This window comes from Phaseolus vulgaris, chromosome 8 (assembly GCF_000499845.2).
Source record: "Phaseolus vulgaris cultivar G19833 chromosome 8, P. vulgaris v2.0, whole genome shotgun sequence".
NCBI lineage: Eukaryota > Viridiplantae > Streptophyta > Magnoliopsida > Fabales > Fabaceae > Phaseolus > Phaseolus vulgaris.
In genome coordinates, this window is record NC_023752.2 from 32,120,148 (window position 1) to 32,264,326 (window position 144,179).

Consider the following 144,179-nt stretch of genomic DNA (forward strand, 5'->3'; position numbering starts at 1 on the left):
TAGATTTCAACGAGACTTGAAGATCCAAAATTTAGAAAAATAACTCTTTCCAAATGAAAGAACCGGGAACTTGCAAAGGTGCGCTGATCATACTGTTAGGTGTCAGAGTCAGCCTGATTAAATGAGTTTCTAAAGCGAAATATAATGTGACAGACTTCAATAATTTCATTCTTTTTCTCACATAACGTGAGAATAGTTCGTGAATGTATGGTGGAGCCTTTTCAACGAAAATGATGTAATTTAGAAATTTTTTTATCGATTTGGGTAAAGAACAAATTTAATACCGATTTGTTCAAGTTGTGAGTGAGTGGAATAATTCTAAACAATAAGTCCTGCAGGTGGTAAACGATAAACGATTTTTGTTCAGCACATTTAAAAATAAACTCGTGTTTATGATCTATCATTTTTTTTAATTGTATAAAAGTTGTGTGTCAGTTGCATTACTTTGTTTAATCTATTAATTAAAATTGTGTCAACATGATAATTTCAGTGTAAAATAGTAGTTGTGTTTTGTATGCATGACTTTAATTTATATGGATAACACAATTTTAATTGTATTATTTTATATTTTATGTTGGAGTTATGTTCTATTAACACGACTTTAATTAACATATTAAGCAAAATTATGTGATTGACACAGAATTTTTACATAATTCATCAAAAAAAAATTATGAATCAGGAACACGACTTCATATTTAATTACGTTGAATACGAAAATCGTTGGCACCTCCATGACTTTTTCTTCAAAATCGTTCTCATCATCCAAAATTACGGATGACAAAGCGGGACGGACTGTGTGGGTCGGGCTACGATCCGTTGAGGAAAAGACGGAGTGAACTGCTTATTTTAACATGTTGACCAGCTTAGACCCGTTCCATATAATTCACAACCCATATAGGCAGGACGGGCTTGCGCAGACAAGACTATCCCACATATTTTAAGAATTTAAAAGTTCTTTTCTGCAATCTATAATTTCTTTATGCACCACTATATTTTGATAATGATTTTTTAATATTTAATTGTATTTTGTTTTTCTAAAATGTATAAATTGTTTAAGTTTGAATACTCATCAAATACTAAATGTAATATTCAGACCATAGTCTTTTTTATAATAAAATTTAAGTATATTTATATTATTTTTCTTTAGAATAATAATCATATATATTACCTTAAAAAATTGTATATATTTAATTAAGTAGTTTATTAATCAATTTATTAGTACAACTAATTTCATTAAAAATCAAAATATATCACTATAATTTTTTTATTTATATCTTATTATGCATATATCATGAAAATAATACTATAAAATCATTTACATAATTCATCTAATTAAAGAAAAAAATTAATTTAAAAAAAATTACTTAAAATTTACTTTTTAATAGTTTAAAAAAACTTATCGAACTAATATGTAGACTAACCTACATGCGAAGCGAACCAAAAAAAAGAACCTACGTATTTTATGCAGATGGACTAAGGCTCCATTTGCATTCGAGTGAACACGGTACACTCAGATAACTAGGACGAAATTTTGTTTGTTTGTTTTCAGTGAATTTAACATATAGGAAAGCATTGATTTGTAAGAGGGAGACAAAAATCATTCGTTGTGCCAAGAGAAAAAGGTAATGAAACATTAAAAAATTTACATCATATAGTTCAAAAGTCAAAACTACCATTAATTATTATTTTTATACACATGTAAAAATTATAAAATAATAATAATATATTTAAAATTTAAAATAGAAATAATAGTAATAAAATTATAAATAATAATAGTAATTTAAATAATAATAATAATAATAATAAATATAAATTACATACATAATAGTAATTTAAATGAATTTATTAAATAATAATATTAACAATATTAAAAAATTATTTTATTTTTTTTGAGAAAATATTTTTTATATATATTTATAAAATTTTAATTAATTAAAATTTATACAAAAACATTTCATATTTTATTATTTAAATATTTTTAGGAAAATAATAAATTTATAAAATTACATTTTCATTTTGCCCATTACTTTTTCCTCACAAATTCACTCTAATATTTCTTTTCCCTTAAACTACTTGAAATCTACTTTTTCTATCAAATCTAAACACAACCGTCCGGAACGAATACCAAAAACTTGATAAAATCAATAATAAAAAAACACTCAAATTGGTAATATTGGTTTTAAATTGCATCAATTTCTTTGAAAAGCCGAATGGTGGTAGCCCAACATCAATGTCTTAATTATTTTGTTGTGATTGAGTCACGGGCGCAAATAGCTTTACTATTCAGGATAGGGACAGACAATAATCAACCCAAAGTTCACATGACAGTAGTAAACATATCGATGCATCACTAGGTCCAAACTACGGCCTCGTCATCACAAGGACCATTGTTTTAGAGATTGACACCTCTCACTTTCCACACATTTTAAATCATTAGTTTTGGCTTGCACATAAAAGGATGTTTCATTATTTAATTATCCAAAACTCACACTGCACTAGATTCACGTATATCCATTGCATTATGGAGGCACTCGTCTCGTAAGTCTGTATTTAAAAATCCTCACATTAATTAATTTGTGATGCTTCTATGTTTTATGAAGTTACTTTAAATATAAATATAGTCGCATACATGATCAATTTTAAAAAAAGTATTATTTTGAATTTTACTTCATTTTTATTTTAGAGTTAACTATACGAGGATTTTTCTATTTTGAAAATATTATATTCACAGTCCTTTCTTCTTTAAACCCTGTAAAATTAATTTCCTGAAATCCACAATACCATTACAAAAGCACTTCTATTATATATGTTATGTTATATGTTTTCGTTCACATAAAGTTATCTCGTGAGATGCATAGGTGAGTTTAATGATCTTTGTCTTTTTCATTCTAACTAGATTTAAATATGTGGAAATGTACATTAAATATGTATTACTTGATTTCATATGACAACTTTATATTAATAAAAATACTTATTAACGAAATAAAAAGTACAATTCTCATCATATTATAAATTTCAACTAATCTTTTTAAATTGTAAAATGGGCGATATAGTGTGATGTTGACTAAATGAAAGTATCTTATTTTAGTGTACTTTTATTTATATTTTTAATGGTTGAAAGTAAGTATGTTAACGAGTGCTCGACCTAGCACCACTAAACCAATTAATGCTGTCATAACATAATAAGATGTTACTTGTTTAAATGATTGAACACTACCACATTTCTTTCGGGTAAATTTAAACAATAGTAATAACGTAAAGAATTTTGATGGAACAAAATTTCTTTAGAGAAAATTACAAATGAGCAAATCCATTGTACTCGTTGAATTTTCACTTATCCATATTATTTTAGTCTATAAATATTACATTATTATAATATAATATATAAATTTACATTATAAGAAAATCATTAAATAAAAAATAATAAATTATTCTAGTTCTTGCCGATTGACTTCCTCATCGGTTGACCTTAGCGACAAGCTCTAACCCTAGTATGTCTCTTCTAGAATCTACTTTGCGTCGTGTTGCACTGGAACGCGACTCCGTTGAAACAGATGGGATCATACATGTTGATTACACTCCAACGATCAAGTCAGTAAGAGCTTGTTAGAATTTAAGAAGTATTCAGTTTCAGTATCAGAAACAACACCTTTACCTAGGGTCTCAAGCTCATTTTATAACTTATTTCTTGTAACAGTTTTCTCTCATGAGAATATCTCAACTGAAAGTATATTCAACATAAAAGCATTTTATTTATGGGCGCCTTCTCTCCAGGTGCTGCAACAGAAATGAATCTTATCTCTAAGGAGAACATAAAATAATAACATAAAAACTACCTGCCAGCAGGGCTCCAACTTATGTGTCAACATTAGGGGAATATTATGCTTACCTGAGCACCCTACTCATGGTTCAACGTTATCTTTTATCACACATGCAACTTAACCACTATGTGTCCTAAAAAACACGTACTCAAGTTAAAAGAAACAATTACTTGACATAGGCACCACATGTACTATACATATCCCTAGGTTCAAAAATACCCTTTCTTAGTAACTTTACACTAACGTATAAAAAAATGTTATTTTAATTATGCCACAACGGACTTACCAAGAAAACTGGGTCAAACTCATGACCTGCACCCTAGGCTAATAGTCGAACTAACCTACCTACTGCATGTACCGAACTCCAACCACTGAGCACTGAGCACTGAGTCTAGTACAACTCTATTGATTAAATTATATATTATTTTAAAAATTAAAAATATTGATATTTAAATTAGTTTTATTATTAATAAATAGTTTTTAAATTTATATTTAATTAACTATTAATATTTTATTTATTAATTTTAGAATGTAAATGATCATTAGAAACTTCTGTGATGCAGCAATGGTTAGTTCTGCTGGGAAAGCAGAGCAATGCATGGTTGTGGGGGTTGTTGCTAGCAGAGTAGTCATGGCTGCGAAGGAGGCTAGTTTTTGGTTGAGTTGCAGAGGGTTGGAGTGTTGTCCAGAAGAGCCAACTAGATGAAGAGGTCACAAACAAACAAGGTAGAAGTGAGAAGGAACACAACAGTGTATGATATAGTAGAGTGAACACGTGGAGCATTTTGTGACAAGCTTTTGCTGGACTACTCAATTAGGGGCATGTAATATGATTTAGCATCATATATAACAGTGGGTAGGAGTGATGATTTGGTTGGTTGGAATGTAGTCTTTGGTTTTCTTTTTTAGAAGGAGTTTGGTCTTATGTCATGATATTACTTTTTCTGTGTAATAATGCAGATAGATGGCTCTTTCACTATTGCCTCAAGAGCGGTACTATTTTTTTTTAGTCCAGTTGGGTTACTCTTTCGCCATGACATAGAACTGGAGACTAGGTTTTATTCTTTTTTTTTTTTTACATTAAGAGTGGAATATTTTTAAAGTGTTTCTTTTAATTTAATTAAATTTTAATTATAAAAAAATATTATTATTTTTGTCTTTAAAATAATATTTAATTTAATTAATATAATAATTAATATTTTTTCCTTTAAAATTAGTTTTTATTTAATAATTTTTTTAGAAGTCAAATATTATTTTTTTTTTAATATTGTTTTATATATTTTTTAAATTAGTTTAATAATAAATAATAAAGTTTAAAAATGTTCCATCATCAATTAAATTTATAATTTAACAACAAATTGTTCAGATAAATAATATGTTAGAAATTTTATATTTTAGTGTGGAAAAAGGTAAGACGTGCTTTTTAGTGTGAAAAAAAGGTAAGACGTGGTTTGAATACTGGTGTTTAAAGTGTTACATTTTGAAGTGTTAAAATTGTACTATAATTGTTCGCATGGTGATTTACTCATTTAAAAAAAAATAAAAAAAAATAAAAAAAAAATATATATATAATATAAAATTCAATCAAATTAAATTGAGTTTAATCTAATCAAATTGAATGATTAATTTTGATATTTATAATAATATATCAGTAATTTGAATATATATATATATATACATGTTTCAGCCGGTTGACCTGAGACGTTTTTGTGCGCAACCTCACCCGTCAGCTAGAGACTCCTTCCCACTGATTACCTGTAGATTCCTGCAAAGAAGGACAAAAGGGCACCCTAGCGGCCGTTTGCACTACGACGCTCAAGTCAGCTAGCAAGAAACACCAAAACTCTACACCTCCGTATCGGAGCACCTGACTGGCACTCTGAAGGTGGTCTAATGAAACTGTGTATTGTGTATCTTTTCTCCCTCTGGCAAACAACCTCTCTCTCCCTAGTCCCTTGTGCGTAGTCTCAAGACTCGAGCAAGCAACTAGAGTGTACTCTGGGAAAGTCTGCCAAAAGTTCGAACCCTGTTTCCAACATTCAAGGCGCTATTTAAACTACTCCCGCATTCAAAGCACCTTAAAACGCATTTAATTATAAAACGTCCAACGCATTTAAGACGTTCAAATCGCTTGGGAGCATTTATAGTACCTTAAATGCTCGAAACGTAAACTGTGTTAAATAACTTTAATTACCTTGTACCTGACAAAATGACGTTTCTATTCTGACTTGGCTGCTGTACACATGGAGGGCCTCACAGCGCCGTGACCCCATCTGGGGGTATTTCCTCGTGTGAGTCCTCCTACCTGGGAGTGCATCTGCGCAAGGGGTGACTTTCTGGGCGCCAACTCATGCCCCCAAACCTCTAGTCACTCACTTTGAGAGCGTATCTACCTTCCTCTCGTACCCTGCACCTGGCTGCCCCCGGGCGTGACCCTTCTCATGAGTCGTAACTATCCCAAGGGCGTCTCTGGGGCGGCATGGGCACTTCACGAGTCAGATTGCTCTACACTGGCACTATTACTATCTGCCTTGAAGCCACCTTTCTCTTCTCTTTACTGCTACCCCGGGTTATCGGGGTTTGAGGCCTTCCCACGGTGTCACTCCCTCCATGGTCTTTCCTACCCATGGGTATCGGGGAGCAACACTGTGATTGACGCCCTAGCTGGGCGACGCCTTGACTTGGCGATGCCTTCACCTAGGCGACACCTTACCTTGGCGACGCTTCCTCTCGGCGACGCCCCGCCTCGGCGATGCTTGCACTTGGCGTGTCCTCACCTAGGCGACGCCTCATGTTGACTTTGACCCTGACGTTGACTTTGACCTTGACTTTGTCAACGCCCGGATACGGGACGGTACACAAGCCCCACAGTCTTAAGCTGAAGACTTGTCTTCAGCGCAAAGACTAAGGTCTCGCCCACGCCATCCACGCGTCACCCTGGTGACGTGTCATTCTTTGCTGACGTGACACTTCTCAAACTATTGACGTGACATTCTCTGAACCATTGGGGTGCCCTTAATGGCTAATCGGACATCCTCTGAAACGGGGAAGCAACACCTTTTAGGGCCACGCTTAATCGCTTGCCACGTGGCTCATCACGCGGTCAGCCCCAAGAGTCTCTTGCGCTCCCAGTGAGCGCCTAATCCTGCGACACGTGGCATCATCGCACGGTCACCATCCGTTCCCCCTCGCGCTCCTCGTAACGTTTAAGTTACCCAAACTCCGCGCTCGAAACCACTGTTTCATCCACTTTCTCTGCCTTCTCGCACTATTCATCTTCTCTGAATTTCTTCTCTCACAATCTCTGCTTTTTCGTGCTTCCGCTCACCACACCTTCGACCCTTAATGGTACGGTTTTTCCTACCCTTGTTGACTCCCTTTACTGCATGACTATAATGTATGGATGAACTGCCTGGGACTGTTTATGTTTCTGCATTTCTGTATTCTTTCGCTCCTCCGTTCTTCTCCGTTCTCTTCTCCCCCTTTCTGGGTTTCTTCGTGTGGGTAGCATTTTCTAGGGTTTTGTTCCCCTTTCTGCCTTGGCATCGCTTGTTAAAACCCTTTTCCTTTCTTCTTTCTCCAGCTATTTATCCGCATCATGGTGCGCCTAAAACCAAGGTCCAGTTCTCCCCCCAAAACCGACTATAAGGCCCTCTATACATGGGCCCCTGACGATCTTTTAAATGAATGCACCACCCTGACGACCTTTCAGGACTTGGAGAACCATCGTGGTGACCCCCATTTGTACAATTTCAATGCCTTCTGCCGCACCCACGATGCTCACATTTCCGTTCGTCCCGGCAGGCCAGGGGAACCTGTTTGTGTGGATGACAGACCCAGGAGAGGGAACCCCTTCTTCTTCATGTATCAAACTGTATTTAAACGCATTGGTGTACGCCTTCCGTTCACACCCTTCGAGAGGGAACTCCTCACGAAGATCAATACGCCCCCTGCCTAGTTACATCCCAATAGCTGGGCCTTCGTTCGGGCCTTTCAGATTCTTTGTGGATATCTAGGCGTCCTCCCTTCTGTGGACGTCTTTCTACACTTCTTCGAGGTGAAGAAGCAAGGGAAAAGCTTCTGGGTGAGCTTTTTCGGGATCGCTGGCAGGATCCTCCTTTCCCTCTTCTAGAACTCGTATAAAGGCTGGAAGGGAAAATTCTTCAGGGTGTGCTACGCCAAACATGACCCCACAGCCTTGGACGACTTCCCACTATACTGGACAGAGCATCCCAAGCTGCTCAAGGCCAATGCCCTAGATGAGCTGTCCTCTGCTGATAGGGGGTGTGCAAGGCCTTGGCTGGCCTGGGGATCGTTTTCGACACGCTGAAGCTCATAGCGTGCGAGTACAACGCACACACCCTGTCCACTTACTTTGGTAGGGAGGCTCCTCTCTTGTTACCCTTTGTTATTTGTGTTTTACCGCATCATGCTTGCTCTGTTGGCCTCCTCCACCTGTCTTCCTTGGTGCTAAGTGCCTTATGTTTCGTTCATCTGCGTGCTTTGTGGGTTTGTATAACTGCATTAGCCTTAACTTCTGTTATTTGGTTTGTCTGAATGTAGGATCGGTGATGGATGCTTCCAAGAGGATGGTCTTGGCGAAAGCACTGAAGGCTGCTCGTGCCACCAAGGCTGGCGCCTCCTCCGCCCCTGCTGCTGACCCAAACCTCTCACTAACCTTGCCCTCACCAACACCGACCACTACCGAAGCCCCACTAGGCTCATCTTCACCACCCCCACGTAGCCCCCAACCACTTCAAACACCCAGCTCACCTCCGCCCATCGCCGCAGTCCCACTGGCTGTGGCTTCATCCCTTGCTCCAACCCCCCGGGACAAAGGAAAAAGGGTTTTGGAGATCCTCTCCGATGATGAGGACTCTGATGGCGTGGTATCCTTCAAGAGGAGGAAGGCTGCGAGGGTTCCCTCCCTTCCAGCATCATCACTTCCAGGAGGGGATTCCTTCAGGGACAGCCCCCCTAGTGCTACCTCTCCCCCTCCCACTATAGTCCAAGAGGAGAAAGGTGAAGGGGTCGAGTCTGCTCCGCCTCCCCCCCAGCAGAGGTTCCCGCCGATCCTGCCTCCGTTTCTGCCGCTCCCGATCTCATTGCTATTCCTCCTCCAATCATGCACCTGATGAGAGGCTTCCATCGGGGATTAATGCCAGAAGGCTCCGACAGGAGAGAAGGAATGCCCTTCTACTTGGGAGCCTTCTTGGGCGTGGCCCTTGACTGGCGCGCCCAAGCTAGAATCGCAAACTTAAACACACAAGCCCTCCAGGCCCTGGAAGCAAGAGTGGCCGCTCTGGAGGAGGAGAAGAAAGCTCTGGGACGCCAAAACGAGGCCTACCAAGCCTCTCTGAAGTTGGCGCAAGAGGCCAAGGAGGAGGCTGAAAGGCAGCTGGGCGAGGCGATAGAGTTTCAGGCCGACTTCTACGCTCGGGAAGTCACTCTCCAAGTTCAAATAACAGGCCTCCAGGACATGGTCGAAGCCTCCGAAAAGCTTCAAAAGGACTTGAAGGATCAATGCTGTGGGCAGGCTGAAAAACTGGAGCGGATGGAGGGGGAGATGGCTACCCAGGCCAAGACATTGGGCCTTCTCCAGGTTGACCATGACAAATTGCAGATCGAGGTCAGCCGGCTCCGAGTGGAGAAGGAGGCTCTGGAGAAACAGGTGGCTTCCAGGGACTCCACCATCGAGGAGTTGGAGAAGGCCAAGAAAGCTCTTATCAACGACATGGCTGACACCTTCGAGGAGGGATTCAAAGAGGCTCTGGCCCAGGCCGTCTGCGAGAATCCGGGGATCGACGTTTCTAACTGCGATTCCACTCACCATGTCGTTGATGGACGCGTCGTGCCCCTTGAGTTGGATGATTGAAACGCTGACTCTCAACTGTCTCTTTTACCTTTGACGCTTTATATTTGCTCTTGCCATCTTCTGTTGAACTTGTAAATCTTTCGGAGTATTTGCACTTTGTTGGGATAATAGGCTTTGTATAGCCATTTCATACTCGTTCTTCATTTTTATGTGTTCCAATTGCTTTGCCTGTACCTTTACCCATTTCAAACGCTGTGTTGGGCGATCGGGTACGCCTGACACCTTACTTCTAACGTGTGCCTCGAAACCCGTTCCTCCTTCGTGTCTATGAGGCCTCTGCCTCGTGAAGGCGTCGGTAGCTCCACCATTGCTGTAACGCAAAAGTTGAGACCTACTCTGGGTCTTAAACGCTTGGGACAAGGTCACGCATCGATGCCCACGCCCATGGAGAGGCCTGTCTAACAGCGCCGTATCGTCCATGGGGTGTCTCAAACACCAAGGCGATCTGTCCCTTGGTTGTTGGTGCCTGGCGCCCACGCCTAAAGAGAGGCCTGCTACAGCAGCGCCGTATCGCCCTCAGGGTGTCTAGAAACGCCAAACACTGGGAAGGCTCGATGCCCCCCAGGGGGTCGTTCCCTCCATGGTCTTTCCTTCCCATGGGTATCGGGGAACAACCCTGCCAGTGGTTCACTCAGCATTTGGCGATCTCGTCTCCCTCCACAGTCTTTCCTACCTGTGGGTATCGGGGAGGCGACGCCGCTGGTGACCAGCTTTGACTTTTTTCGATTTCGTCTCCCTCCACAGTCTTTCCTACCTGTGGGTATCAGGGAGACGACACCACTGATAACTTATACTGGCGACGCCCTCGGCGTCTCATGCTGGCGACGCACTCAGCGTCTTATACTGGCGACGCCCTCGGCGTCTCATGCTGGCGGCGCCATCGGTTTCTTACACTGGCGACGCCTGGTGCGATCAACCTGTTGACTTCGACCTTGGTGTCGGCTTTGACTTCGATTTTGGTCAACGCCTGGGGATAGCGGAGAGCTCAAGGTTTCGCCCGCGCCATCCACGTGGCCTCTCCCGTATGGCTGATGGGACGTTCCCTCACTTGACTTGATCTTGACATTTTCTGAGCTTCTGACAAGATGCTCCCATTCTCGATGGCGCATCGTACCCTTGGGCATTCTGTCGATGTGACGGTCTCTGAAAATCAACCAGAGGCGCCGGGATCATCCTCCCATCATTTGACACGTGGCTTGATCGCACGGTGCTCCCATTTCCGTCGCTTGGCGCTCTAACCGCAATATTTAGATCTTTAGGAACCCATACCTGCGTTTATCATCCCTGTGTTTCGCACCCTCCTTGCACCGCTACACGCAGTGTTCCTTCTGCATTCCTCCTAGTTGGCGCTTTTACCTCCCGTATTCCTAACGCTCCCTTCTTCTTTGAACTCCTTGCTCTTTGCTCACCTCTCGTAGCGCCATGTCTTCCCACGTTCCTCCCCCTTGGGTTAACCCCAAGGACTTGTATGCATGGGCCTCGCGCGAGCTCCTCGACGAGTGCTCATGCTTGCTTTCTACCAGGGCCATAAGGGAACACAAAGGGGATTCGTGTTCCTACGATCATCGTGCCTTCGCTAGGAGGCATGATGACGACATTGTTGTACTCCCTTGCACCTTGAGGGAGCCGGTGTGCGGGGACGAGCGAGCCAACGACGGGGTCCCCTTCTTTTACTTCTATCAAGTGGTATTCAAGAGCATCGGTGTGCGCCTGCCCTTCTCCAGGTTCGAAAGGGAACTATTGACGGAGATTAATGCTGCTCCGGCCCAGTTGTATCCTAATAGCTGGGCTTTCGTCAAGGCCTTTGACATACTCTTTGGCTTTCTGGGGTGTGCACCCTCGGTTGATATCTTTCTTCACTTCTTTGAGGTGAAGAGGCAAAGGAACAACCTCTGGGTGACCTTCAGTAACGTTCCCGGCAGGGTTCTCCTGACCCCCTTCCAAAACTCCTTCACTGGGTAGAAGGGTAGGTTTTTCAAAGTCTGTTGCTCTAATCTCGTGCCTTCCGCCCTAGATGGTTTTCCACTGTACTGGGTGTGGGAGACGAGAGCCCTAAAGTCCAAACCCTTCAAGAAACTAACCCCGAACGACCAGGTGGTTTGCCAGATCCTGGCTGAGGCGGGGGGTTTTGACTCCGCCACTTTGATCAGTTTGGAGTTCAACGCCGGAACCCTAGAGAAGTATATATGTACGAGTGACTGCCTTAGAAACTTCCGCTTTTGATGCTTTCTAAATCTTTGCATGTTTTGCCTCGTGGTGTCTTTACCATGTTCGTTTCCCTTGGTGCAGGTTCGAAGATAAATCAGCAGCGGAGGTCACAGCTTACCCGGGCACTGAGGGCTGAGAGCGGAGCTTCGTCCTCCTCCCATCCCAACTCCGGAGGCCACTGAAAAGTGGTCATGTTTGTACTTTTTGTTTGAGCATAGGGCATGTACCTGTTCGCCTCATTTATCTCATTGGCCTTTATCTCGAACTCTATTTGTAATATTAACTCTTTGGTGTCATGTTTTTTGCTTTCTGCAACGCCGTTTCATTTTTGCACACCTTCGCCTGCATTCGCTTCTTTTAACATACTGTCCACGCTCCCCCGTTATGTTTACTAGGCGACGCCCTACCTAGGTGACACTTCCTCTTGGCGACGCCTGCTCTGTGGCGCGACGCCTGCATCTGGCGACACCTATCGCCTATTTCGAATCTGTCTTTCATCTTTTTAGCCCTTGGCCTTGCGCTTCGAGTGGAAAGAAGATGAAAACCGAGGCAAATCTTTTCTTGAACTTCTCTTTCTTTTATTTGGGTGACCTCGTTAAAAAACCCCCGAGAGGGAAAAAGAGTGTCCCCTATAATAAAATTGTTACATAGCTGTTTACATAAGTCAACTAAAATAAAACTTCAAGTTGGCTGCATTCCAGCTACGCGGAATGGGACCCCCTTCCAAAGTCTCTAGGTTGTACGAACCATTGCCCTTAGCCTCGGTAACTCTAAAGGGTCCGGTCCACTTGGGAGACAACTTATTTTCTAGCTCATAGGGGTGAGCCTTCCTCATAACTAGGTCGCCAATCTGAAACTGCCGTGGCTTCACCTTAGAGCTATATTGTCGCTCTACTCTTCTCTTTACTGCTTCGGCCTTTATTCTGGCTTCCTCCCTGGCTTCGTCTAGTAGGTCCAGGTTCACCCGCCTTTCTTCGTTGGATTCTTCAGCCACGAAATTTTGGAAGTGTGGCGAGCTTTCGTGTATCTCGACCAAGATCATCGCATCCGACCCATACACTAAGCTGAAAGGCGTCTCCATGGTGGAAGATTGGGGCGTGGTGTGGTATGCCCATACGATCCTTGGCACTTCCTCCGCCCACGCTCCTTTGGCCTTTTCTAGCCTTCTCTTTAGCCCTCTCAGCAAAACTCTATTCGCTGACTCTACCTGCCCGTTAGTCTGGGGGTGTTCGACTGATGCGAACACTTGCTTGATGCCTACCTCTGCACACAGGTTTCTCAACTATTGGCTAGCGAACTGGGTTCCATTGTCGGATACCAGCCGCTTAGGTACACCAAAGTGGCACACAATGTTCTTCCAAACAAAGTGTTGCACCTTGTGCGCAGTAATCTGGGCCACGGGCTCCGCCTCTATCCACTTGGTGAAGTATTCAATGGCAACAATCAAGTACTTCATCTGTCTTATCGCCAATGGGAATGGACCTAGGATGTCGATCCCCCACGTATGGAAAGGCCACGGGCTGTATATGGATCGCAGCTCTTCTGGCGGCGCCTTGTGCCAGTCAGCGTGTTTTTGACATTGCTTGCAACGCTGGGCGTGCCGCACGCAATCCTCCTTTACTGTTGGCCAATAGAAACCTGCGCGTACCACCTTAGAGGCTAAGGACCTTCCCCCTACGTGACTCCACAAATGCCTTCGTGGAGCTCCGCCATTATTCTGGTACACTCGTCGCCGCTTACGCACGTTAAGATAGGGTGGGTGAACCCGTGCTTGAACAATACCCCGTCCACCAGAGTGTATCTTGCGGCATTCCTCTTAACCTTCTTACCCTCTTCAGGCACCGCTGGGAGAGCCCCATCCGCCAGATACCGTCTGTATGGCGTCATCCAGGTGTCTCCCATGGCTAAAGCACATATTTGTGCGTGCCTTCCTCCTTCGGGCGTATCCGCGTATGTGCTAATATGGGGTGTCTTCACCATATCTTGAGTCAAAGAACGATGACTCCTTGGCCTCCCCCTCGCTGTACAAATATGGAGGACGTCCACCCTGTTATCTTCCACGAATTTACGCGGAGCTTTGAGCGTCTCTTGGATTACTATCCTCTGTCTACCCCCCTTGCCTGAGCTGGCCAGCTTGGCAAGCAGGTCAGCTCTGGCATTCTGCTCCCTTGGGACATGTACTAGCTCAAGAGCGCTAAATGCTCCCTTCAGCAGTTGGACGTATTTCAGATACGCCGCCATCTGCGGGTCTTTTGCTTGGAACTCGCCTGATACTTGTCCCGTAATCAGCTGGGAATCGCTTTTCACCAAGAGGTTCTGCGCGCCCATCTCCTTAACCAGGAGCATCCCTGCAACTAGAGCTTCGTACTCAGCCTGATTATTACTTGCCTTAAAGGCAAAGCACAGAGCTTGCTCGATCAGCACGCCATTGGGTCCCTCCAAGACTATCCCCGCGCCACTTCCTTGCTGGTTGGAAGAGCCGTCGACCGAGAGCAACCACTGCGAACCTGCCTCCACCTCTTGTTCGCCCCCGGGCGAGAGTTCTGCCACAAAATCTGCATATACCTGCCCTTTGATGGATCCTCTGGGCTCATACTGGATATCAAACTCTGACAACTCCACCGCCTAACGCACCATCCTTCCCGCTACGTCAGGTTTCTGCAATACCTTTTGTATAGGGAGGTTCGTCATCACCACCACTGTAAAGCTGTGGAAGTAATGGCGGAGCCTCCTGGCCGAAAATACCACGGCCAACGCTGCCTTCTCCAGCGCCTGGTATCTCGTCTCCGCGCCTTGTAAGGCCTTGCTCACAAAATAGATGGGCTTTTGAATCTGGTCCTGCTCCTGGACCAGCACAGAGCTGATAGCTCACTCTGTCACCGCGAAGTACAGCCGGAGGGGCACGCCCGCTTCTGGTTTGCAAAGGACCGGTGGCGTCGCCAAATACTCTTTCAACTTCAAGAAGGCCGCTTCGCATTCGTCAGTCCACGTGAAACGACTATTTCTTTTAAGGCACTGGAAATACGGGTGCCCCTTCTCTCCTCCAGCAGAGACAAACCTTGATAGTGCCGCCATACGCCCCGTCAGCTGCTGCACTTCCTTCACTGACGTCGGGCTTCGCATGGGGATGATTGCTGCACATTTATCGGGGTTCGCCTCTATTCCCCTCTCCGTGAGCATGAAACCTAGGAACTTACCGGCCTCTACCCCGAAGACACACTTCTCGGGATTTAGCTTGAGGCGGTACTTGGATATAGTGACGAACAACTCCTCTAGGTCCGCCACGTGCTGTGCCCTATCATTCGACGCTACTACCATATCATCCACGTAGGCGTACACATTCCTCCCTAACATGGGCGCTAGGACCTTGTCCATCAGCCTTTGGTAGGTGGCGCCTGCGTTTTTCAGCCCAAAAGGCATCACCTTGTAACAGTAACTGCTGGTTTCCGTCATGAACGCAGTCTTACTCTCATCTCGCGGGTGCATTTTGATTTGGTTGTATCCCGAGAATGCATCCAAAAAGCTAAGTATATTGCAACCGGAGGCGCTGTCCACCAACGCGTCGATGCTGGGTAGTGGGTACGAGTCCTTCAGGCACGCTTTATTTAAGTCTGTGAAGTCCACGCACATCCTCCACTTCCCATTCGCCTTCTTCACCAGGACAACGTTGGCCAACCATTCAGGGTATTGAATCTCCCTGATGTGACCAGCACTCAGCAGCTTCTGCGTTTCTTCCCTTACCACCAGCTGCCTCTCTTCATTAAACTTTCTCCTTCTTTGGCGGACGGGGTGGACCGTGGCGTCCATGCTAAGATGATGACATAGGAAATCAGGGTCGATGCCGGGCATATCCGAGGCAGACCATGCGAAAGCATCTAAGTGGCGTGAAATCACCTCTGCCACCTTCTCCTGCTCCTCTTGGCTCAGCAAACGCCCTAGCTTAAACGTTTTGCTGCCAATCTCCCTCTCCACCACGTTAGCCGCCTGCTGATCCCTGCTATTATCCTTAACGGGCGCCGCCTCTTCCACGGGCGCCGCGTCGTTAGGGCCCTCCACCATGAGTGTATCTGCCTCGGGCGTCGCCCTCACGGGTGTGGCCTCGTCAGGCGTTGACCCAGCGGGCGTCGCCTCAATCATCATCGTGTCTGCACTTGGCAGACGCTCAAACACCATGAACACGCCCCTCTTCGTTTTCAGGCTATTCTCATAACATTTCTGCGCTTCCTCCTGGTCCGACTTGATGACTATTACCTTGTCGCTGAGGTCTGACAGCTTCATCTTCATATGGCGCGTGGAGGCTACTGCATTCAGCCTATTCAACGCCGGTCTGCCCAACAAGATGTTGTAGGCAGAGTAGGCGTTTACGACCAAGTACCGGATGCTTTCGGTACGCGAGGCCTCTCCATCTGTGAACGTTGTCCTCAGCTCCAAGTAGCCTCGGACTTCCACTTGGTTATCCGCAAACCCATATAGGCACCCTGTGTAGGGCCTCAGGAGGTTGAGAGACAACCGCAACTTGTTGAATGTCGACCAGAACATGACGTCTGCAGAACTTCCCTGGTCGACTAGAACCCTGTGCACCTTTCGGCCCGCCGTGACAACTGAAATGACCACGGGGTCATTGTCGTGCTGCACGACATCTCGCAGATCCGCCCTCGTGAACACGAGGTCCGACTCCCACGGATCACCTGAGATTCTCTCCTCAATCGAGTTGACCCCCCTCGCGTATTTCTTTCGTTGGGAGGCGGTGGGTCCTCCGCCGGAAAAACCTCCAGCAATGGTGTGGACCTCGCCGAGAACAGGCATCTCGTGCGCTTGTTCTTCCGTTGGCGCCGGCAGGGCGACGGTCGTGGCGGGTTCTGCGACATAATCCTTCAGAAACACGCTTCTCACCAGCTCATCTAGCTGGTAACCCAGCGACAGGCAGTTATCAATGTGATGACCGAAAGCCTTGTGGAACTCACACCAAGAGTCTTTCCGAGGCCCTAACACCTTATCAGTCTTCGCCGGTCGCCTCAACCTCTCGGCTATATTAGGCACGGCGATCAGGTCCTTCAACTCCTCCACAAAGTTGTATCTCGCCGGCCTTGCCCTCTCTCTGGCCAGGCGATCGCCTTCTGCTAGACCCCGGGACTGGGGTTTTCTGGCCTCATAGGGGTGTCTCCCCTCTAGCTTCTTCCTCCCCGTCGTTGTCTCGTTGACCCTGACAGGCTGAACCCGCGTCTGCGCCCTCGGGCGTGAGGGCACGACATTGGTTCGCTTCTCGCACACCTCTCCTTCGGAGGCGATATGTTCCACCGCCTGACGCCGTATTTCAGCAAAGGTCCTTGGGCGATTGCGAATAATAGATTCGCAAAAAGGGCCGGGACACACGCCTTTCTTGAAGGCATACACAATCATAGACTCCTCCGAAGTACCAACTTTTACTACTTGGGCCCCGAAGCGGTTGATGTATTCTTTTAAGGTCTCCCCTTGATACTGTTTTACATCAAACAAGTCGTAGGAAACTGGCGGCGGGGCCTTGTTCGCCAACTATTGCTCCCTAAATAGCTGCGACAACTGCCGGAAGGAGGTGATATGGCCATTTGGAAGGCTGATGAACCAATCCATTGCCATCCCTGTCAACGTGCTCATAAAGAGCTTACACCTCGCGGCATCCGAGCCGCCTACCAATAACATCTGCGTGTGGAATGCAGTGAGATGGGCCTCGGGGTCCTCCATCCCGGTAAAGATCACCTTGGGCTCTGCGAACGTGTTGGGGATCACCGCATCCAGAATCTCCTGCGAGAAGGGTGTGGAAAACTCCCTTGGTGGGGTGAGGCGCTCGGTCTCGTCTTGTTCGCGTTGCCCTTGGTTATAGTTCAAATCCCGACGCAACTCTTCATTCACCCGATGGAGCTCTTCGTTTCTCGCGCACGAGTCTGCGAGGTCCGCCTGGATGCGTTCCTGTTCTATCCTCGACTCCGCCATCTCATCCTGCAGCCCCCGCATCATTTCCAGTACCTGCTGCATGGACATTTCCTCACTCGCCGCGCGCGCGGTACCTTTTCTAGTGGTAGCCCTCATTCTTCACAGTTTCCTCCAACTTCTGCCAACGTTATGGTGGCTCTGATAGATCTTCGTTGCTTGTGATGGGACTGATGTTTTAAATCGGCCCCACGGTGGGCGCCAAATGTTCCAGCCGGTTGACCTGGGACGTCTTTGTGCGCAACCTCACCCGTCAGCTAGGGACTCCTTCCCACTAATTACCTGTGGATTCCTGCAAAGAAGGACAAAAGGGCGCCCTAGCGGCCGTTTGCACTCCGACGCTCAAGTCAACTAGCAAGAAACACCAAAACTCTACACCTCCATATCGGAGCACCGTGACTGGCACTCTGAAGGTGGTCTAATGAAACTGTGTATTGTATATCTTTTCTCCCTCTGACAAACAACCTCTCTCTCCCTAGTCCCTTGTGCGTAGTCTCAAGACTCGAGCAAGCAACTAGAGTGTACTCTGGGAAAATCTGCCAAAAGTTCGAACCCCGTTTCCAACATTCAAGGCGCTACGTAAACTACTCCCGCATTCAAAGCACCTTAAAGCGCATTTAATTATAAAACGTCCAGCGCATTTAAGACGTTCAAACCGCTTGGGAGCATTTATAGTACCTTAAATGCTCGAAACGTAAACTGTGTTAAATAACTTTAATTACCTTGTACCAGACAAAATGACGTTTCTATTCTGACTTGGCTGCTGTACACGTGGAGGGCCTCACAGCGCCGTGACCCCATCTAGGGGTATTTCCTCGTGTGAGTCCTCCTACCTGGGAGTGCATCTGCGCAAGGGGTGACTTTCTGGGCGCCAACTCATGCCCTAAAACCTCTAGTCACTCACTTTGAGAGCGTATCTACCTTCCTCTCGTACCCTGCACCTGGCTGCCCCCGGGCGTGACCCTTCTCATGAGTCGTAACTATCCCAAGGGCGTCTCTGGGGCGGCATGGGCACTTCACGAGTCAGATTGCTCTACACTGGCGCTATTACCATGGCCTTGAAGCCACCTTTCTCTTCTCTTTACTGCTACCCCGGGTTATCGGGGTTTGAGGCCTTCCCACGGTGTCACTCCCTCCATGGTCTTTCCTACCCATGGGTATCGGGGAGCAACACTGTGATTGCCTTGCTTTTGTGACATTTGACCTTGGCGACGCCCTAGCTGGGCGACCCCTTGACTTGGCGATGCCTTCACCTAGGTGACGCCTTACCTTGGCGACGCTTCCTCTCGGCGACGCCCCGCCTCGGCGATGCTTGCACTTGGCGTGTCCTCACCTAGGCGACGTCTCATGTTGACTTTGACTCCGACGTTGACTTTGACCTTGACTTTGTCAACGCCCGGATACGGGACGGTACAATATATATATTAATTTTATTGGAAGTACTCACTCAATTCTTATATTCACTTATATACTTATAATTTCTTATGTTCTTACCGATTAAATATTGAAAAAATTCTATAAGTGGTTCTCCTTTTATTGTCATTGACAAACTTCGGAGTCATATCTTGCAATTATAACTCAACTTGCAAGGCAAACCACATTCTTCCACCTCGGGAGACTAACATTATTTTCTGGTAAGATCATGGGGCACTGGTAAAATTATTCCTAAATCATAAGCCTTGTCGTACTCACTAGAAGCAAAATTGTTGCATCATCTTCATGATCATTGTATCTTTAGGTGGACCTCTCAATTGTTGGTTCTTCTTTTATTTTAGTTATGAGTTATTATATTGTTACTCTAGTACCCAACAATGTTATCAGAGCTTAATTCCTTATTATGTTATGTTATTATTGTTGTTAGAATATTGTTGTATAAAAATCTAAGTATGTTTAGTGATTATAGCTAGTCAAATCTCACACATCAGAAAGGAATTATTCTTATTACTGGGTATAGAATGTGGTAATGTAAAATTGAATGTCTAGGAAAGTTCTAACAAGGAAAGATTTGATATTTTAGCATGTCCATTGGTGATCCACCTCTCTTTCCTGAATAATTACCTTGCTCGATGTCTTAGTTCACATTCTACAATCATTGTTATAGTAAATAATACTATTCATAGTGAGAAGTGCATAAATTAGTTTTAAATCCACGACAACAAAATATGAGATATACAATTTTAATGGGAATGATTTCTCATTGTGGAATACATATTCTCAACCTACACCTAATGGTAGTCATGTATAAGCTTTTGGTGGGTCTTCGCTCAGAAAGATTTCTTGACACATTGTATGTTGACCCATCAGCCAACATGGATGAGTTTTGCAATCAAGCAACACGATATATCAACATAGGGGAGAACTCTGACGCAAGGAAAAAAGGTGACAAAAGTTGTTTCTACCTCTCCCCTAAATACCACACAAGCCTTTAAGAGACTGTGTATTGGTATGTAAAATAGTGAAACCCCTCTTAACATTAGTCGAGATGTTATTATCCAAGAGGCGGGTGGCTTCCATGGTAAAGGAATGAGAAATCACCAGTACCAAGTGACTTCAAAGCCCGTACAAGAATAGAGGGAGGAACCTCGAGTGATATAATCCCAAAGACGTGAGAAGGACGATCAACATTATATCAAGAGGATTTGCTGAGAGAGACAACTCAAGTTTTGCAAGGAAAAGACATCTTTGTAGTATGAACTCGCAAATTGGCAGGATGAAAAGATCCTCATCCACTAAAGAAGCTTGAAAAATGTGCTTTATTGGCTAATGTTCTTAAAGCTTGACATCCCTACTTCCCTCATTCGGTCATACTCAAACCTGTTACTAGGGTTCACATGGAACATGTGCACACCCGAGGATATTTCAAATTGCTTATTATGTTTAACATAAGTGAAGCATTTTGAACACTTACGATTTGGTATACTATAGTGGAGACTGACACTTCGTATAATGCTTTAATTGGGAGGAAAACTCTCAACTAGTTTGAAGTCCTTATTGCTACACCACAAATGACCATGGAATTCCCTTTCAAGGAGGAAAAGATTATCACAATAGAGGTTGATCCCAAAACAACAAGATAATGTTATGCTCAAAGTCTCAAAGTCACTCCTTCTTACCAGCAACACAATCCAAATCAATGAGGTGCTAGATCTCAAGGATCCAACGTTTGTGTTTGTTGAAGCCTTCTTGAAGATTTGTTGTCATATATGTCTAGGTAGTTTAGTTATCTTTTACTTTAAGAGATGATGATGAATCCAAGAACAAAGTTTTTAGTTGGTTATAAAGTTTTTAAACTGGTTTTTAAATTATTTTTTGGAAAGTAATTTTTTTTCAATATGTTATTTCTTAGATCAATTGATTGAAAATACTTAAGATTTTTACCATTTTCTTAAATATGTTTTATATACTGAAAACTTTGTTTTAGTATGTTACATAAAAAGTGTTTTCAGTTTGAATTCTTTCCATATGAGAAAATCAGTTTTTATGCAAGTTATATTAATTTAAGTAAAATTAAGAGGTTATTTCGAGTTTTTCAATAGATTGATTTTACTAAATTGTACCTCTTTAACAAAATATGCATTGTTAATTCTCCATAAAAAAGGGTTTGCATTGTATAAAAAAAAAAGGTAACACATACATTTTCAACTTTTACATATGAGAGAGAGCTTTTGCGAATTAAGTTTTTGTGAGAAATTGGTTTTGAAAAATCTTTTAGGTTTCTTGGAGAAAAAATTTCATCATCTGAAGCCAAAGATGTTGCATTGTTGTTGTGACATTAAGAGATCTAGTTGTTGTTAGAATTATAGGGCTAAAACAAGTGGAGGGTGAATTGTTTTTTAAAGATTTTTCGCAAGTATTGATGGTAGAGTGAAAAGCTATGAAGAATTAAGCACTTAGAGTTTTTTTGAAAAGGGTTTGGAGCTGTTTGAATTGGTTGACTTTGTTGTCAAACCAATTCAATCGGTTGTTTCGTGAATTCAACCAATTGTTTGTTGAAAATCCATAACAAAATTTATGTTATGTTTACAAATCAGCTTTAAATGTTTTTAACAACTTTTGGAGTATTTAAAGAGGTTGTTATACCCTCTTAAAGTTTAATACAGTTTTGAGACATTTTTGTGAAAGTGTGAAAACAAATTTGAGTTTTCAAGATTTTCATTCAAGCTTTTGGATTTTCTCAAAGAAGTGGAATATGATAGCTATAATATTTTGATTTGATCTTCATCAAGTGTAATCCTTTCTGTATATCTTGTATTTTTTAATATTGGTGTGTAAGTGCAGAATCAGAGGGTGTTCTGATTTCTGTGGTGTTTGTGTGCCAAAGTAAGTGTGTGACTTGAGGTGTTCAAGGTCACTTCTTTGGTGGTGTGTTTGTAATCTAGATTTTGATTGCATAGTAAATACCCAGTGGTTTCTGGGGACTAGATGTAGCTCTTGGGATAAGAGCTTACCAGTATAAATTGCTTGTGTGCTTTTCTCTTACTCTGAACTCATTTAAATTCTTCTTTTAAGTTGTTTTAACTCTACTGATATCAACAACCGGTTGAATCGCAAAAACAATCGGTTGATTTTCTGATAATCAACTTAAACAATTTTTGATTGATTGCTTTCTGGATTTCTATATATGTGATTCTGCTTTGAATTTCATTATACCTTCAAAGTTTGGGAAAATCTTTCATAAACAATTCACCCTCCCTCTTGTTTAAGGTCATATATTCAAACAATGCGGGGTTACCAAAGCGTTTTTTTATGAGACATCTCACCACACTAAATCTGAGACATCCACGTGGTACCATCAACGACCAGAAAGCATTGTCGCTTCATCTCCTTTTTTAAAACAATTAAAAACCCATTTCTTCGTCACTTACTTGTTACACAATCTCTCTTCTCTCCATAACTCTCATGCTATCAAAACCTCTCTTACACCAAAACTTCTTTCGCATTTCTTCTCCTCCATCATCATACCAGGTATTTTCCTCCACCAATCTCTATTGCCAGATATTTATTCATCTTCTCTACTTGGGCTGAACTGTGCTTGTATATTGGTTGTGTTTATGCTTTTGTTCTAGCTATTTCTATAATGGATTACAATTCAATGTACCCCTAGGCCAAAAGAGAGCTTCTAAAAGAGGTCTCGTATTACCCTAGTGATATTGACGTCAACATATCGTCTCAATAGAATCAAACACATATAAAGCTAACCAATGGTACATGTTAAGTAACGCTAAAGCAACGAGCGGTTCAGATGACCCGGAAGGGGGAAGCCTGGTAACGACTCAGCTTGCTACTAGGGATTATTCTCGTCACCTTGGGTGCTTTATTTAAGTTCAAGTTAGAAATTTGCAATTTGTTTAACTATGCTACGATTAGTGTGTAAGCAAATTTACTTAATAAGTCATTTTTAGCATTCATATGTGATTGATGCCATAAGAGGATATGATTGAAAGGGGAAGTTAAAACGACAAGGTTTCCCCACAGTTGATGGTGTAACACGTGTACGCACCATAGTAAGTGTGATGAAGTCATCCCTTCAAGTGACGCTCTGGAAATCGTGCACCAACTACCTTTTGAGCCAAATGTCTTTTTAAAATGGGCACAAATAAGCCTCTTTGCCTTGCCATGCTCAGCTCAAGGTTGGGTGGGGTCTGTGTACTGGTTGAACGTGCTTGGGGTCCGACTCGAGCACTTAAATGCACTATCCTAACCCACCTAGTCTATAAAGGAAAAATACTTAGCTCGGCCCAAAACAATAATAAGCCCAATGATGTGTTAAGGAGTTGGCCCAAGCAGCTGGCCAGGCGCTTTAATAAAGGTAACTAAAATAAAAACAATTGAATGAGGGAGGCACCGATATTTATTCTGAGATTCTATGAAAATAAAAGTTAGAAATAATGTTCTACCTGCACCCATAAAATAAAGGGGATATATTAATAGAATATCTTTATGTTATTGACTCTTGAAGGGCGATCTATGAATGCTATAAAAGGGCCACAAGACCCTAAACAAAGTAAGTTCAATCTTGCGATACTACACCCATACACATACATTATATTCATTTACTCATAGTTATATGTTGTCACTGACTTGATCGTTGGAGTCTTATCAACAGGTGGAGCTCCCTTCACTGTGAATTATTAGCATCCCAAGGCAGCAACAATAAAAAAGAAAAGTCAGTCCGGAGTCCACCACCAAAGTCCGATCCAGGTCAGCCAACAAGAACAATTCTCGAAATATAACGAAATCAAAATGTATCTACCTGATAAAGACAAAATAGATTTCATGACCAAGGAAACTATTTTTTGTTATAAAATCAAGTTGTTTGGATTAAAAATATGTTGGTGTAACATATCAGCGTCTCATGGACAAAGTCTTTAAGGAATTTGTACCGTCCCGTCCCCGAACGTTGACCAAAGTCAAAGTCAAAGTCAAAGTCAAACACGTGCTGGGACCCGCCAAGGTGCCCAGGGGAGGAAGTCAATAGGTTGACCACTTTGGGCATCGCCAGAAGTGGGTGTCGCCAAGTATGGGCATCACCATGTTGAGGCGTCGCTGATGTCACCCCCCGATACCCACGGGTAGGGAAGACCGTGGAGGTGGGACACAGTCAGAGGCAACGGTACGGGCGAGGAGGCCTCGGGCCCCGGTACCTCAGAACAGTAATGAAGAGAAGAGAAAGGTGGCTTCAAGGCCATAGTCCCAGTATCACCAGGGGGTAGCCTGCCTCATGAAGTACCCACGCCACCTCTGGAGAATCCCTGGGACAAATACGACCCAGGAGAGGGCCACGCCCAGGGGTGAACCATGTGCATGGTACGAGAGGAAGGCAGATACACTCCCAGGGCGAGTGACTAGAAGCTGGGGCGCATGAGTTGGCACCCAGGTAGTCACCCCTCGCGCCAGATGCACTCCAGAGAAGGAGGACTTACACGTTGGAGTTTCCCTGAGTTGGGTTACAGCGTGGTAAGCCCTTCCACGTGGAATGGTGGTTAAGTTAGAAGGAAACGTGGCAGTAAGCGCTGAAACATCAAGGTATATAAGCTTCTTTGAAAAGTTTACTAAGGTACATTTTGACTAGTTGCACACTTTACTCAGTTTACACACTCACTCAGAGAGAGAGAGAGAGATCAGAGTTAGTTACGATTCAGTTACAGTTCTCCGGTACGAAGGTTTTGATGTTTCTTGCTTTGCTCACTTGATCGTCGGAGTGCAAACGGCCGCGAGGGCGCCCTTTGCTCATTTCATTTCAGGTTCTCACGGCGGCGTAAGGCGGAAATCTGAGTTGAAGACGAAGGAGTCCTTGAGTGCAAGTTAGAGCTACGCACGAAGACTTTCTCAGTCAACCGGCAGGAACATAATTCATTAGTGGCATAATGAAAGTATATGTCGATGACATGGTGGTTGAATCGGCAAATGTATTGGACCACCTTGCCCATGTCAAGAAAATTTTCAACAAGGGTGGGAAGCATAACATGCGACTCAACCAAAAAAAAGTGGAAGATTCCTCAACTTCATGATCACCCAATGAGAAGTAGAAGTTAATCCTGACAAGTGTGAGGCAATCTTAACTATGAGAAGTCCAAGTAACTTAAAAGAGGTCCAACATCTTAATAGGAAACTTGTTGCATTATCAAGGTTTCTCCCTAGACTTGCAGATAAAACAAAGCCTTTCTTTAGGCTTATCAAAGGAACAAAAAAGTTCAAATGGAATGCTAAATGTGAAAATATGCTTCAGAGTATGAAAAGAAAACATCTACTCCCTAACAATATTTATAAATCCATTGCCCCATTAAACCTTTTTACTATACTTGTCAGTCTCAAACACGACCATAAGCTCGAGGATAAGAAATAAAACCATGTGTATTTTACCAGTTGAAATCTACAACCAATCGAAAAATATTTCAATTCTTAGATAAATTAATATCAACACTTGTTTTCTATGCTCGGAGACTTTGAAAATACTTATGGAGCTTTCATATTGTTCCCATCAAGCAAATACTCCAAAAGCAAAAACTAATAGACTGAATGACAGGTTGGTTGGTCGAGCTAAGTTTGGATTGAAATTCAAAAGTAGAGGACTGATGAAACCACATTTATTGGCAGACTCTTTGATCGAGTTACTCAAACTCAAAGAAAGACAAGGTTAGTAGTCCCTTAGTGTGGATGGTTTATTAAATAAAAAAGGATTGGGCCTGGTATAATCCTTAAGGGCCTAAAAAATATCATCCTTGAGCAAGTCATTCGCTTCATTTTTTATATATCAAACAATCAAGCAGAATATGAAACTCTAATTGTGTTGGGTTGAAACTCACTCAAGAATTAGGTGTGTAACAGGTGAAATGCCAAAGCGGCTCTTAGTTGATCACTGGCTAGATAAACGGTGATTATCAAGCCAATGAGTCTTTGCTTCAAAAGTATTACCATATAACCAAGAGCTTGAAGACAATTTGGCCAATTTGATATTATACATGTGCCAAAAGAGCAAAATAATTGTGTCGACAAACTTTCCAAGCTTGTTATCACAAGGAAGGCCAGACAATACTAAACCCTTATTCAAAAAACCCTTAGCACTTCAAGCTTCGACCATGATGATGTGTTATAAGTAAATATGGGTAGCTCGAGTTGGATGACACATATCATAAATTTTTTGACCAACGATTCCTTACCTGACAACACAACAAAAGCTAAAAGGGTGCATATGGAATCATCATTTTACACTATGTATAACAACACACTCTTTCGAAGAGGTTTTTCCTCTCCATTGTTGAAATGCTTGGATAATGACCAAACTAAATACGTACTCGTCGAACTCGACAAGGGCATATGTGGGATGATTTGGAAGCCCGATGTATAACATCACGAGTTTTAAGAGCAGGGTACTATTGGCTGATACTTCAGAAAGACACCCACACCTTTACTGAAAAATGCCAAGAATATTAGAAGTATGACCCCCTTCACATGATAACCTTCCAAGGCCATTTGCAATGTGGGAAATGGACATAATCAACCCATTCCCCCTCGCCAAAGGGTAGGTAAAATTCTTAATAATGGTCATTGATTACTTCACTAAATGGATAGAAGTTAGGCCATTGGCAATTATCACAACTCGAAAAATTTAAAAATTATTTTGGAAAAGTGTGGTGTGTAGACATGGTTTGCAACATTTTTTCGTCATCAATAATAGTTGGCAATTGATATACAAGAGATTTTAACAACTCGACATAAAACATCGAGTCTCATTTCTAGAATACCCCCAAACTAATGGACAGGCTAAAGCGATCAATAAGGTTTTTTTGAAAGAACTCAAGAATAAACTTTTATAAGCTAAAAGTTTTCGAGCCGAAGAGATACCCAATATATTGTTGGATTATCATTGTACCCCTCAATTGTCTATAGGAGAAACACCTTTTTGAATAACTTAGGGGAAAATGCCATGATCCTTGTTGAGCTCGGATAAGCATTTCTGGTGGAGAAAAAACTTTCATGAGAATAATAATGATAACAACCTCAGGGTTGATTTAGATCTTGTACAAGAAGTACGAGATGAAGCTACAAAGAGTAAGGCATGAAGAAACACACGTTAGAGAATGATTCTTAAAAACAGGTGACTTGGTGTGACGAAACCTCGGAGACTAGCACCCAATTAGGAAGGTTCATACTGATTAGTAAACTCACACATAATGGAGCTTACAAGCTTGAAGAATGAAATGACTAACTCTTGCCAATGACTTGGAACGTAACCCATTTGAAAAGGTGTTACAGCTAAATTATTAATGAGGATGATGTACTCTTTTTCCTTAGGTAAGCTTTTCTCCTTAAGGAAGGTTTTCTCAACAAGATTTTAATGAGGCACATTCTTGAAATAAAAAATTTTGGTATCTATTTAAAAGAGTACATCGACAACCGAGATCAAACAATCATCAAAACAATTGTTGTACAAGACCAAACAATCACTGGAATAAAGTTATATATAACCACTGCCCGAGATCAAACAATCATCGATATAATAGTGTCTGAGATTAAACAATGATCAAAATAATCACTATCAAAGACTACATGGTCATAAAAAGAATACTTGTCGAGTACAATCGATCATTGGAACAAAAATATCTATCCGAAATCAAACGATCATCACAACAATTACTATCAAACAGACATAGAAAGAACACTAATTGAGATTAAACAATCATCAGAACTACAAAGTCTATTTGAGATCAAACGGTCATCAAAACAATTGCTTTCAAAGGCTAAACAGTCTTAGAAAAAACACTTGTTGAGATCAAACGATCATCAGAACAACATTGTCTATCAGAGATCAAACGATCATCGAAACAATTGCTATCAAATATCAAATGGTCTTACAAAAACACTTGTCGAGATCAAATGATCATCGAAACAACAATGCATATATGAGAACAAACGATCATCAGAAAAATTGCTATCAAAGGCCGGTTATAGAAAGAACACTTTTTATTGAGCTTAAATGATCATCGGAAAAACAGTATTATCCGAGATCAAAATTATTATTAGAAACAATTGCTATCCAAGACCAAACCGTCATTGGAAATTTTTTATACATAATTATTGTTGAAGAACAAACGATCATTGGAATAATAATATCTATCAAATATCAAACGATCATTGGAATAAAATGCATATCCAATATTAAACGATCATTGTAAAAAAATTGTTAATTGAGACCAAACGATCATTAGAACAAAGCTATATAGAATTGTTATCCTAAATCGAATGATCATCGAAACAAAGGTATACAAAATCTCTTCAAAATAAGTGACCATCGTAGTCCAACAAGTTGTTTCAAAATAAACGACCATCTCAAAGTAATCCAACTGACAAAAAATAAAATATCATCATACCAAAATAACATGATAAACACTTGTAGAACACTACAACTTGTTCATTCATCAAATCGTTCCACCTGCACGTCCCGTATCCAAGATATATGAAGATACACATAATAATATAAAATCCAATCAAATCAACGATAGTCCAATCAAATCTAATCAAATACAATCATATAACTTAAATATTTATTTAGTAATAATTGATTGAATAATAAATATTCAATAATTCATTATATCTCTTATTTATTTTAATATCTTTAAAAACCTTCATCAGATCTAAATATTCCATACAAGTTAATCTCATAAAAAATACTCATTTAGTTATTAAATAAAATATTATTACAAGTAACATCAATTATCTTTGTGGTTTGAGGCCAAAATAGATTAAGCCGTAATTAAATTATTACCTTGAACTGCTATGCTTTTAGATCGAACATTTACAACAAAGTCAATTGTGTCTTGAACCAACTAATTTCTAATACACGACAATTACGCTTGGTTTGATTTCGGATGCACATACGAAAAGCACGAAGATGTGTTTTGTTTACATTTTGCATATTTGCGAAAAAAACGACGATGGATTTGCTTTCCTTCTCATATCTCCATGAAAAGAAAGCCAAAAATAAGTTAGCGTGGATGCTTTTGCAATTGCATATTTATCCTACAAATGACAAAATAATAAAAAGAATGTTACTTTATACACATAATCAATTATGTTGTATATATAATATATTTACATAATATTTAATATGTTACGTCTAAATTATATTATATGTTCCCGCCGGTTGACCGGGATCGTCTTTGCACGTGGCTTATCCTCGCGAGATAGGGCACCTTTGTTTTGCTCCGTCTGTGAGTACCTGAAAAGAAGTGAACAAAGGGGCGCCCTCGCGGCCGTTTGCACTCCGACGATCAAGTCAGCTAGCGAGAAACATCAAAGACTGTACTGAATGACTGAAACTGTGTAACTAGAACGGGGTTGCCCCAATTGCCTTGTTCTCACTGTGAGTGCGCCGCGAAAGCAACTAGGGTTTCGTCCTCTGTGTAGCTGTGTGAATTTAGGTTAAAAAAATCTCGGTCCTTTTTTCAAATGCCCCAAGGTCCCTTTTTATACACCTCTAATCTTTAAAGCGCGTTAAAGCGCATTGAAAGCGTATAAAAACATTCCTTGGAACATTCAAATCTTAACTGAATTAACGCGTACCTTGGCAAACTTTCACTGAAACCTTTAATGAGCACGTGTGCCTTGCCACGTGTCCCTTTGACTTGATCGTTTATTCAGTGTGGAGGGTCCCACAGCGCCGTCACCCAACTTAGGGTTATTCTATCGTGTGAGCCCTCTTTCCTGCGAGGTGCTTCTGGCTTGTGGGTTGATGTTCTGGGTGCCAACTCATGTACCCCAATCACTGGTTACTTGCCCTGGGGTAGGTCTACATTTCTCTCGTACCATGCATGTGGTTCTCCCCTGGTTATGGCCCTCTCACGGGTCGTATCTGTTCCAGGGTCTCCCAGCAGTGGCGTGGATACTTCATGAGTTAGGGCGTCCCCTTCTGGTGCTAGACTTGCGGCCTTGAAGCCGCCTTTCTCTTCTCCTTACTACTGTTCTGGACTATCGAGGCCCGAAGCCTCTCCAGCGACGCCTCTCTCCCTCGGGTGACGCCTCACTTGGGTGACGCCTCACTTGGGCGACGCCTCCTATTGGCGATGACTCGAGCGGTCGACCTGCTGACTTCTCTTCCTTGGATCCCTCAAGGGGCCCCCATTATGCGTTGACTCTGACCTTCGGTCAACGCCCGATGATGGGACGGAACACATAATCAATTATGTTGTATATATAATATATTTACATAATATTTAATATGTTACGTCTAAATTATATTATATATATAATTGATTATGTTATATTAAAACGTAACCGATTATAGCACATTACATAACGCAACATAAATAATTATATTATATAATATAATAAAATAATGAAATTAAAATAATAAAATATTAATATTAAAAATAAAAAATTATAAAATAAAAATAAAATTAATAATAATAGTAATAATAATAAAAATATTATAAAACAAAAATAATAATATTAAAATAATAAAATTAGAATAAATAATAATAATAAATTTATAAAATGATAAAAATTAAAAACATTAAAATTAAAAATTAATAATAATTAAATTAATTTTATAAAATAAAATAAATTTATAATATGAAATTTAATTAAAATTGATTTATAATAACAAACATAATTTATTATATCAATTAAATCACTTACAAATTTTAATAACTTATACTTTATTTTTTTAATTTAAATATATTTTTAATTTTTTTATTTTTGTTTTTCACCATTAATTTCTCCTCCAACAATTATTGGGTTAAAATTGGCTCAAAATCAAATTAATGAACTTAACTCTTATCTCGAATATACACTAACTCAAGAAGTTAAAAAAGCATGTAGAAAGAAAGGGAGCATGAATGTTCACAAATGACCTCGTGAACCCAGAATCAGTGAATCAGAATGACCTGAACAATTTCCTGTCTCTGTAATGAGTATTTTCTTATTTGAGAGCAATATTCAGAGCAAAATACAAGAATAAAGCTTATTTAAAACTATTTTTTATTTCATTTTTAATTCATAAATCTATTTAACGATTTTCAACTTGATTTGATTGAAATTTTTTTAGTTCATTGAAATCCGATTTCTGAATGTAAACAATGAAAAAGTTTATTTGGATAAACATTTCGCCCCCATTTATCTATCGAAAAGTTTGTTTTTTCTTTAATTTGGATTTAATGGTGTAAAGAAAATACACATACTATTTGTTTCACATTTTTTCTGCTCCTCCGTCACATTTTATTCTGAGTGTTAAGACCATAAACCAGACATTTTCTCTGTCCAAACACACTGTTTCATCTGCTTCATTTCACGTGTTGCTTCTCTGCTTACACACTCGCTCTCCAACATCAGAGCATAACTGCTACGCCAAGAAGTGAAGTTCCTTGGAACTGATCATGTACATCATCTTCCTCAAACTGCTACTCTTCCTCACATGGGCTTCTTCTCCATCTCTTTCCACCTCCATCACCCAGCTTGATACTCTCTTGGCCATCAGAGACTCTCTAGACCCAGAGAACCGCGTGTTGCTCTCATGGAACTCCCATTCGGACCCCTGTAGTAGTGCCTCTTTTGAGGGTGTGGCTTGCAATGAGCAAGGCCTCGTTACCAATATTTCACTGCAAGGAAAGGGTCTATACGGAACAGTACCTCATGCTTTAGCTGCTCTCAAGAGCTTGACGGGTCTCTTCCTTCACTTCAATGCCCTCCATGGGATATTACCCAAGCAAATCACCACTTTGACTGACCTAACTGATTTGTATCTCAATGTCAATAACCTCTCTGGTGATATCCCTCGAGAGATTGGAAATATGTCAAATCTTCAAGGTGGTTCCTCATAAATTTCTCATCTTTGTCCCCCTTCACTTCAGTTTTGTAGCTTTGTTATTTCTACTTTTAATCTAACTGTATAGAGTTTGCAGTTTTGCAGCTTTGCTATAACAAGTTTAGGGGGAATATACCAAGTGAACTGGGAAGGCTGAGGAAGCTCAGTGTTGTTGCACTGCAATATAATGAATTAAATAGCGCCATTCCTGCGAGTTTGGGTGAAGTGGGGACATTGGCGCGATTGGATCTGAGCTTTAATAGCCTCTTGGGTCCAATTCCGGTGACATTGGCTGATGCAGCTAAACTCCAGAGTCTCAATGTTCGTAACAATTCTCTCTCTGGCCGTGTCCCTTCAGGTAATATATAAAGTGATTTTTAAAAGCTGTTTTCTACAAACTAATTTAATTTATAGAATAAAATATTTTATTTTTCTGGAAAATGAGGTTTGTAGAGATAAATCCTAAATCACATTCCAAAAATGCACTTAATTGTAAGCTAATTCAATTTGAATGTCTGTTTTGTGCAGCTCTGAGAAGACTCAAAGGTGGGTTTGAGTACATGAACAATCCTGGTTTATGTGGGACTGGATTTGATGATTTAGATTCTTGCAAAGAAGTAAGCACTTCAGAACCGGTTAGACCCGAACCATATGAACCTGGTGACACTTCTACCAAAGATCTTCCTGCATCAATGGAACCACAACATGAAAGCTGTGGTCATTGTAAAAGGACGTCGAAATCTTCAAAAATTGGTCTGGTTTTTACCGTCATTGCAGTGGTTTTTGCTTCAACTGTTGCTGGACTGCTTTTGCTGTTTTGGCGACGCAGTCAGAATCAGAAAATTGGAAGTTCTGATAACGGGCCTAAACAAGTGTGTCAGAAAAGCGCGTTTCCTCTTATCAGTTTGGAGTATTCTGACGGTTGGGACCCATTAGAGAAAGGTGGAAGTGGGTATTCCTGGGAAGTTCTGGAAGGATTTATGTTTAACCTTGAAGAAGTAGAACGCGCAACTCAAATGTTCTCAGAGGTAAATTTATTGGGGAAGAGTGATTATTCAGCTGTGTACCGGGGGGTTTTGAGAGATGGTTCTGTTGTGACTATAAAGTGCATTGCCAAGACAAGTTGCAAATCTGATGAAGGTGAGTTCTTGAAAGGTTTGAAGATTTTGACCTCGTTAAGGCATGAAAATGTAGTTCGGTTGAGAGGGTTTTGCTGTTCAAAAGGGCGCGGGGAATGTTTTCTGATCTATGACTCTTTCTCTAATGGGAATTTGTTACAGTATCTTGATGCCAAGAGAAACAGTGGTAGGGTACTTGATTGGTCGACCAGAGTATGGATCATTCGTGGTATCGCCAAAGGTAAGTTTTTTGTTCTGCTTCTTTCTTGAAAGAAATCGTAGCTAAAGATTAAAGTGAAATTATTGCATCTTGATGCAGGTATGGATTATCTGCATAGGAAGAAAGGAAGGCAACATGGTAGAGTTCAGGAAAATATATCAGCTGAAAATATAGTTCTGGATTCTGGGTACAAGGCTTTAATTGGAGATTCAGGATTGCACAATATCCTTGAAGATGATGTTGTTTTTTCCGCCCTGAAAGGTAGCGCTGGCATGGGATATCTGCCTCCAGAGTACAGGAGAAGTGGTGGTTTGAGTGAAAAGAGTGATGTGTATGCCTTTGGAGTGATTGTTTTCCAGGTTCTGAGTGGAAAACGTGATATGAGGCAGTTAAATTTGGAAAGTGGTAGTTTGAAAGATATAGTTGATGAGAATCTTGAAGGGATGTTCTCAGAATCAGAGGCAGCCAAGCTGAGAAGAGTTGCTTTGCTTTGCACCCACGACTCCCCACATCTTCGACCATCTATGGACACCCTAATGCTACAACTGGATGCTCAACAGTAGTACTTCCTCACATCTACTGTCCTTCTTTTTCTCTCTGTCCACATTTACGAACAACTTAACTATGTTTCATATGATGTGTAATAGAGTGCAAAACATAAATAGATTATTAGTAATTGAAGTTTGTATCTATCTAATATTACAAAATGGTTACTATTTTATAATCGAATACCATCTCATACAATTAAAAACTAATTATTTGTTAAAAAAATAAAATCTAACCACTCAACTTTGGTACACACGATACAATAAAAGATATTGTTATCTTCTCGAAGCTGTGTTCATCTCGGAGTACAATCCACACCCCAACTCATATGACTGTTCTAGTCCCCGAGGTGATCCAATTCTAATAAAAATAATAGGCACAGTCACAAGATAGATTTCATGACACTAGTCTATCTCTTTACGAATATCGCTCGGTCCTTCATCGTTTTGTCTTTAGACATTCCGAGAAAAAATTTCTAATTCAAAAATTTCTACACATTTTTATATGTTTTGTTTAACTTTGAAATCATGTCTTAAGTGTTGAAGTTTGATTTTATTAATATTGAAGTTTGTGTAAATTTCACACTATAACACTCTTGTTTTACTATTAGACACTCTAAGGAAATTTTGGATTTGATCTATTTTGTGTGTCCGAGTCTTGAAAATATTTTTAGATTTATCCTCATCCTTAATCTTAATGGAATGTAGATCGGTTTACATCAATTAGTATCATAGCAAAGCTTCGGTCTTGAATCATTATTTGTTTTAGAGCTTAAAATGTTGTATGAATTCAATGAAAGTAATGTAGAAGTTATACGAAGATAGAATTCATATTAGAAAGTTGAATTTGGGTTGTATCATGCCCCTCAAGTTGGAGACAATTCGACCACGAATTTAGTACTCCTGCATATAACAAAGTCAGTTTGCTATCAATTAAAAAAGTGGAAGAAGAGAGAGGCAAACTTGACTTAGAACTTTTAAGCGTTGGGAGTTCAAAAAAGGAGGTTCTATATACAGACCATGTTGGAAAAGATTTTTTGGGAATGATGATATGATTTGGAAAAAGTCCTCTTAAATGGTGAAAACCATTAGGAGGTATGTAAAAATCATCCCTAACATTCTTTTACCAAGATGGTGTGGAAGTAGGAACCTTGGGTAATGAAAAAGACAAAGAAGAAGAACACCTTGGAGGCGCAAGTTGAGGCATAACATGAGCCAACATGATTGATTTAGTTGATAGTGTTGAACCAAGTGGTGTTCAATGTTTTGAAGAATCCAAATCCTTTAAAGGATGTTGAAGCCTCTGCTTTGCTTGATGTTGCTGTGCTGGTTTAAGCTTTGTTCTGGGGTAGTTTAATGTTGTAATCCACCCTTAGATTAAATCTCAAGCAATTAGCATCTCAATCTTTATCAAAGTAAAATGTTTTTCAAACTAAGTTGAAACAACCAATTGTTTTGTCGAAACAACCGATTGTTTACACTTAGGTGTTTTGAGAAAGTTTGAAAACTGTTTTTGAATGGTGAAAACTGTTAAGTACCAAAACAACCGATTGATTCGAGGAAACAACCGATTGTTTGTTTTGGAACCATAACAGAAAAACTGTTTTCTTTGACTGAGCTTTAAATGCTTTAACTGAATACGCTCCAGTCATTAAATGCTTTGACCAATCTATTTTAAATGCAATTAAGAGTTTGTTAAGATTTGATAACAAACTATATCTTTGTATAATTTCAGAAAAACTGTTTTTAACAAATAAGAATCTTGAGACAAAGTTTTTCACTAAGAGTTTTTCAAAGAGTTCTGAGATTGCTTAAGAGTTTAGAGATTGATCAAGGTGCTGGAATAGGATTCTACTTGTATTGATTTCAGATATTCATCTGTAACAAGTGTAATCTTTGTAAAACTGCTGAACAATTCGTTTGTTTGTTTTGCTGAGATTGGCTGTGTGTTCTTGAGGTGTTCTAGATCAGCAATCTTAGTGTTGGCCAAGGAAAGTGTGTTTCTTGAAGGTGTTCAAGGTCATTCTCTTGGTTGTGGTGTAAGTGATCAAGTGGTGATTGCTTAGTGGATATCCTCAGGGTTTCTGAGAAGACTGGATGTAGCTCTAGTTTGGAGTGAACCAGTATAAACAACTGTGTACAATCTCTCTATCTTTAACTCTTTAATTTCAGCTTGTTTTTTGTTTGCTGGTATAAACAGCCGATTGTTTCGAAGAAACAACCGATTGTTTTTTCTAGTACTACAGTTTTTGCTTGCTGTTTTGGCTAACTGAATTGCTGAATCAATTGGTTTCTGAAATAAATTCATTTTAGCTTTGAAAACTTTGCGAAAACCCCTTTAAACAATTCACCCCCCTCTAGTTTAAAGCCATCTTTTCTAACAGATAGGGTATTGTGACTCGGTTTAACATTTCCTTCTTTTGTTTTCTCATTTTCTCTTTTAGTTTTCATTTTAATTTGGTCCTCGTGAACCTCTTGGGGAGAAAGGGGTTTTAAGGTAACCTTGCGCCCTTGAAAGGAAAAAGACACTGTATTGGTTAAGCCATCATGTAAAACATGTCTATCATATTGCCAAGGTCTTCCTAAAAGAATATGGGTTGCTTCCATGGGCACAACATCACATAAAACCTCATCTTTATACTTTCCTATTGTAAATTTTATGAGGACTTGTTTATTTACCATGATTTCACCCTCGACACTAAGCCATTGTAATTTATAAGGCTTGGTATGAGAGATAGTGGTTAAGGCTAACTTCTCCACCACTCTTGTACTAGCCACATTAGTACAACTACCCCCCATTTATAATCAAGGAACATAACTTGTTGTTGATAAGGCAGTGGGTGTGGAAAATATTTTCTCTTTGGGTATCATCCAAAGGTTTTGGAATTGTTCCCAACATTCGCCTTATCATCAATAAGTCACCTTCACAAGGTATTTCACATTCATTATCATTATGGGTTTTGGAAGGGGAAAGGGAGTTAGACCTAGGAGAGTTTGTAGAAGATGGGAAGCTTTGATGTGTCAAATCCTCATGAAGCCTGAAGCTGTGTTGTGTTTTAGGTTTAGGTTTTGTTATGGGGTTTAGAATCTTTGTAAGATCAGTCTTGATTCTCAAACAAAGCTTATTTCAATCAGTTTTAAAGATCAAAGTGTTTTTCCATGCAAAGGGAAAAACAACCAATTAAAGTTTCGAGACAATCGGTTGTTTGTCACTTAGCTGGCAAAGAAGTTTTGAAACCATTTTTTGAATCAGTTGTATAACTATCAATATCATTCAATCGGTTAAATCGTAGTTTTAACCGATTAAATGTAAGTTTTCATAACAATTTTTTGAAAACCTGTTTTAACTGGTTTAGTTGTTCAAATCTGCCTTCAACGGTAGCTTTTCAAGGATTATAAAAATAGTCTTCTTTCAAACATTTAGATATAAAAGAATGATCAAGAGAAGTTTTTTGCTCTGATTTGAGATCGATTTGAGAGATTACCAACTGTTTGTGAAAAGGTGTTTTTCCAAGTTTAGCAAGATTGCTTTTGGGCTTTGCTGTGATTCAAGAACTGATCAATAGGGTTTCTGGTGTACTGTAATTCCAGGAGTTTTCTGTCCTTGTTTAGTTTCTTGTAATTGTTCATTTTACACTCTGTAAAACTGTTGTAAAATCCTGTAAAATCAGTGTGATTCTGACTTGAGGTGTTGGTTGTGTGCAAAGTGGGTAAGTAGGCTTTGTGGGATTCAAAGTCACCTCTTTGTGGTGTGTGTTTGTAATCAGTGATTGGTTACATAGTGAAATACTCAGTGGTTTGACTGAGGACTGGATGGAGCTCTGGAATTGAGTGAACCGGTATAAACCTTGTATGTAATTCTCTCTATCTTTTCTCTTCATAACTGTTTGATATTTTCCGCTGTCATAAACAACCGGTTAAATCGTCATTTTAACTGATTATAATTCTGATATCTATTTTTGTTTGACTATTTGATTGCTTTTCTGAGTTGATTGTTAAAGATTCATTCCAAGGAAAGTATTTGTGAAATTCTTTTATAAACAATTCATCCCCCATCCCCCCCATCTTGTTCTAGCCATCAATCATAACAGAGTTTTCACTATGTTCACTTACTACTTGACCCCCCTTAACCATCATGGTGTTTTTGGTAGGAAAATCGACTGCTATATGACCAAAACCTAAACATTTAAAACATTTTTTACTTGAGGTTTTGGTGGGTGATTTAGGATTTGTAAGTGGACTCCTTTTCAAAATTGGAGGGAAAAGTTGAAGTAGACTTGTGTTTATTTGTCCAAGATGTGTGGTAAAAGGCATCATTATGAGAATTTTTAAAAGAGTTTTTCTTGGAAATTTGGGATTCTTACCTTGATGGCAAGGTGAACCAATTTTTCTAAAGAAGTATACTCATATAATTCTACCACATCTTGGATTTCCCTTTTAAGACCACTTACAAAGCGAGCCATTTTGGACTCCTCACTTTCATGCATGTTAATATTAGTTAAAAGCGTTTCAAGTTCCTTAAAATAAGCATCCACACTAAGCGTGCCTTGATGAAACCTTTGGAGTTTCAACAAAAGGTCTTTCCTATAGTGTGGAAGCACAAATCTAGCGCGCATGCATTCTTTTAAATCCTCCCAAGAAATCACGGTTGGTCTCTTGTTTAGCCAAATGTCCATTACAAGTTTATGTCACCATTGCATGGCATAGTCTAAGAATTCTAGGAAGGCTAATTTTACCTTTTGGTCATCTTGGACCTCAAGCACATTAAAAATTTGTTCACATTTAGCCTCCCATTCTAAATACACATTAGGATCACTATCTCCACTAAAACTAGGCAATTTTACAAATGGTAAATAAGGCTTTGCCACTTGTTGATGCCTATCTTCATAATTTTGCCTTCTCCATTCGGTTTCTTCAACATAGCCATGATAAGTTGGAAAACTTCTTGATTCATATCTATGATGGTGCCTCCTTTGTCTTTGGGGTCTTTCATTCATCATTTCCAATCTTTTTGGAGTCTTTCCTCCATTTGTCTCATTTCCTCCTCTTTTTGCACAATGGTTCTTTTAGCTTCCTCCAATTCTCCAATTAGAAAAGCTTTTTTAGAAGAATGAGGTTTAGATGATTCACCACTAGAAAGATGATCCATATTATCAAACAAACACAAAACAAAATGAATAAACAATTAGAGAAAACAAGTTAGATGGATAATATGCTCATGGAAAAAATAAGAAAAGGAAATAAGCACTCAAAGAAAAAAATTATTTCCTTAACCAAGGTGTCTCTTGTGGATTAGATAACTCTCAAGTGAAAGATGCCAAAGCAAACAACACTTGCTCAAAGTCAAATCACCACAAAACTTTGAGGGAAGAAGAAAAGACAATCAAGAAAAGTGTAAAATAAGAAAGGCTAAACCAAAGTTGGAAAAGAAATATGATAAAACTTGAATAGAAGACAATCAAGAAAAGCACAAAAGAAGACTCAAAGAACCTTTCTAAACTTTTAACTATGAAACTTTTTGAACTAGAAAATTGCTAAAGCAAAAGGATACAAAATTCCACAAAGTATAAAAGAATTTGTCAATCAAGCTGAATCCATGGATGTGAAAATGAATTTCTAAACCAAATGACAAGCAAGATGCCTTTTCAAACATATGTTCCACTGTTTTTGATGTATAAATGTTTGAAACGTCACTGTTTTGGAATTCTTTTTGAAGAAAACAATATTGTTTTGTTGCTTTGAATACAATAGCTTGTTGTTTTCTTTATCCTAATTTCATCATGCAAAATGTCAAGAACATTCAATTGCACAAAATTTTTTGGTGGATTCAAGATAATTGAACACTTGCAATCATATGTTTGGAACTTAACATTAACTTTTACCAAAATAAGTTTCTAATTGAAATGGAAAGTTCACAATTAAAAGTAAGCAAAGAGAAGCAAAGAAAGGACACTTAGAATACTAAAGAACACATGACTCGAAGTAAAAAACAAGATCAAAGAAAGGCATAACAAGTAACATATTCAAAACGAAAAATGCAATGAATATAACAAGGCTAAAAAAAAATTCTGCAATGAATTAAAGGTGCTGGAAAATTAAAAACAAGAATGAAATGACAAGAAAGTAAAGGTACATGAATTTAAAGAACAAGAATGTAAAAGTACTTGAAAGAAAAGGTACTTGAATGTAAATAGCTTGAATTAAAAGTGCCAAATCAACTCAAAAAGATGAACACAACCATAGCTCATGATACCACATGATGTGAGTTGATTTTAGGTTGATTCATTAGGTGACACTTTTTAGAATTAGGATCAAGATTCTTAAGCAATTAAGGAAAATCAAGAACACATAACAAAGACAATGAATCGATTGAATCTATGTTACAACTCAATTAAACCGAATAGAAACACATTCTAAAGGAAATGAACCGATTAAAAACATCAAACAAACAAATTCAACCAATTAAAATCAAGAAACAACAACATTCTACCAATTAAAATCAAGAACAAATGATCAATATTCTTAAGCAATTAAGGAAAATCAAGAACACATAACAAAGACAATGAACCGATTGAATCTATGTTACAACTCAATTAAACCGAATAGAAACACATTCTAAAGGAAATGAACCGATTAAAAACATCAAACAAACAAATTCAACCGATTAAAATCAAGAAACAACAACATTCTATCGGTTTAAAACAAGAACAAATGAACAAGACATATTTAGAATTTTATATGGAATGGAAATGGAAGATGAAGATGAAAAGTCGGAAAACTTATGTGGTTGAAGCAAGGGAAGAGGAACACGCCACATGGAAGGTGAATGGACTCCAAGATGAGGGAAGGTTGCCGCCACTTAAGAGCTCCCAAAGACTCAAAAGATAAGACTAGGAAAAGGAGAACAAGTCTAACAAATTCTCACTCAATTTGAGAAGAGTAACTTTACTTCAAATTCAATGTATCTTTACAAGAGCCAAGCACCTCATATATAGTGTAGAGGGTCGGTCATTCAAAAGGCAAAAAGTGGGAAGAAGAAAATGAAAAGTCATTTTGAAATGCCGCCCCAAACAAGTCACATACTCAATGAAAAGTGTGACTTTTCTACTACTTTCTCATAATTCCTATACTCCTATTCTTACTTCCCTTTTATGTTCTATTTTAAATCTATTCTAAGGAAATTACAAAAAGAGACATTGATGCCCATCTACTAATGCTTGTGCCCTTGCTCTTTAGTAATCTTCTGAGGCATGATGGATGATGAAATCATGTGTTGGGCTTGGGCCTCATTTTGGGCTTGGGCTTTTGTTGGGCTTGGGCCTTAATGTTTAAGAACATTAATAGGAAGAACTTCAAATGTTGTGGTCCTTGACCATTCCTCCTATTGATGACATCTCCTTTTGCTTGTTGAGATGACCCTTTAAGTTTGGCATTCATGGTCATCTTTTTATGGATTTGGGTTGTATCATTTGGTCCCCTTATTTTCTAACTAGTTGTTTAAACCTTCAACCGATTGTTTAACATAGCCAACCTGTTATCTTCCTCATGTGTTTCCTTAAAACGATCAAAGAATTGACTATAATTTTCAAAGTTTTCAGATGAGTTAGAGCTTACACTGCTCGTATTAGAAGCATCCTTAACCATCAAACATAAATTTGCCGCTTCATCATCCTTTGATGTTGAGCTTGAGGAAGAGTCATCATTGTCTTGCCATACAATGTATGCTTTTTTTTACTTTTCCTCTTTTTTCCTGTGTTTTGTCAAAAGTTTTTTCTCTGTTTATAACATTTGGACAGTCAACTTTGATATGTCCTTGCTTCCCACAATCAAAACAAGTGTAATTAGAAGAATTGAAATTAGTTGATTTCTTTGGATTATCACTAGTACAAAATTCTTCAATAACGACACCCTTTAAAGACGGTTTAGTGATAACCATCGTTAAAAACGATGCGGTGGCAATCCTGTAATTTTTTTCAAATTTTTTTAGACTTTTAACGACGGTTCACGCCAGAACCGTCGTTAAAAGTAGACCCCAAACATACAACGGTTCGCGCCAAGAACCGTCGTTAAAGGTGAATTTTTAAAGACGGTTCTACCCCAGAACCGTCGTTAAAAGTGATTCCCCCCCTCCTCAGATTCTTTCTCACACTCTCTCACTTTCTTTCACACTCTTTCTCACACTTCAGATTCTTCCGCAACCCTCACACCCCTGCCACCACCACGACCCCCTGTCTGGACTCCGCACCGCACCGACGACTGCGCCGCAACCGCGCGACTCTGGCCCGCGACGAACGCACCGCGCCGCAACCTCGACCGCGCGACTCCGCAACCACGACCGCGTGACTCCGCAAGCGCGACAGTGTGACTACGCAACCGCGACCGCGTGACTCCGCAACCGCGACCGCGACCCCTGCCGCACCAACCGCGATCCCTGCCGCGCCGCAACTGTACGACTCCGAGCCCGTGACCCCTGCCGCGCCACAACCGCGCGACCCCGTGCGACTCCGCGTCGCGTGCCCCTGCCGCGACCACCACGCCCCTTCGCGCGCCCCTGCCGCGACCACCACAACCCTCCGCGCCGCGCGCCCTTGCCGCGACCACCGTGACTCCCTGCCGTCACCGCGACTACGTGACGAACGACCGAGACGGACACTACGTCGCCCGTTTCAGCAACCATCGCGACGCACGTCCTTTACCACCGACTCCTTGCTGCAACCGCTTGTCGTGACAGCCCATCCATTTGAGGTTAGTGTATTCTTATTTATTATCACTTATATTTTGAAAGTATTCGTTTTGAGTTTGATATTAATAGTTTATATTTAACGCATTGGTTCTGAGTCCGGAGGTGTTCGACCTTCGGCAATTTTCAGTCATTATATATTGTTTTGACATATTGAACGCACTGGTTCTGAGTCCGGAGGTGTTCGACCTTCGGCAATTTTCAGTCATTATATATTGTTTTGACATATTGAACGCATTGGTTCTGAGTCCGGAGGTGTCCGACCTTCGGCACTTTTTTTTAATTTTTTCATGATTACATATTGAAAGTATTGGTTCTTAGTTTAGCAGTTCTATGGATCGGAGTTGGATTAATACATCACAAATAAGTGATACTTACGAAAAAGGGGTGGAAGAGTTCATACAATTCGCAGAACATAATGCCGTTAGTTATAAGAATGGAGTAAGGATAAGGTGCCCTTGTATCAATTGTTTAAATGGAAGGATATTGACTGTTTCTGAAATTAGAGAACATCTTTTGTGTGATGGATTTTTGAAAAGTTATACAACATGGACGTGGCATGGTGAATTGTTAGACTTGCCAAGTGTGCACGGAGGTTCGGAGGAAGTTCATTTCTCAATGGATGATAGATTAGAAGACATGATTCGTGATGTGGGAGCAGAATCATTTGCTAATGTAGTTTTTGAAAATATGTCTAATGATGCAGAGACTCCTTTGTATTCTGGTTCAACTAACTTCACACGATTATCAGCAGTGTTAAGGTTGATGAATTTGAAGGCAATGAATGGATGGACTGACAAAAGTTTTACAGAATTGCTTCAATTGCTTAAGGACATGCTTCCAGAAGGAAATACCCTGCCCAATCGAAATTATGAGGCAAAAAAAATACTTTGTCCAATGGGTATGGAGTATAGAAAAATACATTCATGTCCTAACGATTGTATTTTATACAGAAATGAGTATGAAGATTTAAGAAGATGTCCCAGGTGTGGTTTGTCACGCTATAAGGTTAAGGTTGGTCAGAATGATGAAATTGATGAATTGACAAAGGAAGGTCCTTCTGCTAAGGTTGTTTGGTATCTTCCGATAATTCCAAGGCTTAAGCGTTTGTTTGCAAATGCAGATGACGCTAAAAACCTTAGGTGGCATGCAGATAATAGAAAATGTGATGGATTACTTCGTCATCCTGATGATTCTTTGCAGTGGAAGAATATTAATAAAGAATTTCCTGAATTTGGAAAAGAATCAAGAAACTTAAGACTTGGATTGGCAACTGATGGAATGAATCCCTTTGGAAATTTAAGTAGTAATCATAGTTCATGGCCCGTTTGTTAGTGATTTACAACTTACCTCCTGCGTTGTGTATGAAGCGCAAATACATGATGTTATCTATGATGATCTCTGGTCCAAAACAACCTGGAAATGACATAGATGTTTATCTTAATCCATTGATTGAAGATTTGAAATTATTGTGGAATGAAGGGGTTGATGTGTTTGACGCGTTTAAGAATGAATCTTTCCGATTGCATGCGATGTTGTTTTGTACTATCAATGACTTCCCTGCATATGGGAACTTGTCAGGTTATAGTGTGAAAGGCCATAGAGCATGTCCAATATGTCAAGACAAGACATCTTATGAGCAGTTGAAACATGGAAGAAAAACCGTGTATCTTGGGCATCGTAGATTTCTAAAGAAATATCATCCGTATCGTCGATTGAAAAAAGCTTTTAACGGATACCAAGAACATGACATTTATCCCACTCCCTTAAGTGGTGTTGAAATTTATGAAAAAATAAAAAATGTTAATGTGACTTTTGGAAAAATGAAGAAGAAGCAAACGGTGAGTGAAATATGGAAGAAGAGATCAATCTTTTTTGATCTTCCGTATTGGTGTAAGTTGGATGTTCGACACTGTCTAGATGTAATGCACGTAGAGAAGAATGTGTGTGACAGTCTAATAGGAACACTTCTGAACATTAAAGGCAAAACAAAGGATGGTGTGAATGCACGTCTGGATTTGATTGAAATGAATACACGAGAGGAATTGGCACCGAGAGAAGTTGGTAAACGTACATACTTGCCTGCAGCGTGTTACACTTTGTCAAAGAAAGAGAAAACAAGTTGTTGTGAATGTCTTAAAGGTGATAAGGTTGTTGAAGATGGTTGCTGCCCCTTCAAGATTGTGTTTGATGAAGACTTCTATGTACATTTCATGTGTATTTTGCTTTGCTTTAAGTGTGTCTTAGGTAGTGCTTAGAGGTTGTCTAAGAGTGGGCTTTTTGCTGAGTAACTCACCTCATAACCACTGGCCATGTGATAAGAACAAGCATAAGTTTTCTTAAACTGTTTTTCACATGTTTTACAAAAAACACGTTTACTGCATAAAAATAAATCTGTTCTTTTCTAAATAAACATATTCATTTTTACACTGATGCCTTGGCTAAGTCTTGTGAAAATTAGATTTTGTGCATCATGGACTTTGACTAAGTCTTCTATCTTTCAAAACGAATGTGTTTCAAACAGTTAAGCTTTTCTGTTTTCGTTTTGAAAAATAAGTTTGTTCATCTGTAAATGAATAGATTCTTTTTGTCTCTGGTGCCATGTCAAGCTTAAACGATTTTAAGTTTTATCTCTGCACCAGAATGGTTGACTAAGTCTCCTCACTTAACAAATTCTCTCACTGCTTTTGAAAATAAATTTGTTCATTTTATTTTCAATCTGTTCATTTTATAACAGCTTTAACTGTTTTTCAAAATTCTGTTATAAGTTGGTTTTTCTATAAAATGAAAACTTGTTTCTGAGTTTAACAATCGTTCATACATTTGCAAAAACAAGTTTTGACAACAGAGAATTAAGAGTTTACAAAGGATTAGCATTTGTTCTTCAAAGATTTCGAAAATCACAAAGTGTTTGTTCTTGGTTTGGTTCCAAAAGCTTGGTGTGAGGTGCTGCTACTGTTTTAGCAATCTTGCCAACTGGTTTAAGGCAGATCTCTGTATCCTCAATCAGGTGTAGTCGTTTCACTTCTCATTTCTTGTAATAGTTTGGTTGAACACTCTTCTTGATAGGTTTTCTTGAAGAGTGTGTGTGAGCTGAAATAGGTTTTTTTTCAGCAAGAGTACCTAAGTTCTTGTAGGTTTCAAGAACAGTGGGAATTGTACTTGGTTGTACTGTGTTTTAGTGATTTCCACCTGGTTTTGGTGAAGACTGGATGTAGCTCAGTTGAGTGAACCAGTATAACTGCTTGTGTTCATTCTCTCTCACTCTCTGCAATTTCATTTCTGCATAATTGATAAAATAGCAAAGAAATAAATATGTTCAATTGAAAATAAATCTGTTCTTTCTGGGCGTTGTGCATACTGTTCTTATTTTCTGGAAAACTGTCTGGTTTCAATAAGAACACTGATAATCTGTTAAAGGCTAATAAAACAGGTTGAGTGTGATAGATTGCCTCACTAATTGTCAAGCCCTTAACTGCACCTAAATCACATTAATTGGAATTAAGGTTTGCTGTTTTTGTGTTTCACTGTTTTTCAATCTGATATCTGTGTGTGTGTTTCTGGAAAATTCCTCTGCATAATCTTGTGATTAATCTAGCTTAATAAAAGTTTTTCAAACACACAAACAGTGCCAAAATAAATCTGTTCATTTACACATAAATCGATTTATTTTCTGTAAACTGTGTTAAACACTGTTTCTGCGAGAAAGTTTTAAAAGGTCAATTCACCCCCCCCCCTTGAACTTTGGCACTATTAAACCCAGCAATTGGTATCAAGAGCTAGGACTTGTATTTTAATCAAGTTTGTTTGTAATAATGTCTGAGTTTAATGTGCTTTTTGCTGAAGGATCTGCTGTTAATAGACCACCTATGTTCAATGGAATGAATTATGCATTTTGGAAAGTTAGAATGAGAATTTTCATGGAATCCATTGATGCATTAATTTGGGAAGCTGTGGTCAATGGACCTTAAGTGCCAATGCAGGTTGTCAAGGATGAAGAAGTGGTAAAGCCAAGATCAGAATGGAATGAGACCGAAAGGAGGAAGGCTCAACATGATCTTGTGGCCAAGAACATCATAACCTCTGCATTGACAATGGATGAGTTCTTCAGGATATCCCAATGTAAGTCAGCTAAGGAGATGTGGGAAGTCTTAGAAGTCACTCATGAGGGCACTAAAGATGTGCAGAGGTCAAGGAAACATGCTCTCATCCAAGAATATGAACTGTTCAGAATGCAACCCGAGGAGAGCATTGCTGATGTGCAGAAAAGATTCACCCATATTGTGAATCACCTCACTGGCTTGGGAAAAGAATTTGACAGAGAGGAACTCAACATAAAGATATTGAAGTGCCTCGACAGAAGCTGGCAACCAAAGGTGACTGCCATATCTGAAAGCCGTGATCTGTCAAAGTTGGGAACTGCTGCACTGTTTGGAAAGCTAATGGAGCATGAGCTAGAGCTCAAAAAACTCAAAGAGCAGGAAACAACAGAGAGAAAACCCAAAGGTCTTACACTGAAAGCAACTGAACTGAATGAGATCAAGGAAGAAAAAGAAGATGTTGAAGATGATGACACAATCAGCCTTCTTACAAAAAGATTCAGCAAATTCCTGAGGAAGAAAAGCAAAAATAGGAACCAGCAGAAAAGAAGGTATCCCAAACCCAATGATTCAAGTTCCTCTAAATATACTTGCTTTGGTTGTGGCAAAACAGGGCATATCAAAACAGATTGTCCAGACAATCAAACAAGGGACAAATCTGCCAGCAAGAAATTTGAAAGGAACAAAGGAAGAAGAGCCTACATCTCATGGGAGGAAAATGAAGCATCCTCAACCAACAACTCTTCAACAGAAGATGAGGAGAACAATTTGTGCTTTATGATGAAGGATGAGGAGTCAAGCTCTGATTCAGTAAGTAATTTTTCTGCTGATTCTGATAACTATGATGATTTGCTTGCTGCCTTCAAGGAAACGCATGATGAAGCAAATAGGCTAGCTAATATGCAATAAGCTGCAAAAGGTAAATAATGTGCTTGCACCTAAAGTAAAAACACTTGAGGAAGAATTGCATAAAGCCAAAACAGATTTGGTAAGCCTTGAACTAACATGCTTGCACACCTCTATTAAAACCTGTGAAAACTGCAAAAAATTGGAAAAACAAGTGGAGTATTTGCTGAAAACCCTTTCCAATTTCACAAAGGGAAGAGAAAACCTTGAGTCTCTCCTTGGACCACAGAATGTTGTTTTCAATAAGAATGGACTTGGTTATACCCCTGGAAATGTAACCAATGTCAAAAAGCTTTCAAGTTTTTTTGTTCCAGTAAAATCAGTTTTTTCAGCTTTTAACAGTGGCAAAAAGGCATCTCATGTAACCTGTTTTTACTGCATGAAATCTGGTCATACATCTAGGTCTTGCATTGCTAGAAAGCATCTTGTTCCTAAGAACTTAGCAAAATGGCTACCAAAGAGAAGGTTTTAATCTGTGCTGGACCCTATACTGAAAAGGGTACCATTTGTATCATTTTTATTCTGTTTTGCAGATTGGCAGCAAGAAAAATCAGTGGTACTTGGACAATGGCTGTTCCAAGCATATGACTGGAGATCTTACAAAGTTTACTAGCTTGAAGCTCAAAACAGAAGGACATGTAACCTATGGTGATAATAACCGAGGAAGGATTTTATGCAGAGGAACTGTTGGAACAGGGAACTCAACAACCATTGAGAATGTGATCTATGTAGAAGGACTCAAGCATAGTCTTCTCAGCATAAGTCAACTTTGTGACAAAGGATACAAAGTGAATTTTGGGTCAAAAGGCTTCACAATCTCAAGTGATTCATCTAGTAAGGTACTGTTTACTGGTAAGAGAGTGAATAACATATATCTGCTGAATATCATAGAAACTAACTCTTCAAATTAGTGTTTGCTGTCCAGAAGTGATGAGTCTTGGCTGTGGCACAGGAGGTTAGCTCACATACACACAAATCACTTGAATAAATTGAAATCTAAAGATTTAGTTTCTGGTTTACCTAACATTAAATTTCAGGACAACAGGCTTTGTGATGCTTGTGTGAAAGGTAAACAAATCAAATCTTCTTTCAAGTTAAAGGATATTGTTTCTACAAAAAAGCCTTTGGATGTACTGCACATGGATTTATTTGGACCATCTAGAGTTGCTAGCTTGGCTGGAAATTTGTATGCTTTAGTTGTTGTGGATGATTACTCTAGATTTACATGGACTCTATTTCTTGCACATAAACATGATGCTTACACTGCCTTTAAGAAATTAGCAAAGATTCTGCAAAATGAAAATGGTTGCTGCATAAAATCAATTCGAAGTGATCATGGGGGAGAGTTTCAAAATGCTAAGTTTGAGAGGTTCTGTGAGAAGCATGGGATAGCACATACCTTTTCAGCCCCTAGGACACCCCAACAAAATGGTGTAGTTGAAAGGAAAAATAGATCATTAGAGGAACTAGCTAGAACTATGTTAAATGAATCTAAGCTTCCTAAGTATTTTTGGGCTGATGCAATTTATACTGCAGCTCATGTGTTAAATAGGACCTTAATAAGACCAATTCTTAAGAAAACCCCATATGAATTGTATAAGGGCAGAAAACCTAGTATGAGCCACCTTAGGGTATTTGGGTGTAAATGCTTTGTATTGAATAATGGCAAAGAAAATCTTGGTAAGTTTGATGCTAAATCTGATGAAGGTGTGCACATTGGTTATGCTTTGAATGGTCATGCATATAGAGTCTTCAATAAAAGGTTGCTTATAGTAGAAGAATCAATGCATGTTGTTTTTGATGAAACTAATCATAGCATATCTAAAACTGCTGCTGATGACCTTGACAATAATGAATTTAAATCTGTTTTAAATCAAAATGAATCGATTCATTTTGATACTGCTGATACACATGCTATACAAGAATCTACTGCAGCTGCAGGTTTGCCAAAAGAGTGCAAAACCCCAAGAGACTTAACCCTTGATAATGTCATTGGGAACATTGAGAAATGAGTGTCAACTAGAAAATCCTTGAACAATTTCTGTGAAGCAATGGCCTTTGTATCTCAAGTTGAACCCAAGAATTTGAATGAAGCTCTCAAGGACAGCAACTGGATTTTAGCTATGCAAGAGGAACTGAATCAATTTGCTCTTAATGAGGTCTGGACTCTTGTACCTAGAATACCTGAGATGAATATAATTGGGACAAAATGGGTATTTAGAAACAAGATGGATGAGCATGGAGTGATCACCAGAAACAAGGCTAGACTTGTAGCTAAAGGGTACAATCAAGAAGAAGGGATAGACTATGATGAGACCTATGCACCAGTGGCTCGGTTAGAGGCTGTTAGATTGCTGCTTGCCTTCTCTAGCATCAAAGGGTTCAAGCTATTTCAAATGGATGTGAAGAGTGCCTTTCTAAATGGTTATATAAATGAAGAGGTATTTGTTTCACAACCACCAGGTTTTGAAGACCATCAACATACAGAATATGTGTTCAAACTCCAAAAGGCTCTCTATGGACTCAAGCAAGCTCCTAGGCAATGGTATGAGAGGCTAAGTGATTTTCTCACCTCACAAGGCTATGACAGAGGCACATCAGATAAGACCTTGTTCATTAAGAAGAAAGGAGATGACTCAATTCTAGTACAAGTATATGTGGATGATATCATTTTTGGATCGAACAATGGAGAATTGTGTGAAGCTTTCGTGAAAGTCATGAAGAGTGAGTTTGAAATGTCAATGATGGGTGAGTTGAACTATTTTCTAGGCTTGCAGGTCAAACAACTCAAGGATGGCATTTTCTTAAGTCAAGCTAAGTATTGCAAGGATCTGCTGAAGAAATTTGAAATGGACAAGTGTAAACCAATCAGCACACCCTTCTCAACAAGCTGTCATTTGGATCATGATGAAGCTGGAATTTCTGTTGATGAAACCAAATACAGAGGACTCATAGGATCACTACTGTATCTCACTGTCAGCAGGCCAGATATAATGTTTGTAGTGTGCATGTGTGCAAGGATTCAATCTGCTCCTAAAGAATCACACTACAATGCTGTCAAAAGGATTTTGAAGTATTTGCAAGGAACTAAAGAAGTTGGCTTGTGGTATCCAGGTAATATTTCATTAAGCTTAACTGGATATTCTAATTCAGATTTTGCAGGTTGCAAAATTGATAGGAAGAGCACAAGTGGAACCTGTCATTTGCTTGGATCAAGCTTGATCTCATGGCAATGCAAAAAGCAGGCTTGTGTAGCTCTTTCCACTGCTGAAGCAGAATACATTGCAACAGGGAGTTGCTGTGCTCAAACTATATGGCTAAGACAACAATTGAATGATTTTGGTATCTTACTTAACCATATACCTCTGCTGTGTGATAATACAAGTGCAATCAACTTAACCAAAAATCCTGTCATGCATTCAAGAACCAAACACATTGAAATTAGGCATCATTTTCTAAGGGAACACATATCTAATGGAACATGTGATATTAAGTTCATTGGTACTGATTTACAACTTGCTGATTTGTTCACAAAACCATTAGCCAAAGATAGGTTTAATTTTCTGCTTAATGAATTGGGTATTATAAATGTCAATTGTGCCTAGCAGTGAAAAATTAAATCTGTTTATTCGTAATTGAATGTGTTTATTTTCTGTACTGATATGCATTTATGACTAGGAAAGAGAAATTGTGATCTTTGACTGCTTAATTGACCTAGTGGGCATTAACCTCTGTACCTTTGACGGTTTTGGTCATGGTTATGTAACCGATTTGATGGTTTGGGTGCTCAATAAAGGTTTGAATGTATGCATCGTGACCCTAAATATTTGGTGCATATTTTCAAAGATTCTCTGCACAAATTCAGAGCATAAAATCTTCATGCATATCCACTCATAACTGCCATATCAATCCATTTATTCTGCTATAAATATGAGTGAATATTTGCCATCCATATTGGCTGCCTCTCTTTGATTCTCACCATTAGAAACAAGAGATATTTTCTGGTTCAAACATGGCTTCGTCTTCAAGACAAAAATAGAAAAGCAAGGGAAAGCAAACCACCTCTCAAGGTGTACTAGAAGGTTGGTTCGCTGGAAATGAAGAAGGCATCAATGCCTACATTCACGAGACAAGCAGGAAGCAGATCAACATACCCAAGGTGTTGGATTTCAACTGGCTGAAATCTGAAAAACTGGTAGAAACAAGGGCTGTGTTGAAGCACCAGAAACTGAAAAAGCTGCTAGAATTAACGGGTAATGTATATCCTGACTTGGTTAAGGTGTTTTATACTAACCTCACATTGGAAGGGAAGAATGTTGTCTCTTATGTGAAAGGAATTAAGATGAAGATCACAAGTAAGGTGTGGAACTCTGTGGCTGGAATAAAATATGCTGGACTGAAAGTAGGAAAGGGAAATACTAGTGGAATTTCAGAGGATCTCATTCTCCTATATTGCATCATGAACCAGATTAAGGTAAACTGGGTTTTCATTATCAATGAACACATGCTCAAATCAAAAAGGTTGGTTGATTACCGATTTCCCTATGCTATAATCGTTTCCAAATTGATTGATTACTTTGGTATTGATGTTACAAATGAGAGAAACGACCCTATCAAGGCTGTAAGTGAGATTGATACTTCAACTCTCACCAAAATGGGTTTTCACAAAATTGAGGACAAGTGGGTGGTTCTCAAAGGGAAGGACCCTCAAGCAGAACATGAGGCATCAAACCTCCTCAATGAGGATGAGGATGAAGCTGTTCCTATGGATGATGACTCACCTGCTACCCAGTCTGTGCATGAGGAAGCTGCTGCAAATGCCATAGTTGCCTATCAAGCTCCAAAATACCGAGGAGAACCAATGTCTATGTTTGAGAGGCAAGTGTTGTATCGTCTTGATGTAATGTCTACAGAACAAAGGGCATACTTTGAGACTACTCATGCAAAGTTTCAACACCTTGATGGTCAGATTGAAGGGGTTCAGGCACAACTTGCAGAGCTTTACTACAAGGATCAGTAGTCATCTGTTTTTAATGCTTTCTTTATCAACTTTCAAATGTCTGTAATGCTGAACAATATGGTTTTATTTTCTAAACTATTATGGTTATGGTTTCTGTTTGATATTTGTTTTTCCTATGCTTATATGCCGTTTGATGAATCCAAAGGGGGAGAAAAATAGCTAAAAAAATAGCTCACCATGCTAGGTGAAGCTAGCTGAAACAGGGAGTTAATTGTGCACCTTAAAACCATTTCTTATGCTATGCAATGTTGCTGTTTTTTTTCTGGTTTAAAATCTGGTGCAATGCAGGTGCTTAAAGCAACAAAGCTGTGAGGTTAGCTATGGGGATTTGTCTCCATCAAACAGGGGGAGATTGTTGAAGATGGTTGTTGCCCCTTCAAGATTGTGTTTGATGAAGACTTCTATGTACATTTCATGTGTATTTTGCTTTGCTTTAAGTGTGTCTTAGGTAGTGCTTAGAGGTTGTCTAAGAGTGGGCTTTTTGCTGAGTAACTCACCTCATAACCACTGGCCATGTGATAAGAACAAGCATAAGTTTTCTTAAACTGTTTTTCACATGTTTTACAAAAAACACGTTTACTGCATAAAAATAAATCTGTTCTTTTCTAAATAAACATATTCATTTTTACACTGATGCCTTGGCTAAGTCTTGTGAAAATTAGATTTTGTGCATCATGGATTTTGACTAAGTCTTCTATCTTTCAAAACGACTGTGTTTCAAACAGTTAAGCTTTTCCGTTTTCGTTTTGAAAAATAAATCTATTCATCTGTATAGATTCTTTTTGTCTCTGGTGTCATGTCAAGCTTAAACGATTTTCAGTTTTATCTTTGCACCAGAATGGTTGACTAAGTCTCCTCACTTAACAAATTCTCTAACTGCTTTTGAAAATAAATCTGTTCATTTTATAACAGCTTTAACTGTTTTTCAAAATTCTGTTATAAGTTGGTTTTTCTATAAAATGAATACTTGTTTCTGAGTTTAACAATCGTTCATACATTTGCAAAAACAAGTTTTGACAACAGAGAATTAAGAGTTTACAAAGGATTAGCATTTGTTCTTCAAAGATTTTGAAAATCACAAAGTGCTTGTTCTTGGTTTGGTTCCAAAAGCTTGGTGTGAGGTGCTGTTACTGTTCTAGCAATCTTGCCTACTGGTTTAAGGCAGATCTCTGTATCCTCAATCAGGTGTAGTCGTTTCACTTCTCATTTCTTGTAATAGTTTGGTTGAACACTCTTCTTGATAGGTTTTCTTGAAGAGTGTGTGAGCTGAAATAGGTTTTTTTCAGCAAGAGTACCTAAGTTCTTGTAGGTTTCAAGAACAGTGGGAATTGTACTTGGTTGTACTGTGTTTTAGTGATTTCCACCTGGTTTTGGTGAAGACTGGATGTAGCTCAGTTGAGTGAACCAGTATAACTGCTTGTGTTCATTCTCTCTCACTCTCTGCAATTTCGTTTCTGCATAATTGATAAAATAGCAAAGAAATAAATATGTTCAATTGAAAATAAATTTGTTCTTTCTGGGCGCTGTGCATACTGTTCTTAATTTCTGGAAAACTGTCTGGTTTCAATAAGAACACTGATAATCTGTTAAAGGCTAATAAAACAGGTTGAGTGTGATAGATTGCCTCACTAATTGTCAAGCCCTTAACTGAACCTAAATCACATTAATTGGAATTAAGGTTTGCTGTTTTTGTGTTTCACTGTTTTCCAATCTGATATCTGTGTGTGTGTTTCTGGAAAATTCCTCTGCATAATCTTGTGATTAATCTAGCTTAATAAAAGTTTTTCAAACACACAAACAGTGCCAAAATAAATCTGTTCATTTACACATAAATCGATTTATTTTCTGTAAACTGTGTTAGACACTGTTTCTGCGAGAAAGTTTTAAAAGGTCAATTCACCCCCCCCCCCCTCTTGAACTTTGGCACTATTAAACCCAACAAAGGTACCACAAGGCTACTCTTCAAATGTGAAGAGTCTTGTATCTATGAATGATTTGAAACTAATTGGCTTAAAGTCACATGATTGTCACGTTCTAATGCAACAATTATTACCAGTGGCTATTCGTGGAATCTTGCCCAAAAATGTTAGGCATACAATCACTCGACTATGTTCATTTTTCAATTCCATATGTAGTAAAGATATTGACTCTCAGAAGTTGGATGAACTTGAAGAAGAAATAATTGTTATCTTGTGTCAACTCGAGATGTTTTTTCCTCCATCTTTTTTTGATATTATGATACACTTGGTTGTTCATCTTGTAAGAGAAATCAGATTGTGTGGGCCAGTTTATATGCGATGGATGTATCCAGTTGAATGATACATGAAGATTTTGAAGGGATATGTGAAGAATCAATGTCGTCCAGAAGCTTCCATTATTGAAAGATACATTTAAGAAGAATCTATTGAGTTTTGTTCCGAGTACATGTCAAAAGCCAAATGTATAGGAGTTCCTGAAAAAGGTTGGCACTCTCGTAGATTCATAAGTAAATCTTCAAGAGGTGTACATGTCATAAGCAAATCTAGAGAAGAGGTTCTGCAAGCACACTTGTATATCTTGAATAACATTGATGAGGTGTTACCATACTTAGATACACACAAAGACATTTTCAAATATAAAAATCCAAGACAATCAGAAAAATGGGTGTTAATTGAGCATAACAAAACTTTCATGTCATGGTTTAAGCAACAAATAATGAATGATCCATCAGCATCTGAAACATTAACATGGCTTGCAAACGGTCTCAAATTTGATGTTTTATGTTGTTCTGGCTATGAAGTAAATGGTTGTTTGTTTTACACAAAGTCTCGAGATGATAGAAGTACAGTGCAAAATAGCGGAGTCACCTTGGAGGCAGAGTCTATGCAGTTTTCAACTGCAAAGGATCAAAATCCTATTGTGGGATCAATGCCTTATTATGGTGTCATAGTACAGATTTGGGAAGTTAATTATACCAAGTTTACTGTACCTGTTTTCAAATGCAAGTGGGTTGACAATAAGACTGGTGTCAAAGTTGATGAATCAGGAATGACTTTGGTTGACTTTCGAAAGATAGGTTATCATGACGAACCATTTATAATGGCACATCAAGCTTCCCAAGTTTTCTATATCCAAGATCCTACGCCTGACCACTGGTCTGTTGTGCTACATGGAAAAAAACAACATAATGACCCAGAAGATACAAACAATGACATTTGTGAGATTGAATCACTTACAAGAACGACCATCAATAAAGAGTACGAGGATGTTGCTGATGTTGTACATGCAACTCGAAATGATCATGATGAAGGAATATATATTTGCATGTACATGTGATTCATGGATCTCTATCTTAACTCAGTCCTGGGATCACGTGACTGACCACGAGATAAACATGATTTGGCAAGATATTCTGGTATGTAACTGTTTTTACTTTGCTAAATCTAAAGTTCTTTTATACTTTGTTTTTGTTTATGAACTAATTCTTTCAAACAATGTAGACACATTACAACATCCCGAATGTGGAAACCTTGAAAGCGAAGGTTTTTTCAGATGTGGGTGTCAAGTTTCGTCAGTTTAAATCAAAATTGACAACAGATTATATATATGGGAAAAGGAAAGAAGAAAATCCTTGTGCAAAATATGCATCCATTGATGAAGAAACTTGGCAGCAGTTTGTCAATATTCGACAAACTGAAAAATGGCAAGTTAGTATCACTTTTATATTTGAATATAGTTTATATTAACGTATTACTAAATTTTTGAGTGTTATGATAGGAGGTTCGAAACAAAGCAAAAGCCAATCAGGCACATAATGATACCCCACACTTATTGTCTCGTGGTGGTTATAAGTTGCTAGGGCAGAGGATGCTTGAAGAAAAGATTAAAGCACGTTCTACTTCCATTGAGGAAATGAATAGTGTAGATTCTTTAAGACCTCCATCCCCACCACTCCGACATGAGATGTGGAAGGGTGCCCGTATAAACACATTAGGGACATGGAGTTCTAAGTCTACAGAACAAACAGTTGAACGCATTGTAAGTTTGACAATTTCTTTTCAATGTGTTATTTTAAATTCTATGTGTTATTTTAAATTCAATGTGTTGAAGTTTGTCAATTTCTTTTCATTTGTTTTAGGATTCTCTTAATGAGCAATCAACACAGGGGACTTTTAAAACATGTGGTCGCAATGATATTCTTAATGTTGCTCTCGGACGACCTGAACACCCTGGACGTGTTCGTGTAGCTGGATATGGGGTTGGGATTCGGTCATACTTTGGACCTCCATCACACAGCAAGGAACAATTGTCCAATGAACCTAGCCAAGAGTATTTACTACAACTACGTTAGCAGTTAAAGGCTGAGGTAACTCAAGAGCTTAAAGAAAGCTTCATGGAGGAGTTTAGTGCGCGAATGGAAATGGAGTTCAAAAAGCGGTTGGAGGGTTTAGGACACTCACAGCAACCACCTACTATGGTAGAAGATGAACCACCTCCGCCTCCTATTAAGAAAGTCAGCACTAAAGGGAGTTGTTCGGTAGTTGATCTATCAGGGGATGACTTTGGCTCAACTAGCCAATGCGAATTATATGTTGAGTGTAATTCTTTGACCCGATTCGTTGCCTTAGGTAAGTGTTATGAAGGGGTCACAATGTTACACAATGTGTCTCTTCCTTCTAATTTCATGAAGGTCACGGTGGAGAAGGTCCTTTATGGTGATCTTGCAGTTCCTGTGCCGACATCAGAGGTGACAATTGTGGCAGAGGCATTACATACTTTCGTTGCCTGGCCTAGACATCTCGTCAGACCTATAGACTCTATGGTATATATTTGCACTAATATTAATAGAATTATATATCAGATATATTACATTCTAACTAATTTAAGTATTTTTTTGTTTTGATGAGTAGCAGGAACCGAAGACAAATCTGCCTCTGGGAAAGAAGAAAATAGTCTCCATTGATGATCCTCTGGCGGCATTGGTGGAAGTTGCTACAGCTTTAGATACAACCGTGTTAGAGGTTCCATGGGATGCCAATGTTTTTGGAAGGCATAGTAATCTACCGTTGTACGTTCACATGTCTGATTTGTTGGACCTTGCATCCGGAGATCAAGAGATTAACATAACAGTTCTGCAATTATGGATGATGTAAGTTCAAATTTTAAAATCTTTATACTTTTGATTTATTAAATATATTAGTACTAACTTATTGAAATTTAGGTATCTTTCTGGATTATGCTTTGATGAGGGGAAACACAATATATATGAGTTTTTAGACCCTCAAATCACTCAATCAATTGGAAACAAGAAGTCGGAAACACAAACATACATCACCACTGCCTTAAAGAATGGTGGAAAACACATTTATTTTGCTCCGTACATCCATGAGTAAGTTCTTATTTATTACATAAGTTTTAATAAATTATTGAAATAAGAGAAACTAATTAACTGATTTGTTATACAGGCGTCATTGGATATTATTGATCATATCTGTTCAAGATCATACCGCTGCATGGTTTTGCTCCTTGCATAAAAAACCTCCTGCCTATTTTAAAAACATTATAGATAGGTACGACAGTTTCATTTAACATTTATTATTACTTATATATTATATAATGTTATGTATTTTAACATGAAATCTTATTATTTTAGTGCTTACTCTGGATATAATATGTTGTGTGGGAGGAGAACTTCAAACGCACAAAAACTCACTTGGATGTACCTTAAGGTATTTAAAGTATATTTGTTTACTTAATTTAATGTGTTTCACTCATTCATTTAATACATTTATTTTCACATGCAGTCCAACAGGCAACCTCAAAATTATGAGTGCGGTTATTATGTTATGCGGTGGATGTTGACTATTTTGCAAGCTGAAATTAAGAAAGGTTGGGATAAGGTAATACCTCAATACAATAAACACTTTAAAATTTGAGATTTATTATTCATGCACTAATTCAAAATATTTCAAATGTCACAGTTTTTCAACGACCAACACCCGCTAGATTTAGAAGCATTGGAGTATGTGAGAACAACATGGTCAAAGTATTTTGTAACCATGTATAACACTCTAGTATAGATAAATCATTACAATGACAAATTCTTTTATATATTACCAAACTTTTTTTGTATAATGTTATAATTTGTTGTATTTAATTTTTATATTTAAATTATGATTTGAAATGTTTTTATTTTCTGAAATTAAAAACTTTAAGCAAGTTATTTGAGATTTTTAAAATTTTTTTTTTATTCAAGACATATAACGACGGTTCCACTTGGAACCATCTTTAAAAAGCCATACTTATAACGACGGTTCCTATGGGAACCGTCTTTAAAAGTGCCTTCACTTTTTTCAAAAAAAAGCGCAACCCATCTTTAACGACGGTTGTGTGAACCGTCGTTATAAGTCGGAGTTTTTAACGACGGTTATGAGAACCGTCGTGAAAAGATCATACTTTTAACGACGTCGGTAATGACGACGGTTCCGGAACCGTCGTGAAATGTCGATTTTAACCGTCATTAATTGACCTTTTTGTACTGGTGTATACTTGTTTGAAGACTGTGACTTGTCCTTGTTATTCTTTTTCAAGAGCTTACCAAACTTTCTTGTGAACAGGTTGAGTGTCTTAGTATCACTGCAGTCATAACGTTCCTAATATATTTTTTGGATAACATATTTCAATGCAATCCCTTTGACTTGTTTTTCTTCAGTTTCTTGCTCATTCAACCTATTCATTTCTAGCTCATGTTCTCTAAGTTTACAAAACAATGATATAGTGGTCAAGGTGGTTAAATCCTTTGACTTAGAGATGACAGTAACCTTTAGTTGCCATGACCCATCCAAGAATTTGAGAATCTTGATGCCCAACTCCTCTCTATCAAAGATCTTGCCAAGACCTATGAGGTGATTTACTATGTGTGTAAATTTTTTTTGTACATATGTTACAGTTTCTTCTTTCAGTATTTTGAACAACTCATATTCCTGAATTAAGGCATTCTTCCTTTCTCTCTTCACATCATTTGTTCCTTCATGAGTTACCTCTAAGGTGTCCCATATTTCCTTTGCTGAAGAATATTGAGAAATTATGAAAAACTCATTAGAACTTAATGCGGAGGTTGTAATGTTTTTAGCTATGCAGTCATATTGATCATTCTTTCCCTTAGTCTCAGTCCATTGTGACCAAGGTTTTTAAACAAACACTTTCTCAGTTTCATGTTTCGGTATAAAATGCCCATTTATAATAGCATCCCATATTGATTGAACAAAAATATTCATTCTGACTTTCCAGAAGGTAGTTTACTCTACAAAACAATGGTGGTCTGTTTATGGAGCCCCCCTCACCAAAAGGAAGGTTTTCAGTCATTTTAAAAGCATAGTTTTTGGATCAAATCTTAAATAACACACAAGATCTTAGCTCCTAATGCTAATTGTTAGAATAAATGACCTAAAACAAAAGAGAGGATGAATTATTTTCAATAGATTTTCACAAAAGATGGAGCCAAATTGAAAACTTAATAAAATCAACATATTGATTTCTATGTTCAATTGATTATAGAAAGCACAACCAGAATATATTCGAAATATAAACCAGTTTTTATGATTATTTAATCGATTGAATTAGACCCAAAAAATAGTAAATAACAAATAAAGTAGTTAAGAGAGAGGGAGAAAGAGATTTGCATAAATGATTTATACTGATTCAAACTTACTCCAAGGGGTACATCCAATCCTCAACAAAACCAAGGAGAATTCACTAAACCAATCACAAAGGTTTACAAAAGATACAATTAATAGTATTGATTTTGAATCCTACAAGAATACACACTTTTAACCACACAATAGAAATTCAGAAACCCTATCTATATTTTCTACGACAGAATACAATGAAAGAATAAAGGCTTTAAACACTTGGACTTTTACTGATGAAGCAAAAAAAAAAATGATTCAAGATGCAAAACTTAATCTTCTAGAATGATTTTTAAACTTTCTGTTTTGCTCTCTTATGAATTTCTTTTTTTGAAAAGGATAAGATTACTTCCTTATATAAGTTATTAATGATTACAAAAATAGTTTGATAATTTAATGAAAATAGTTGTATCAAATTAAATCTAATTTGTTAATATAACAAAAATCTATTAAAAACATTTAATTGATTTTTTAAAATAACTAATTTTTTCTTTTAACAGAAAAAAATCAACATATTTTAAGCGGTTCTTTTATCGAAATAACTTGTTGATTGCACTTAACAAAAAAGACAAAATAGAAAAAGAAAACATTTTAAAATCTTTAAATTTTCAAGTATTTGCAACCTGTTGATACGATAAATCAATCTGATAAAAATACTTACTATAGTCAACAAACTTTAATAGAAGTAGTTTTAATCAATTCAAACATGAATCAACTTATTAAAAAAGACAATAAATTTAAAAAACAAAACTTTTCAAGGAAATAGGTTATGAAGTGACATGGATCATAACGTAATGCAAAGATATACATGAAAATCTACCTAAACACACGCTCACAACATCAAATCTTCATGACAAATTGGATTCATCAAAGCTTCTTGGTCAACATTTAGTTCTTTCTCTGAATGGATAAAATATTCAAGAAGAATATTGAAAAGAAATTGCGTTGCACAAATAAGAAAAATATATGTAAAATCATCACAATAGACAAAGCTCTCGTCAGATAAAGTACATATCAGATGAAGCTCGTAGAAAGTACACATCAGATGAACGATCAAACGATATAATTAAGAATAATCACATTAGATGATCCTAGTCATGACCTTATCAGAAGCTCACATTAAACAAAACACTTGGCATCATAAGGAAAATGTGCAAGTTCACAAGCATTAGACACACACTGGAATTTACACATATAAGATGATACAAGCATCGTCAAACCATTAGATAAAACACTGTGTCAAGGAAGTGCCAATGCTTGATCTTTACATTCTTATAATATTTTATGACACTGTGTTTATGTTTTCCAAATCTTATTTGGTATTTCTAAATTTTAGAAAACATTACTTTACAAATCAGATTATTGAATTAAAAGGAGTTTGACTAAACAGTATATCACTATAAAAGTCTTCATAAAAAGAGTTTGAGTTCTTTCAATATCAAAGAGTTTTTTGAAATATTATTAGTGGAACAATATACATGTTAAAAGTAATCATGCTTCAACGTTCTGAATCAATAAATAACTTGGAAAGTATATGAACGGGGATTAAATGTGAAATATCTAAGAATAGAAAGCTTTGATAAATTAGAGATGTTGAAAGATACTATTTCAATGATACCCATGATTTAAATTGAAAAATATATTACTCACTAATACTTATTTTGTTCCCAAATACTATCAAAGGGACTTAAAGACGTGCATAGAGCAAAAAGCCAATGTTTCCATTCTCAGCGTCTGATAGGAAAACAACGGCACTGAAAAGCAAGATTTGCGTCAATCAATAGTCAAGCAACATCAAGATGTTTCGTGAAAGGAATATATTAAGCAAAAAATCTGAAGAAGTTTCAAGAGAAAATATCGTATTAAAGAAGCACACTGAAGTTTCCTATTTCAGCATCTAATACGAAAAACAAGATGAATAGTGTAGATGTAGAAATATCCAAGTCTAGATATGATCAATGTTCAACGAAGAAATTTCGTACATATAGAGAAAGTATACGAAAGACAAAATAAAATTAAAGATGCGAAGATTACATAGAAGCTAACATTTCCATATCAAGTGTCTACCAAGAAGAAGATGATGAACAAAACTGGAAAGAAAATATCCAAGGAAAAAAGTGATTCAAGCCTCAAATGTTCACATGAAATACAATTAAAGAAACATTTTGAAATGTTTCCTATGATTCAAGGAAGCACAAATTGCATTAGAACAAAAGTTTCCATATTCAACATCTAGCACATTAAAGAAGAAGAACAACATGGCAAATTAGCTAATACTAAAAGTTTTCTCATTGTATTAAGAGGTCCTTGATCTTAGGGGGGGATTAAGACATTGTACCTGGAGAGCTTAGAATACTTGGTGTACCTAAAGAGGTTATAATACTTGGTGTACCTGAAGAGGTTAGAAAACTTAGAGAACCTGTAGAGGTTGAGAATACTGTGTGAACCTAAATAGGTTTAGAATACTTGTGCACCGAAAGAGGTGTAAGAATATTGTGTTAGTGAAAGGCTCTTGAGTGGATTGCTCAAGGAGACTAGACGTTGCCCTTATTGGTGGGTGAACCAGTATAAAATTTAGTGTACCTTTCTTTATATATATTTATTGTTTGTTTACTGTCTTGATTTATAATATTCTGTGAATTGACTTTGAGCTCCATTCAAACCCCTCGCCTTTTGGGGCCAATTTAACCTCCAATATGCTTCAACGATAAAAACTATGCCAATTTGAAAGGTTTTCAAAAATACATCGTTAAATGAGAAAGTTTTTGAAAAACATATAGACAAATTTGATTCAGTTTCAAAATTATATTTTGATAAATTTAATCTTAGAAAAAATCTTATACACTTCATTATTTATAAATTATACAAATAATGAAGGTTTTTGAAATTATATTATAGGTTTTGGGTATAGAAGGTTTTTAAATGATTATTCAGAACTTAAATCTCTATGATTATTATTGATTCCAGAAATAGATTTACTATAGGTTTTTGGTATAGACCCAGTTGTTTTAATGTTGATTATTATTTTCAGTCATACTCGAATTGATTCCAGAAATAATTTGAGCACTCAAGACGTGCAAAAAGATCAAAGCAAAAGTTTTCTTGTAGAGCGTCTAATAAAAAAACGAAGGTGTTATGGGGTGGAATTCGTGCAAACTTCAGGTATAGAAGATTCAAGCTTCAACATTTAAAGATATACAAGTATATAAAGTTTTCAAAGTCCAACGATATCATATAATTATTCAAGACACAAGAAATCTTCAAAGTAGAACTTTCCTTTTGGAATGTATAATGCCAAAATGAGGAAGTACAATTTGCAAGCTTTAACGATCATGATTTTGGGGCTATATAAGGAGGTAGAAGTTAAAGAAAAAAAAAATAGGAAACAACACGAAAAATCATTTTGTATAGAAAGGGTTCAAAACACAAGATTCACATTTGTTGTAAATAAAATATATAATCTATCGGGTTGTGTGTTAAAAATTTAAATCCTACACTTTGTGAAGTATATCTAACGAGCTTTCATTGTTCTCTCTTTAATAATATTTTTCTGGTATATTGGGAGGTCTTTGATGAAACCCTGACTGATAGAGCATCCACTGAGCTAGCCCAATCTTCTAGAAACAAGACTGATGGAACCCTAAGTGATAGAGCAACCACTAAGATAGCCCAACCTTCCAGAAGGATGACCAGGAGCATGACAGAGGACCCATGGTTAGGTCAGGATCACTCCATAGCCATTGCTTCAAAGCCTCTTATTTCTCAGAGGATTACCAAGAGCAGAGCCCACATAATTGGACTTGAGCACTAGCTATTTTCCCTGCTTTTGATTTTAGTAGGATAAGGAGTACTTAGCATTAATTGGGCTTGTGCCAAGCCCATCTAAACCTAGCTTATAGAAACACATCCCAAAATTGCCTCTTATCTTCATTTAACCTAGTTTCTAGAAGATGTAGGGAAAGTTTATAAAATTTTTTGAGTGATGTGATAGGTATGATTGAAATGGTATTTTTTTAATTGATAAAAATGTAACTTTATACATTTGGCATTGTATTTTAAAATTATAAAAAAAAAAAAATTTGATTGATTATTTGTGAATTATAATTGTTTTTTAATTAAAATATTTTTTTTTCTGCTATTGAAACATTATTTTCGAACCGTGTTCGAGCTAACTTCGGAAAAATATAAATTATATAAAATTTCGAACCAAATTTATGATTGTCATAAAATTTATTTAGAACAAAGTTATAATTGTGAATTATTTATTTCTCAATTATAATTGTATGCAATTAAAAGATTATTTTCGGTACTGGAACAAATTATTTATGATAATGTGTTGGAGTTATAATTTGTAAAAGAATTATGAAATAAATATTAATGCAGTATTTTAGTTTATTAAAGCAAAACTCATTGATAAAGTTTATGCATAATAATAATAATAATGTTTCGAAAAATGATATGAATGATACATTGAAATATGTATCATTCAAAAGATTCACGGAAGTCCTTAATTGGTGTTGGAGATCCCACATCGACTAGAGATTAGAGCCTTTCATTGTATATAAGTGGGTGCAAACCTCAACCCTATGAGCCGGTTTTATGGGGTTGAGTTAGGCTTAAAGTCCACTTCGTAACATGGTATCAGAGCCATTTCGAGCCTATCCTAGCGAGTGTTTGTGTTGGGCCTATTGTGCCACCCGCTATCGGGCCGCTATCGGACCACCCATAATATATAGTCTCACGCCCGAGTTGGTAGTCTCGGCGTGAGGGGGGTGTGTTGGAGATCCCACATCGACTAGAGATTAGAGCCTTTCATTGTATATAAGTGGGTGCAAACCTCAACCCTATGAGCCGGTTTTATGGGGTTGAGTTAGGCTTAAACTCCACTTTGTAACAATTGGTTTAGGGATTCGTGTCATAAATAAGATTACAGATCCGAAAAGAAAAACACATGCATAATAAAATACAACCAAATTTTTACGTAGTTTAGGGATTTATAGTCATTATCTTCACCAAATTTCTCATTCGTTGCTCGAGAGGCAGACCAAAGATTTGTTTTACCGCATTAGGATGACCACACAAGAAGTCGTAAAAGTTATCCAACAAATCTTCATCTTGTATGTTCATCTCCACTGACGTAACATTTCCCAGATATCAGATTCAGAGTACTGAAAAGTTGATGTACGGCGGAGTGTGCACGTGTGTTCACGAAATATGGAGTTTCGTTCTTCTTCTGCAACAACATGGTGTGTATTATATTGCAGATTTTCTTCCGTAGCATTAGCCACTCGCTGTGATGACAAAGCGACAACCTCAGAAGATATGGCTTGTCGCTCAACAATATGACATAACCTATCTGACTAATCACTACCCCCCCCCCCAAGGATATTAGTTAATCCTTCAAACCTTGTGTTGAGCCTTTCCAATTGTAGATCAATGATGTCCACCATGGGGGCTTTTCTTTTTGAGCCCCTAGAAGAAGAAGTACCACCTTATGGCTGGGATGACTGAGGTGGCACTGATGGGGGTGTCAAATTAGGGCTAGAGCTGTATGAATCGACATTAGGGTCAACTGAGCGAGGAGTTTCACATTGGGTCGCATCCAATTTCGGCTCCTCTGGGATGTCCTCCATATTTTGATCATTAAGATCTACATTAAAATGATGAGACTGAATTCGACTTGACGACTACAATGTTGTTCCCCCATAATTCTTCCATCAACTTGCCGACAACGCTCTTTTTGTGGAACAAACTCCGGTATCGCATTATTTGTCTCGGTTAACACACGCAACACCTTCGATCCATGAAGTAGTATTTTAAAATATTTGAATATTTTGTATACTTATAATTATTTTATAAATTAAAAATAATATTTATAAAGTTATTTTACTTTGATTTTAGAAAAATCAAATATTATATGTATACTGTTTATAAAGTATTATTTTAAAATATTTAAATATTTTGTATACTTATAATTATTTTATAAATCTAAAATAATATTTATAAAAAAAATTTACTTGATTTAAAAAAAATTATATATAGACTATCTATAAAATAGTATTTTAAAATATTTAAATATTTTGTATAATTATAATTATTTTATAAATTTAAAATAATATTTATAAAGTTCTTTTACTTTATTTTTGAAAACATTAAATATTATAAATAAACTCTACGAATTTTTAAATACCAGAAAAATAAATTAAATATTAATAAGTTTTTCTTTTTTTATTAACTAATAGATGATAGTAGAATCCCTTCAAAATTTTACATTAATGCGTTTTGTGCAAACAACTTAAGAAAACGAAAGGTTACTGGTATAATGTATTAAAATCAATAAACAAATAAAATAAATAAATAAACATTACAAATTCATTTTTAGATTTCATACTCCATCCTAATCTACGGAATTTATACCTGCACAAAAGGTAGAGAAGTAGGGTGCTGACGACCACCACGAATCCTACACCAATCACCACAAACCGTCAACCCAGCACCACCACAAACCGTCCACCCAGCACCACCAGCTGAACCACCACCGACCACCACCAGCGAAATCGTCCATCGACCACCACCAACGTCACCAACGGAACACCACCACAAACTCAACCCCACCCACACCTTCAACCTTCCACAACCGCACACCTCCAACATTTGAGAAGCTCTGTCGACCGCACACCTCCTACCATCACGCACCTCCAACTACCTCTAAGATACTTCCTCAACTCAAAACACATAACTCACCTCCAATGTCCTTCCATATTTATTATCCTCTCATATTTATTACTCTTTAACTCATTATCCACCACTTTTGAAGAACCTTGTACGAATCTGTATTTTTGCAGATGGAATCTCATGCAGAACGAATAACGAATATTTGTAGTTACATGCAACTGTTACAACTCTTATGGCACATGGTGGTGAAGGATAATAAGATAAAATGTAATACTTCTTACCAAATCTTCACAACTCAGTAAATACCCATTTTCACTTTCTCTACCTTTCCCCTCCCTTATTACCCGCAAGTCCCTGGATACAAACGCAAAATTTCCTCGCTTTTCAATCTGGGTGAACAGTGTTCACCCAGATCCAAACAATACCTTAATCTTTTTTTTATTCTCTTTTCCATTTGCCAATTTTATTTATCTTATATTGTCTTTATTTTTGTATCAACATCATTTATATCTTAATTGTGTTTTTGTATTTTCTCTCTCAAAGAGAACCTTGACACTTACTTAACCACTTGGTTACGTTCGTGTCCAATGGCAATCTTCATTGTGTCTCATCGTATTTGTTAATCATAATAATAACCCAAGTAATAACAACACCTTATGCTATAAATAAAGTTCCTTGCTCTCTTGTAAATGACACTAGATTTTGAGTAAAGAAACTCTGTTGGGTGAATTTTTGAATGACTATTTTTATTTGGGTCTTATCTTGGCAGAGAATGATGCAAGTGGCGACTCCATTCCTCACTTATCCTAGAGCTCTCCTTTCCCAAGTGGCGTGATCCCTTCCATCATTCTATTTCCATGAATGCTATAACCGCATAAGCTTTCCTTTCTCTTATCTCTTTCAATTCTTTTCCAATTCTGACAATTCTCTCAATTTTAATGTGTAATTTCGTTTTCCAGTGTTCTTTTTTGTATTTCTCTTCTTTTTTGCTCTTTGAAGAGAACATTCGCACTTACTTAACTACTTGGTTAAGTTCGTGTCCAGTGAGGATCCTCACTAAGTCTTCACCATATTTTGTAATTAAAATTCTAATCCAAGAAAAAAAAAACAAAAACTTAATGTGTGCACTTGCTAAATCAACTCATATTAGTCTTAGTCTTAGTCTTAGGGGGAGATTAAGACCGTTGTACCTAGATAGGTCTGAATACTCATTGTTCCAGGAGAGGTGTGAAAACTTGTTGTTCCTGGAGATGTGTGAAAATTCATTGTACTTGGAGTGGTCTATGTGCTTTTTGTAGCCAAGTGTTTTAGTTAGTGAAAGTTCTTAAGTAGTTTGCTTAAGGGGACTAGACATAACTCAAGTGGTAGGGTGAACCAATATAAATTTTGTCTACTCTTTTTTTTCCTTACTTGTTAGGCATTACTTTTATATTGTCTTTAAACTCACGATTTGAGTTCAAACTTCATTCAACTCCTCTTCTAGAGCCAATCGTTCCTACAAAAGTCACCTTCAGAACATTAAAAGCCATAATCGTCAAATGTCTGATTCTATAAACAAATTATAATCACAATGTTCAGATAAGTTTCATGCATAAATTGTTTTCGATATAAAAAAAATGAACTATTATCCCATTTTGGTCTAGAAAAACTCTACCAAGTGTTGAAACTCCTTGTACAGAAAATTGATTTTATTCCTCTTCTCCCTCCTACCAATGCATACCTTAGCATCAACATGCCTCTCTTCCCTTCCCATAGAGATAGATTGGTGTTCATACTAATATTGCGATTTGGAGACATTCAAGAAATTAAAGGTGAACATTCTAATATTTGATGCCTTCAAGCAGATTGCAAGATATGCCAAGTTCTTAAAAGAATTATGATAAGAGGAGACTAAAACGAAATGACAAAATAAGCATGGGTACAAATGTGTTTGAACTTGTTGCAAGACCCATACACACACATTCCAAAAATATATGCAAGGATCCATGAACACTTAGTATTCCATATAATAGGCAATAATATATTTGAAAATGCCATAACCAGCGTGTAAAAATTGACGGTTACAAATCACTATTATATGATACTTCAAACGTTAGTTTTTTATTAACTGACGTAGAAGTAAATATTTTTACAACCAACGAAAATGCCATTTTTTACATCACGTTCAAGTTCGATAAAAAAGGTTCTCTTTTTTTACATCACTCGTATCTCGATCGTGCATGTGACATTATTTGACCATAAAAACAAACTTAAAAACCCTATTTTGTACCATTGTAAGCATGATTATTGAATAGTAGATAAAGCTTGTAACCTTGTATATATAAAATATTAAATGATGATTTTTGTCTGAAACACCTAGACAAATTTGAAAACTAGAAAGGAAATAACATTATTCAATCTTTAAATAATGATTCTTAAGAGTACTTAAGTTTTCTTAAATTAATTTAAGTATCATTCGTATCTATATATAGATACATAAACATAGGTATATAATTGCATCATAATTATAAAAATTGTTTTTTTTTAAAGAAAGTAAAATGTATACTCACACAGCACATGGACAAAAAAACATAACTCATCACCTCGAGTGGATGTGACATTAATAAGAAATCCTTCTACACAAAGTCATAGAGGAGAAAACAATAATGTAAACAAAGAGTGGGGTTTTTGTTTAGATAAAGGCATATGAGAAAATACTTCTTTCAATTGGCAATATAAGTTTATGTTTTCTTATTATGACCTTTTTAAAAACTTGATTAATACATTATACAATTTACTATTCTTTATAATTTCTTATGTAATTGTTTTTATTTTTGTCAATATGAACATAGTATCTCCACCAGGATCTCCTAATTTTTACACATGATTGGGGAGAGTACTAAATGTTACTATCGATCTTTATACTATAAAAGTATCAAATCCATATCACACATAATTTATTAGTTATTTTTGGGGCTATTGCTCATGAAAAGATTCGTATTTTGCATTTGTCTTGGGATCATGTAGAGAAAACCATTGAAAATTTTATTTGAATAGAAATTATGGTACTTTCCTTAATTATATACAATTTTTTATTTCTTTTACTTTAACTTTGATTTGATTAACTTTTATGTTAATGCAGATTTTTTTTTATATTATAAGTTCCGATGATGTGGGGAGGCATTATTTGTTATAGTAAGAATGTGGAGGCAATTTAAGTCCACATTAACTATTAAATGCTAAAGATTGCACAAAGCTTAACTTATTGTAAAAGATATGACATCGATGAGAAAACAAGGAAGAAATTTTCTATGATTCAGATTGTTGCGTGATGGGAGGTTTTTTTCTAATTATACAGCTTTGTTTATAACTAATTTTTGTTATTTATTTTTATAGGAAATTAATTTGTTAATTTATTCACAATAAAAATAATAAATAAAATAACTAGAAATAGAAAGGAAGAATGTCGATCCCACGCCAATCTCATAGGAGGAAAGATTTTCTAATGAAGGAAATGATGGAAGACAAGTCTACGTTTCAATAACATAACATTAATGTAAAAACACTAAAAATCTAACTTTTTGATTGTGATTTGTTCTGCTTGATCTATGTCTCAGGATAATTGTACAACTTGCAACAATTTTTTTCTAAACAATTGTCAAACTTATTCAAATTTGTGATCTGGACTCTGATACCAATTATTGGATCGAGCGCATACCACTAGGTCAAAAGTTATAACTCAGTCAGGATGAAACTGTTTTTACTTAAAAGCGTAATAGTCCAACCATCACGATTCAATTGTGACTTGGTAAACTCAACATACACTACAGGACAATTAATGCATCCTATAACATATTTATGTATCTTTCTCTTGAAATTTGAGTCTTGTTATATAGTCTTCATATATTTGACATTACTTTGTATGGACTTCAAGTAATCCTTGATAATTGCTTGAAATTAGTGTTGCATAACTTGATTGGCATTTGTCCATAAACGAAGTAGGAATACGAATGTTGTATTTTTATAAATGCTACAAAGTTTGATGGCAACCGTCCAGCCACACACAACCATAGAATAAGGAGGATGAAGACCTAGAGTTTGTTTATGGACTTATTTGCAAATATGGGCCTAATTGGGCTTTGTTCATCTTTGTAGGCTCAATCAAAAGGACAACTCTAGGATGAAGGAATGTGCAAAGAATATCCAAGAAGACCTCCAAGTCTTCAAAACATTAACTATAACTTTGGTCAAAAGAACACAAGAAGACTAAGTTTCAGCTGACTTTAGAATAGACTAGTCAACATTATTTTTGGGCCAAACTTTTGCGTAAATAAATTGTATAAAGTTGTTTAGAATTTCATGGGTCGTGTGTATTGAGCCTAGTAGCATAAAATAACCGTGCCAAATATTTGGACCAAGTAGCATAGTTTTTGGGCTTGTATTTGGGCCAATAGTAGAATAAGTCTAGTTAGGGTAACGATTATCTCTGGTCTCTCGATCGTTCTTCCTTCTCCTTTCTTCTCATCCTTACTCATTGGTACTAGGTCACTTCTCCTTCTCCTTCCCCTTCCTTCTCATACTTGCTCTCTATTAACCTGCAAAAGGTTCTCCAACCATCAAGTAAGTACTATGTATAAGAGTGAATGATATATTAATAAAAGTGTACCTTACTATTGTGTAGTGATGCTTATTTATAGTGTTAATAGTGGGTTATTTTGTTTATGGGTTGTATCTTATGTGTATCTTTAATAAAATAACATTACCTGATTTATCACATGTATACTGAATTTATAGGATATTACTTGATTTATCGCATATCTCTTTATTTTCTATTAATGCAACCAATTAGTTTGGTCGATCGGCTACTGATACCGAGTAACGTGGTTCACTCGGCTCCAACTGGTACACTTGCCCCCCAGGCTACTGATATCGAGTAACGTGGTTGTATCGTACCGAGTAACATGTGAATTTTAATCATTAATGATGAATAGTGTCAAAGGTGGTTGGACATACGTCACTCAACACATTGTTCGAGCTTGACCTAACTTTTGATCTAAGAGATCTAACATTCCAACTGACCATGTCATTTTGCGTTCAATCGTTTGAACTCATTGGATTAAAGTGAATCCAACAATTGAGAAGGAGACAACGTTTCTTCTCCTTGTTGCAAAAAATCTATAAATAGCAGTTCATTTCGAACTTCTCTATGTTTTTCTCACTTGCTTTAACCCTGAATACTAAGATATTTTTTGAGTGTCGAGCTAGGTGTTTTCTACTTTTTTCAAAAGGTTAGTCATGTCTTTCTCTTAGTCTCTGTCTATTCCTTCATGTTCTACATCATCTACGTCTCTGAAACAATACGTTTTGGAAGCCCAACCTCATTATAACCTTGTAAAAGACCTTGAGATTCATGTTTCTAATATGATTGTGATATGGAGATGAAATTAAAAGCAAATGTGATTTGTTAGGATTTAGTGAAAATAGAGAGAAACACTTACCTGTGAGCATATGAGAAGAAATTCCTTGATGAATTGTCATTTTATTGTTTTAGTTTGATCCTAGAAGTTGATTGTATCTATAATTTGCTATATTTGAAATTGGAAGCAACATAAGTTTCTAATTTAATCTATTGTTTAGTGAATAAAGTTGTTTTGATATTTAAATTCAAATATGATTTTGTTATATTCATTTACTTTGCTTGAGGTCAAGCAAGATTCTAAGTTGAGGGGAGTTCATAAGTGTTATATTTCAGTGATATTCTATATTAAAATACAGACAATTATGGATATTAATTGATAAAATAACTATAATATAACCCGTAATTTATGAATTTACACCTTTTTGTATATTTTGTGATTATAATATGAATAAGAACGATTTATTCCAAAAATGTGTGTTAATTTTAGGATTCTAGGGAAAAATGAAGATGAAAGGGCAAAAAAATAATATATAAGATAAAAAAGGGAAAGTTGGAATGCTCCAAACACTCGCCCAAACTCGCCTAAGCCAGAAGCTCCTAGAGAATCTCGCCCAAACGAGCTCAATCACACCTAGGTGAGATCCCTCTAGAGACGTTGGGCCTAATCATGCCCAAGCGTGAAGTCACTTAGTCCAAGCCCTAAAAATCAATGGGGAGAATTGGAGGTGTTTGAAAACCCTAAAGGAGGTAGTTGTTAAGGAGAAACATCCTGGATCTTCTTTTCTTGCTTTCCATGCTGGTAATGGTCAATATGAGTGACTAATTCTAACCTTTGGAGTAGGTAGTAATATGGTCAAACTCTTATGTATTGAGGTGATATTTAAATATAGTATTATGTTCTCGATTGATGATTGATATTGTCATTTTAATTGTAATGCATGTTTATCATGATTTAGATCTTTAGATTTGACTGAAAAGTATCTCTAAGTTTCTGACCCAAATGATATACTTAACATATTTGAATGTTAGGAATAGATTTGAAATGTTAATTGCTATCAACATCTAATCGTAATGAAAAAGAGTTTTTAAAATATGCGAGGAATCGATATTTTAGAAACTCTTTTAATAATTTTATATGCAAGGAACCGATATAAATGAGTTTTATATAGGCATCAACATCAATTAAAAGATAGAATATTACTATAGTTTTCAATATACAAAAGAGTAAGAAGGATAAACCCCAATCCCAATTTTCCCAATTGAACCAACAAACTCTTTAACTTACTTTCTTTACAATTCTCGCAATCATAACAAACTTCCAACAAAATTTATTATTTTGTTTTCTATTTAGTAAATCTTATACTTGATAATTCAACTGTTCCTTATGCGTTCAATATTCATCTGATGGAGGACCATCCAAGCCACCATACACAAGAATAAAAGACAGATGAATTATGTGTAACAATAATAGAATAAACTTGTATTGGATTTGTCTTTTAAATTTTCTTAGAATATTTTATAGATGAAACAAGGATATTATAGAAACCTTAACTTGTCACTCAAGTAAGGGCTTCTAGAACACCTTAGAAGAGTACACACGGCCTCCTTAAGCCACCACACTCATCATAGTTAAGTCTACTTAACTAGAGTTACGGTAGTTTAAGGAGAAAGCTACCTTCATCTATAAATACTCCAAAATACTCTCATGTATTCAGATTTGCAAATATTGAATGAAGAACTCTGAATTTGAGATTCATTATCTCCCAAATCTCCTTTTGCTAGAGAGCTTCCAAGGCCTAGTAGTCCCTAGAAAGTTGGTCAAACCTCTTTCTACTTCCTAGCACCAAAACTACTCCAATTCCTCACAAAAACCTCTCATTCTCAGTGCAAACTCTTCTCCATTCCGCTACCCCTGCATTCAACTTCTACAAATTCTTGAGTACAAATTCCTAAATATTTTGAATGCTTTAATTGTTTTTATTTTTTGTTTATTGTTTTTATTTTGTTTTGTTTTATTTATTTTATTTTATTTGTTTTGAATTTTAACTTTTAAAAGTTTATTTTCTTTACTACTAGTGAATCCATGTGTTAATCGTTTAATGGGTTATCTTATATGATATTAAGAGATCAAGTTCCCAAAGATCAATTATTATTTAAATGAGAGATTGAAAAGGCAACTAGAAAAAATAGGGAGAAAAAGACAAAAGAAAGACAAGGATTTCCCTTCCCCTTAATATTTTTCAAGAGGAGAGCAACACGGGTGAAGAGCAAGCACCACCTCCTAGGAGAACACTTGGAGAATGTACCATGCAACAGGAGCCAAGACATTTTTCTAGTATTGCAATACCTATTATCACCAAGGCCTTGGAGATGAAACCGACTTTCCTTAGTCTTATAAGTATCCACCAATTTGCAACAATGGATCATGAGGATCCATATATACATTTGTCCACATTTTATGAATTGATGGGAACAATAGGCTTCCAATAAGGTGATATTGAAAATGTTTATATGTGTTTGTTTCCTTTTTTATTGGCAGGAAAGGCAAAATAATGGCTCAAATCACATTCGAATCATAGCCTCACTAGCTGGAAGGATGTAGAGGAAAAATTTATACAAATATTTTTCCAATATCTCGTTACATCAAAACAAAGTTTGATATTTCTAAGTTCAAACAAGGAGCAAATGAAGCCTTTTGTGAGCTACATGATAGATTTAAAATGATGCTGAGAAAGAGCCCAAACCATGGGTTTGAAGACATTGCTCAATAGAGTATTTTTCATAATGGTCTCATATTTGATAACAAGATGCTCCTAGATGTTGTAACTGGTGGCACAATGATGGTGGTTGATGTGGAACAGGTGACAAAGATTATTGATGCATTGGCATCAACAGATTATCAAGCCCAACATGGCATATAGGTATTCAGAAAAAATAGTTGTTAGAGTTGAGTACTTCATATGCACTCCTAGCTTAGAATAAAATTCTAACAGAACAACTTGAAGCATTAACTGCACAAATAGCTAAATTACCACAACAGATACAAGCTATGCAATCTTCTCAGAGTCAAAGTCAACCAATGAGGTGTAATTTTTGTGGAGGTGATCATCCCAATGGTCATTGTGCTTATCAGAATAATTCTTCTGAAGCATAGATAACTTACATGAGCAATCAGGGAAGACAAGGTGGTTTCTCCAACAATAATAATTATTCTCAAGGTCGGAGAAGCAATCGGAATCAAAATTTTGGGTGGAAAGAAGATAATGGTTCATCTAATAAGCAAGGTCATTTCCAAAGGTAACAACAACAACAACCCACTTATCCTTTAGTTCCTGAAAGAATGAATACATTTGAAGATACCTTGAAAAAATTCATGAAAGCTACGATGGTTAATCAAGAGAATAATATGGTGGCAATCAGAAATTTAGAAACTCAGGTGGGACAGATTTCCAAACAATTAGTAGAGGGACAAAGTGGTCAGGTTTTAGCCAACACCCAGACCAACCCAAAGGAACATTGCAATGCAATTACCACTGAAAGTGGTTAAATAGTAGGAGAAAGGGAAGGTGATAATTTAGTTGCTGAAAAAGAAGGAAAGATGAGACTGAGAGAGAGAAGAAAACAAATGAGGAGGAAAATATAAAAAAAAAATGAAAATAAGGAGAGAGGTGTTCTTGTAAAAGATTTATCATATTCTCATGCTCCTTCAAAAAAAGTTAATGAGAGAATTTTTTTGATAATTTTCTTTCTAAAAATTATTTTGTAGAAACTCCGAAGCAAAAGTAAACAAGTGAGAGAGTTACGAAGAATATGAGCTATATTGAAGAGAGAAATATAAAGTTGAAGACTGAATGCAGTGTCATTATTCAAAAAGGTTTGCCCTTAAAATCCAAGGACCCAAGAAGATTTAATCTTCTAGTGTCTATAGGTGCTTTATCTATGGACAAGGCTTTATTGGATTTGGGGGCAAGCATAAATTTAATTTGTTTGGCAATGCTGAAGAAAATAGGTGAATTGGAGAATAGACCCACCAAGATATAGACAACAGATAGATCAATCAAGTATCCTTATGATGTGGTTGAAGATGTTCTTGATAAGGTGGATAAATTCATATCTCCTGTGGACTTTGTTGTGATGGACATGGAAGATGAGAAGGTTCTCTTAATACCTGGCACACCTTTCATGAAGACTGTTATAATCATAGTTGATGTTGATGAGGGAAAGCTTAAAGCAAAAGCTCAAGATGATGAGGTAACTTTTTATCTTTTTGATGGTCTAAAAAATTCTAATGCATGGAAGAAATGCTTACAAAGAGATACAACAAAGGAAGTCTTTCTTGATACTAAAGAACAATTGGACCTCTCAAATTTATTTGAGAAAGATATACATCATTACATTACAAAGACAAAAGAGGAAGATAAAGTCCAACAGGAGGTGACTATAGAAAAGGATGAATATAGACCAGGGCAACCCATAATGCTTAGAGAGGTTAAATTACAAATAGGATTGAAGAAAAAAGGGTCAAGATTATGGCTTATCAAAGAACTCAAGATTGATGGAACCATTGAACTTGAAAGCCCATATTCAAGAATGACTAAAGTTGTAACCAGGAAATTGTTGCAACAAAAAGGTCATTCACCTTGACAAAAACATTCGTCAAGCTATATGACGTTAAATAAATCGCTTACTGGGAGGCAACCCAATATTATTTTTTATTATTATTCTGTTTAATTGTTTTATTTTGTTATTAGGATAGGATTTATGTTTTTCATGAAAAATTACAAAATTTTGTGCAGGGTATCTCGCCCAGGCGTGATACACCACATCCAAGCAAGATGAATTTAAAAGTTGGGTGCTCTATGGAGAAATCTCGCCTAAGCCAGACATATCCACGCGTGAAATGACTCATTTGCCCCAAATTTCAAAAACCCTTAGTGAGATTTCCCTAAATTGCGATTTTACTCTCAAAAGTTGTGCTCACTATCAATTCTTCTCTTCCAAGTTTCAATCTCTTGCTCAATTTGTACTATGTAAATGTTTCTGCATCTATTATATGCCCTTATTCCTCTTTCAAACCATTGATTAATGTTAGTGATTACAATATTGGAGATTTTGGGGTTTTAGGATTATGATTATTATCTTGAATTTATGATATAAATCTGATTGCATATCATTAGGTAAATGATTATGGAAACTTGCTTCTGATTTTGGATATTAGTTAGGTCTCAATCACTCATTAAACTCAATTATGGAAATGCACATGAAGTGTTTGATAAATACTTCTTTGAACATTATATTGCAAAACATGTGAATTAGTTGGGTTTTTGGATACATATTCTTATGATTGTTAAATTAGAAATCAATGTATTTGAAGATTGGTGTATCTAACTATAATGTTGCAGTAAATGGGATGGACAAAATACACTGCAACCCAAACTGTTAAAGGGAAAAGGGTGAGAATAGAATCTCCTAAACCACACAAAATAAGTTTGGGAACAAGGAAAAACAAAGAAGATAATGAAATAAAAAAATTGGACCTTCATTACAGAGAGAAAAGTCCAATTGCAACCCGAGCAATAGAGTTATTTTTAAATGGGTTGCATAGAAGGAAACTGGATGAGGCTAGCAGAACCCTTAAGCAAGTATGATCTTGAAGTAGTTAATAAATTCTCTGTCAATGTCTAAACAGGAGGTGAAGGAACTCATGAAATGAGATCAAGAGTAAGAGGAAGACGGGTGCCCTTTAATAGAGATTATATCGGTCGACTATCGGTATCGAGTTACGTGACTCAATCAGCTCCAACAGGCACAGTTATCATCAAAATCTCTTATAGTGATGTTATAGTGATCATTTCAATCATGTTATATATTGACATGCTTGAACTAATTATTCTTGGTAGTTTCTTCTTTTTCGTTGTCCTTCGTTTGTTTTTGTGATACTGGAATACTTGATGACATGCATTGCACGAAAGAGAATTAAATGTTATCCACCTATTCGTTTCCTTCTCTCTGCTTAGCCACCTTCAGCACCACATTTACATCCTTCTTCTAATAATTCTCGCTTTGCCAAGGACAAAATGTAGGTGATGTAGAGTTCGCAGGTTGTTTAGAGAGGTAACCAATATATTGTCTCCTACAGAACACACCCCATGATGCACTTTTACTTTACCCAACACAACATGATGTTAAATAGAAATTGGGACGTCTATACCTGGAAAGAAAAATTCCATACAGACAATAAGAAAAGGTTAAGCATAACACTTAGAATTTTGTTAATACAAATAGTTTTTGTTCAACTATTGTTTGTTACATTAATGAAAACCATAAATAATTATGTTTTGTATCTAACATGAAAGCTTGCTAGTTACTAAAGTGGCCTAACTTAAACATTTAGTAATGTACGTTACACTTCTTTGTGTATCTAATAATGTTTATATTATAAATAATATAACACGATTTAAGGAACAATTAAAATAATAAGTTACTGTAAAAAAATTGAAATAAACAACTAAATGCTTTGGACATTACGTTAAAGAAACCTGATAACTTAAAAGAGTTCCTTTTCAACTATTTTTGTTTTGAAAATATCATTATATACAGTGATTATAAAATTATGTGTTTTAAGAAAAACAGTTAAAAAATAAATATACTACTAATAATGATTTTCAGAAATGTGAGTTTTAAAATTAAAGAAATAATAAAAATATTTTTTTCTCAACTGTTCATAAATTTGTGTTTTACTTTCGATGTATATTAAAATTTAAAATTTATAAACTTATTTTATCGTCCACAAAATCCTTGATTTGACGTGTCACTAAAAATCCAAATTCTAAAAATTAACTATATTTAAACAGTAGTGTTTGATAAAATATCAACCCCGATAGCTTTAAGAAAACACTCTTGTGACACAAATACGAACAATTATCTTTTGACTTCAATCTCTATTTAACCCTTATTCATACTTTATTTCATTCCCTAAATTAAAATTTTGACTTTTAATTCCTAAAAAATTTGTTTTTAAAGTATTCATCTATGATAATTTATATTAGATCTTATAAAATATCCATTTCTTATTAATTTCAAATTAATCTTTCTGAAAAAATTAAAAACTTGTCTATATATTTGAAATGCAATCAATAAAAAATTTTGATAAAAAAAACTAAGAAAATAGAACAAAATCAGACAAGCAAAAGGAACTCTGGTTTACACCTACGCAAAATGAGAAACTTGCGGACCAATATCTTATACAATCTTGCTTCCTAATTATCTGTGGTGCTTTTACGATAAACGTTAATTTTCTTCACCTTCGCGCTAATTAATATCAACACTGGCCAATAAAGTCATAAATACAAAGGCAATGCCTATCAAGCTACATGAAGCTTTCACTACTTTTATAGGTCAAATTACAAATTTTATCACTCAAATTACTGGATCTAAGAAATGAATTACGATTTATAGATGAACCAGTAAATAGTGCAATATAGCAGGGCCACATCCAATGCTTTCACAGAAGCCAAGCCCAGATGCTGTGCTGCTCAAGTTGTCAATACATAAGAAGCTCAACTCCCTGAAATTTTAATGGATGATAACACCCATTCAATGAAGTAAAGATTCCATTATAACTTTTTTATTTCACTAAAATAAGAGGTTTCGTAACATTTTCTACCACTTTTGAAGAAGCGTTTGAAGTTTGAACTATTTGCTTTCTTCATTTACATTTGGCCTCTCACTAAAAAAAATATTACCATGCCTCTTAATTAAAAAATAGAAACCCTCATCTTCACAATATTCACACCCTCGCTACTATGAGCTAAAAATATTATTGGATCCTTAAAACAAAAAAAAAAAGTATTTTTCTTACACTATTTACATTTATTTTTATTTTAATAAAACATTTGCTATTTAAACAAAAAATTATATGAATTTAAAATTAACTAAAACTTAAAAGTATAACTATTAGATATACATTATCGTCTACAATACAAAATCAAATGTAAAGAAGAAAAAAAAAATCATACATTTAGATTTTTAAATTTATCGTCTAATTTAATTAATTTGAAAAAATACCTATAATTCAATACATTGACATTGACATTTTTTAATCCATAGGAATTGAACACATGTTAAGAAGTGTACACATTGAAGTTAAACAAGTTACCTTTATAACAGGTTAACAGTTGACCCTTCTTAGTCGGACCTCTCAAGCTCCCGAAATTTTTTATCCCATTCTTGAGTTTCATAGTCTTGCTCAAGGAAGTCCTTGTCAGTGCTATACACAATTTGATCCTTTCCTATGACTGTCTTTTGGGCCATGTCCCGAGCATTCAAAAGCTGAAAGCCAAAACAAAGAATTTCTCAGGGAGATTATGCCTGAGAAAAGCCATCCCCCATCCAATCTTCCACTCCCTCAAACAAGACAAGAGCATATCGAAATAAAGTATTTAAAAGATCCATAGTTGAACTGAGCATATGATAGTGATACACACATATTGGACGTGGTCGTATAAGCAGCAACCATCCAAAACAATACAGAAATGAGATTGGATGCACAATTATTCAAGGAATCATTTTCAAAATTCAATTACATCCTTATTCAATTTATTCGGAATACTTGTTGTAAACTATAAAATGTGGTAAACTTTATAAAAAGACAACCAAGAGTAATTAGAAGTATATAAAGAAAGAAATGAGAGAAATGAAGGTCTAAAACAGGTCCAACATTTCCTTGCTTCTTTTTTATGTTTTCATACACAAATACAAGGTTGCCTTCATACATTTAAAGGAAGATTCTCTTGAATTCTGTAGTAAATAAATTATAGAGGAAGACAATAATATCGATATACTATAAGGTCAATATGACTTTGATAAATCATACCTTCTGCCGTAGTGAAGTGTCAGGTAATTCAAGAACTCGTGCACACTGCTCTCTAGCTTTATTTCTCTTTTGAATATCATCATTCTTTTTTCGAATAAGAAACCACCGAAAAAGAGGAATTGCAAAGAAACAACCAGCATAAATCTGCAAATATTACCATACAACGTATGAGACAGTGATGTTAAACAATGCTAATAACTATAATCACAAGATTTACAGAATGCTAACAAATATAATTATTAAAATAAAGAAAAAGGAGAAATAGGATAAATCCCTTGTGTATATTGAACAAGTAGGTTATGTTTATACAGAGAAAAACATACAAAACAAATATGGGCTAAGCCCATTACATAGAAATATCTGACAATATCTAATATCTTATAATATCTAATAATATCTTATAATATCTAACAATAATCACAAGATTTATCTCATGCATCCAAGACATACTTAACGTTTATGCAAGTGTAAAACATTTTCCGAAGTATGACATATTTTGATCAATAGTATTTGTCTTTCTCAATGCTTTCATTTTATCTCATTTAGTTAATGGCCATGACTCTAGACAAAGCAAGAGAAGCACCAATAAAATGATATGCTTATCAACCCCGGTTTTATTTACTCTTCTCATTAGGATCATTTCAGCCATTACACATATGGGCTAAGCCCATTACATAAATATGAGATATCTAACAATATCTATAATATCTCATAATATCAAATAATATCTAATTATATCTAATAATATCTAACACTCCCCCTCAAGCTGGTGCATATAGATCATATGTACCCAGCTTGTTACAAATGTAATCAATCCTAGGTCCTCGTAAGGGTTTAGTAAAAATATCTGCTAATTGATTATTTGAATTAACAAACTCAGTCTTGATATCTCCTGATATAATCTTTTCTCGAATGAAATGACAATCAATCTCAATATGTTTTGTCCTTTCATGAAAAACTGGATTTGAGCTAATATGAAGAGCAGCCTGATTATCACATATGAGTGTCATTTGAGTAACCTCTCCAAATTGCAATTCTTTAAGTAACTGTTTAAGCCAAATAAGCTCACAAGTAGCCGAGGCCATAGCTCTATATTCTGCTTCTGCACTAGATCTTGCCACAACACTTTGTTTCTTGCTCTTCCAAGAGATCAAGTTATCACCAATGGAGACACAATAACCAGAAGTTGACCTTCTATCAGATGGAGATCCTGCCCAATCAGCATCTGAATAACAAACGACTTTAGTATGGTTATTATGACCATATAACAAACCTTTTCCAGGAGAGCCTTTAATGTACTTCACTATACGAATGACTGCATTCCAATGATCTTCACATGGAGAATTAAGAAATTGACTCACCACACTGACTGCAAAGGAAATATCAGGACGAGTAACAGTGAGATAGTTCAATCTTCCAACTAATCTCCTGTACTTCTCAGGATCTGAAAGAGGCTCCCCCTGATTGGGTAGAAGCTTGACATTGGGATCCATGGGAGTATCAACAGATTTCGAATTCATCAACCCAATTTCCTCCAAAATATCTAATGCGTATTTTCTTTGAGAGATAACAATACCAGTATTGGATTGTGCTACCTCAATCCCCAAGAAATATCTGAGTTTGCCAAGATCTTTGGTCTGAAAGTGTTGACAAAGGTGTTGTTTTACTTGTGAGATGCCATGGTGATCACTGCCTGTAAGAACAATGTCATCAACATATACTACAAGATAGATACACCCAGCACTCGAGTGACGATAAAAAACTGAATGATCGCCTTCACTGCGAGTCATACCAAATTGTTGAACAACATTGCTAAATTTTCCAAACCAAGCCCTAGGAGACTGCTTGAGGCCATATAAGGATTTGCGAAGACGACATACCAATCCAGAAGACTCCCCCTGAGCAACAAAACCGGGAGGTTGCTCCATATAAATTTCTTCCTGCAAATCCCCATTAAGAAAAGCATTTTTAACATCCAGTTGATAAAGAGGCCATTGTTGAAGAGCAGCCATAGCTATGAATAAGCGAACAGAGGCCATCTTTGCTACTGGAGAAAAAGTATCACCATAGTCTAAACCAAAAATTTGGGTATAACCCTTAGCCACAAGACGAGCTTTGAGACGATCAATAGTACCATCAGGACCAACTTTGATAGCAAAAATCCACCTGCAACCAACAACAGATTTCCTAGATGGTAAAGGAACAAGTTCCCAAGTTCCATTATTCTGAAGCGCATTCATTTCATCAAGCATGGCCTGACGCCAACCAGGATGGACTAAGGCATCACCTACAGATTTTGGAATGGATATAGAAGAAATAGACGAAAGGCAGGTATAAAAGGGTTGAGATAGTCTATGGTAACTCAAAGCAGTATAATGTGGAGAGGGATTACGAGTAGAACGTATACCTTTACGGATAGTAATAGGAAGATCAGGTTCAACAGTCGGAGGTTCAACTATAGGAGCCGGAGGGGGATGAGGTGTTGGCACCAGAATAGAGTCTGCTGATGGACGATGAGACGGTTGACGACGACTATACACCTGAAGAGTTGGCGGCGATGGTGAATTGTTAGGTGCACTAGGCACAACATGAGGAATATTAACTTGATTAGATGAAGAAATTGAAGGAGAAGGACAAGACTTAAAGTAAAGGGAAGATTCACTGAAGGTGACATCTGCTGAAATAAAATAACGGTTTAAAGACGGTGAGAAACATTTATATCCTTTTTGTGATCTAGTGAACCCTAAAAAGACACATTTGTGTGACTTAGGAGATAATTTATCAAGACCAGGACTAAAATTATGAACAAAACATGTGGACCCAAAAACTTTGGGAGGTAAAGAGTGGAGAGGGTCATGTGGAAATAAAATAGAATGAGGAATTTTGTTATCTAAAACTGAAGATGGCATGCGATTAATGAGATAACATGCACTAAGAACAGCATCACCCCAAAAACGCTGAGGAACATCACCATGGATTAAAATAGTACGAGTTGTTTCAACAAGATGTCTATTCTTGCGCTCAGCTACCCCATTTTGTTGAGGTGTATAAGCACATGAAGTTTGATGAAGAATACCATGAGAAGCCATAAAATTTTTAAAAGAATGAGAAAGATACTCACGTCCATTATCACTGCGCAAAATTCGGATGGAAATTCCAAATTGATTTTTAATTTCATTGTAAAATATTTGAAATATAGAAAACAACTCAGAACGGTTTTTCATTAAAAATACCCAAGTACATTTTGAATAATCATCAATAAAAGTAACAAAATACTGAAATCCTAAATTAGACTTAATACGACTTGGTCCCCAAATGTCAGAGTGAACTAAGGCAAAAGGAGATGAAGCACGTTGTGAGACACTACGAGGAAAAGAACTACGAATGTGTTTCCCTAACTGACACGACTCACACGATAAAGTAGACACATTAGACAAACTTGGAACAAGCTGTTGCATCTTGGCAAGACTAGGATGACCCAACCGAGCATGAATGAGAGATGGAGAATCCATAATTGCGCCAACATGTGCAGAAATCTGTAGTTGATAAAGTCCATGAGACTCACATCCGGTGCCAATCATCCGTCCCGAACTCTGGTCCTGTAAAGTAACAGAATCTTTGGTAAAAGAAATAACACAGTCAAGGGAACGAGTGAGACGACTAATGGATAATAAGTTAAATGGAGACCCAGGGACATAAAGAACATTATCAATAGATAAAGATGAAAAAAGATTAATAGTACCAACACCATGTGATGGTACCCTATATCCATTGGCCATGGTAACTGAAGGTAAATAACCCGTAGTAGATAGGGAAGAGAAAAAAGATTTATTACCAGTAATGTGATCAGTGGCACCTGAATCTAGAACCCAAGGGCCATGGGAAGTGGAGTGAGTGAGGCCAACAAAAGATGTACCTGAATGTGCAACAGAAGCCGTGGAACTAGGGTTCTGACGATCCTCATACCATTTAAGAAATTCATTGAAAATAGCAGGCTGGCTTGCGGTATCAATTGAAGTATGGTCCATGGTAGAAGGTTGCACAGGGGCAATTTGAGCAACCGCAACAGATCTAGGAGGACGACCATGTAAGGCATAACATCTGTCAATTTTGTGGCCAAGTTTGCCACAATGGTCACACTTGTGACGCCCTTTGCCCGGCTTGTGAGGGCGAGTACGATCATTATGCTGAGATACTAAAGCAGAAGAGTCATCAACATGAGACGTTATATCAGCGGTGTGTTTACCTGGCACGCGCAAAAGGGTAGAACAAGTGGAAGTAAAATTGGGCACAATAGGAGATCCCAAAATTTGATCACGAACGTGAGAATAATCATCAGGAAGACCATGTAAACCCAATAACATGAAGAACTTGGATCTTTGTTCTAGTTCTTGAGAAGGAGTAGAGGCAGGAGGTAATAACTCATTAAAATCATGAAGAAGAGCATGAAGTTTACCTAGATATTCTGCCATTGTACCATCAAGACGTTTGGGAGCAACAATTGTGAGAAGATTTTGACACACACCATAAAGACGTTGAGTATCATTGGTGTATAATAATTTTGCTTGTTCCCAAACTTCTGAACATGTTTCATAGGTACGAAAAATTTGTTTTAAAGATGAGTGAATGGTCGATTTGATAACAATGCATAATTGAGCATCAATTTTCGACCAACGAACAACCTCATTTTTCAGCAAGAGTAGGATGAGTAAGATGATCAACATAACCTTGACTCTTAAGCCATAATTTAATATCTGATGCCCAAGTGTCATAATTGGTTCCATCCAATTTGTCAATGGAAAGATGAACATTGACGTAATTAGTATAAATAGATGAATCCGGCATAATGACTGAAGAAGAAGCCATAGTGGCAGCGGAAGCGGAAGAAGCCATAAAAGATAAGGACAAATCCAGTCACCGGTTAATTGGCGGGAGCAACAAAGATGAAGGCTCCGACAGCGATTCCGGCGAGATTCCGGCGGCGTCTCCGGCGAAGTTCCGGTGAAGGTCCGGCGAAGGTCCGGCGAGACAGTGGGGGTGGTGGCTGGAAAATTCCAGTGAATAGTGGATTCACCAATAAAAATTGAACCCTAAACCCTAAACTCTAACCTTATGCTCTAGATACCATATTAAAGGAAAAGAAAGAATAGGGTAAATCCCTTGTGTACATTGAACACATAGGGTTATGTTTATATAGGAAAAAGAAACATATGGGCTAAGCCCATTACATAAATATGAGATATCTAACAATATCTATAATATCTCATAATATCAAATAATATCTAATTATATCTAATAATATCTAACACACTTCATATTGACCAAACCCACTTTTTCAGGTTCATGGAATGAAGCTTTGTCACGAATAATTACTGACATGTTGCAATATGTTGTCATGTTGCAATAAAGAGACAAAATAGTTAAAGTAGTTTCTTCATTTCCCTCAAATTGTACGAAGAATAGTCATACATAAAAGGATTGGGGTAGTATTGTAGGATGGGCCAGTATAGGCCCATAAAAAGGAGGACAACTATTTAATTCCACACATAGCCTTTGAACCACTTGGGTGACCTAACTTTTCCCTCAAATTGTACAAATACCCCGTGCTATAGGGGGAATTTTTTCCTCAGGGTTGGGAAGAGCAGGTTGTTGAGAAGGTTGAGGATAGGGGAGTAATGGGTTGGGTTACGGAAAGCATTGGGGAAGAGCTTTGAGTTGATGTGTGAGCCTAAGTGGAAAAGGGTGGTGGTTGGGACGTGGGATATATAGTGAGTTGGGCCTGAGGGGAACATGAGTGACTAGACATGTGGGATTGGACCGCCTTCTGGATAGGAGAAGATAAAGGGTTAGGTGACTAAATGGACATGTTAATGGAGGGTACGTAATGTGTGGGGATAAGGAAGGGAAGTGGGGATATTACTAGTAAGTGAAATTAACATATTAAAACACAATTTTAAGACATCAAAATTGACATTGAATTTTATATAACTCTCGTTTTAGAACCTATTAACACGAAATCAAAACCATTCTTTCTTAGATCATTTTTACTTAGTGAGAGAGAGTCCAAACTGAGTAAAAATTGTTCTTGAAGCTTTCTTTGTACAATCTTGTGATCAATACCTTGATTTGAAGAAAACATAGAGGTTCACCTTGGTTTTCCTTTTCTGTTGTGTTGAGCTTGTCCGAGGTGACATTGTTCTTATTCTTCAATTTAATTTTAGTCTTTAGATTTTTTTGGATAGGGTTTCCTAGTATAGTATAGTAACAAGGTGTTACTAGGAGAGTAATCAAGTATTGTAGGGTTCAAGATTTGGTTTCTTGAGTTGTTTACTTTCACTATTTTGGTTGCGTTTGTAAACCTTGAGATTATACTATAAGCTTAGCTGGTGTAGTGAGCAATTGGGTGTAGCTTTTGATATAGAGTGAACCAGTATAAAGATTTGTTGTCTTGATCTTTCTCTCTCCTTATCTCTCAATTTCTTGATTTGTTACATTCTTAACTATGTGCATTAATTTGAAGCAACTAAATTCTAAAATTCAAAATATTTAATAAGATTCTCATTCTAAGTATTTTCGAAAATTTGTGAGCAAGTAGGTGTGCCCATGTAGCTTACGATTTGGGCCAACATACTGACTAGCCAATTTGTGAGTAGGTCAACGAGCAACTGTGCTTTGCAAATATGGTTGAAGTTCCAATCATACCTAGTTAACAACAAAGTTGCAATCTTTGTGGTGCTAGTTGGTTTGCCCAAACATGTGTTGATGTGCGTAAAAGAGGTTCTTTCAAATCTTGCAAGATGGTTTGGTGTTCATGGAGGATGTCAAGAGGTGACTGTAGATCATACTGATCAGAAAGGAGTGAGAATGTCTAGTGGTCGTCATCCATAAAGGCCCTATAAAGTAGTCATCTAGATGGTTGAATGGAAGGAGGTGTCGTATTATTACTTGCCAGGTGGATAAAGTTATACAAAATATGCAATCAATCTCCATAGAAGCAATTCAGGAGGTATGTTTTGAGTCCTCTTTTGAGAACTTCAATCTTGCCATCCCTTTTTGGGTGGTATGCTCAAATGTATTTTAGTGTTGTTGATAAGATCCCGACAATCTAATCCATATGAAGACTTTTGATGATAACAAATAATGAATGTGCTACATATATATATATATGCAATATTGTGTGAACCTTCTAATGTGTGTTTTGTGCAATTTATAGCTCATCAGACTGTCCACTGGTTAGTCAATACAAGATGTTAGATGCTACAACCAATGAAGTGAAAATCGCGAGTGATCCTGCCTGTTGACCAGAGCGCAAGAGCCTTGCCTCGTCAAAGGTGTCTTCCTCTGGATCGGCTTTGCACCACGCTAGCTTCCGTCCTTCACACCTCGATTCACCTCAAGAACCTGCAAAAGACAGAGTGGCGCCACTGCGGCCGATCGCGCTCCGACGCTCAAGTCAGTGACGGAACCACCAAAACTCTAAGAGAGAAAACTAAGAACTCAAGGAACCGTGCAAAAACTCTCTCAGCGTACTCAAGTATTCTCAAGCGTAAAGAAGTGTTCTAAACGCGCGCGTACCTCAGAAGTTCGTTAGAATCTCTTATATACCTGTGCACTTTCTCTCTCCTGACGGTTACACATCTGAACACGTGGCTCGCATCCAGCTGTACACGTGTCAACCTCTGGAGCGTCCTCTGCTTGAGCGTCACTTCTTACTCTTCAGGCTGTTCGACTAAGTTACCCATGCAAGGAGTAACTCGGCGTATAGCTGCCTTGGAGCGCGATCTCTTCTATGTGGCGAGTGCAGGGTGTCACCATGTACACCTTCCCTGTGGTCTCGCCGGCCGCCATCATAATCTGCTTTACTCGCTTCACCGTGCATGTCCTGGTAAGCTGTTCTCTGGCCTTAACCTCTGGCTAGCTGGGGAATGATCATCTGATAACTTCATCCTTCGCACTCGTGCCCTTTGAAAGCCTTGAACAAGCTTTCCTGATCTTTCGGCGATGTCCTCCTCTCGGCGATCTCTGATCACTTGGTCGCCTGGGTTCGCATCCGGCGACTACGACACAAACCTGGTGACCGTCGGTTTAGATATGCTGGAGATCGGATCACGCCAACTTAACGATTGGTGACTACACGAGCTCCCGGACTTCCTTCCCTTCTGCCAGACAGGTGTTCCGTTCAACACGCCTATATTATTGCTTGCTGCCACGTCATTACTTCCGACTACCTGGGCGGTACAGCGAGTGTACTCGTATACTCGCATGATCCTACGATTTTTTAGCAGAAAACGTCTTGACTCGCATAGAGGATTTTTGGTTGAGCGAATCAGAGCAATCCTGCGAGTACGTAGTCGAATCGAAGGATCGATGATTGTCTTCGATCCGTGACTTGGGCCAATTTAAAAAAAAAAGCCCTTACATGGTGGTTTGAAAGCCCAAGGACGAAACCCAAACGTGCAACTGTGAGAACTCAATCGCTGAAATCGTGATTGTTGCTCGCGTTGTCAACCTCTTTGCTTTTGTTCAAGATCGTCGTCATTCTAGGTCGTGCTCGACGCCATCGCGCCTCCTGCCGTTGCGACCCCATTGTCGTCACGCCTCCCTCCTTCTTGGTCTAATGGTCCCACCACAACTCCGCTCTCTATTATTTCATTTTGTGATGTCACGAGAGGGAGAAGAATTTATTATATTTAGATTTCACCACTGTGCTGCATTGTTCATCTATTTTATTTCTTTTACTTTTATTTTCTTTTTGTTGATCATTATTATAATGGCAAGTGGTCGTACTGGTCCTGCGTGGAAGCATTGTGTTTCTATATATTGTGATGGAAAAGCAAGGAACGTAAAATGTATATATTTTGAGAAAGTAGTAATAAGAGGGATTTACAGATTAAAGCACCATTTAGCAAGGACTTCAAAGGATGTGTGAGCATATATACTAGTGCTATAAGAGGTTAAAAAATTAATGTTGGATACTATTGCTACACTGCAGCAAAAATCTGATAAAGAAATCAATGTTTGTAGAAGACAATAGTGTGTGTGATTCAAATAATTGTAGAAAAAGACCAAGTGAAGAGGTTGGGGACTCATCAAATATTTTCAAGAGAAGGGGAACTCAAACTACTATTAACTCCATTTTCAAGAAGAATGAGAGGGAGGAGACATGCCAAGAAATTGCTCTGTTTTTCTACAATAATGTTATTCCTTTTTATGTAGCAAACAGTGAAGAACTTAAGAGGATGCCTGAATTAGTTATAAGGCTGATAGGGAATTGTTAATCCAAAAGAGGAAAAAGTTGTATTGGACACCTTATGCAGTCCATTGCATTGATCTAATGTTGGAAGATTTTGAGAAGAAAATATCACTCCATCATGAGACAATAGTCAATGGTAAGAAAACTACAACCTACATTTACTCAAGAATTGGTCTTATCTCCTTGTTGCACAAATATAGTAAAGGAATAGATTTGATAAGACCAGCCAATACTCGTTTTGCCACCTCTTATCTGACTTTGGGATGCTTGAATGAAAATTAAAGATCACTTATTAGGATGTTCACATCCTCAAAGTGGCAATCGAGTCAATTTGTAAAAACAAGAGATGAAGGGTTGGTGGAAAATTTATATTGGCAAAGGGATTTTGGAAAAACATTTTAAATTTGCTTGAGGGGTGCCTTCCCCTAATTAAAATGTCGCGCATGTTGGATTTAGATGAGAAATCAGTCATGGGATTTATTTATGAAGAGATAGATATTGCAAAAGAGAAGATACAAAGTCTTTTCAATGCAGTTAGTAAAAGGTAAGACTAATTACCTTTCACTTATATTTAATTTCTAATTTTATTGTTTAGAAATATAGACTTGTTTTAGAGATTAATTTATTTATTTATATCTTATTTAGCTACACTTCCCTTTGGGAAATCATTGATCAAAGATGGGACAACCAATTGCATAAGCCATTGCATGCTGCAAGCTATTACCTTAATCCCATGTTGCATTATCATCCCGATTTTAAAGTTGATTATGAGGTGAAACGTGGAATGTATGACTCTGTGGAGAGGTTGGTGGGAGACATTGATAAGATGAGAAAGATTGATGTTCAAATTGAGAGTTTCAAGAGTTTTTGGTAGTCAGATAGCTCAACATGCACTCAAGACCAAAACTCCATCACAATGGTGGGAATCATATGGTGATGAACATCCAAAACTACAAAGATTTGCAATTAGAGTATTGAGTTTGACTTTTAGTTCATCCGGTTGTGAGCGTAATTGGAGTGCTTTTGAAAGGGTAAGAATTTAAATTATTGAAATTGATTTTACAATTATTTTTTAGATGATAATATGATGTGTTAATTAATTTTATAATTATTTAGATTCACACCAAAGGACCATGAATGATGTGGTGTTTGTGATGACAAATTCAAGATTGATGAAGAAAGATGTTAGGAAACAAAAGATGATCTTGCTTCTGATGATGAATGGACTGTAGAAGAAAATGAAACAAATAGATGGTTTAGAGACGAAGACATATTAGTTGAAGTTGGAGAAGATGATCCTAGAAGAGATGGTTTTGTTGAATTCATGAATGATTTGGAGGTTCCTCCAATTGTTGATAATGATGAAGGACATGGTGGAGATAATATTAATGAAAATGAAGATCATTTGGAAGAGGAAGATGATTATCCTATGATTAATATACCTGACTTTCTTGGATAGTTTATTTGTATTAAACGTTTATGAATTTATTGGTTGTTTTGTGCATGACTATTTTATGAATTAAGAATTTATTTTTAATTATGTTATGTATTAAAGAAAATTCTTTTATATAATAATAACTTTTCTGAGTCAAGTTACGATCCTCGAGTTACGAGTTTTAATTCCTTTCTGATCCTCTTCCAAGTAACGAGTTTCACAACATTAGCTACAACAGTCATGCTTTTAACAGTTAATCACGAAAGCTTTCCATACTCAAAACAAAACTAAGATTGTATAAAAGCCTTGAATGATTAAGTGCAAAGTGCAATTGATATAAAATGTTTCTACTTCACAATGATCAAGTAGAAAACCTAAGAATTATTTTATTGATACCAATCATATAAATTACATTCTCATCATTTGTATTTGTAATGACTAGAACCTTTAAAAAAAGAAATAAAAATATGTTGAAATAAATAGGAAGATTTTGAAGATATTTTTTCCTAATTCCTATGGAGATATTGAGAATATTTTTTATCCTAATAATTTGCTATTTACAACACTCCCCCTAAAGTTGTTAATGAATATCCCCAACTTGCCTACAAGATCCTAGAATCTACCTTGAGGAAGCCCTTTAGTGAAGATTCTTGTTATCTGAAATCTTGTAGGAACATGAGCTATAACCACTAGGCCTCAGTCAAGATTTCTATGATCTCAAGTGTCTGTCAATTTCAATATGTTTGGTCCTATCATGTTGGATTGGATTAGATTATGAGCAATACTCATAGCTGACTTGTTATTACAATATTATTGTCAAGGTATTAAGGTCATCTCAAGTATGATTGTTAGAGAAAAAGTTCAACACCCTATGATTTTGATTAAATGCTGAAAATATATAAACATAGTCATGTTTCACCTATAAGACGATAGCTTAGTTTAACAAGAAATCATGTAAGACACAAGAGTTTTGTCTAATAGACAATACAACACAGCAATCTCAAATCACGTCCAATAAAGCTTTTTACAAGATCAGACGATACGCCGTAGGTCTAAACTAACCTTGTACCACACAAAAACATATATGCTTATTCAATGTTACAAGGATAGTTCGTTAATTCTATCTACCAAGAAGATCTATTTGCAAGCACAATCACATCAAATGACCTCTTGGATAAAAAAACTAAAGTTGTTTTTCTTCAACAAGCCTTTGATGCTAGCATTAACAACTCTAAACAGACTATCTACTTTGTACGACTCTACACTTTAGGCAAAGGCACACTGTTAAAGAAGAGATAAATACATCCAGCCATTCGAAGGTTATGTAAAAGAAGAAAAGGGCATCTAATGCTGCATGGAGTGCATTTAATGCATCATTCACTTTCAAGCTCATTAGACAAAAGAAGGACATTCAAAAGAGCTAAAGTTGCTCAAGTATCAAAAACCATTTTGCAACAACAATCTTCTTCCAGGGCCTATATAAAGCCATTCACCAAGAAGAAGAGAGACTTTGTTGTATAGTACTGAAATCGTTGCGCCCATCAAAAGCTTCATAAAGAACATTGTTTGTGTTCTAGAAAAGAGCATACAAATCTTGTACACGTCTATAGACGATATTTCTCTCTTGGGAGAAACTATATGATTCGTTGACCACCACTCAAATAATCTTCTTATTTTAGACAAAAGTGATTGTTTGGTAAAGAATACCCATTTATCAACCAGGAGCGGCTATCAAATAATATTTGGTTAAGCCATGGGTGGCTTGTGAAAGAATACTTAATTAAGCCAAAATTGACTTATGAAAGAATACTTGGTTAAGTTAGGAGTGGCTTTAGAAAGAATACTTAATTAAGTTAAGAGTGACTTATGAAAGAATACTTGGTTAAGTCAAAAGTGGCTTGAGAAAATAATACTTGGACAGGGTCAACCAGGAGTGGTTGGGAGTCGAACAATACTCAAGAGGTTAGTCAGAAGTGGTTATGGGCCCAAACAATAGTCAATGGGTTAGCCAGGAATGGGTACGAGCCCAAACAATACCTGAGGGGTTAGCCAGAAGTGGATAGGAGCCCAAAGAATACACAATCGTTTTATTTATCATGTCTTCCTACAATTTGTTTCTTCCTTCATAAAATTACATAGATATCAAGAAAGTGACCATACCCATGTTCGTAGGAACTGCCCACCCAAAAATTAATTTATCTTAAATTTGCAGCAATAAAATTGCCATGAAATTCCCAAAATTAGCAATATCATCAACCTATACCAAAATGTTCCTTCAAAAAGATAATTTATAACTTTGAACTTAGTTGTTTGGACATAGAAATATTATTCAGTACCTGAAGAAGAGGAAATATGTCGCCTACAAATTTAATGAAGCTACTGGGTGCAACTGCCATATCTCTATCGAGCAATGAAAAACAGAAGTGAGGGCATTGAAACAAAAAAAATTGAAAGCAAATTAATGATGTAATGCATCATGTGAAGAACATACTTCAACATGGTTCCAAGAATAATAACTCCAAACAGATTAAGGCCACCTAGGCCAAAGACCATTGCTCTCTCGGAGGTGCCAGTTTTACTGCGATAGAACAAGCCTACTGTTATGTTTTAATAAACATACAAGGATAATCATAACTAGATCAGAAAAAATAAATAAAAAAAACCTGAATTGCCATTTTTTCTCCTGGAAAAACTTCTCAATTCCAACCCAATCTGCCCATCTCCTTCCTACATATTCTTTCCTCTTACTCTTTTGAGAAGCTGTCCTCTGCAGAGATGGAAACCTGTACAGAATATTTCCCTGCATAACAAGCAATCTGCAAGTATATATAAAAAGAGGGGAAATAAGGCGAACAAATAATTCTCAGCAGAAATCAATAGCTACTATATATTTTATACATGAGTTGCAGATGGTATTATTATGTATGAGTAAGAAATTCATGCTTTCCTTAAAAAAAAAAAAACTATTACTAACAATTGTATGATAATCCTTAAGGAAATCCATAATGTGGCAACAAAGAGTAATTCTACGGACTAATATACAGGATCATCTTGTAGATACCATTTGAGAGGAAAAAGGAAAAGCAGAAGTTATTGTCTCGAATACCTTCTCGTCAACATCAGGCTGACCATCAAATCGTAAAAGCACAGGTAAGATATAGGATTCATCATCCTGCCACAACCCAAAGATACAAGGTTAAAAATTAGGAATGACATCGTATAAAAAAAAGTAGGGTTTAAATGTTTTGTCCGTGTAAAATGAGCAAATTTTGTTTTTGGTCCTCATAGTTGTCTTTGGTTCCACCCCTCAAATCTAAAACCAATACCTCTGGTCCATGCCATCATATGACATCAAGTGATTGATTCTGTTTCTTAATGGAAAGCCGCATGACCATTACCCATCAATGCATACTTGGTGTCATGCTAGGATATCAAATCTCCACTATTTATAGTAATGATTTATTTTCTCAACATAAATAAATCACATGTGTTGTCATAGAGACACACTTTAAACTCAATGCTTCTCTTTTTCTTATAGTTTAATATGGTATCTAGAGCCTTTTGAAAACGATGTTTGCCTGGTGGACCCACGATATCTAAGGGAGACTTATCTTAACACACATTCACTTGTTCCGACGACCTTAGTTTTCTCTGGAAACCACAGGGTTGGAACCTTATTTCTCAAATATAGATAGAAAGAAAAGAATAATAAATTTCTTTTGTATTACAATAAAAAGGCCATTGGACTATATATTCTTGAGCCTTTTATTTTAGGAAATATAGAGAACTAATTCTCAGGATATGAATTTCAGTAATTATAGGATTGATTTTAAATACGTAATCTACTATTAATGACATCATACTATTGTAATAATGAATAAAATTATAATGTTAAAATAAATAAAAAACTTCCTAAAATACATAATGAGCAACACTGTTTTGACACTCCCCTTCAAAATATTGAGTAAGTTTTCTCCATTCTGGGCTTGGATATAATTCTTTCAGTTAATGCAGTTTAGCCCTTTGTTGAGTATGTCAGCAAGTTGATTTTGAGTGGACACATATGGGGTGCAAATCAAACCACTGTCTAGCTTTGACTTGATAAAATGTCTATCAACCTTAATATGTTTAGTGTTATCATTTTGCATCGAGTTGTGGACTATACAAATAGCAGATTTATTATCACAATTGCATCGAGTTGTGGGCTATACAAATAGCAGATTTATTATCACAATATAACCTCACATGCTCATCCCACTTTATCTTCAGGTCTTTTCAATGTAATTCTCATCCATGGAATTTCACATATTCCTTGGGCTATTGCTCGAAATTATGTTTCAGCACTTGATTTGGCTAGAACGTTCTGCTTTTTGCTCCTCCATGCCACTAGACTTCCGAAATCAGGCTATGACCTAGTGAGTTGGGCCACAAATCCCATCTCAATTATAGTGTCTACTACCAACCAACACCTCTTTCAAACTTATTTTTTGTTCTCATAAGATGTATGCACCATTTTGGAGTGCAGCTCATGCCCTCTATATTATGGCACCCTACATTTGTACAGTGTTTGTCAAGACCTCTTGACACTACTTGCTCCACGACAATTTCCTGCTTACATGATTTCAATGAGCTTCTACCACCAACTGCAAATGTTAAGAAAAAACTTGAGAACCACATCCACAATATTTATGACTTCCTTGTATGGCTTGCCTCGAGTGTCCTGCTACATGTGATCAGATTCTGCGATCACCATGATGCTATTATGACAACTGTGTATTCCTCCAAAAATAAGCATGAAGATCCATACCTCTTATGTTGGGGACACTTCCACATTTGCCTCCTAAAGCACTAATTGTTCTACTATCGTGCCAGTCCAAGGTGAAGTTGCACAACCGCATGACAAAAGGTTGTATCATGTCATACCTTGATGTCTAGCCGTGTTGCACTTCATGAACAAAACCAAAGAGATTGCTCTATTTCGGGATGTTTTGTGTTGAAATAAGGTTTAACCTAAGGGTCACAATACCAGCCCCAAAAGATGTCATTCTTACTTTTCAAGGTTATTTTTCATTAAGGGTAAAACATTAAGTATCTTTTAACCTATAATCCACATTTTTCCACCCTATTCTTTCACTATCCCTCTTATGCAATTCACTCCCTCCATTGTTTTGTTTCTCAAGTTCTCATGACAGTTTGAACAGCTTAAGGTAGTACTTCTAACAACATTTCTTACAGGACCAACAACATTTGGTTAAACTTACACCTTTCTTTTTTTTGTTAATGTACACATACTACAAGATTAAAATAACAACTATCCCACCATCGCTATCTCGCTCATTTTGGGGGTGGGCACCCTGCATTGTTATCCACTATAGAATATTGTGCCTAGGAGCAAGGTAACTGGTAGCTTCAGTGGTGGTGGAAATATGAATGGGTATCATGTAGCTTGGACTATGGTGGTTGCTACCTACATTTCAAGGACAAGAGTTTGGTTTGCATGCAAAATATCCATAGCTCCTTCACTGTTGAAACCCATAGTTCAACAGTGGTTCTTGTCTCTTTCCTCTTTTAACACGCCTCCATTGTGCCTCCCACAACCTTTTTCCTTCATTTTTGGTTTTCTTTAATATCCAGATTATGATTTTCAAACGCTAACCAGGGAATAGGATAAAAAGAACAAGAAATGGGAGAGCACTCTTTCTTCTAAGGGTTTTCCCTTCTCAAAAGATTTATCCTTTCCCAAACAGTCAGTGTTCAACTGACAATGACAACCCAAATATGAATCTCTCGTATCCTTCCTCCCCTCATTATATATCTAACCAACCACTCAAACTAATTGACTAGCTCAACATTCAAACTATCTTAACTAACTCCTCTAATCCTAACAATATTACCATTAATTTCTCTTTGTGATTTTGCTTTTGTGCTTAAGTTTGACAGCCTTTTTTCAGATGGTTCAGTGTTCTGGTTAGCTGTGTTTAACAGCCATGTTAAAAAACTATGTTTGGATATGCATGGTTGTGTTGGCTCAAAATGTCTTCAAATGGAGCTAATGCTAATAAAGATAATGGGAGTGCAATTTCTTAATTGAAATTGTTGTGTTGTGACTTTTAAGTTAATTATAAGTTTAGGGTTTAGGGTATTGACCTTATTCAAGCTTTTAAGTTTATAAGTCATGTTACCTTATTCAAGTTATTTTCAAGCATCCATGCTTAAATAGGAATGATATTATATTCCATGTTAAAATATCGATCTTTATGATTCCAGTCCCCTCTCCAGCTTTTCATATTTCAAGGAAAGGAGAAAGAAGAGTGCATCTGGCCACAAAAAGAGGACCTCAAAACAAGAACAAGGGTGGTCACTGCAAAAGACCAAGACACACAAGACTGTGTATTACGGGGTACTTAAGTCCCAAATCAACAAATATCCTTGTTAAACAAATTATAGAATGTTCAGTTACATATCAGTTCCACTTTTATGAAGGTTCAATTTCCGCGTGCAGGAAAAAGCAACTCCTTTTAGCTTCCATTTATCACATAAAACATGCTCATCTGTGTTTGTAGACACACAACCAAACATATACCAAATTACCTTAAGTCCCTCCATAGAATCTATGTCAAGATATGGAGCAAGTTCTTCAGCTGCAACAACACCACCATTGGATGCTATGTATTGCCCAATCTGTATATAAGATGAGTAAAGTGGATTAGAGGAAATAAACATGTAAAGATATTGGAAAGTTTAAAAAGGGTAAAAGAGTTTAGCATTTTAACATGTAATGTGAAAAACAGTACCAAATATGAAACAAAAAAACAAAATCATCAAAGGCAACGGACCACTGAATATAGTCCTCAATTATTACCAACTTCCATCTCTCTTCTTCAATTCCTTGATTAGGATCACCATCTCCAAATACAAAGGAGAAGACCTACCAAAATGACAAATTCCTTGTCTTCATTAGAAACAATAAAATGTGGGGTGGAAGGATGACATGTTATTTCAATTACATCACACACCGATTCAATGAAGTTCATCTTGTCATCATCAGCTTGTAGCCTTCGCCTCCTATAATAATATGGATCCCAGTACCTTCAATCGTATAAAAATTAAATTATATGTTACCAAATATTTCTCTCAAAATGAAATGTGTCTCTTTTACATACAGGAAACTAGATACATGTGCTACAAACTGGGAATGTAATTGGAGAAATTAAGATATACTTAATTCAATCAAAAGTATAGACAAAAGCAAATCAACTTCCCGTACACTTCCACGTCTATCCACACAGGCTAAAAATATGTTAGGCCATTATGGTATACAACAGTTATGGTTTGTCAATAATATCTCTCCCATACCACACTTTTAAATATTTATTCCCAATTGCCAGTTGTTTTGGGGCCCACCATGCTCTTAGCAGCATTTCAATTTTTAAATCGTATTGCAGAAAAAGAACCAAAGAACACTTACAAGAAGGACACTTGCACTTGTCCCTTTCCTGCTTCTGCATATTTCAGGCTGCTCAGTACCTTTTGTCTGCTCGGTGTTAAGAGTCAGCAGCCACAGAGACAGGGGAGGGAGAGAAGGATGGCATGTGTATTTTAGAAAATAAAACCTTTATTTGGGATGATTATGATGTTGGAGGACCCATCTGATCAATGAACAAGCCTCAGGTTCTCTTTTTTTTTTAATTTTTAATTCGCAATTAAATATTCGGTAATTTGATTATGTAGTGCTTCATGGGAATTAGCAATTAAAAAAACGGTTTAGTTGTCAACTCTGGGGATGTATAGAATCTTGCATATTATGCTTTGTTTATGGTAAAAAAATGAACGTGGTTGGTTTGGATCCTTTCATATCAGTCCCACGATGTTCATTTAAGTTCAGTTTGCTTTGAGGGAAAATATTTTGTGCCAGTTATTGTCTTACAAGTTAAAGCCACGACTTTGACTAGTTTGACCTTTTATTTTGAAGCTTTATTAGGAATATTGACTTGAAGGTAGGTAGTATAAGAGAAATTTTGAAAACCTCTTGATATGGTTAATATTTTTCGTGACAGAAAAACAAGTTTTCACAATAGAAACCTTTTGTCCAGAAAAACAAAATATATCCAAACAATTTATAGTATCCATTTGTGAAAACTTGTTATAATTATAGAAAAAAGTGTTAATCCTATATAATAAAGAATGTTGTTATAATTATGGAAATAAGGAGTTGATCCTATGTAATCAGAAATATCTAGATTATATATATATATATATATATATATATATATATATATATATTATTAGGAACATTTTTTATTCCTGTATTATATCTTTGGATATCAAACCTCTCTATTTATTGTATTGATTACTAGTTCTCAATATAAATGATGTGCCCATGCTATTTAAAAAATACATCATTTCAACTTAATGTTTCTCTCTTCCATAGAGTTTTACATGATATCTAGAGCCTTTTTCAAAACCATGTTGGCTCAGAAGACTCATTGTCTCTGGAGGATATTTTTTCGAACCTTTCTCTTGTGTATCCCTTTTGTTGCATAATCAAGAGAATTATTTTGTAATTAAGTGCAGATTTCATTCTCTATTTATTAGGAAAGATTTGTTAGTGATTTGATTTGTACAGCTTTAATCACCGATTATTTCTTGCTTTCATTACCTATTATTTCTTTCCTTAATTAAGTTGTAAATAATCTATAAATTGAGACTGTAATCACATTTGCAAATTATCTCAGAAATACATTTCATCTATTTCTTTCAACTTGGTATCAGACCTGATCTGGGAGACTCTGCTTCTGCAATCTTTTTTCTTTAGCAGCCTTCATTGCTACAATTATTTTTCTGGACAGCCTTCATGGCTGCAATTACTTTTTTTGGACAGCCTCAATTGCTGCAACTGTTTTTTTTTTTCTTCTCTTTTCCCCACTGACCACCACCTTGCACCATTAACCATCATTGCCACCACCATTGACCGTGGTCGTCGACCACCACCGCCGGAAAAAATTTCCAACAAACTTTTTCTTTTGTGAATAGGACCAAATTTTGTCAATCTGCAAAGCTCAGTTGGTATTGAACTCTCATGGACTCCCTTAGTAAGACAACTAGTTATTGTTCTTTAACTAGTAAGAGTTCTAGTTTCTTATCATTTAATGCTTCTAGTACTGAAAATATATGGATTATAAACTCTAGTGCTACCTATCATATGACACCTCATTCCTCTTATTTTTCATCCTACACTGCTTTATCTGGTAACCAACATATTACTGTAGCTAATGGTTCCAATACCCCCGTTACTGGTCATGGTAACGTTCACCTTCAACCTTCCTTTCCTTTAAAAAATGTGTTTCATGTTCCCAAACTATCCAATAACCTCTTGTCTATTCAAAAGGTTACCCAAGATTTAAATTGTGCAATGGTAATTTTTCATTCCCATTGTGTTTTTCAGGATCTTGCCACAAGGAAGACTATTGGAATTGCTAAAGAGCAAAGCGGGTTATATTATTTACAGCATGAAGAAAATAAAAAGTGTGCTAGACTATAGTCACACACTTCTAATCTTCAGCAAGGCCAAGAATCTTGGTCATCCTCTCACATATGAATTCAACACAGACGTCTTGGCCATCCTCCATTTAGTACCCTAAAGTCCTTATTTCCTGTTTTATTTACAAAAGTGTCTACTGAGTTTTTTCATTGTGATGTTTGTCAGTTTGCTAAACACCATCAGACAACTTTTCTTCCCAATGGTAATAAAAGTTCTAAACCTTTTGATCTTATTCATTCAGATGTATGGGGAGTTTCACCTATTCTTAATATCTCTCGGGTGCAAAATGATTTTTTCATTTATTGATGATTGTACTCGGGTTACCTGTACATTCCTCATAAAAGATAAGTCTGAAGTATTTTACTTGTTTGTAAATTTTTATAGTTTGGTTCAAACACAATTTGAAAGTCCAATTAAAGATTGCGTTCTGATAATGGAAGAGAATATGTGAACCAAAACCTTTTCAAGTTCCTTCAGGGAAATGGAGTTGTTCATGACTTAACTTGTGTGGACACTCCTTAACAAAATGGGGTTGCTGAAAGGAAAAATCGTCATATCCTTGAGGTTACTAGAACTTTACTCTTTCAAACGTTTGTTCCTAGATCTTACTGGGGGAAGCAGTCTTGACTGCTACTTATTTGATTAATAGATTACCCTCTCGGGTTCTAGAGGGTGTTACTCCTATTCAGCTCATGACCACATTCTATCATTCTATTCCATGTTGACTAGTCTTCAAAATTGTGTCTTTGGTTGTCCTGCTTTTGTCCATGTTCATAATCCTTATAGGGGTAAGTTAGATCCTCGCGCCATCAAATGTGTCTTCATCAATTATGCCCCCAACAAAAAGGGGTACAAATGTTATCACCCTCAAAGTCGTAAAGTCTATGTTTCCAAGGATGTCACCTTTCATGAAAGATAGTCTTCCTTTCCTAGTTCTCAACTTTAGGGAGAGACTATTCAAGAAGTTGAGGTTCTAGACTTGCCACCTTTTCCTTTGTTGCAGGATTTCAATCTTAGGGAGGATGACAAAGACCCTGCACCAACATCATTAACAGTGAAGAATAATGAGGACAAATATTTTGGAAAACAATATCAGCGAAGGCAACAAGAACTCGTCCTGGTCGAACAACAACTTCAATTGTCCGAACCGGAGGTAAGAACTCATACCCGTGAGACTCTTGAGGAAACCTTAAATACTGCTTTTGAACCTATCCTAAATGATTTACCTATTTCCTTGAGAAAAGAAAAAAGATCTTGTGCCAAGTATCCTATTTCCCATTTTGTGTCAACAGAAAAACTTTCGATGCAGCACCAGAGTTTTCTTTCAGCTATTGATTCTATCAGAATCCCTACATCAGTACAAGAAGCCTTAAAAGATGAGAACTGGATTCGAGCCATGAATGAAGAAATGAGCGTATTACAAAGGAATGAGACTTGGGAGATTGTAGAGAGACCAAAAGATAAGAAGGCAATGGGTTATAGGTGGATATACACAGTTAAGTATAAGTTTGATGACACACTGGATCGGTATAAAGCAAGGTTGGATGCAAAAGGGTATACTCAAACCTATGGAATCGATTAGGAGGAGACTTTTACTCAAGTGGCAAAAATAAATACAGTCAAGATTATTCTTGCGCCGCCGTAGCAAGCCTCATTCTTTCTGCCGTTATCGCTTTCTCCGTTCACTGTTAGCATCCCGTGAAAAGTCGCAGCCATGAAAAACCCGCATTGCCACCGTCATGGTGTGATGGTGACCAGAAAATTCGCCACCATTTTCCGCGATGGCGACGCCATAACCGTTTATTGATAACATTGGTTGGAAGTTACATGGGAAACCCCTCATCCACACATTATTGTGCAAGCATCTACTTCTGAGTCACTTGTTGCTCCTAAATTACCAAATGATCCATCTTCAGGAACATCAAATGGAGTGCGACATGCCAAAATACTAGTGACACTACTTTGATGGCATACACTGGTAATTCATGTGCTTGTCTCTCTAACTCTCCTTCTCTTGGTCCTTATATATCCCTAGAATCTAAACATTCATTCCAACACATTTTATTTCCTTTTTAAGAGAATCTGATTGTTACAAATGGAGTTGAGAATGCAATTAGCATGATTGTAATTAATAAAATGTGTTTATTCCCTCTCATTATCCAAGTCAAAGCCACTCAAGGTGGTGGTCGGGAGTATGGCAAGGTAGTAGATAGGAACAACAATGGATTAATAGAAGCCATTTGTAGCCACCCTAGGCTTTTGCTACCATATTTGAATGAACAAGAAAGAGAGAAATTGAGAAAGTTCTATTTCACTAAAACATAAGAATAACAAAACTGAGGAACATCTACCTACAATAGATAGTTATAGAGTGCAAAAGCTCAAAGAGAGAAGATGACAATCATAATTGTCTCTGAGACAATTACAACTTCTTACAAAAAACTTATTGCAAGATAAGTGCCAATAGTTTTAAAGCAAGCTAACCAACTGACAAGTATTGAAAGAAAGATATTCTCATCACTAATAATCAAGAATATCTAGATTATGTGTAGTATTAAGAACATTTAAACACTCACACTATCTCTTAACACATTTTTCAAATTCTAATTAGCAGAAAACAATCAGAACCAAGAAGGAAAAATATTTGAGAAATTTTGTATAAAATGCAACTCCTTCACTCAAAATAGAATTACCAGAATAAATCAACAGGATTGAAGAAGAAAGTGACTCCTGAATCATACGACCTGCCTCCACGCCTTCCACGGTTATCATCATCACTGCAAATAAATAACATTATTCCCTCATTCACATCACTAAATTTTTCAAGAAAAAATACAATTATAGACATTAAAGTTATGGAATACCTTCTACTGCTAGTTACAAGAGCAATTATTGTAGTGTAAACAATAACAATGGATGCAATAAGCGCTGTGCCAAAAGATACCCTTATCAAGTATTCTACTGCGGCCTGTCAAAGTCAAAGTTATACAACAACAACAACAACATTCAAGTGATAAAACATCAGCAACAACTGTTACAGAGAAGACAATAGTCTTCATACCTTGGCCTTTTCAAAATAGGGTTCAGCTTTAATCCTAAGCGACTTGGCACCAAGCCTAGATCGATAATCTTTTGGAAATACATAAAGAACGTCACCTTCCTCAGAAACCTGTAGATACAACCGTAGCACATAATTTCTAATGTTTAACCATAATCACAGTTTACAATAAATAGGAAACCAAGGAAACAAATTAATAACCAACTTACTGCAGCACATTTTCCACATTGATAGGAAGCTATGAGCTACACTATTCCACAATATCCTAAAATCTACCATTAAAGCTATAAAGAAGATAAATACAAGCATTTAAATTTTAACGATAAGTAAGAAAAATACACATATAACCTAAAATATGCCCTACAAGTGTCATTATCTAACTATAGGAAATTAAAATATAAACTAAATAATATTACAAACTTTTAATATTCTAAAACCATCCTATAAAACCCTTAAACCATTTAATTTTCCTTCTTTTGGTCATATTTAAGATAATCCTATCATATACGGTACTGGAAGCTTCACAAAGTAAAGGGCAACAAAGTAACAACCTCCAAGAAGCCATCTGTGTCAGCGGCAAGAGCTTGAAGAGCCTTCTGAGCTTGATTCAAGTTGAGGCCAGCCCTGCTAGCCACATCCCCAATGGTCACTCTCCCTCCGCATCCATCCACCGCGTCCATCGTTCGCTTTCTGACATCCGACGGCACCTTATCGGTTTCCACTGTGCCCCCGGGCCTCGCCACCAAAACCCTAGAATCCAATCCCCTTCTCCGAACTCCCCCAATCAACGGGTTTTGCACGCAAGGGAATGCTATTGCCTGCTTCGGGGGCTTCGCCAAACTAGAAAGAGTGAAGGATTGTAGCCGCGAGAGGCCACAAGTGGGGATGACAGTGATGCACTTCGAAATGGACGCCATTTCAGTGTTTGGACATGGAAGACACTTTGGTGGTGCTGATGAGAGTATCTGTAACAACTAAAATTCCAGAAAAGTATATTTAGGAGGACATTCTATCAGGAAAATAAAGTAAGAAAAAAAAGGGCTTAATGATCATTTTCGTGTGCTTCTGGTGCGAAGAAGCGGGAGCAGAGGATGAGGCTCGCGTATTGACGCATTCGCCCTCACCACTCGGAAACTAACTAATTTTAATTTTTTCTTTGCTAGATTGTATCATTGAAAATTAGTTAGAAATGCTAAATTTTAAATCATTTAATTAACAAGCATAGATTATTATCATTTGGAAAACTTGAAATTTGACACATAAGTATAATTTATACTAATAGGAGTAAAATATTTTTTTCTAAGTGTTTTTAATTTTTAGTTTTTCTTTTCCAAGTTAAAAAATAAGCCAATGTCATTTCATCATTTCATACTAATATCATTAATGTTTTACAATTTAAATAATTAATTTCAAGAAAAATTAATTATCTTATCTTAAAATAAATATATTAGGGTAACCAGTTTATACAAAACAATAAAGCACTTTTTCATAATTTCATTTTAAAACCAAATTTGATATGATGAGATTCAATTCTACAGCAACTGATTCAATTCTAAAGCAACTGATTCCATTTATCATAATTTTGCAGATTTTTCAGTTTTATGTAGTGTTTGGATTAGGGGGTGGCCTTGTAGCGCAAACATATTATAGGGTGGTCACCCCTGTTTGCTTCCGTAGGAGGGGAAAATGAGAGTGGATTGAGGGTAGGGTGAGAGTGAATGGAAAAGAGAGTGGATTGAGGGTACTCTCAAATATGAAGAGAAAGGAGAGTGGATACCATTGAAAGCCACGTAGGATATAGTGAAAGACCATGGTGTCCTTACTTTATCCACGTTACATAGTTACCTTCGCATGGAGCAGCAACAAATTATAAATAATAATTTTAAGATTTTTCACAGTACCTAATCGATTATGCATGAAAAAAACACATATGACTTAATCGATTATGTCCTAAAAAATAGTTGATAACTGATTATGTTGTGTCTATTAAAATAGACATAATCGATTATGCTATTCAGATATTCAACATAATCAATTAGGTTCTTTTTTTAAGGGAAAACATAATCGATTAGGCTTGGTTATGTTCTTTAATTTTTTAGATGTTATTTTTTTTTATCTAATTTAATATTTTGTTTGCATTTATTTTTAGAAATAATAAAAAATATTTTTTTCTTATTAATCAGAATTAATAAAATATATTATTTAAAATTATAGGCTAATATACTAGTAATTTTAGATATATATTATAGTAATATAGATTTTGATTTATTAATAAGAATAAAAACTTATTTAAATATTTAAATTCTAAAAGTATAAATAATAGAATTCGGTTATGTATTATAATAATCTACATTTTCATTTATTAAAGAGAATACAAAATCCATTCAAATATTTAAATTCTAAAAATATAAATAATAGATTTCAATTGATATAATAGATATATTATAGTAATTTAAATTTGATTTTATTAATGACAATTTGAATATTTAAATTCTATAAATAAAAATAATACTATAATTATTTTATTGATGTAATTATTAATTTTTTGTTTTATTAATGACTATCCATTTTTAATGGTACTTATTTAGAGAATGGTATTATTTTGAATATAATTTTTTTAATATTTAATTTATGTTATACATAAATTAAATTTAGGTTTCATTATCTTTATTGGAGGATCGAGAGCATTACTTTATTTATATATATATAATTTAACGAAATATAAATTATATTAAAATTATCTAAATACATTAATTTAACTAATAAAATTAAAATAAATTAATAAATTGAAAAATAATATAATTATATTTAAATTTTATATTTTATTTATTTATTTGAATTCTATATTATTTTATTCATAATTAAAATTTTAAATTATTTTAATTAAATAAAATGTCTACAAAAGTAATTATCATTTATTTTTTATTTTTTTTACACAAGGGTAAATTTGTAATCTTACAATTTACACAATTAAAAATAATTCAAAATATTCTTACAACTATCAAATCACTCACATATTTCAATAAATTTTCTTCACACGTCTACTCTAACATACTTCAATCCAAACACCATTAACTTTCTTCACACTTTCTCTCAAATCTTCACACTTCCATTCCCCCACAACCTCAATTTTCCACTCCCCAATCCAAACAAAGCATTAGAGACTGATTATAAGAGAAGAATAACACACAAAGATTTATATTGGTTCACTCAATATTGAGCTATATCCAGTCCCATCTCACACCAAGATGGATTTCACTAAAACACAACAATCTTTACAAAGATTACACACAAACCAGTTCTTGAACCCTTCAAGAACCAAGGATACAAGTTGAAAAACATTATTTCAGCAAATTTCTACTTCAAGAAACCTTATCAAGAAGCAAATGAATACACCATTACAAAGAAAATAGTTTAGGGACAAAAAACACTTTGTATGCACACTTTAGAGACTCAAACCTAATCTCCACAGTTGCAGCACTTTGATGAAACTTCTAATCTCAAGACAATGTGAAAACAGCACAAGAACTTTCAAAAGCTTTTAAGAAAAACTTTCAAAAACATAACTCACCTGAGAACCTCACAGAAAAACTCTCGAAAAGAGTAAGCAATTTGTATTGCAAAGGATGATTTGAACTATGATACAATTATCCTTTTATAGGACTCAAATCATAACAACTTTCCCAAAACAATTTTAAATTTTTTTAAATAACAATAGGTTAAAGTTTAAAAGAACAAGTTGTATTTTGAAATTACACTTGATGGAAACATAACCAATCTTTGGGTAGTTGAAAATAGAATGTGGGAACAAAACTTAATTTTGGAGACAAAACATATTTTTGAAAAATCAAAACAATTTTGGTGTAGTAAAATTAAATCAATTGTTTCACCAAACAACATATTGAAATTTTAGTGCAGTAAAATCAATTTGGAAAAAAAAACTTGAACATATTTTAAACCTTCTTTCAAAAAGCCTTTGTGCTTGAGATCATTACCATGGCTATGTGATATGGAGTTGAGTCAAAATGCAAAAGACCACTTAACCAACTTTATGCTAACTAAGACCATAATACATATACTATTGGATAACATCCATACACCTATATCTTCAAGCTTATTTTCTTATTCAAACACTTCTTTATGAAAGTTGAGTAGGATCTTCAAGATCTCGAATAATTGGTGTTGAGGTCTCGCAAGCTTTCACGATCAAAATCAATAAATTAAAACAAGAACTGGTCGAGTCCTTAAGCTCTCTACAAATGGCTTTAGAGACCAACTCTAGTTTGGACAAGAGGGATCAACTAGATGAGGTGGAGAAACATCCATTTGTTGGCGAGTTGACATCTTGGAAGACTCAGTATGCTTCCTTGGAAAAAGACTACCCATTGCTTAAAAAATAGTCTAAATTGGCTGCCGACATGAAGGACCTAGAATAGAGTCTTACCGAGATGAATCTTACCCATGATAAGGTTGTAGGAAAGAAAGAGAACAAAGAGGTCAAGTTGATAAAGCTTCAAGAATATGTAGTCAGTGTTCATGAAGAAGGACTCAACCAGGTCATCTGACAGACGACATTCTTTTACAACATTCCTACTGATGAAGGGAGGTTCAACATTTCAAAGGATGTTTACAAAGGCGAATTGATGTCGACTTATGATGTTCCTACCAACGAGGGTGACGAGGATGTTTCCAACCAGTGAAGGTTTCTAAAACGGGTTAGAAATCATCAAAACTTTTGACTAAGAAGATAGATGAAGATCGAGCCTTAAAGTAGAGATTGTAAAGTCTTTTTCTTCTTCTTAGCTATTTAAAAATTGTATAAAGTAGTTAGGAAGTTTTGGGCCAGAGTAGAGAAGGATGTAAATGGAAAAGAAAGTAAAGTGTAAAATAGTAAAAGAGGGGTGCAAATAGAAATGTAGGCAAGGAAGGCATGAGACTCCACATGTTCTCTGCTCAATGGAGAGGATTTTACTCTAATGAAGACATGCCACTTGTCACTCTCTCAATGGTAATGATTTGCACCAATAAGGTGGTGACACTTTTCACACTCTCATTCAAGAGGTTTTGAGAGACTTTCTTCTATAAATAGGAGTCACTTGTACATGATTTTTAACTTTGATTTGAGTAATGAAATTTTGTCCAATTTGAGACACTTTTACTTGTTCAAAGTGCTCTCTAGAGTTGTCTTCTTGCTAGATAATTTTCTAAACTCCTCCTAGTAGTGTTGGTCCAACCTCACTCTAGAAACTTTAATTTTCATATCTTCCAAATTTCTATAATTCTTCATGCTTCTGCAATAGTGTTCACCATTTATAGAAGATATTCAAATCAAAACAATGAAGAAAAGGATATACAAATGAAGATGCAAGCTAGGATTGCACCAGGGGGATTTTTTGTTTTCATTATATTGGTCAAGGTCAAACTTATTTTGTATACATTCCCTTTCTTTTTTTATATGTATTGGCCAAAACACATAAATTGTTATCATACGAGTTGATCATGTTGAGTGTGTTGATTAACATTGTTCAAGGGCATCTCGGTTGGTGTTGGGCATTTAACGTGTTGGTTAACATTGTTTGAGGGAATCTCGATTGATACTTGGTGTTAAGTGTGTTGACTAACGCTAGTCGAGATCATCGCGGTTGATGCTTGTCTTTTACATCTCAATTGATGCATTTATTAGACGTGTCGGTTCACGTTGGTCGAGAGCATTGCGGTAGATGCTTAGCCTTTGTGGATTTATTGGGCGTTTCAGTTCAAATTAACTAAGAGCATCGCGGTTTATGCTTGGCCTTTGCATTTCATTTTATGCATTTATTGGTCGTGTTGGTTCACACTAACCAAGATCATCACATTTGGTGCTTGGCCTTTGCATCTCGGTTGACGTATTTATTGTTGTTGTCATAATGGGATCCTATTTTATGAATGTTTGAATTTTATTGGATGTCTCATTAATATCTTCTCGACCAAAAGTCGTCCCTAAGGAAAAATGGGTCGAGTAAGGAAAGAGTACACCAAGAAAGTTGCAAGTTATTACATGTGAAAGGGTGTCAACTAAAATAAAAGCCTTACCAGAAAATTGTTCTAGTTTGTAAGCTCCATTTTTCCTTTCACTTTGCACCCACCCGAAATGGTCCTACCTAGTTAGTTGAGAACTTCCTTTACATTTTCCTTGCATTCCTATGTAATCTCCAAACTAAGTCTCCTTGGTGAAAATTCCTTGGTAGGACCTTAGAGTTGTATCTTTGATAAGTGTAAAATTGTAGCAAATATTTAAAATAAAAAGGCATGCAAAACAAGTAGAAAATGTGCAAATATCAACAAGGAAGCATGCCAAAACACTCCAACTCAAGTTGCATGTGAAGAACATGAAAAAAAAACAAGGAATATGCATAGAATTGTGCATAAAATTGCATAAAAGAAGACAAATAAGGATGGAGTTGCAGAGCCAATTCACCTAGTGCATGGAGAAAGACTTACCAGAATGAAAAATATCAAAACACTAAGCAAAATCTCCATCCGCTAAGCTAATTGAGGTCAGAACCAAAGAAGCATCTAGAGACCAAAATTTTGAGTGAAAGGAAAATGGTTGAGGGAATAGAGTGTTTAACCATGAAGAAAGCCTAAGTTCGCTTAGAAAAGGCTCAAGCCAAATTTAGCCAAGTTGGGTTCATGAGGATTTCGCTTGGAGCCAAGGATAAGCTTAGCCTACCTCATGATTAAGATTTGGCAGGGATTTGCAGGATCAGGAGCTAATCTTATGGCTGGCCATCCAAGCCACCATACACAACAATAAAGACAAAAGAACCATTTGTATAAATAAGTGGAATACACTTGTATATGATTTGTATTTTTAAATACTTTTAAGAGTATTTTGTTTATGAATCAAAGACACTCTAGAAGATCCTCACTTGTTACATAAGCAAGGATCTCTAGAGCATCCTAAGAGGAGATATACGCCTCTCCTTAAGCTACCAAACCTCACCATAATTAAGCTTGCTTAACTAGGGTTAAGGTAGCTTAAGGAGCAAGCTACCTTATCCTTCTCATCTATAAATGCCCTTCACAAACTCTTTGTATTCAAATTTGACATAAAGTGAATGAACAATTCTGAATCAAGAATCCATTCTCCCCAAAATCTCCTTTTTCTAGAAAGCCTAAAAGGCCTAGTGAAACACTTGGAAGGTTGGCCTCACCAACTTACTCTTCAAACCATTCACCTTCACCAAAACCTAACCTCACCAATACCTCACTATATTCCTCCATTATAAAAGTCTTTTGATGCCTCTCCACATCTCCACCATAATCAAGAGCTTGGAGTGCATCAGGTGGATCAGAGCACATCAAGATCCAGCCAAAGCTAAGCCAAGTTCTTAAAAAAAATAAAAATTGTTCATCGTGTTGTTCATGTTTTTTCTTCGCTCTTGATTGTTTTGTCCTTCATTCTTGATTTTCCACCATTTATATTGTTTTTCCACCGATTGTCTTCTGTTTCCACCGATTAAAATCACTTTTTCACCATTTAATTTCATTGAAACATTCATCAAACAATTTCATTGATGTTCTGCTGCACAACCTCCTTGTTCTGCACGATTTTCATTTATTTTTGTTGTTTTTCTTCGTTTAATCAGTTAATTATGTGTTTCCTTTTATGTTTCACCATTTAATATCTCTTATACACAATTTAAATGGTTTACATTATCTCTTGTTCGGTTTAAATCAAAATCTTGTGTATTTTTGTCTTCTTGCACCATGTCTTGTTGTTGCATGCATGCTGTTTGAAATTTTCTATGGTGCATATCACTTGTTTGTGAAAAGTCTTGTTGTTTTTTCACCTTCTTTTGTGTCCTCACCTATTTGTGTGTTATTTGCTTTACGTTTTTTTACTTGCCATTGTTAATTGGTGAGTTTCTTGCCTTAATTCCACTGTTTTCCTTATGGTTTTGTTCAAACATTTGATTCCTTTAGGTTTTTCTTCCAGTTTCCAAAATTTCATACTTTCCACCTACTTTGCAAAATTTATTTTGCCCACAGTGTGTATCTAAACTTTCTGAAAAATTTTGTGTACCACAATTTACATGTTCACAACAATCTGTAAAAAAGGTACGTTCTAATTACATCTACAAAAAAAATGTTAAAAGTCAAGACGTTGATCCTGTTGCCACACTATTTCAATGTTCCTTGTTACTCTCGGTTTTAAATTTTTTGCACCTAATTCTCATGGTGTTTTTTCCTGAAATTTTTTCCATATCTTGTTCATATGTTACCAATGTCCTGTAAAATTTCAACTCCAAATTTGTTGTATAAAAATTACCATAAAGTTTACAATATACGTTGCCAGTCTAAAGGTTGCTACCAAACTGTTTGTGTTTTGTCCAAACTTGGTTGATTTGTTTCGCCATATATACATATCCTTTTTTCCTCAAATTTGTGGTATTTTGCTCATAATTGACCTCATCATATGCCAAAAAAATTTCACCTTCCAATTCACTATATCCAAATTCCCTGCACTTTTCGTGGTCAGTACCTGATGTGAGTTCATTTTAGGATTGTTCATTTTATGGTGTAACACTTTACTTAGATTGAGATTTTAGGAATTTAAGAGTGAAAACCTTAGGGAAATCCCCACTGGACATTAAATTAACCAAGTGGTTAAGTAGATGTGAAGGTTCATTTCACAAAGGCAAAAGGAAAAGACAATTATAAGGTGAAAATGATGTTAGAAGGTGCGAAATTAAAGAACAAGGAAAATAAACCAAAATAGAATTGTCGAATGGAATCAAGGAAAACCAAAAAAGAACACGATACAAAGAGTAAAAATGGAATGAAAATGGAAGAATAGATGAAGGGAGGAGAAAGCTTATGTGATGGATTTTATAAGTGAAACACACCACTTGGAGTGTGATTGGCCTCCAAGATAAGTGAAGATAGCCACCACTTGAGAGCTCTCAATACTCACAAGATAAGACCTAAATGCTAATAGGAATTCAAACCTGACTAACACCTCACACAATTTGTGCAGAGTAACTCTTCTTCTATTAATAGGTAGGTAGGCCTCCTATTTATAGGTGAATGAACCTTGAAGAACAAGCTAAAGGGGTAAGATGGGAAAAGGGAAAAAATGGGCAGCCTTAGGGTTTGACTAAGTCAAACCCGCATCCTAGGCTTGTCCTTCTAGAAACTAGGTCAAAATGCCTTCCAAAAGGGCTATGAAGAAGCTAAAATGCTACTCATACCCCCTATTATGCTAAAGACACCTTATTCTAGTCTATCTTTGCTATTTGGACCCCTAAAGTGAGCCCAATAATATATTTGTATCTTATAAGAAGACCAAAAGGAAGAACTTGAGATGCTCTGGTCTTTGTCCATTTCTCCCTCTGGTGAGGTCTTCACTTGAATGTTGAGATGACCTTTCATAGTGTGCATCCTTGGTCATCTTCTTGTTGTCTTGGTTTGTATCAATACCACACATAGTCTCAGGTTTGGGTCATTCTTGCTTGCGGTTTGTGCGTTTTGTTACATTTATTGCTCCATAATGGCTTAACCTTTTGACCTCAAATTTATGCCATATTGTGCATCATTGAGTGTAGTTTTTCCCATTAAAATTTCAGAATTATCTGTTTTGAAAATCATTTTGTATAAATTCTGGAACAGTCACTGTCATTTACTCTAGAGTTTGGTTTTTGTAATCTACTCTAGCCTTTTTCTTAGGTCCTTTTGCTTGTGCTTCCTTTTAATTGTTGCCTTAATTTTTTGATTGTCTTTTCTTGGATCTCTATTCTGGTTTGTTACATTTTTCTTCCTTTTGAGTTTAGTTGTTTATTTTCTTTCTTTTCTACATTTTGTGCTTTTCTCGCTTTATTTCTTGGTTTCCTATTTTGATTTGGTAAGTTGGTGGTGCTTGAAAGGTGCCTTAAGAAGTGGCATGACTCCAATCTCTGACGGTTTCTCTTTGGCAATCTAGACTTCCTATCAAGAAGAGAAAGAGGGATTCTAGAGAATTTTTCAGCTTACTTTCACTTCACATGAATCAAATCAATACACCTCCTTTGTCGTTTTACTATACACTTTTCATTTTTTTTTCTTATAACTTGTGCATCACAAATTTTTTGTGTTGCATTTCACTTGTACCTCGCATGTTCGTTTACTTTCTTAGTTTGGGAAAATGCTCTATTAAGCAATCCCACTAACCGTTGTAATCATTTCGTTCATTAGTGTGGTAGTGTGAACTTGAACTTGAACCTTTCTCACTTTTGCTTCCTTTACTAACTTCACCCACAAATTTCTTTTACACAAATCTTGTTTTCCTTATGGATTATTCTTACATACATCCTAGATTAGATCAACATACGAAAGATCTAGATGACTTCAAAAATTTATGTCATCAACTTTTAAAACAGACAAAATATCATTCGTCTCGACTCCATGTTTCTTCACATAGGAAAGTTTTTTTTATTGATCCTATTGTGCCTTCTTACACACCGGAAACTTCTTTTCCTTCTCGCTCTCATATATCTTTTCTTTCTAATCAAGATATTCCACCTATATCTTCGTGTCCTTTAAACTTGTATGATCATAGTCAGTAAGAACATTTTTTTTGAACGTTCTTCCAATAACAAAGTTTGTGCCACAAATTATGATGATAACAATTCCATTGACACTCACTCTTCTTTCCATAAAACAGAAATTTTTGAATCTACAGTTTTGGCATCTGCAGCCGAAACCAAAATTAAAAAAAAAAAAAATTCTTTGTCTGAAGTTAAACCAGACAGTCCAAAAAACTTTTCTCCTTAGAAAAATCTTGTGAGTTACTTGATGCACACCTTTTCTCTGGACCTGAACCAAACATTAGCATTGACTTTGTTCCCTTAACACTATTTTTAAGGAGTTAAATAGAGAGAATATTTTTTTGGAGCTGAACCAAACTTTGTTCACACACCTTGTGAAGACTTGCTTGTACTATAACACGAAGATCAAAAGTTTCAACAATTCATGAGGTACCAACTCAAAATAAAAATAACAGTACTCCTTGGATCTCTTATGTCATCTTATCATGTAAGGGGTACTTTCACCTTCAACCAAAGTACCTATTCTTCACTTTTTCTTCTTCCTTTTCTTATTCATATTTCTTTTATGTTAATTTTCAATTGGTTTAACCTTGGAAAATACAATAATTTTTTTCTATATTCTCTTACACCTAAGCAGTTTCGGGAGGATACTAGTCAACTAAAAACAAAAAATAATCAAGAAAACCTTCATTTTCAAAAACAAAATAAATCATATACCCATTTTACATCGACACAAACAATATTTTGCATGTTTGTGTCCTCTGATCGAGGTAATTCTTCTTCCTATTCTAGTTTTTATTCTTTTACATTGTTTTCTCCATTTCATATGGTGTTCCCTTTACCCGCTTTAGGTAATAAGAACCATAAAAAAGGTACCATACAAAATACTTTGTTTGTTTTCAATTTCTACATCCATCCACTTTTATTCATTTGCATTCTCCTTATGTTTCTTGTCTTTTTTACGTGGATTCATGAGTATGGAGGAACATAACCAGTGTCTTTTCAACACATAAGGTGGCACCATCAACCGGATTTGAGGACAAATCCTTTTGAAAGGGGAGCCTAATGGTGAGCCATCTAAGCCACAATACACAACAATAAAGACAAAAGAACTATTTATATAAATAAGTAGAATACGCTTGTATAGGATTTGTATTTTAAAATACTTTTAAGAGTATTTTGTAGATGACTCAAAGACACTCTAGAAGATCCTCACTTCTTACACAAGCAAGGATCTCTAAAGCATCTTAAGAGTACTTATACGTCTCTCCTTAAGGTACCAAACCCCATAGTTAAGCTTGCTTAACTAGGGTTAAGGTAGCTTCAGGGCAAGCTACCTCATCCTTCTCATCTATAAATACCCTTCATAAACTCTTTTATATTAAAATTTGACATCAAGTGAATGAGGAATTCTAAATCAATAATTCATTCTTTCTCAAATCTCCTTTTGCTAGAAAGCCTAGAAGGCCTAGTGAAACCCTTGGAAGGTTGGCCTCACCAACTTCCTCTTCAAAGTAATCACCTTCACCAATACCTCATGGTATTCCTCCATTATCAAAGTCTTTCGCTGCCTCTCCACATCTCCACCACAATCAAGAGCTTGGAGTGCATCACAATCCTTGACAAATCGCTGAACATGAATTATCAAGAAACCCAAGAAATGAAGATTGAAGCCTAAAAGGAGTTTTTAAGGATGAAAAAAGCCAAATCGTTGTGCAGATCACTAATCCACATGGACCCTCTTTAATCCTACTTCTAAAAACTATAAATAAGGGCCTTGGGGTTACGTTCAAAAACATCGAGAGAGTGTCGAAAGGTAGTGGAAACACCTAGAGTCATTGAGAGAAAGCCTTTCAATAGGAATTTAGGAAGTCTTAGAAGGATAAAGTAAGATTCTTAGAGGTTTAGATAGTGAGGTTCTGCTGATTCAGGCTCAAAGAGTTTGAACTTCAAAATCCAATCACGCTAAGTAGGCCAAAGTTTTAGAAGAAGTGAAGAACAATCTCTGGAGAAGGGAACCTTGAAGGCAAGTTCGTCACAACATCAAAAGGTTCCTTGTTGTAATTTAGCCTCTTGTCCTGCTTTGTACTGTAAAATGTTATTATGAGTTGCTAAATAAATTTTGTTGGGATTGGATGACACTATGATATTTCTGGAGTTATTGTTGTTCTAGATGCATGTTTCTATTTTATATTCAAATTCCTTGGGTCTGGTAGTGTGCTTAATGCCCAACGGTGAGGACCGACCGTTGATTGTCCATAGGGCATGAATGATACCAGAAGGTAATTTCATGTTTTTGAACCCTTTTCAACCAGTCATTGGACTTAATGGTCGCAAAGAGTGGAGCTGAGACTATGGTGAATTATTCCATCTTAATGCAGAGGTAAGATCGTAATAATGACTTACTACTCTATATAACCTTGCACGAGGAACCAACTTGATTTGGACAAAATAGGAATAAGGATATTGAATAAAACATTACATATATGAATAACAATGATAAAGGAAAGTCATACTATTATTCCAATTCCAACATTTGTATTTATTGATATTTCTCTATTTTTGTGATTGATCTAACACTTCACCTCTCGATCTTAATATTTATTAGGATGTTATTACTATTAATATTATTATACTGATCGGATGGGCCCGGGGCCCGACCCGAGCATTTAAATACATTACTCTGGCCCAAATAAAATCAGAAGGTAAATGTTTATTTTGGTCATAACAATAATGTGTTCAATGATACATGGGAAGTCAACCCAAAACAACTAGAAAAATATATTTGAAAAGGGAAACAACAAATAAAAATAATTGAATAGAAAACTAAATACGTTAAAGGATAGACATTTTCACTTTGGAACCAACAAAAATAAACAGTTAGAGGTAATGCTCTACCTGCACCCCCCAAAAAAAGGAATATATTAACAAAATATTTTTATGCTTATTGACTCTTGAAATGAGATCTACGAGTGCTATAAAAGGGCCACAAGACCTTGAACAAAGGTAAGTGCCATTTTGAGATACTACACCCATACTCATACACTATACTCATTTCTATATGCTCTCACTAACGTGATCTTCGAAGTCTTGTCAACCAGTGGAGCTCCCCTCATTGTGAATTATAAGCATCTCAAAGCAGCAACGTCGAAAAAGAAAGGTCGACCTAGAATCCACCACAAAGATTCGATTCAGGTCAGTTGACAAGAATATTTGGTGCCCACCGTGGGGCTCGGTAAAAACTGATCCCACTAATGCTCTAAAGACGAGACGTGAATCGCTAGTAACCCAACCCAATGAGGAACACTACACAAGGAACACAAGTGCTTGAAAGGGACGAGGTTCCAGCCTTGCAACAACTCATGGAGACCATGAGAGCTCTCTAGCAGCAAAAATTAAGAATATCGATAAGAGCAAGAACGAATTCGGGAAGAAGCTCGAACCGAACAGGAACAACTATGAGAAGAAGCCCGAGCTGATCAAGATCGACTTCGGGAGGAAACGTTGTTAGAATTGTAGGCCTAAAAACAGGGGGTGAATTGTTTTTAAATGTTTTTCGCAAACTTTGAAGGTATGGAGAAAACCAATGAAGAATCAAAGACAAAGGAATGAAAATGCTCAAGCTACAAAACTATTTTAGTTGATTTCCATAAAATCAACCTGTTGTTTTTATCAACAGTTTATAAAAACAACTTAAAACATATATAATTGAGATTAGTGAAAGAGAGAATCACACAAAAAGATTTATACTGGTTCACTCTTACATCAAGAGCTACATCGAGTCCTCAGAAACCACTGGGTATTCCACTGTGTAATCAACCACAGATTACAACCACACACACACACCAAAGAAGTGATCTTGAACCCCTTAAGAACACACACTTCATTTGGCACTCACAACACACCACAAATCAGAACACCCTGTAACTCTGTGCAACACTAGTTCTTTACAGAAATACAAATCAAATGAAAGAGAATGGAATACACTAGATAACGATTAAAGATCAAAACAATCTTGATTACAACACAATCTTATTCCACTTTTAGAAAGTATCTAAAGCTTGAAGCAATCTTGGAAAACTGACTTGAAAATGTTAATTTGAAATCTTAACAACCAGAAGCGTATAACCACATATTTATGTTAGGATTGATGGCTAGAATAAGAGGGGGGTGTATTATTTTCGAAAGCTTTTCACAAATACTTTGTTTAGAATGAAACTTTAACAATCAACTCAGAAAAGCAATTCAGAAAGCAAAACAAATTCACAAACAGAAACAAATATCAGAATTATAATCAGTTAAAATAACGATTCAACCGGTTGTTTATGACAACGAAAAATATCAAACAGTTATGGAGAGAAGAGTTAGAGAGAATTACATACAAGGTTTGTACTGGTTCACTCTATCCAAGAGCTACATCCAGTCCTTAGTCAAACCACTGAGTATTCACTATGCAACCAATCACATATTACACGTACACCACTACAAATAGGTGACTTTGAATCCCACAAAGCCTACTCACCCTCTTTGTACACAACCAACACCTCAAGCTAGAATCACACTGACTTTACAAGATTTTACAACAGTTTTACGCAGAGTAATCCATATGAATTGCAGTAATAGTTAATCTATCCTCATCAGCAGTTCCATAATAGTCAAAAAATTGTTCAGCCTTGAAAATCCAAGCCATCACCTCCGAGCCATTAAATTTAGGAAAATCTAATTTCACATTCCTAATATGAAATGCTTGCCTAGGCTGAACTGTGTGGGTTTGCGTAGAGTTCATGCTAGATCCACCATGAAGCTGGGCTTGGGTTTGAAGCAGTGATTCCACCATTGATTGAATACGCTCCATGCGCGCGTTCGCTGCCGCCTCTACCTGTGCAGTGTGCGCACATTGTTCTTGGTCACGTAACTCCAAGAAGTCCATTACGCGTTTTAGTTCAGCGTCGTGAGCTCGTATCTCCGCGGCCATGGTGGCCATTCTTGTGTTATCAGCCATGGTGGCTCAATGAAAGCACCTATGTAATGGTGTGAAGATATATATATAACGTATGTTTCTCAACTAACCACACAGCTAGCGAATACAACTCTCGGAATTAGACAATAATAAAAGATACTAACAGTGCCTGTGAAAGGGTGGGTAGAATGGTGGCTGTATGACTGCTATAGAGTCATCCTGCATGCAGAAGAGGAATATTCAGAAGGATTTACAGGAAGAAGGGATTCAGAGGAAGAAGAAGAATATCAGAAAGAGTCATACCCAAATCATGCCTGCCCCCTAGGTCATACCCTGTGAGCCTCTTATTGGTTGTACGTATTCTGCTGCTTCTTCTGATGCCCTCAGTGTGCGTGCCCTCATCCACGTGTAAACTTTTTCTAACTGTCTGGCCATTTACCAAAAACCCCTGCTCTTTAGTTCTTTTTCCTTTGCTGCCCTTTGTGCCCGTAACAAGTAATATGAACAATTACAAGAACCTAAACAAGGTTAGAAAACACCTGGAATCATAGTACACCAGAAACCCTATTGATCAGTTCTTTGAATCATAACAAAGCTCAAAAGTAATCTTGCTAAAACTTGGTAAAACACCTTTTCACAAACAGTTGGTAATCTCTCAAATCAATCTCAAATTAGAGTACCAAACTTTTCTGTTTCATCAATCTCTTTTATGTTTGAAAGAAGACTCGTTTTATAAACCTTGAGAAGCTACCGTTGAAGGCAGATTTGAACAACCAAATCAGTTAAAACAGGTTTTCAAAAAACTGTTATGAAAACATACATTTAATCGGTTAAAACCACGATTTAACCAGTTGAATGGTTTTGACAGTTATACAACTATTTCAAAAAACAGTTTCAAAACACCTTTGCCAGCTAAGTGACAAACAACCGATTATCTCGAAACTTTAATCGGATGTTTTTCCCTTTGCATGGAAAAACACTTTAATCTTTAAAACAGATTGAAATATGCTTTGTTTGAGAATCAATACTGATCTTACAAAGATTCTAAACCCCATAACAGAAACCTAAACCTATAACACAATAGAGCTTCAGGCTTCATGAGGATTTGATACATCAAAGCTTCCCATCTTCAACAATTTATATTCTAAATAGTTGTTAAAATCCATTAATGAAAGATCCAAAATCAATTAAAATAATTTAAAACATATTAAATCAACTTAACAGAATTTTGTTAAGGATTTTCAAAAATCAATCGGTTGAATTTTCGAAACAACCGGTTGAATTTCTTTGACAACAAAGTCAACCAAAGTCAAATAATTTCAAATCCTTTCAAAAAACACTAAGTGTAAAACAAGCAGTTGAAACGATAAAGTAACTAGTTGTTTTTGCACTTCTCTTTGAAAACACATTTTTTTCAAAGGGATCGAAATCAAACAACTTTGGATCAATTCTATGAGTGGATTACAAATTCAAACTACCCAAAACCCACACACACAAGTAGCAACAACGCCTTCAACCAATCTTCATGGATTTGGAGACATCAAAGTCCATGTTCAACAAACGCAACTTAATCAAGCACAACTTATGGAGGAAATAGAGGCCTCCCGGAGAACCATGGAAGAACACGTACAAGCTAATGAGGAGTTACGCAAAGCCAATGAGAAATTATGAAGGAACATGCACCGACACAACTGACACCACGTCCGAGCACATTCCCCACACATATCCTCGAGAGATGACCCCAAACCATTCTCGCAACAAATCAAGGAAGAACCCATACCGCCTCACTATATCACGCTTAAGATTACTCATTTTTCTAGCATGGAAGATCCTGAGAGCCACTTAATAGCATTTCAGGAACAGATGATCATCTCTGGTGGGTCAGATGCTCATGGGCATGTTTACAGAATTTGCTCTGCAATGGCTCAAAAGGGATCCCAGACGGCTATATCACCTCTTTTCCACAGTTTTCTAGAATGTTTAAGGAACAATTCTCAACTAATAAAGTTGACTCCTCACGGTTGCCCAACCCTTTTACGTCAAACAAAGGGAAGGAAAGCTAGTCAAAGATTTCCCAAATCGTTTCTGCACGGTCTCGGTAAGGCTTCAGACTCCGAACGAGGAGATGGTGGTTGCCACTTTCGTTAAAGGGATGACAAAAGAAGCCATACTTAGGAAAAACATCAATTCGCGGTCAAAACAACCGATGTATAAGGAGAGTGGGCGTGATCACTTTTCGAAGAACGACGATGTGTCCACAAGTAAGCGATTCGACCAGAGGTACGTCCCGTACATCGCAAAGAAAGATTAGCCGAAGAATCATGCTAGCAAAGAAAATATAATCAAACCAAAGTTCCAAGTATCCTACAGGGTACTCATGGGCAAAGTCGACGTGGTAGATAAGTTTAACTTTCCAAGGAAGACATATCGGTTTTTGGGATCACGAAGGGAGGATTGGTGTGAATTCCACAGGGCATGGGGTCACAATGTCGAAAGATGCCTCATCCTAGCTTATCAACTCTTAAAGCTAGTCAAAGAAGGGTTCTTAACTAGGTACCTCGAGGACGACCAACAGGAGCCAGAGGGGGAAGCCACAACCCAAGAGCTAAACCATGAAGTTTCAATCCTTGGTGATTTGAATACCATTGCGGGAGGATTTTCTGGAGGAGGAAGCTCGGATTCTAGCTGAAAACACTATGCACGAGTTATGATGTCCCTGGACATAAAAAAGTCCGAGCAATCCTCTGAGCCCTCTCTTTCTTTCACATCGTCCGACTTGGAAGACGTGTTCCCTTACGAAGATGATCCTGTAGTGATATCAGTCATCACTATAGGACAAAATGTACACAGGGTCCTCATCGATCAAGGAAGTTCGACTGATGTAATGTTTTGGGGAACATTCGTGAATTTACAAATCTCCCTTGATTAGATAATGTCTTATGATGATTGCCTTGTTGGCTTCGCAGGAGACCAAGTGGAAGTACAAGGGTATGTCAAGTTAAGTACAACTTTCTCTGATAAAAATGCGACAAGAACGATCACAGTAAAGTACATCGTTATCAATACCCCTTCTATGTATAACCTATTTTTGGGGCGACCTTCCTTAAACAGGACGGGCGTGGTGGCGTTTTCCGCCCACATGAAGATGAAGTTGCCTTCACTTGAAGGAAAAGTAATCACAATGAGGGTAGATCAGAAGATAACACGAAAATGTTACGAGAACAATCTAAAAAGCTGTAGGAGAACCTACACAATCACCGCCCAGTTGGGAGGGTTAGGTTCGGAGGCCAAAGTTGACTCTTACGACGAAAGGCGACCCGGACCCGCTGGTGAAGTTCGGGAATTGGAGATAAAGGGTAAAAATTTCAAGCTCAAAGCCTCACTTTGCAAGGAGTTGGAGGATAAATTGTCGAAGTCATTTCAAAGAATATGAATGCCTTCGCATGGTCGTCTACCGACATGCTTGAGATTGACCCAGAATTTCTATGCCATTGCCTTACCATGGACGAGAAAGTTAAAACCATAGCTCAGAAGCGAAGGATATTCAATGAGGAAAAACGCCTCGCCATGCGAGAGGAAACTCAAAAACTCCACGTAGCTGGCCACATAAGGGAAATTCAATATCCCAAGTGGTTAGTGAATGTTGTCATGGTAAAAAAGGCAAGTGGAAAGTGGAGGATATGCATCGCCTTCATTGATATAAATAAAGTCTGTCCCAAGGATCCCTACCCCTTGTTGATAATAGACTCTTTGGTTGATAGCGCCTCAAGTTTGGTTTATTAAGTTTTTTAGAAGCCTTATCAGGGTACAACTAGATTCTGATGCACTCAAAGGACAAGAGTAAAACGAATTTCATGGCCGAAGTCGCCAGTTATTGTTACAAGGTTATGCCTTTTGGATTGAAGAATGTGGGGGCAACTTATTAGACTCATGGACCAAATCCTGCTCCCAATGCTCGGTCGTAATGTCCAAGCCTATATGGACGACATGGTTGTCACCTCAACGAAGGTAGATGGGCATATATCTGATCTGGAGGAGTTATTCGCCACTATAGCAAGACACAACTTAAAGCTCAACCCTGACAAATGTGTTGAAGTGTTCAGGCAGGGAAGTTCCTTGGTTTCCTACTAACTGAAAGAGGAATAGAGGCAAACCCTGATAAATGTGCAGTGCTCATGGAAATGAGAAGCCCAACCAATGTAAAGGAGGTACAAAGATTAACTAGGCGCATGGATGACCTATCGCGAAGAGGCTTTTTTCAAGTTAAAAGAATACTTAGCTAACCCGCCCATTCTCAGCAAACCTACTCTGAGACTTCCTATTCGTTTGTACTTCTCAGTAACCGACCGAGCCATAAGCTTGGTTATCTTGAAAAAGGAAGGGAAGACACATGGACCAATTTACTTTATAAGTAAAGTATTGCAGAGTGTGGAGATTCGATACTAGGCTATTGAAAAGGCGACTTTGGCAGTGGTTGTTACAGCTCAACGACTATGCCACTACTTCCAAAGTTTCACCTGTTGAACAAGATAATTTGATGTCTCCAAATCCAAGAGGAAAGCTTGAAGACCTTGCTGTTGGGTGTGTGTGTTGTCTAGTTGTTTGAAACTTTTTAATTCACTCCTTAAGTTGATCCAAGTTCATTTGAATCTTTAACCTTTTGAAAAGATGTGTTTTCTAAAAAGCTGTCAAAATTCCAACAGGTTGTTTTTCAAAACAACAGGTTGTTTTACCTTAGCAGTTTTTGAAAAGGTTTTGAAAAACTTGGTTGACTTTACTGTCAAACCAAAACAATCGATTGTTTCGACAAAACAATCGATTGTTTTCATGAAAACCTTAACAGAATTATGTTAAGCGGTTTTAATATGTTTTAAATTATCCTAACTAACTTGGCTCCTTTATTAAATGCTTTTGACCACTTGGTTGGTCTATATAAAGGTGGTTTTACGCTCCTAATCTTGAAGTAAGAAAAAGAGTTTATCAAAAACAATTTTTCCAAGATTTGAAAGAGTTTTGGATCATTCTTAAGTGTGTGGAATAGGATTGGGTTGTAATTCTGATCTTTAAGCTTTGTAATACCCAGGTGTATTCTATTCCCTTCTTCCTTGATTACTGTATTTCTGTATTTGTGTTGCCAAGGAGTGTTGTGTGTTCTTGAGGGGTTCAAGATCAACATTCTTGGTGTGGTTTGCCAACGGTAGTGTGTTTCTTGAGGGGTTCAAGGTCACTACTTTGGTGAGTGATGTGTGTAATCTGGTTTTGATTGCATAGTGGATTACCCAGTGGTTTCTGGGGACTGGATGTAGCTATTGGTGTAAGAGTGAACCAATATAAATCTGTTTGTGTGATTCTCTCTTTCCCTGATCTCACATATATCTATTTTAAATTGTTTTTATTAACTGCTAATAAAAACAACCGATTGTTTTTCTGATATCATCTTAAAACAGTTTTGGGTATTTGTTTCCTTGATTCTTTTCTCTGTAATTCAGCATTGATTTTCATTATACCTTCAAAGTTTGCGAAAATCCCTCTTAAACAATTCACCCCCTCTCGTTTAAGGCCATATATTCTAACAATACCGTGGTGGTAAAGACCGACCTACCTATTTAGAAGGTCCTTCGGAAACCCGATATTGCAGGGAGAATGGTGTGTTGGGCCATAAAGTTATCAGAATTTGACATACACTATGAACCGCGTGGACCGATCAAAGACCAGGTATATGCAGACTTCATGACGGAGCTCTCACCCAAAGGCTCCGAACCCGATCCAGATGATTTCCTGTGGATCCTTTCTGTCGATGGGTCCTCCAACATACAAAGAAGTAGAGCTCGCATCATCCTGGAGGGACCAAATGGGGTCCTAATTGAACAATCCCTTAGGTTCGTGTTTAGCAGAAATGTTGTTGCAAAAGGAATTAGGAGCCCACCTCTTGTTAGCAAAGAGCAACTTGTTTCTCGTAACGGGGCAGGTCTTCGGCGAGTATCAAGCTAAAGACCGCAGCTAGCCTCGTATCTTGGGTATGTAAAGATTCTAAGAGTTGCTTTCTCTACTTTTGACCTTATTCATGTCCCTAGAGAACAAAACTTTTGAACAAACCTACTGTCCAAATTGGCCAGCTTGGGGAAAGGGGGACGACACTGATCGGTGATCCAGAAAACCCTGAGGTCATTATAGAGGAAAACCCTATAAGTAGAACCATTAGACGGCCTAGTGAGCGATTGTTGACTACACAATCTAACAGTTGTACTTAGCTACTTTTATATGACCAATTTGCGTTTTTAGTTTACATTCATGTTTTAGTTTTAAATATTTTACATTTTGTCATTTACTTTTCAGTTCTTTACATTTCATGTGTTGGTAGACAGTCTACTAGATGATTGTCTATAGACGATCTATTCTTCACTTTATTCTACATTCAGGTCATTTTTCATTTCAAAACCAATTCTCTGAGGCAAGTAATGAAGATTCTTATGCACAATTGTCGTAATTTAACATATTTTTTAACAATAAAAAATATCAATGTGTTCCTGATGATATCATCATATTGGTAGTTTTTTACTTTTCATTACATTAAAACCATGTTATTGGTTGTAGTCATTCCCATTCCACAATTTCACAACTTGGTATACTTGGTGAATCAGTTCCTAAAGAAGTACTTTCATTTTGAGAAAGTTATTGAGGCATATGAATCACTAGTAGAAGCTTGGGACAAATTCCAAGATTTATTAAGAAATTTTCCTAGTCATGGATTGGACGAATATGATCAAATGTGAACATTTCCTTATGGATTCATATATAACACAAATATTTTTTTTTGATGCCTCAATTGGAGGCAATGTTGATAGCAAACGTTGGATGAAGCTACAAAAATAATAAAGAGCATTGTCTGTTCTCATAATGGATCTCAAAGATCTAGGCTCGCACTATAGAAGCAAATCTTTGAGTTGGGAGTAAATGATGTCATTTTTCCTAGTATAAGATTTGTAGGAATAACTAGCTCCAAAAGGGGGTTGAATGGAACCTGAACTTAAATCACAAATTTAAAGACAATATAAAAGTAGCATCTAACTAGCAATAAGAAGAGAAAAGTATATACAAATTTATACTAGTTCACCCAACCACTTCAACTACGTCTAGTCCCCTTAAGCAAACTACTTAAGAGCTTTCATTAACTCTCCAGAAACAAGTATTTTGACCTCTCCGGGTACAACGAGTTTTAACACCTCTCTAGGAACAAATATTCTAACCTCTCCAGGTACAACACATCCAGGCACAACAAGTATTCTAACCTCTCCAGGTACAACAAGTATTATGACCTCTCCAGGTACACCAAGTATATTGCGTCTCCAGGTACACCAAGTATTCTGACCTCTCCAGGCACACTAGCCTTAATCTTCCCTGAGACTAAGACCTCTTAAGATATGATAAAAACACTTTAAAAGAGAGAACAATGAAAGCTCACTAGGTATACTTCAAAAAGTGAGGAATTTACAATTGTTTGCTTACAACCCAATAGACTAGACACTTTCTTTACAGCAGATGTGAATCTTGTGTTTTGAACAAAAATAATTTTCTTGAATTGTTACATATTTGTTCTCTTTGTTCTTTAACTTTGGGCTCCTTAAATAGCCTTAAAAAATGATGATCGTTGAAGCTTGAATTTGTACTTCATCATTTTAGTATTAGACTTTCCAAATGGAAACTTTTGCTTTGATTATTTCTTGTGCTCCTTGACCATTTATATGTTAACGTTGGACTTAGAGAACTTTATGTACTTGTATATATTTGAACATTGAAGCTTGAAACTTCTATACTTAAAGTTTGTACAGAATCGTACTGTAGCACCTTAATTTTGCATTAGATGCTCTATAAGGAAATTTCATATTTGATCTTATATGTGCGTCTAGAGTGCTTAAACTACTTATGTAAATAATTTGAATTTGATTTACAATATGATCATCATTAAAACAATTGGCAATTGATCAAACCCATATAGTTTTAAATTCAGAATCAAAATCTAAAAATTTCCATACCAGAAACCTCCTAGTAACATAATATCAAAACACTTATGTCTAAATAAATTATAAACGTTAAAATGTATCGAACTTTATCTGAGATCTAATTTATCAAAAGATAATTTTGAAATCAAATCAATTTTGTATATGTTTTTTTTTAAATCTCGTTTAACACTGCATTTTTTAAAATCTTCCAAATTGGCATAACTTTTTAACATTGAAGCATATAAGTATATAAAATAGGTTATATTTCATTCAGAAGATATATTTCATTCAAATGTAATCAAGAAGACAAAGATACCAAGTTTCTGAATGCCTTTTTTTTAATATTTGCATTTTGAAAACTTTCTAGAATGATTCAATTAACACGTTAAGAGAAAACTTCGATTAGAATTAGTTAATAATATCAAAATCATTTTCGAAAACATTCAACGATCATCAGAAAACATTTTCATATTACAAAGACTGGGTTTAGAACTTCCCTAATGAGTTAAAACATCTATTGTGAAAATGATGTTGATGTTGAACATGAGGTTGAACATGGGAGCTTTGATGTTTCAAATACATGATGAAGCTTAAAGCTGTGCTGCTTTTTGTTTTGGGTTTAGTCTAGGGTGTTTAGAATCTTTGTAAGATCTTTCCTATTCCCTTGCACAAATCTTGATCAATCTGTTTTAAGAAAAGTGTTTTTCTAAGCAAAGTGAAAAACAACCGATTGAATTATCGAAATAATCGGTTGTTTGTCACTTCGCTTGTTTTAAGGTTTTAAAACTGTTTTTTTGACTTGGTTAAGTAACTATCTAACCAATTCAACCGGTTAAAACGAATTTCCAACCGGTTGATTGTAACATTTCATAACAGTTTTTGAAAAACCTGTTAATTTATTTTGGATGTGAATCAAAACTGTTTTGGCAATAAATGTTGCCTTGAACGACTAGTTTTGTGTGCTATAAATATAGCCTTTCTTTCAAAAGAAAATACACAAGTTTTATATCAAACAATGTGAGATTGAAATTGATTTGAAAGAAGTTCTTCAAAAGTTTTGCAATATTTCTTTTTAGCTGTGCACTGGTACAAGGTCTGATCATAGGAGTTTCCTAGTTTCTGTAATCTCGGGTGTTTTCTATTCCTTTCATGATTCTTTTAATTGTACTTTCATAAACTTGTAAGTGTGTGTGAAATCTTGTAAAGTCAGAGGGTGTTCTGATTTGAGGTGTGTGGTTGCAAAGAGGGTGAGTGGGTCTTGTGGTTTTCAAGGTCACCACAAACAATTTCAATATTGTTGTACTAGTAGAACCCAGTGGTTGTTCTGGGAATTGGATGTAGCTCAAGGTTGAGTGAACCAATATAAAATTGGATGTGTAAATCTCTCTCTCTCACTCCTTATAACTTTTTGTTTTAATTCTTCTTTTGTTGCTGCTATAAACAACCGGTTAAAACGTATTTTCAACCTATTGAAATTCTACAAACAGTTTTTAATCATTGTTTGATTGCTTTCCTTAGTTGCTTTATCTGTGAATTGTGTTAAGGCTTCATTCCTAATCAATATTTGCGAAAATCTTTGATAAACTATTCACCCCCCTCTTGTTTAAGCCATTAATTCTTACAGTCGAGACCGTCTAACACCACGACAAAGGATGAACCATCTCACATCTTTAACATAATGAGATCGTATAGTACATTATGCATAATTAAATTACCTAACAGGTTAATCACTATGAGACCGTCTAACATGTTAAAATTGTAGATTGGCTATCATTTAAGCTTTGATACATGCACATCAATTAGCTTTGTTATACCTTTAACACATCTTATAGTGTTTGTTATCATAAAAACACAGACTTTCTTATCAAGAGAACGTCTAGCAGAAACTAGACTGTCAAGCGTCTTAATAAGATCCTTACACAAAATATTGAGTTAGTAAGTAAGATACTTAAGAAACTTCGACAATAATTACCAAAAAGGAAATCACATTTGTAGAAATCTGCATTAGTTCACTTTATTAGTGGTTGTGAGAGTTACGATCGAAATCATCTTCAAAGGTAATGTTCAGCCATGATGAAGGAACCTCAATAAGAGGGGGGTGAATTTTTTTCAAACGTTTATAGAAAGTTTTGAAGGTATGAAGAAAGTCAAAGAAGAATCATAGCCAAAGGAATCAAAGAACACAAGATAAAAAACAGTTTTAGTTGAATTCCAGAAATTCAATCGGTTGTTTATGCGATTCAACCGATTGTTTTTATCAACAGAGTGTAAAAATTGTTAGAATGTATGGCTTTAAACTAGAGGGGGGGTGAATGGTTTAAAGAAGGGTTTTCGCAAACTTTTAAGTCTAGAATGAAATTACTTCGAGAAAACTTGATTCAAAATTTAGTTTGCCAAAAACACAAAGCAATTTAGCACAGCACCAGAAAAACAATCGATTGTTTCGCAGAAACAATCGGTTGTTTATACCGGTTCACAATATAAACTGAATTTAAAGAGTTTAAGGGATAGAGAGATTGTACACACAGAGTTATACTGGTTCACTCTTAAACCAAAAGCTACATCCAGTCTTCCCAGAAACCACTGGGGAATCCACTAAGCAATCAACCCTAAATTACTTACAACACCACCAAAGAAGTGACCTTGATCCCCTCAAAACACACTTCCTTTGGCTCAGCACAAACACCACTAAGAATGCTGATATTGACAACCTCAAGAGCACACAACATTTCTCAGCTTCACACACAGAGTTTCTTCAAAGTACAAAGGATTACACTTGTTACAGAAAGATCTGAAATCAATACAAGATGAAAATCCTATTCCACACTCTTTAAACTCAAAGCAAACTTCAACTCTTCAAAAGCAAAATCACTGAAAAACTCAAATATGTTTTTCTTTGATTTAATCTCTGTTCTTGTTTGTTACAAACATAACAAACTATTTATTGCTTTCAAAGACTGGTCAAAGCATTTAAAACTGAAGCGTAATCAGTTATAAAATCATTTAAAGCTCAGTCAAAGCACAAAACAGTTTTCTATTATGGTCCAAAAGAAACAATCGGTTGAATACTCGAATCAATCGGTTGTTTTGGTTTGACAGCAAGTCAACCATCAAAAATAGTTTTCAACCTTTCTAAAAACTCCTAAGTATAAAACAATCGGTTGTTTCGACAAAACAACAGGTTGTTTTTCACTTAGTTTGAAAAACACTTTCAGTTAAAAGGTTTAAGAATGCTTAAGCTTTGGATTCAATCAAGAGTGGATTTACACAAAAAAATCTACCCCAGATCCTATTCTAAAACACCTTCTGCAACAGCAAGCACAACCAGCCTTCCATCAAACTTCAAAGGGTTTGGATTCTTCAAAGCTTGAACACACTTGATTCAACAAAAACAACTAAAAACATATATACAAGAGTTAAGGGAGAGAAAGAATCACACAAGCAATTTTATACTAGTTCACTCTTATACCAAGACCTACATCCAATTCCCAAAAACCTTTGGGTATCCACAAAGTAATCAAAAACCAGATTACAAACACACAACCACCAAAGAAGTGATCTTGATCCCTTCAAGACATACACTTCCTTTGGCACACCACAAACATACCACAGATCAGAACACCCTTTGATTCTGTGAACACCAGTACTTACAGAATTACAAATCAAGAAGAAATAGGATTGATCACACCTGGTACAAAATCAAATCAAAGTACACAACAAGTCCTACTTCACTCTTAGAGAAATATCCAATGCCTTATGCAATCTTGGAGAAAACTTGATTTCAAAAACTAATCTTGTAACCTTAATGCTAGGAGCGTATAACTGAACATTTATACTCCAATTAGCAGTTGAAAACATTTATTGTAAAAGCCAAATCAGTTTCAAATCATTTAAAGCAGATTAAAACAAGCTTAACAGAATTTTGTTAAAATAGTTAAAAAACAGTTGATTGTTTTGTCGAAATAATCGATTGAATTGGTTTGACAACACAGTCAACCAAATTCAAATTTGCCAAAACCAGTTTCAAAAACCTTAAGTATGAAACAACCGATTGAAACGATAAAACAAATGGTTGTTTTTATGCTTCTTCATAAAACACTCTTTTCAAAAAGCTTTGAATTAAACCAACTTTGGATTCAAACCAAGAGGGAATTAACAAATTCAAACTACCCCAGAACACACCCAACTAAGCTAAAAATATCCTTCAAGCAATCCATGGAGATTTGAAGTCATCAAAACTCTTCTTCAACAATCTCCCCCTATTTGATGAAGACAAATCCCTGCTTTGCTTTGTTGAGTTCTGTTTGAATTTGAAGGTACCTGCAAAACAATCAAAACAACAGTACCAGAGAGTAATTCCATCCAGAATCTCTTACACTACTGAACCAGCTTCCACTATGTGATTTCCACAAAGAAAAACCACAAAATCAATGTGAAAAACTAGTGTAATTAGGAGAGAAAATCAGAGTTTCCTACACAACTATATATCAGCAATTAAAACAATTATATACAACAACAAACCAACATATTCTCCCCCATATTTGTCTTCACAAATAGAGTAAATCAGTTTGAATATATAAAAATTTAAGAAAGGTTTTGAGAATCAACAATTCCCAACTCATTTATTAAGAGAAAGAGCTTGTCCTTTGGCAAAGGCTTGGAGAAAATGTATGTCAGTTAATTTTCTGTTTCAATGAATTTCACTTCACAATCTCCATTACTGACATGATCCCGAATAAAGTGATGTCGGATCTCAATGTGTTTTGTTCTGGAGTGTTGAATCTGATTTTTGGTGAGATTTATAGCACTTGTGTTATCACATAGCAAAGGCACCTTGCTAACATGCAGTCCAAAATCTTCCAATTACTACTTCATCCAAAGAATCTAATCTGATATAGGAACCAAAGTCCACACATCATTTCTGGTAAACTGGTTAAGCTCCTCATGCATAGTAGCAACCCAACTTTCATCCTTAAGAGCTTCACTAATTGACTTAAGCTCAACTTGAGAGACAATTGTCATGTGTTTGCAGTAGTTTGAGATAGTTCTTTTGGTAGACACGCCTTTCTGAATCTGCCCAATAATGTTCTCCACAGAAAGATCCCTGGGAATTCTCCATTCTTGAGGTAATTCATCCTGCTGTAGAAATTCAACTGGTTGTCTCTCAAAAACAGTCGGTTGTTTTTCTGGACAATTCTCCAGATTCTTCAAGGTAGTGATATGCTCATCTTCCTCTGCAAGATTTCTTTGAGATTCCTTTTCTGCATGATTAGTTTCATAAAAATTGACATGTATAGACTCTTCTACAGTTACGAGCCTTTTATTATATATTCTATAAGCATGACTAGATAAGGAATAGCTAAGAAAAATACCAACATCAACTTTCTCATCAAATTTTCCAAGACTTTCCTTACCATTATTCAAAATGTAGCATTTGCATCCAAATACCTTTAGATGACCAATGTTTGGTTTCCTGCCATTGAATAACTCATATGGAGTCTTTTTTAAGATAGGCCTTATGAGAACCCTGTTCATGACATAGCAAGTAGTGCTTACAGCATCCACCCAAAAGTACTTCGGCAAGGAAGATTCACTCAACATGGTCCTTGCAAGCTCTTCATGAGACCTGTTCTTCCTTTCAAAAACTTCATTCTGTTGAGGAGTTCTTGGAGCAGAGAAGTTGTGGAAGATTCCAAGCTTTTCACAAAATGAACTAAATTTTTCATTTTGAAATTCTCCACCATGATCACTTCGGATAGAACAAATGTTGTTGTATGTGGTGTTTTGCAACCTCTTAGCAAGCTTCTTGAAGGCAACAAAAACATCACTCTTTGATTCTAGAAAGAGTGTCCAGGTAAACCTGGAAAAGTCATCAACAACAAGAGCTTAGTAGTTCCCCTAAGGCTCATAGTTCTTTAAGGACCAAAAAGATCCATGTGAAGCAACTCAAGGGGCTTTGAAGTGGAAACCACATTTTTCAGTTTAAAGGAATGTTTAATTTGTTTTCCCTTTTGACAAGCTCCACAAATGTGATCTTTCTCAAACTTGAGCTTGGGTAATCCTACAACAAGATCCTTAGAAATAAGCTTATTTAAATGCAGCATGTGAATATGAGCTATTCTTCTATGCCATAACTATGATTCCTCATGTATTGTTAGAAGACAGGCAATGGAAGAAGGATGGGAGATATCAAGTAAGTAAACATTGTTGACTCTTTTACCAATCAACAATACTTCCTGTGAATTTGGTTGACGAATTTCGTAGGTGCTAGATTTGAAGGTTACTTGATAACCTTTATCACACAGCTGACTAATGCTCAGTAAGCTATGCTTCAATCCTTTTACATATAGAACATCATGAATTAGGAAGTTGCTCTTGTCATCAATGGTGCCTCTCCCAAGAATATTTCCTTTATTGTTGTCCTCATAGGTTACATGCCCTTCTTGCTTTAAACTAAGGTTCATAAACATGGATTTCTCCCCTGTCATGTGCTTGGAGCAGCCGTTGTCAAGATACCACATGTGCTGTTTTTCTATCAAGGGATCCTACATAAGACAAAAATCAAGCAACAAGATTTGGTCCCCTTACAAACTTGGATCAATGATCATTGGATTTGTTGAAGCTTTAAGATTCTTAGGAATCCATTTCATAACACCTTTAGGAACAGAAAATTTCCTAATATTGCAGTACCTAACATAATGGCCTCTTTTCATACAATAGAAACAAGTAACAACCGGTTGTTTCGATTTTTCAACTGGTTGAAATTTCCTGAAAGTTGAATAAGGCTTAGAAACACCACTCTTGCTTTGTGGATTAAACCCCAGTCCAGATTTACCAAAAACACAATTTTGAGATGCTAGGATAGTTTCAAAATTTGATTTTCCTTTAGAAAGTTTGTCCACAGTTTTCACAAGATAGTGAATCTTCTTTTCAAGAGATTCAAAATTTTCACAAACATTTGAGTCATTCTTGCAAGAAGATCTTTTATATGACTGTTTCAGATTTTCAAAATCATTTTTCAAGTTTTCCAATTCTTCTTCCAAGACTTTCACTCTCTTTTCCAGCCAATTATTCAACCCTCTTAACCTATTGTTTGAAAGAGCCAGTTTGTTAGCTTCTTCATGTGTTTCCTTAAAAGCATTAAGAAGTTGACTATAATTTTCACTATCAATAGAAGATTTGGAACTTACACTACTTGAGTCACTTTCTTGCCTTGTCATTAAACACAAGTTTGCTTCTTCTTCTTCACTTCAAGAGTAGCTTGAGGATTTATCATTATAAACTCTTCTTGATTTTCCTTTCTTCTCATGCTTCTTGAAGTCTTTCCTCTCTTTGTTAGGACATTTAGTTTTAATATGACCCTGTTCACCACATCCAAAGCAAGTATACTTGTTAGAATTAAAATTGATAGATTTCTTGTTGTCATACCTATTGGATAGGTGAATCTTGCTATTTCTCTTCTTTAGGAACTTGCTGAATTTTTTGGACAGCAAGCTAAATGTTTTCTCATCTCTTTCATCACTTGAGTCTTGACAACTTTTGTTCCCAACAGCCTTCAGTGCAATTGATTTGACACGCTTGTCCTCATTTTCTTGAAGGTTCAACCTATCCATCTCCAACTCGTGCTCTCTTAGCTTTCCAAACAATGAGACAATGGTTATGGAGGTGAGATCCTTCGATTCAGATATGGCACTGACTTTGGGTGCCATGACCTATCAAGAAACTTGAGAACTTTGATGTTGAGTTCCTCTTTATCAAAAGTTTTCCCAAGGCTCATAAGATGATTTACTATGTGGGTAAACCGTTTTTGCACTTCAACAATGGTTTCACCCTTCTACATTCTAAACTTCTCATACTCTTGTATGAGAGTACGCTTTCTTGCCCTTTTCATATCATTTGTCCCTTCATGAGTCACCTTAAGAATGTCCCACATTTCCTTTGCAAATACCCTGAAAAACTGATCAGAACTTAAAGCAGATGTGATAATGTCCTTAGCAATGCAATCATATTGAACTTTCTTACTTTCTTGCTCAGTCCATTGGGACCAAGGTTTTTCATAAATAACTTTTTCATTTTCAACCATAGGAATAAAAGGTCCATATTTAATTGCATTCCAAATACCTTTGTCAATAGATTCAACAAAGATTTTCATTCGTACCTTCCAAAATTGGTAATTCACACCACAAAACAATGGTGGTCTATTTATAGAAGCACCTTTCCCAAAAGGTAGCTTATCAGCCATCAATTTAGAACTTTTGATCAACTTGAATATCTTTCAAGAACCTAGCTCTGATATTAATTGTTAAAATTGAGGGCCTTAAATAAGAGGGTGTGAATCTTAATGCTAGGAGCGTATAACTGAACATTTATACTCCAATTAGTAGTTGAAAACATTTATTGTAAAAGCCAAATCAGTTTCAAATCATTTAAAGCAGATTTAACAAACTTAACATAATTTTGCTGAGACAGTTAAAAAAACAGTCGATTGTTTTGTTGAAATAACCGATTGAATTGGTTTGACAGCACAGTCAACCAAATCCAAATTTGCCATAACCAGATTCAAAAACCTTAAGTATGAAACAACCGATTGAAACGATAAAACAAATGGTTTTTTCTGCTTCTTCATAAAACACTCTTTTCAAAAAGATTTGAATTAAACCAACTTTGGATTCAAACTAAGAGTGAGTTAACAAATTCAAACTACCCCAAAACACACCCAACTAAGCTAAAAACAACCTTCAAGCAATCCATGGAGATTTGGAGTCATGAAAACTCTTTTTCAACAAAGACTACTAGATCGTTTAGTGAACAAACAACCAAAACACCACAAAACAAGTTTATATTGATTCACCCAAACTCACGAGCTATGTCCAATTCTCCCTTAAGACAATTGTTGAAGATGTTCCAGTAACCAAATCAATGATTACAATGAGTGCACAAATCACTTTTGATTATAGTGAGTACACAAACTATTCTTGGTTTTTTGTGTACATAACCAATCCTTGTTATTCGAGTACACAAACCACTATTGGTTATACTATCTTAATCTTCTTCTGAGACTAAGATCCCACAAAATAGAAAAAGAAACAACTCTCAAAGAGAGGGAAATTGTACCTTCATCTTAATGCCTTCTTATATGTCTTAAAGATGACCATTGATTCAACAAAAAATCTTAATATCTGATTAGATTTTCAACTACAAGAATCTTGCCTTCCTTGAAAATTGTTGATTGGAAGCTTGATATGGAAAGTCTTGATCTTAACAAGATTCTATCTTCTCTCTTGAAAAGGAAACAATTCAAACACATAACAAATATGACAATAATTAGATTTAAATTTCATATTACATCATATCATGTTTCAAATAGTTTCCTTTTAGAGTTTCTAATGTAACAATTGTGAAGATACATACTTTTTATATTATTTTATTTTTCTAGTTTTGTTTATTGCAATGTTACGCGTGTTTATAGTTTCTAAAGATAATTTCAATTTGCTCTATTAAAATGTTTTGTGATTACTACTCTTTGATTTAAAACAAATATGTTTAAACAATAATATAGCTACTACTAGACTGTTTAATGCTTCAAATGTTCACTTGATAGTCTGATGAGTTGTACTAGCATAAGACACATATTAGCAGGGTTCATGAGCTTAAAACATATATATAAATTGCTTACATATATATAATTTGCTTGTATAAATGTTTGTTATTATCAAAATTCTTTTGAAAGTGACTTTATTGGAGTTAGATCATCTAAAGTCTCAATAATCTACCCATTTTTTTAGATAATAAAAACTTTTAACAAACACAATAATACATATAAAAAAAACATAAGAAATTATGTACTTGGAATATAAACAAATGTTCATTCATATATTGTATTTTTTGTTTTTTTTTTTTGCAAGACCAATAATGATGTGATTCCAATAGCCATATAGAGAAAGGTTCTTGACCTTCTTAGGAATCACCTTGAATTGGACATTATAGAGGCACTTTTCTTAGAGTTGGATCATTGTTCTAAGACAAGAACTCACCAAAAACTAGTACCAAATCCCAAACTCATTTGGATGAACCAATTTTAGTCAAATTGAACCGAACAAAAGAGTAAGAAAAGCAAAGGAACAAGATGAATGGACTAAAATATAAAACTGCCGAACCAAAACTCATAAAAAACAGCAAGAACAACAAACCAAAACTCAAGAACACAAGAAAACAAAAACAATAGAAAGAGAAGAAAGGAAGGAGAAGAGAGTGCTCATGAAGATGGAAGAATGTTGGATGATCTCGCCACTAGAAGTGTGGAATGCTCCTAGATGAGAGTGATGCCGCCACTTGAGGACTCCAATGATCCATCAAGATAAGACTAGAGAAGAAGGCTCAAAACTCTCCAAAGTTCACTCAAAATTTGAGTAGAGTTTTCTTAGATTAATTCCAATCTGAAAAATACAAAGAGAACACCTCTATTTATAGCCTAAGGTGCTGAAATATAAGCTACACAAATTCAAAAACTCCCTCCCAAAAAGCTTATAGAATTTGCGCCTAAAACAAAGCATGAGGAAGGTGTGACCTCTTCCTTCACTTTGGCACCTCCTTTTCTACTCCTACACCTATGTACTAACACCCCCCCCCCTAAGACTCCTAACTAAAGACTAAAAGATGCTAAAACAAAAGAGGTTTCTAATGTTTCCCTCTAAACACCTTCAACTAAAGAAATTACAAAAAGAGAAAATAAATGTCCTCTAGCTCCCAAAGCTTTGAACATGCTTCTTGTAATCCTTTGAGGTGGACTTTGACCTCCATTGGCGTCTTCTATTTGTGCCTCCACTTCCTCTTGATCTTGTTGATTGGCCTCCATGTCCTCTTGGGCTTGATCTCCATCATACTCCCCGAGTTGGAGAGAATTCGACCACGAATTCTGGAGACCTACAGAAAAAGGAGTTAGATCGCTGACATTAAAAGTATGACTACCTAAGAATGTATCAGGCATATCTAACTCATAAGCATTTTCATTAATCCTCTTGAGGACTTGGAAAGGTCCATCCCCTCGAGGCATTAGTTTGGACTTCCTTTGAGTAGGAAAACGATCCTTCCTCAAGTGAAGCCAAACCCAATCGCCCTCATCAAACAACAATGCTTTTCTCCTTTTATTGGCAAGTTCAGCATACTTGCCAACCTTCTTCTCAATTCTCTTCTTGATGTCTTTATGCAAAGTTTTCACAAAAGAAGCTTTTTCATCTCCATCTTTGCACAAGACATCTCCAAGAAGGGGAATAGGAAGAAGATCAAGAGGTGTTAGGGGATTAAACCCATAGACCACCTCAAAAGGAGAATGGGAGGTGGTAGAATTTACTACACGATTATATGCAAACTCAACATGGGGTAGTAAATTCTCCCACACTCTAGGATTCCCCGAAATAAAACATCTCAATAGTTGTCCTAAAGTTCTATTCACCACCTCGGTTTGACCATCAGTTTGTGGGTGGCAAGTGGTAGAAAATAAAAGCTTAGTCCCAAGCTTGCCCCACAAGGTCTTCCAAAAGTGACTCAAGAATTTAGGATCTCTATCGGACACTATAGACCTAGGAATCCCATGTAAGCGAACCACTTCTTGGAAGAAGAGGTTTGCAATGTGGCATGCATCATCCACTTTGTGGCAAGGAATAAAGTGAGCCATCTTTGAAAAACGATCCACTACCTCAAAAATGGAGTCCTTTCCCTTTAATGTCTTGGGTAAGCCTAAGATGAAATCCATAGATATATCTACCCAAGGCATTGAAGGGATAGGAAGAGGAGTATATAGACCATGGGGATGCATCTTAGACTTAGCTTTGCGGCAAGCTATGCATTTATCACACAAACTATGAACATGTTTATGCATATGAGGCCAAAAGAAATGTTCATGCAACACATCCAAAGTTTTAGCAACCCCAAAATGTCCCATTAAACCCCCCTCATGAGCTTCTCTAACAAGAGATAATCTAATAGAGCATTGGGGAACACAAAGACGTTTTCCCTTAAAAAGAAAGCCATCTTGAATAAAAAAGTCTTTGTGTCCTCCCTTAAGACACTCTTGATAGAGGAGAGAAAAATCAAGGTCATCATGATAAAGTTCCTTAATGTGATCAAAACCAAGATATTGAGAGGTTAAAAGATTTAGCAAGGTGTATCTTCTAGAAAGAGCATTCGCTACAATATTTATTTTGCCTTGCTTGTGTTTGATCACATAAGGAAATTGCTCAATGAATTCCACCCACTTAGCATGCCTCTTGTTAAGTTTGTTTTGGCTTTTCAAATATTTAAGAGATTCATGATCACTATGTATCACAAACTCTTTGGGAAAAAGATAGTGTTGCCAAGTAAACAAAGCCCTAACAAGTGCATATAATTCCTTATCATAGGTGGAATAGTTGAGATGACTTCCCTTCAATTTCTCACTAAAATAGGCTATGGGGTGGCCCTCTTGAAGGAGAACAGCCCCAATACCTATGCTTGAAGCATCACACTCAATCTCAAAGTGTCAAAAGCATTTTGTTGTGCTTCTCCCCAATGAAAGACCACATCCTTTTTCACTATGTCATTGAGTGGTGCGGCAATGGTACCAAAGTTTGGGACAAATCTTCTATAGAAAGAAGCAAGTCCATGAAAACTTCGGACCTCATTCAAAGATTTCGGTGTAGGCCAATTTTGAATGGCCACTACCTTTGTTTTGTCCACATGGACCCCTTTACAACTCACCACAAACCCTAGGAATTCTATATGATCAAGAGCAAACATACATTTAGCAAGGTTAGCATACAAATGTTCCTTCCTAAGGGTTTCTAAAACTTGCCTAACATGCAACCTATGGTCATTCAAAGATAAGCTATAAATGAGAATGTCATCAAAGTAAACCACAACAAACTTACCAATGAAAGGTCTAAGAACATGATGCATGAGGCGCATGAAGGTACTTGGTGCATTAGTTAAACCAAAAGGCATAACTAACCACTCATATAAACCAAAGTTGGTCTTAAAAGCCGTCTTCCATTCATCACCCGGTTTAATACGGATTTGATTGTAGCCGCTTTTAAGATCAATCTTTGAAAAAATTTTAGAACCATGTAATTCATCCAACAAATCATCTAGTCTAGGTATGGGATGCCTATACTTAATGGTTATGTTATTTATGGCCCTACAATCCGAACACATTCGCCATGTGCCATCCTTTTTTGGCACTAAGATGATAGGCATAGCACAAGGACTCATGCTATCTTGCACCCACCCTTTCTCAATCAAAGCCTCAACTTGTTGGCGAATTTCCTTGGTTTCACTTGGATTGGTCCTATATGCTGGACGGTTTGGTAAAGAAGAGCCCGGTATCAAATCAATTTGGTGTTCAATCCCTCTCAAAGGTGGAAGTCCATTTGGAGGATCTTGAAACACATCTTGGAACTCTTCTACCAAATTTTCCAAGCAATGAGGACTATCAACAAGTGATTCTACTCTAAGAGTTCTAGGGATGGCTAAGAAAAGAGGATGATGAGCCACTATTTCCCTTTCAATGTCACGCCTAGACACAAGGAGTGTAGGCTTAGAACTCTTATCTTTTTTATCTTTTTTATCTTTTTCACTCTCCCTCTTTTTCTTCATAATAACTTGGTCCTCATGGACTTCTCTTGGAGAGAGAGATTTTAAAGTAACCTTGTGACCATGGAATTCAAAAGATAGTTTGTTGGTAAAGCCATCATGTAAAACTTTTCTATCAAATTGCCAAGGCCTTCCCAAAAGAACATGAGTGGCTTCCATGGGCACAACATCACATAATACCTCATCTTTGTATTTTCCAATGGAGAAATGGATGAGGACTTGTTTATTAACAATTATTTCTCCTACTTCACTAAGCCATTGTAACTTGTAGGGCTTTGTATGAGAGATAGTAGGCAATCCAAGCTTATCTACTACTCTTGTACTAGCCACATTTGCACAACTACCCCCATCCACTATCAAGGAACAAATGTTGTTTTGAATAAGACATCTTGTATGGAAAATATTTTCCCTTTGACTTTCATCAAAAGGTTGTGAAACTTGTCCAAGAAGTCTTCTCACAACTAACAAGTCCCCTTCAAGTGGACATTCGCTCTCTTCCTCACTAGATGCATGAGAATGCAATGAATGCTTTGGAGAATCCGAATCATGCTCACTAACTACAATGCCCTCATGCATGTACATACTTCGTTTGGAAGGACAATTTGCAGCAATATGACCATAACCCATACATTTAAAGCATTTAGTGTTAGATGTTCTAGTGGGAGACTTAGGTCTAGAAGTAGATGGCTTAGATTCCTTGGGTTTGAAAGAAGAATCTTTGGAAGGATGTTTAGAAAAAGAAGTTTTGTTTCTCCAAGACTTGGAGTAGTATCCATCATTGGAAGCATTTTTAAAAGAGTTTTTCTTAGCAAGTTGGGCTTCCACCTTCATTGCAAGATGAACTAAAGAGCCCAATGATGAATACTCTTGTAACTCAACAATGTCTTGAATATCCTTCCTAAGACCACTCACAAACCTAGCAACCATGGCTTCTTCACTTTCTTCTAATTCAATTTTAAGCACAAGCGTCTCAAGCTCCTTATAATATTCGTCCACATTTAGTGTGCCTTGTTGAAACCGTTGAAGTCTCAACATGAGCTCTTTCCTAAAATGTGGGGGCACAAACCTAGCGCGCATATGATCCTTTAAAGAGTTCCAAGAGTCCACGGGAGGACCCTTGTGATAGATAATGTCCTTTACAATTCTATGCCACCATTTCATGGCATAATCACTAAACTCTAGGGTGGCTAGCTTGAGCTTATGCTCATCTTGGATCTCATGGATCTCAAAAATTTGTTCACACTTAGCCTCCCAATCTAAATATACATTTGGAGCACTAGAACCATTAAAACAAGGTAGCTTGACCGAAGGAAGCTTGGACTTTGCATCATGATAGAAGCCATTGCCGTAGTGAATTCTTTCCCCTTGGTGATGATGTCTTTGTCCATGGACTTGGGGTGGAGGTCTCCTTCTCCTATGCTCATCTTCACGGCCAACATCATTTGAAGAAGCTCTTGAAGATGGTCTATGAGAATGATGTCCATCATGGATAGAAGGAGATGGTCTAGCTTGTTGGACCTCCATCTTTTGCATTTTCTCCTCCAACCGTCTAATTGTTCTTTGAGCTTCATGTAATTCACCAAGAATTGAAGCTTTGGAAGGAGAATTCTGCTTATAGGATGCATCACTTGAAAGTCCAGCCATTTGGAATTAAAAACAGCAAACACACAAAACAACAAACAAGTTAAAAAATTAGCAAAAACAGTGAGCTTGGCAATTGAAACTGCCGAAGTGAAATGAGGTAGAAAAAGAGATCACTCTCAAAAAAATAATGTTCTTGCACCAATCTGATCTTAAGGCCTTGGAATCCTCAAATGAAATATGCCAAAGCAAGCACACCAATCTTAAGAGCAAACCACCACAAAACCAAAGAAACAATAAAGACAAACAAGAAAAGGTATAAGCAAGAAAAGGTAATTGCAAAAGGAATACTATATGTAAGACAAACTCAAAGAGTAAGAATGAAAGACAATCAAGAAAATAAAGAACTCAATGAGAAAAGTAGGCACACAAAAGAATACTTAAGGAAAAGCACTAGAGTAGATGAAGAAAACAAAAAATTTAGCTACTGGAATTTTTTTTTTTTTTTTAATGCAAACTGTGCTTGATATTCACTGATTTAACTGGAATGATGTAGAGCGAACTGGATTATGAAATTTAAACCACAGAAACTTCAAGATGTTAACTCAATAATGGCACTGGAATCAATTAAAAACAGTAAGCCAATTGAGAGAAATAAATTTTTCAAACTTGCTGCCAGATTACCGTATTCTTTTCGGCAGAATTGTACACTTTTTTTAT

At 36.6% G+C, this 144,179-nt stretch overlaps 5 protein-coding genes and 1 pseudogene across 5 annotated transcripts; 4 read left to right on the plus strand and 2 right to left on the minus strand.

Annotated features, from left to right (window-relative positions):
* Window positions 1-4,356: 4,356 nt before the first annotated feature.
* Window positions 4,357-8,956, plus strand: LOC137824948 (proline-rich receptor-like protein kinase PERK8). The gene is made up of 2 exons (XM_068630620.1): window positions 4,357-4,471; window positions 8,385-8,956. The coding sequence occupies exons 1-2, from the start codon at window positions 4,357-4,359 to the stop codon at window positions 8,954-8,956; spliced, it is 687 nt and encodes a 228-aa protein (XP_068486721.1).
* A 23-nt stretch (window positions 8,957-8,979) lies between these two features.
* On the plus strand, window positions 8,980-9,696 carry LOC137824949 (uncharacterized). Its single transcript, XM_068630622.1, has one exon. It carries the CDS (start codon window positions 8,980-8,982, stop codon window positions 9,694-9,696), a length of 717 nt encoding a protein of 238 aa, XP_068486723.1.
* A 21,745-nt stretch (window positions 9,697-31,441) lies between these two features.
* LOC137826364 (LRR receptor kinase SERK2-like) lies at window positions 31,442-34,203 on the plus strand. Its single transcript, XM_068632302.1, has 4 exons — window positions 31,442-32,175; window positions 32,271-32,531; window positions 32,702-33,532; window positions 33,611-34,203. Exons 1-4 carry the CDS (start codon window positions 31,746-31,748, stop codon window positions 34,072-34,074), a joined length of 1,986 nt encoding a protein of 661 aa, XP_068488403.1. The 5' UTR covers window positions 31,442-31,745; the 3' UTR covers window positions 34,075-34,203.
* An 8,926-nt stretch (window positions 34,204-43,129) lies between these two features.
* LOC137824950 (uncharacterized) lies at window positions 43,130-56,182 on the plus strand (annotated as a pseudogene).
* Window positions 56,183-79,743: 23,561 nt separating this feature from the next.
* On the minus strand, window positions 79,744-105,898 carry LOC137823526 (uncharacterized protein At5g03900, chloroplastic). Its single transcript, XM_068628712.1, has 14 exons — window positions 105,276-105,898; window positions 104,728-104,835; window positions 104,531-104,634; window positions 104,360-104,443; window positions 99,142-99,214; window positions 98,988-99,053; window positions 98,717-98,806; window positions 95,232-95,297; window positions 94,789-94,925; window positions 94,617-94,703; window positions 94,462-94,525; window positions 81,438-81,581; window positions 80,721-80,893; window positions 79,744-80,129 (listed from the first exon to the last, which is right to left on the minus strand). The coding sequence occupies exons 1-13, from the start codon at window positions 105,639-105,641 to the stop codon at window positions 80,750-80,752; spliced, it is 1,533 nt and encodes a 510-aa protein (XP_068484813.1). The 5' UTR covers window positions 105,642-105,898; the 3' UTR covers window positions 79,744-80,129; window positions 80,721-80,749.
* Window positions 105,899-136,086: 30,188 nt separating this feature from the next.
* On the minus strand, window positions 136,087-136,494 carry LOC137824953 (uncharacterized). The gene has a single exon (XM_068630624.1). It carries the CDS (start codon window positions 136,492-136,494, stop codon window positions 136,087-136,089), a length of 408 nt encoding a protein of 135 aa, XP_068486725.1.
* Window positions 136,495-144,179: the final 7,685 nt, after the last annotated feature.

Coding starts and splice junctions, on each gene's coding strand:
- LOC137824948 (XM_068630620.1), top strand. CDS start 4,357: ATGATCATTAGAAACTTCTGTGATGCAGCAATGGTTAGTTCTGCTGGG. Junction 4,472..8,384: donor CATGGCTGCGAAGGAGGCTA/GTTTTTGGTTGA, acceptor GTCTGAATGTAG/GATCGGTGATGGATGCTTCC.
- LOC137824949 (XM_068630622.1), top strand. CDS start 8,980: ATGCCAGAAGGCTCCGACAGGAGAGAAGGAATGCCCTTCTACTTGGGA.
- LOC137826364 (XM_068632302.1), top strand. CDS start 31,746: ATGTACATCATCTTCCTCAAACTGCTACTCTTCCTCACATGGGCTTCT. Junction 32,532..32,701: donor CTCTGGCCGTGTCCCTTCAG/GTAATATATAAA, acceptor TGTTTTGTGCAG/CTCTGAGAAGACTCAAAGGT. Junction 33,533..33,610: donor CATTCGTGGTATCGCCAAAG/GTAAGTTTTTTG, acceptor ATCTTGATGCAG/GTATGGATTATCTGCATAGG.
- LOC137823526 (XM_068628712.1), bottom strand. CDS start 105,641: ATGGCGTCCATTTCGAAGTGCATCACTGTCATCCCCACTTGTGGCCTC. Junction 99,215..104,359: donor AATCCTGTTGATTTATTCTG/GTAATTCTATTT, acceptor ATACGATTGAAG/GTACTGGGATCCATATTATT. Junction 94,526..94,616: donor ATTCTTGGAACCATGTTGAA/GTATGTTCTTCA, acceptor ATTGCTCGATAG/AGATATGGCAGTTGCACCCA.
- LOC137824953 (XM_068630624.1), bottom strand. CDS start 136,494: ATGGCTGATAAGCTACCTTTTGGGAAAGGTGCTTCTATAAATAGACCA.